This window comes from Felis catus, chromosome D3 (genome assembly GCF_018350175.1).
Source record: "Felis catus isolate Fca126 chromosome D3, F.catus_Fca126_mat1.0, whole genome shotgun sequence".
Taxonomy (NCBI): domain Eukaryota; kingdom Metazoa; phylum Chordata; class Mammalia; order Carnivora; family Felidae; genus Felis; species Felis catus.
Genome location: NC_058379.1, coordinates 386,055 through 527,703, shown reverse-complemented (window position 1 = coordinate 527,703; position 141,649 = coordinate 386,055). Strand labels below are relative to the sequence as shown.

Sequence of the window (141,649 nt, the reverse complement as noted above, 5' to 3'; positions counted from 1 at the left end):
AAGGTATCATGAAACCTCATTTGTCAGATTTGAAGTAACAATTGCAAGACTAACATTTGGCTCCCGATTCACATCCATGTAATAAACAGGTTTATTCATTCAACAGATAACTCCTGAGTACCTGCAATATGCTAGGTTTGAGGGTAAAGTGCTGACCCACCACACTGGGGCCCGTTCCTGAAGGGAACCAGCTGGCTAACGCCGGCCCGCCAGGGCAGAGCCACTCTGTAACCGGACCTGAGCCCCACGTGTAGCCCCTCGCAGGGACAGGCCTTGGGAGGCTGAGGAATTAAGCTACTTGTTTAAATTTAAGAAATCTGAGTTAAAAATAAATAAATGTTGAAAAAAAAGAAATCTGAGTTAAATAGCCACGTGTGGCCAGTGACTTCTGCCCTGGACCCGTGGGCCCGAGCACTCACAGGGCAAGCTCCCCTCCCAGGCCTGGCATGGTGGCGAGGTTCACGGAACATGGCAACCCTACGCTGTGTCAGGGGAAGCACAGAGAGATGAGGACGTGGAATCGGGGTCCAGAGAAGGCATCTCGGGGCAGGTGATCAGTTTCATCCTTCATTTCTGTCAGGATTAGCTTTTAGCCCAACCTGCTAGGCTAAGTTCAAGGGAGCAAAACTTTGCCCCAGGTTTGGCAACTGGTTACCATTTTTGAAGTGTACTGAGGATATTCATAACCTGTTCCTCGTCAGCAGGGAAGGTGTGAGCCACTATCCATTCTGCAGAGATGCTGGCATTTACTCCCTATATGGTAAGTTTCACGTCATCCTACATACTGTTCTGTGTCTCACAAGTTTCAGGACAAAAAGTTACATGACTTCCCTCTGCGGCTTACAAATCCCACACAGACATCTTAGACAAGAGCCTGAGCAGTGGCCCACACATGGAGGGGCTGGTGCTGACTCAACAGCAGAAGGCAGGTGTGCCTCTCCTGCCACAGTCCTCTCCTGCCGTCCCCCAGGAAGAAGCACCCACTGGTGGTCGACATAGCCTGGCACACCCAGGCATCGAGTGACTAGTGACGGCAGCATCCCCCGTGTAAACCCACGAGTGTCTGGCTAGCAGCTCTAAGAACGCACACGTTCCACTCTGCTGTCTGGCACCTATAGGCCAAAGATGCTATGGCTGAGTAATCGTGCGGTAAGAAGATGAAAAGGTCAGTCTAGCGCCACGTGTAGAACCAGCACGAGGGTTGTACTACGAAGGACCACTGATAGAATGTGTACCAACCAGCTAACTGAAAAGCGCTGGCTGCCAGTGTGGCTCCGTGGCTCGTTTGTGCACATATTTGAAGACTGAACCAAATTCCGGATCACAGAAATGAAGGGAGCTACTGAGGCTGGCCGATGATCCTGTCTGCAATGAGTTCTCTATGCTGTTTTTGTCTCTACAGTAATCAGTACCCTCTTTCATCATCAAAGACTTCCCAGGGCGGGGAGATAGACACACGAGCTCTTGGAGGCTCCACACCTGTCCCTGCACATCCTACAGGCCCCTCCAAAAATCAGTGTTCCACAGGGTCCTGGCTCCATGGCAAATACTGTCCACCAGGCCTTCCCCTGGCTACTGCAGACAGCTGATCCTTAGGTAAGACGCCCAACAAAGCAAGGCGAGGCACGTCAGCAAAAGGCCAGCCAGGCCGTCCCCTTCACCACAGGCTCGCCGCTTCAAGAATGGGTACCAACACATACAGTGGAACGTGGGATCAGAGGTCACTGCGCAGGGCACGCTGTATGTGCTGGCCCTCCTCGCAAGTCCCTTAACAGAAGAAAATGTTTGCATTTTGCTTTGCGATGTCTTTGCCCCCGCCCCGTGGGGGCAGGGGCGATGGTGCCTGCAAGGGCAACAATGACAGGTGGGTGCTGCTCAGGCAGAAGCTGGTCCCTCTGCCGTGGGGGCCCCTTCCCCTTGACCACCAGGCAAATCCCCAAGGGCCCTTCCACATCCACCATTAGACATTGCTCTGAAGTCCTGCGGGGCCTCAGGTAAAGTGCCTGGCCCACTCCCTTCTGCCACCAAGACACCCCGTGTGCAAGCTCACTGCAGAAGGGTGTGTGTGCATCTCCTCCACGCAGCAAGAGGCCCGGAAGCAGAAACGACCGCTCCCAGTCGGCCCTTCCCCCTCGAACATCCCCCACTCCGAGTGACGCTCTCGACACAGGCTAGTAACTTCAATCTTTGGCCCTGCCAAGTTCCACCCCTTAGCAACCAAGCTAGTGGTTCCAGAACAATACAGTGTTTGCATCCTGAGCATCAACACTGCCTTTTCAAATACAGAACAACTCTGACTATTCCAACTAAAACCCCTCGGAAGAAGCTACCGTTCCAATGAGACAAAGAATGCCCCTGGGAGAGCAGCAGGTAGTGGCCACACCCCAGATAAGCAATGTCCCCTGGGTAAGAACCCGAGCAGGCAGCTAGCCGGACTTCCCTCATCTGCTGGACACATAACACGGCTCGGCAGAGCAGGGAAGGCACAGGGGCAGCCAAGCAGCTGCTGAGGAGATGGCCTGAGGCCGTGACGATGCCGGACCCAGGCAAGAGGAGGTCTGCTGAGATGCTCGTTCCACTGATGAAGCAAACACGGAGACGAACGCGCCAGGCTGTCTGAGCCCAGTGCCATCACGTACTCCACTCACTTAATGCCCTTTATGTGAACTTCTTGCTAAACAAAAAACCCTGCTGAGTCCCAAGAGGTCCTACGCCGCTCCAGAGGTGGACGACGCAGCCCTCCACAGCATGAGACCCTGGGACTGTGACATGTTCTGGCAACTCATAAACATGGCTCCCATGCACACGCAGCTCCTCCTGGAGCCGGACAACACAACTCACTGAAGGCCCAGAGCAGCCTCCGCTGAAGTGACATCTCCCTGTAGGTAATAAGCTGGCATTCTGTGTCTGTCCTCAGGCTCCAGTATACTTTACTTAGCAGGACTCAGTCGGTCAGGGTCTCACTACCTCAGTGCTCACAAAAACAGGGCAGAGAGAAGGGTCAGACTTCTAGGGGCACATCCCAAGGAAGCGGTTATTAGGAACATGAATTCCAATTCGTGATTTTTTTTTTTTTAAGTAGGCTTCACGCCCAGTGTGGAGCCCAACATGGGGATCAAACGCATGATCTCAGGGTTAAGACCTAAGCTGAGATCAGCAGTCGGATGCTACTTCAGCTCAGGTCATTATCTCAAGGGTGGTGACCTCGAGCTCCATGTCAGGCTCTGTGCCGACAGCTCGGAGCCTGGAGTCTGATTTGGATTCTGTGTCTCCCTCTCTCTCTGCCCCTTCCCTGCTTGCTCTCTGTCTCCCTCTCAAAAATAAACAAACATTACAATATATATATAGGGGGGTGCCTGGGTGGCTCAGTTGGTTAAGCGTCTGACTTAGGCTCAAGTCTAATCTCACGGTTTGTTGAGTTTGAGCCCCGCATCCAGCTCTGTGCTGACAGCTCAGAGCCTGGAGCCTGCTTCGGATTCTGTCTCCTTCTCTCTCTGCTCCTCCCCCGCTCAAGCTCTGTCTCTCTCTCTCTCTCCTTCAAAAAATAAATTAAAAAGCATTAAAAAATAAACATTAAAATTTTTTTTTCACATATATATATACATACATACACATACATTTTAAGAGCTGGATGCTTAACCGACTGAGCCACCCAGGTGCCCCCCAATTCGTGATTAAAAAAAATTTTTTTTAATATCAGTTTTATCACATTACCATTTTTGACTACCTGCATTCTGCTGTGTTTCCTGGAGGGAAGAGACAGTTATCACAACTTCACAAAATGCTCATAACTCTAAATTCACGCCATCTGCATCAAAGGACTTCATGCCAAGAAAATCGTCTCAGGCACATATAGGACTTCAACTTCCCATGATTTCGATATACACGCGAACAGCTCCATCTACCCCACCTTATTTGTTTCTACTGGCAATTGGAAACAAACAGCAAGGCCAAAGATAAAACAGGATTTCCTTAAGAAGACAGCATCTAGTTGAGGCCACGCTAGTAACCACAAGTACACAAGTAAACAGGGACTGACACACAAAGTGAAAAGCCGGCAGGCCTCTGTCCCTGTACAGCAATGCCACGTAAAGTGCAGACTCCAGCATCAGTCCTGACCCCTCCACCCCCGGCTGTAAGGTCATGGGCATGTTTCATAACCACTCTTAGCCAGTTTCCTCATCAGGAACATGATGAGAAACAAAGTTTTGCCAGGATTAAATGCAACAAGGCACAGGGTCTGTCCCAGGCCCTCAATAAATGGTAGCTGTTATTATGTGTTATCTTCCCTTCAGTTGTTGCTCGTCAAATTGATAGTAAAGTCAATTAGAAGATATTCTCACTTAGGAATGCACACTGCCAAAGGCAACTGGCCAAAAAAAAAAAAAAAAAAAAGAAAGAAAAGAAAAGAAAAAAAAAAGCTACTTTTGAATCTGAGTAATGTCAGATGAGTTTTCTTTTCTTTTCTTGCCATTCAACGTATGTTAACTGAAAGCTACTTCTCCAGGAAAGGGTTATGCTGGCAATAGTAAAGGAACAATTAAAAAAAAATTTAAATGCATGAGTCACCTGTACATGGTTTACTAGGTCTCAGTAGTTTTCAATCACACTGTCAAGAACCCAAACCTCTTACCCTGAACTAGGAAGCCGCATACCATCTGGCTCCTCCCTACACTGCATCCTCCACCCCGCCACTTTCCTCCTTTTTCGTTACACCCTTGACACACTACTTCTTTACCAAAGTCACTCGTCGTCCCTCAGGGTCATCACACTGCTGCTCACTCTGCCTGAAACACTCTCATCCCACAGTTTTCCATGACTGGCTGCTGGTCATAGAGGCCTTGGCCCAAAAGTCACCACTCCCCACGGGCCTTCCCACAGACCCACGCCAAGCAACACCCCATACTACTTCTTCATTTACTGTCCCCATCGCTCCACTAGAATGTGAGTTCAAGGAGGGCAGGGATCCCGCACAACTCCACCCACGTGTCCCAGGACCTACAATCAACAGTGCCTGTCACACGACTCACACTCAGCAACTATCTGTTGGATGAGGCCGAGCTGTTCACCTGCTCCACACTAGTGACCGTGCCTGGCCCGGCTCCTCTAGGAAATATCACTGCAAGGCTGAAGCCCCTCTAGGCACCCAGAAGCTAAACGGAATCGAGGCGGAAGGAGAGGCAAGCAGCTACGCGGACTCTAAACCCAACTCCGCACGAATGTCCCGACCCCGTGTCACGTCTGTCATCCTGGCAGAACTTCTGCAAAAGGCCAGAGGCTGTCACTCTGGTGCAGCTGCTGGGCAGCTGTGGGTAGCTCCACTAGATCACGCCCCGTTACGCGCAGACAGCGCTTCCGAACGGCTTGCTGTGCGCCCATCTCCGAAGCCAGTACCGCTAACAGCTGCACAGGCCGGCTTCCAGGCCCCGAGGCTACCAACGGTGAGTTGCAGGACCAACGCGGGGCGGAGCCGCTCCAGGTGGAGCCGCGGTCACCCTCCGCGGCTGCCCAGGCCCCGTCACCCCTCGCCCGCCGCCTGGCCTCCGCCCGACCGTGCCGCGGCCCCCCGGCGCTCCTGCGCCCTTCCCGGGCCGGGCTCCCGGGCCGGGCGCCTCCCCGCGACCCTCACCCGGCGCTGCGGAAGCCTAGGCGGCCGCCGGCCGGGCTGCTCCGACGGAGACGTGGCCGCGCGAGGGGCGGGGCGCGGCGCAGCGACGGGCTAGGACCCTCCGGAAACAGCCTGTGCGCGCCGCCTCCGTTCCGGAAGACAGACCGTCCCGTACTTGCCAACAGCTGCCCTCGGGCCGGGCTGCCCCGACCGCAGTGTCGGACTCGAGCCCACTCACATCCGACGCGAGGCAGGTTTCAGAAAGTGAGTTTGGGGCTGTCTCCCTTGTGGAAACACACGTTCGGGATTTGCAAGACAACCTCCGACCGGAAGCTAGACAAACGAACTTCCGACGGAAGTGGCGTGGCCAAGACTCCGGTCCCCGCCCTTGTCCCGCCCAATCTGTCAGGCTGCGGGCGTGGTCACCCTCACCCCGCCCCGGCCCCGCTGGGGGCGTGGCTAGGAGGCCCAAGGGGGCAAAGGGCCCAGCCGCCAGGTGGGGTGGGCTCTGAGGCTGCTCTCCGCAGAGCCCACGAAGGGCGAACCCCCACCTCCCACGCGCAAGTACTTGTTTGTCTTTCGGGTGCCAATGCAAGTGACTCCTGCTTTGGAGACATAGCAATGTCTTAGCAATGTCCACAAAAGAACAAAAAGAATAAATTGAATTTCACCCAAATTAAAAACATTTGTTTTGAGAAAAATTCCACTAAAAGGATGAAAACACAAACTACAGATAATTAAAAATATTTGCAAACCATGTATTTGATAAAGGACTGGTACCTAGAATATATTAGAATTCCCAAAACTTAAAAAAAAAATGCAGTTAGAAGGTAGGCCAATATATGAAGCGGCATTTCACCAACAAGGATATATAGATGCTAAATAAACTTGTGAAAGATGTTCAACATCACTAGCCATTATAAAATGCAAATTAAGACCGCCTCAAGACTACACACATCTATCAAAGCAGCTAAAACAAATAGTAGCAGTACCAAATGCTGGCAATGATGTGGAGAAACTACACGCTATACACTATACACTATACATTGCTGGTGGGACTATAAAATGGTACAGACACTCTGTAATACAATTGCCAAGGTTTGGCAATTTTCCTTATAACTTAATTGTGTGACCCAGCAACTGCACTCCTGGATATTTAGCTCAGACAAAGGAAACTTAAGTCCACACAAAAACCTGGACACTATTGTTCACCACAATTTTATTTGTAATCAAAGCTCAAACTGGAAACAACCAAAATTCAACCAATCCTACAATGGATAAATGGTTAAACTGTGGTGCATCCAATCATGGGGCCTCTTCCTCAATAAAAAAAGACTACTGACTGATACATTGCAACCACTTAGATGAATCACCAAGGCATCATGCTGAGTGGAAAAAATCTCAAAAGAAGTATATTTTATTACATGCTTTCGCATCCATAACATTTGTGAAATGATAATGATTATAGAGATGGAAAGCAGATTAGTGGTTGCCAAGGAATGGTGGGGGTGGGGGTGACTAAAGCGAGGCAGGGGAGAGGACTTTGTGGTGAGAGCAGTTCTGCATCCTGAGGCGTACAAACTTTGAGCTAACATGTTTCCTGGTTTTGAGATTATACTACAGTTATGCAAGGTGCAGCCAATGGGGGAAACTGGAGAAACAAATCAACAAGTAACACGAAATGTAAATACAAATGAGCCTATATATAGCTGGCATATCTGCGCAGGGGAAAAAAATGCTAATCTAAGTAAAAAATTTTAAGTTTTATTAAGGTACTATTTACTTACAATATAATTTACCCATTTTATGTATACAATTCAATTTTTAAGTTTACAGTTACATTTACTAAATTTTATTTTAATGTTTATTTATTTTTGAGAGAGAGAGAGAGAGAGTGCACAAGCAGGGGAGGAGCAGAGAGAGAGGGAGACACAGAATCTGAAACAGGCTCCAGGCTCTGAGCTGTCAGCACAGAGCCCGATGCAGGGCTCGAACTCACAAACCATGAGATCATGACCTGAGCCAAAGCTGCACGCTCAACCGACTGAGCCACCCCGGTGCCCCTATTAAATTTTAAATAAAACTGAATTTACTGCAATGCAGTTATAAAACATTTCCATAACCCCCAAAGGATCCCTCTAGTCCATATACATGCAGTCCCCTCCCCCCCAATCCTCCTTTCCCTGACAACCACTAACTACTTTCTGTCTCTATGGATTGGCCTATTCTGAGCATTTGATATAAAAAGAATCACACAATATGTGACTTTTGTGACTGCCTTCTCTTTTACTTAGCATAAGGTTTTGAGGTTCATTCATGTTTCAGCATGTATCAGAGCTTTGCTCCTTTTTACGGATGAATACTATTGGACTGTCTGGGTATACCATATTTTGTTATCCAGCCGCCGATGGATACAGTCTAGTGCCTTGAGTGTGCTGGTCAATGTTCTAAGTGTAGGGGTTAGCTGGGGAGGAGAGACAGGATCCCTGCTCCAGCCCAGCTTTATTTGTGTGGGGAGGACCAGCCCTTCAGAGCATAATTCCTATGAAGGAAACGGTGTGTGTCAGTGGGAGGGGCTGCCATTTAATCACATCATTCATTCATTCATTCATTCATTCATTCATTCATTCATTCACTTAATAAGTGGCCTACTGTATTCCAAGCGCTATTCTAGACACTGTACACAATCCCCGCTCTCACGGGCACTTACGTCCTATCAGAGAACCGGACAACAGAAATACAAGACAGGAAGTGAGGAGTTCAGAAAAGGGCGAGGTATGGGGCGCCTGGGTGGCACAGTTGGTTAAGCGTCCGACTTCAGCCAGGTCACGATCTCGCAGTCCGTGAGTTCGAGCCCCGTGTCAGGCTCTGGGCTGATGGCTCGGAGCCTGGAGCCTGTTTCCGATTCTGTGTCTCCCTCTCTCTCTGTCCCTCCCCCGTTCATGTTCTGTCTCTCTCTGTCCCAAAAATAAATAAAAACGTTGAAAAAAAAATTAAAAAAAAAAAAAAGAAAGAAAAGGGCGAGGTGAAGGAACAGTGTGGAGGCATGCTATTTCTAGACGGATGGTTTAGGAAGGCCCCCAGATGAGTTTGAGCAAACACATGAATGAAGTAAGGAGACACGCAGGTCACCGTGGGAAGTATTTCAGGCGAGGGAACAGCAAGGAGAGCCGCATGTTCCAAGGTTTCTTTGAGGAAGTCATAGTGGAGCTGAACTTGCATGACAAGGAGGCAGGCATGGAAGGGTCTGGAGAAGAGCTTTCCCCGGAGAGGAATCAGCGCATCCAGAGTGGGAGGGGGTCTGTGATGGGGCAGAGGGAGCAAGCTGCATAGGGTCTGCCAGAGAAGTGGGAAGACACTGGTGGGTTTCAAGCTCACCGTCTTCAGAAGAAGACAAACACATGAGAAAAAATGAGAAGTGCACACACAAGGCTTAACAGAGAGACAGTGAGGAGCGTCCCCCGTGCCTCAGGGAAGATGCCCAGTAAAGTGACGTCTTTGTCTTTGTCCGTGCACTCAACCACCCGTCTACCAGGCAGCCGGCAACCATGAGATGCTTGCCCACGTCACATGTTTTGGCCAAGTATACAACAGTGAAAAAGACGGGAAGATCCCTGCCCTGGACTCTCGGAGGGGGAGACAGACAGTAAGCAAACATTTACTTTTCGGTAATGCAGGCACCAGGAAGGACACCCAGCAGGCTAACACCAGAACGGCCGGCCAGAGGGCTGCGTGCGGTGGGGTGTCCAGGGAGCACCCTCTGAGAAGTGCGTCTGAACTGAGGGATGGGAAGAGGTCACCGTCTGTGCTCTGCAGCCAGGGTCCCTCTTAGAGGGTCCGGGTATAGGAAGGCCCTGTAGGTGGGGTGGGCAGAAGGGGAGATTTTCTGGGGGTGGGGCGGGGCCACCCAGTGCCAGGCCTTCCTGGGCCACGAGATTGTTATTCTTTGCTGTGTAACAAGCCACCCCAAAACATAGTGTTAAACAACTATATTAGTTCTCACAGTTATACTGGTTGGGTGCAGCGGTGTGCTGGTGTTCTAACAAAAATGACATGACCTTGATTTGTAGCATTTACCAGTTTCCATGGTGTGAATCCTCTCCCAACAGGGCAAATTTCCAGCTACCAACGTGAGGTCCACAAACGGGCAGGCGGGCAGGGATGTGCACCATTGCAGAGAACCTACGCCATGCAGATACACCGATACAAACACCCACAAGAGACACGATGGTCAGGCAGAGGAAATCCACTGGGAAGGGGGGAGTCCTGAGCGCTCATTACCTTTGTTTCTAACATACCTTATGAATTCCAAACTTGTATGATTTTTAAATGGCTGTTTAGGTTACTAGCTCACGACATTGCTGAGGCCAGAACGATTATCTCCTGGGAGCTGGCGAGGCAGCTCTTCTGTAGGTCAGTGCGGCTCGTGGTGTGGCTGGCCGCCCTTCAGAATGGAGTCCCCCTCATGCTCCTCTCAATAGCTGGGACAGTGGCTGACAGCAGGAAGGGAATGCACATGGCTTAGCTGTGCTGTGCTTTTGCTAATGCCCTGAGAGGACAGAGCGACACAGGCCCGACTGGGCTAGACTCTAGTGCATCAGGGACCTTGGAATTAATTCTGTAGGGAGTCATGAATATCAGCACGAGTGTGCCTGGGCTCCTCCATGTGCCCCCCCCCCCCAACAAGCTGGCATCTCCAGGGGGAGTAACTGAGACCCACCCAGCCCGATTCCCATTAGGGACAGGCCTAGGCAGGCTGAGGTCTGGCCTGCTGGGTCTAAGCCCCAGAGCTGCTGTCCAGCATCCAGTCCTTCCTGGTGACAAGCCTCGATGCTCTCCTTCCTCTTGCCTGAGGCCACCCCACCTGCCTGTGGAGTGCTGACTGCCAGGTGGGCGAGAGGCTCTGGTCTGGCCCACAGTGATCAGGTCAGGGGTGGGTTTCCATTTGAACCAGTGGGGAAGTTCACCCGCTTCTGCTTGCTGGAGGCTGAGGTCTGAGCTGCTGCCATAAACAGAGGGAGACGTGGCGTTCTATTTCCTGCATCTGGCCACATTGAAGCCAAATCTATGCTGGGCTTTCTAAATCCAGTCAGCCCCCAATTCATTTTCTCCCTCCACCCTGGAGGCTGGCTTCCTGCTGCTGGTGTCCCTCACGGCCGTCTGGGTTCAGAGCTGGGCTTCTCGGGGCCTCCTCTCTGCGGGCTGCATGCCAACCTTCTCTACCTCCTCTTTGGTTTGGTCGCTTCCCGGGGTGCAATCTGCCAACATCCCTCTGCTGCTCTCACATCTGGGCCCGTGACTCTGACCCTGTCAGCTCTGCTGGATTCTTGGCTGCACCCAGAAAGGCCTCCACAGGACCAACTCCTCCCCTCACAACTCGGACCCGCAGGCCAGGACAGGCTGCCCCTTGGAAGGTGCACCACAGATGGGGATATGGGCAGAGCTGGCCCCTCTTCTGACAGGGGCACCAGGGCACCAGAGGGACGCAAGTCTGGGGATTGGCTGAGTGAGGCTGTGGGAGGAGAAGGGGGCAGGCAGCAGAGACCCAGCTGGGCCTGCTCCAGGCCGGGGCCAGAGTACCTGGAGACAAGCACATGGGAGTCCCCAGCTGGCCACTCACCCCAAGCAGACTGTGCCCGGACACCCGCAGCCGGGCTCCGACCCAACTGTGAGCCTGCTGTTGGGCGGGTGGGAAGGTGTGGACGAACAAGAGTCATAAAGACATCATAAATACACAGCCACCCAGGTCTGTAAAACATCCCATAGAGTAACTGCCCTGGTCCCAACCCGCCCCTCCCCCGACGAGTCAGAGCAGGCCAGCTCTGTGCCGACCTCCTGTACTCGCTAGGAAGGAGGAGCCCAAGCTCCGGCAGAGCCGCCCTGCACTGTGGACCCAGCAGCCCATGTGACAGGTCCCCTCCCCTTCACAAGGAGCCACTATAGACCAAGTGAAGTCACAGCCTCTGCTTAAACCTAGGCTTACAGGGCTGGAATATCCCTAAGGAGCCACATCTTTGTTCTAACTTTGCAGGAGAGAAGGGAGTGATGAGACGTCACCCTCTGATGTGGAGGGCAGGCCGCGGTCCCGTGCAGGCTGGGCCCAGGACTTAGAAACGAAGCCACAGCTTCAACGTGTGACCAGAAGGGTGTCACTTGGGGCTGGTGGATCCAAGAGATCCTACGCCTCTCCCCTTTTCCCAAGTACTCAGACCTGGGCCCCGACCCCGGGTCCCCCACGCCTGCAGGCCTCGTTCCAGCCACCTGGCTCATGTGAGTGAGGCTGCAGGTGCAACTCTCATGAGCGGGGAGTCAGTAACCAGCGGCGCCGGCAGGCTGTCCCCCATGATGGGAAGGAGCACATCGCAGCCAACACACGGACGAGCGTGTAGGGAGAGAAACAGACACGGCTTGTTTATTAGAATGCGGGAAGGAGGCCTTTTCCACAAACAGCGCTGCTTCTCAGAGTCTGTATCAAGAGCAAGACAACAGTTGAAAATCCTATTCCTGAGAAGAAGCGAAAAGTTACAATTTTGCAAACAAAAATAACAGATGATTTCAACAAACGATAAAAAACTTTTTTTTTTTTAACAAAGAACAAAATTTCAAGTATTATTCCAGATGACATGGCAAACCCAATGACGGAGACGAGGTCTCACCGGCAAAGGTCCCTGGCGCTCTCGGGGCAGGGGCCGCTCCAGATGGGCTGGGGCACCTCAGGGCTGAACCGTCCCGGCAGGGAACAGAGAAAGACCATGGGGCAGCTCAGCAGGGCCTGTGGCTGTGCCCACGGAGTGGGAAGCGGGCACCAGGGCTCTGCTCCACAGCAGGCTGAGGGTGGAAACAACCCACCTTATGCCCTCCTGGGACAGGGCCACGCACCTAACACTGGGGATCTAGGGTTAGCAGTTCCGGACATCTGATTTTTTCCTTTTCGTAATAAACAGAAACACATGTTTATTCCTTCAAACACCCTACTATCCCAATTTTAGTCAATTTGTAAATTATATATTACTTGTGCTACAGTTTGTGATAAATCTTACTAAAAGATCAGCACCAAACCTCTTACAAATAGAAACACCCACGAGTCGTGGCTGTCCCCGAAGCAGGGCTGTGGCTGTGCCCGCAGGCTGTAAGCTTTTGCCCCCTTTCCCTTCAACAACAGGACGTTTCTGACAGACTTTCCTTTTCCTCCCATGAGAGCTTTCTTGAAGAGAGACGTCTGTCTTAGCCACAGTTTTGGGAAAGGTCCAAAGAGCAAACCTGAACGTCATTGTCTGAGAGCGAGGGGGCGGCTGACAGTGGTTCTTCTGGCTGACGTGCTCTGGTGGCCCCAAGGCCAGAGGAGGGGCTGTTCATGCCACCCCAGGCCTCCCAGGCCACTGGGGTAGGGGTCTCTCGGCAAGAGGGTCTCACGCCACAGAAGAAAAAGCCACGCTACAGTGCCGGACGTAGAGACCCCCAGCCTCCCCCATCCCCGCCGGGGGGCTGTAAAATGCCCTGAAAATGTTTGTATCCGGTATTTTCTGAAACACGCTGTCGCTGACTTCCACTACCCCCACGCCACCTTGGTGCCTCCTAGATACTCAGTTCTTGAACCTTGTCTGTTCACAGATATGATTGAATTTCCTGCAGGGACAAAAAGTCGAATTACACAAGCCAGCATCAAGAAGCATTCCGATAAGCGACTCTGGAGATCACACGCTGGAGAAGCCTGATGAGAAACTGATCGCACATGTGGGGTGGCTCACAGCAGCAGGGTCTGATCCATCAAAGATATTAACCCCTAGACAGCCTTCTTGTCCTTCTTAAGGTTTAGAAGTCAGACATTTGATTTTTACTTTTTAAAATTCAAGCACCTTAGGTAACTTTCTTAGGGAAGAGACTCAGAGTTGTGCCTCCTCAGAATCCCCCAGTCACCGAGGGCCACCCCGCAGGGCGGAACCAACAGACTCGCCCAGTGGGTGCCAGAGCCACCACCTCCCTCTTTGTGACGAGCAGGTCACCCCCAGAGTAGGACGCACGTGCCCTAGCTATCCTTATCCCTGTCTTTATTAAGAAAGACTGGCTAGTTACTAGCCAAATCTCTTTCTCTAAAAGGAAACGGTCTCCTGGACTCTGTCTATGCTCAAATACAAAGCCAGGTTTTTATTCCATGGGATCAGTCCTCCAGGGAGCCTTCACTTGGGGCCTTGTCCCCTGCAAGAAGGGCATCCTCTCAGTAACTGTGATTTGAACCACAAGTGACTGGGGATCACAGTAGCCTCAAGAAGCATCAATCCATGAGGTTGATTTATAGGACACCTCACTTACGGTTTGAAAATGCAGACAAACTTACGTCCGCAGACGAACCCATGTGGCAAAGCGGACGTCACTGGGAGCAGGAAATGCCCAGTGAGAGCCGCCAAGTTAGAGCTATCACAGACATGTGCTCGCGGCACCAAACACAGACCCAGGGCAGCGGCACACGCCCAGGCCGGTGGTTCAGGAAGTTCTCAGTGACCACGGCCACGGATTCACAAAGTACTAACCCTCCAGTGTGTCAGCGGGAACGACAGCTGTGTTCCACAGACACAGAGGTAAACGTCTGCATGCAAACGCTTCACGAAATGAGAACAGAAGAGCAGGGTTTTGAAACAACACTAGGGCTGTATACTAACAGAACTAAATAACTATATTTACGAGTAAGCAGTTAACTGGTTCGTACAGATCTCTAAAAGCCGTGGCGTCAACTTGGCCAAAACACTTAAAAGAAAAAACTCGCCTTCCTGTTAGGAAAAAGAGGGTCTGCTTTCTGCAGGAGGCCCATTCTGGCGCCCTCCCCAGCCCTGGGTGCCTGTGCCCCACCCACAGTGTCTCACTCACATTGCGTGGTGGGCCTTCACCTGAGTGCGGCAGTTGCGGCCCCAATAGCAGTCAGGACGGGATGTTACAGCCACTGGGGAGAGAAAAAGTCACGCGTACGTAGTAACACCCGACACTCACAAACTCAGCTAAGCCAACTTAAGTAAAGACCCAAAGAAAGAAACTACAGCTGTAGCATTTTGTCACGCTTTATAACTAGTTTCCTTGCCTGTTCCAAGCTTCCAAGGGGGAAAAAAGTTTAACTAAAAACCCACCTTAGGAAATAAAGACTACTACAGTTGCCTACAGGTTGTTTTTGCGAATCCTGTTTTAGAAACGTGTGTCGTGGCCCACGGGCCCAGAGCCTGAGCCAACTTGGGGTCGAGGACGGCCTGGGAATAAGCATGGCCACCAGGCAGCCCATCTGCCCAGTCTTCTCCCTGCTGGTGCAGACACCCACTGAGAACGCAGACGCCCATCTAGACTAGACAGAACTGAGGCAGGGGGTGAGGGGCTTCCTTACCTGGCAACTCGGAAGCAGGAATGTTCTGCCGATACTGGTAGGTCAGCTCTCGGAAGCTTCTCAGGCCACAGCAGTAACAGAGCACAGTGTTCCCTGTGATTCTGTAATCTGGAAGGACACAGCCTCATGTGGGCATGCCAGTCATCAGGCAGCATCATGTTTCCAGAACAGCAGAATAGCTGTGGCCTTGTAAACTAGTGGGAAACCAGTGCACTGATCCGTAAATGTGGTAGAGACAATGGGCCAGACTTTCAGAAAACAAGAACAAAACCAATCTTGATACCAACTTATTTCCCCACAGCAAAATAATTCCACTTGGATAAAAAATTCAAACACTTTAAAAATCCAAAAAAGTAGGGTGCCTGGGTGGCTCGGTCAGTTAAGTGTCCAACTCTGGATTTTGGCTCAGGTCATGTCATGAATTCAAGCCCCACATGGGGCTCTGTGATGGCAGTGTGGAGCCTGCGTGGGATTCTCTCCACCCCTTCCCCCGCTCAAGCATGCGTTCCCATTCTCTAAGTAAATAAAAAAAAAATAGAGCATTAAAAAAATTTTTTTTTTATGTTTATTTTTGAGAGAAAGAGACAGAATGAGAGCAGGGGAGGTGCAGAGAGAGACGGAGACAGAATCTGAAGCAGGCTTCGGGCTCTGAGCTGTCAGCACAGAGCCGGACATGGGGCACAAACTCACAGACTGCGAGATCATGACCTGAGCCAAAGTCGGATGCTTAACCAACTGAGCCACCCACGAGCCCCCAAAATAGAGCATTTCTAAAAAAATAGTAACACTAAAAATAAAAATCCAAAAAAGTACTGAGAGGAATGAGTATTATTTTTCTCTTGAGCTATTTATGTCATAAAAACCAAATAGCATACAGGAAAGGATCTGTAAATCTGACTACCTACAATGTAAACACCACAATGGAAACACATACAACAAAAGTGAGATACTAATAAAATAGTGGAAAACACATTTGCCACACAAGCAACCATATGTTGCACCTTTAAATGACAAAGATATCCTACCAACCCATGCCCCCAAATCCAAATAGACTAACGTAAGTATGGGCCAAGGTCACAGACAAGCCAATGAACCATAAAGCAAAAAGATCTTCAATTCTGCTAATACCCCAACACAGGCAGATAAACCAATGATACATCCCAGTTGCCTTGTCTGTATTTACAGGCAAAGGCAGGGCAGATGGGCTCAGGAAGATGCTGACGCACGTTCTTCTGGGAGGAACAGCGAATATGGCAAAGTCTCAACTGCTTGTTCATACCACCGTCCAACAATTTACTTACTTACTGTTTACTTATTTACTCACGTATTTATTTACTTAATTTATCTTGATGGAACAACTTTTCTAGCCTACCATCCTGCAGGCTCAGAGGCTGCAGTGCTTATTCAGACAGTGAAACGTGGAGAATAACCTAAATATCCTATATTAATTATTTGGTTAAATAAACCATGATACAAAATACTATAAAACAAAAATCAAGGTAGGGGCGCCTGGGTGGCTCAGTTGATTGAGCGTCTGACTCTCAATTGCAGCTCAGGTCATGATCGCGTGGTTTTATGAGCTCAAGCCCCGAGCTGGGATTCTTGGGATTCTCATTCTCCCTGTCTCTCTCTGCCCCTCCCCAACCTGCGCTGTCTCTGTCTCTCTCAAAATAAAGAAACTTGAAAAACAATCCAGGTAAAGAACTTCGCTGACATAGAAAGGGTCTGGGGAATACCACCGAGTGAAGAGCACATGTGGTAGGGTTTCATCTATGAGGACTCTGACTGTGCCCATGTGTGGCGGGTGCACAGGCCATATGGCATCATCACTAGGTCCTCAGGGGTGGGATTCCCTGTGATTTTCGCTTTACCCACCATGCTTCACTCACACGTCTTTCTGGACCATGCCACCATGGCAGTCCCATCAAGAAGCTAAAGAGAGCTCAGGCCCGCATGTCAGACTGGGCGCCCCCAGGGCTGAGGCTGCACAGAACCCGAGACACTCGTGAGCACGTATCCGCTCAGAAGGATTCCCAGAAGCCTCTGAAGTCTTTCACAATAATTTATGTCTTAGGAAAAAAAGTCATTTGTTGATTTTTCTGCACCTTCCCCGAGTGACTAAAACCACATTTCACAATGTCCCGGGTGCCCCTGGGAGACGGGCCAAGCCTGCACCAACACATCAGTGAAAGGCCTACGAGGACCCTGAGGGCTTGAGAAGCACCGGACCCAGGACCCAAAAGATGCCAAGAGGTGGGGTCATGGTCTCTTCAGCTGTGTCCCTTCCTCCCCCACGGCAGAAAAGAGCCTAGAATGTGTCACGTGGGCTCAAATCCTGAAGTACTGGCGCCTGTCTGCCACCCACCGCCAGGGTGGGTGGAGGGTGAGGGCATACACGTGGGAAGGCAGCCCGGAGGCTCTCCTCCATAGTGGAGGCAGAGGGGCCACCGCAAACACACTGCCGCACCAGAGAGAGGAAGGCGGGTGCGATGGCACTTACCAGACAGCAGGAACACTCCCCTCTGCAGAGCCACGAGACTTTCAGTCAACATGTTTTTCCACGTCAAACCCCTGGTTGCCAGGTAATTCTGGGATGGGGAAAGAAGGGAAATCTTAGAAATACTATCTTGGAGAACAGAAGACTAAAATGACAAGAAAGCAAACATTTCATGAAAGGCCCTTGAACGCGGGCAAGGCCATGGCACAGGCAGGCTAACCACGGCAGGAATTTGCATCAGGCAGTTGTGAGGCCTTCCAGGACCACAACACACGAGGACCAGGATGCCCAGGACCCGGCAACACGCTCACAAGCTAGTCTGCAAGGGCTCTCTTCCCACATGGCTTTGTCAGAGCCTCAGAAGGAAAGCTAGCTTCCGAAAGCTGAACACACGAGCTACCACATTCTCTCCAAAATCCTGCAGACGCTCCGAGCACAGGAGCGGGGCGACACCCGACCTTGGCCGGGGCGGCTCTAGTGTGACAACAGCCGCACAACCACACGGTAAGGAAGCCAAGGCTTTGCATCTACACCCTGGCCTCAGCTCTCTTGTGTGGACCTACAAGAGAGCAGCACGCGGACATCTAACCAGAGCACGAGGTGCCAAGGGGCCTGCCATACAGGTCCGACGTGTGCAACGCTGCATACATGGGAGAGAGGCACAACTCTCGCCAAGAGAATGATGTGCACGTTAAACACTGAAATTCTAAGAGCCACGTCAGCTTCAGCTTCCTAAGACGCGAGAAGGACAAAGTCAGAAAAGAGGAAGCCAGAGAGAGGCCTAGGTTCCAGCAAAGGGCCGCCCCCGGCTCCCACCCAGACCCCAAAACTCTGCGTGGGGCACACAGGCACCGGAGCCGACACCTGTGGACTCGTGGCGTGATGGGCATGAAGGAAATAACCTCTTGGAAGACAGGAACACGTGGGAAAACACCAATGTGGTGAGCTCGGCGGCAGGACTAGTCAGAGCCACTGGGAGAGCTGAAAGCCTCCTGGGGGCCTCTTCTAGGCCTGAGCCCCCACCCGCGCCTGTACGTGAAGTCCCCTACCTTCAGGATGTCCGACTCATAGTGATTATTGCTGAGAACCCCGTCCAGACACCTGTCACCCAGGTCCAGCTCTGCCAAATGGAAGGAAGCAAAGTCACCGTCTTACAATCTATGAAAGTATCGTTCACCGACAGCTAAGATAACCAAATTTCCTTTCTTACAGTCCAGAAAGAATAAAAGCTTCCATTGTAAAATATGGTTTTAAAAAGAGAACAAGTGGGGCGCCTGGGTGGCGCAGTCGGTTAAGCGTCCGACTTCAGCCAGGTCACGATCTCGCGGTCCGTGAGTTCGAGCCCCGCGTCAGGCTCTGGGCTGATGGCTTGGAGCCTGGAGCCTGTTTCCGATTCTGTGTCTCCCTCTCTCTCTGCCCCTCCCCCGTTCATGCTCTGTCTCTCTCTGTCCCAAAAATAAATAAACGTTGAAAAAAAAAAAATTTAAAAAGAGAACAAGTAAAATGACTTCTGACAGCTTTCTCCGTCCCCTGGGCACCTGGTCTGGCACCATGAGGTCTGAATGCCGCAGCCAGGCGGCATTTTTGTTGGTGGTGTTCCTCGCACATAAGTGAACCCTCCTGACTGAGCTCAGTATCCCCATAGTTGTTACTGCCTGGTTTTGAGCTAGCAGAGGGACACTTCTAAATGTCAAACACAGGGGGCTCCTGGGTGGCTCAGTCTTGCCTCAGGCCAAGATCTCAAGGTTCATGGGATCAAGCCCCATGCTGGGCTCCGCCCTGCGGGGCAGAGCCTAGCTGGGATTCTCTCTCTACCTTCCTCTCTCTGCCCTTTCCCTGCTCTTGTATACGCAGTAAGTAAATAAATAAACATTTAAAAGAATGTCAAACGTGTGTGAGAAGCAGGTCATCGACGGTGGCCCCTCTCAAGTCGGGCCACGCTAGCCCACCAGCACCCTCAAATGCAGCAAGAGGATAGGCAGAGAGCTGAAGTGCCGGCATTACCACAGAACGGGGCCAGGCAGCCGAGACAGCCGGCCCGGGCGCAGCCCCAGTACAGGTGGCAGAAAGGCTGCAGGCAAACGGCACCTGTGGACACAGCACAAGCACCAGTCAGGCCATTTCGGCGAGGGGTAAATTCACATAACCATTAAATAAACGGCAAAGTCCATGTTAACAGCAATCCCAGAGTTGCAAATCACAGCACTGTATTTCGTCTATTACATTCAAGAGTGACACATTACGAAAATATGATGCTCCTGATGCGGCAACAAAGGTCAGAGGCAGCCTCCAGAAGGAGAACCACCCATACATGGAAACTCGATGAACGAAGGGGTGGGTCATCAACTGACAGGAAAAGATGGTCATTCGATGTGGCTGCACACACAACTGAGTACGCAGATGAGGAAACAGACCCACATCTTCACAGCATACCACACACACAGTCAGCAACGCTCTGAAACCTGACCCTAGAAGGATGCGGGAGAGGCTCTGCGGTGGGGAGGCCGCTCAGGCAGGCAGCGTCCGTGCACACCCTTACTCACACTGCTGGGGGGCGATGCGGGGGTCCTGCTCACGTTCTGCCCTCCGGTCGGGCATGGGCTGGAAGCAGCAAGTGCAGATGGCATGGCTTCCTTGCAGGGCACACACGTAATCCTGGGCTGCGGAACAGACAGGATATTCAGGCCGCTCACATTAGGACACAGGCAGAAACAGGAGATTCGATGCACGCCTAGGGACGTGGCTGGAAGGTCCACAAGGAGACAGATCCACAGGAAAACCCAGGGAGAACTCACACCCGTTTTCTGAAACTACGAAATGGTAGTCTGCCATTTTTTTTTTTTTTTTTTTTACGTTTATTTTTGAGACAGAGAGAGACAAAGCATGAACGGGGGAGGGTCAGAGAGAGGGAGACACAGAATCTGAAACAGGCTCCAGGGTCTGAGCTGTCAGCACAGAGCCCGACGCGGGGCTTGAACTCACGGACCGCGAGATCATGACCTGAGCCGAAGTCAGCCGCTTAACCGACTGAGCCACCCAGGCGCCCCGGTAGTCTGCCATTTAAATGACACATTTTAAATAGAATGAAAAATAAACAAACGCGATACTTCAGTTCAGCAGTTATAGCAAGATTTCAAAGATCACTTGAAGGTTTTCTACCATTTCCTTGGGCCATAAAGCACACGCCATAAAACAATAGAGCAAGTTCTATATTTAATCTCTGTCTCTTCCAAATAAACAGGTGGCAGGCCTGGGGGCCATGACTGGCTGACCTCCACCCTCCCAACAGCTGTGTCCACACAGCTCAGCCGCGGCCACTCAATGACCACACGGGAAGCTCTGTCTATGCACGCACACCTGCTATAGGCCCATCCCACTGGGGACTTCCAGTCTGAAAATGACACCACACCTGTGGAATGGCAGAGTCGGGAGGCAACCAGGCCCCGCCCTGCCCATCTGTCCACGGGCCACCCATGGAGAGAGCTGCAGCACCGCGTCAGGGTGGATGGCTCTGAACACGGCTTTGGGTCATGATCCTGAGTCAGTGGCCTCATGACAGGCTCAGGCCCACATCAGCTAAGAAACTGGGCCCTACTGAAGAATGGCCAGGGCCAAAAACATGGATTCCACATGTTCTCTCTCCCTTTCTCGATGGCACCTGAGGACCCACCAGCAGGCAGAGCTCAGGGTGGCTCTGATGACACAACAGCCTGCTGTCGAAAAGAAGCCAGGCTCTCATTGAGGGGCCCATGTAGGGGTCATTTCAGCTTTAGCAAGCAGCCCTGGGGATGCCAAAGCCCAAAGCAGTGGGCTGGGGGTCCCATGTGTCAGAATGAGGAATGAACCCCCCGGGAGGGCCCAGGAGCAGAGATCCACGAGAGATCAACTGAACTCTCTCTGGTTTCTGAACCCACAACAGAGTACAAGCAGCAACAAGGTAGGAGAGGGTAGGACAAGGGAGGCAGTGACCGGAGCGGGGTGGGAGCGGGGGAGGAGCCAGAAGGAAAAATAAAAATACGGCAGCGCCCTGGGTGGTCACAGCAGGACAACAGCACGGAAGGCGCGGCGTCTCACCTGTCGTGACGCTGGTGGACGTGGACGGTGCATCCCCAGGAGCCTGTGCTGCCCCTGGCTCACTGCCAGGCCCCGGGCAGGGGAGGGGCTGGCCTGCCTGCCTCCGGTACTCAGGGCACTGTCTGCACACGATGTACGGCTGGCTGCAAGGAAGCACACGGGCACACAGGGTGCGGAGAAGCAGTGAGCTCTGCCCTGGCACACGTAGGGGGCGGCACCAATGCCCCCAGCCCCGATGACCAGAGGAGACCCAGATCCCCAGCCTGGAGGCATCTGTCCGCCCGCAGACCTCATCCCTCCTTCACGCCTCAGCTCTGCGTCTGCTGCCGCCCAGTGTGCGTGAAGGGGACAGATGGCACGTCCCCACTGGACACCCGGTCAGTGCTCACGCCAGAGCAGCAGCAGGGAGGGCCCCGTTCCCTGCTACCTGCTGGCTCCCCTTTGCTGTAAGGTTTCCAGAGACCCCCCCGCCCCCCACCCTCCCTCCGTGGCGCCTACGGTTCGGAGACACATTGTGCCCACCCCGGTTTCCAGCACAGTGTCCCCCGGAGTGTGGCCACTCAGTCCCCACGTTGGGCACGACCCACTCTCACAGGTTTGATGCTGGGAGAGCTGTGAACTACGTCCAGGGGCACACTCAGGCCCATCACCCTAGGCACCTATGAAACGGTGTTAAAGTCTGAACAAAATGTGCCACAGCTGAATGCTGCTGTCGACCGGGGACTTCCCGGCGGGCCACCCAGCTGTGTGCACTTTAGCTGCGCTTTCCAAACAATGCAGATAGTTAACAAAAAACGAACCCACAGGAAACACACCCACAGACCCTCCCCTCCTCTCAGAGAACGCTGCCCTGAGCCTGTCTCCAACGGCAGGAGCCAACGAGGGAAGAACGGGGAAGACGTGACCAGAAAACAACTAGTGAGAAGCCGCTTGACCTCATTTCAGAACCAGATGACCTTCGTCTCAGGCCACACCAACTGTCAACAGGGTTTCCCGACATCCCTCCACAAACCTCAGGGGCCACCAACAGGACCCCTCTGACAGGCATACGATGACACAGGTGCCAGGCCCAGCAAGGCGCCTTCCCGGTGAGGCTCTCTGAGCTGAAGCACCCTCGCGAGCTAACTGGACGTGCGCTCAGAGCTGTGACTGTAGGGTCTGTCCCACAGCACTGCCTCTCCAGTCAGAATTCGGGAAACAGCACAGAACCATATGTACAGCAGGATCCCGTCTTTATGAGGATATTTAAAGTATATTGCCTTTTACTTTGTTAACAAAGGAAATACGAGTGACTACGTATAGGAGTTGCCAGAAGGATACACAATAAAATGTTCATACTACAGCGATTTTATTACTTTCTGCTTCACCACTATTTCTAAATTTTACAAAAAGAAACAAAAAGTAATTAATTAGGGGATTTGATTTTTGTCTCTTCAAATGTCATGACCCACCCAAAACACGCACTGTGGACTTCTGAGTCCGCAGACAGCAGCATTCTACAGCAAATAAAACAAGGTCTGCTAGAATCGCAACTTCTTGGCCAGGTGACCGTGGCTTTCCTGCAATAATATCCTCACAAATGACGATACTGCAACTCACACCATGGGACTCCGGTCACCAGCTGAGCTAGAGGAAGCGTGCCCACAGTAGACAAAGAACACATTAAATCCTGCACCCCGTCGTAGCCAATGCATCGAGGCACCTGAGGAGGTGTCGGCAGATAACAAGGGACGGGTTATGGCAGTCATTTTCTAACAGACATCAGTCTAACCACTACCCCGCACACCCTGAACTCACACACGGCTGTACGTCTCACTGACGTGGGGAGGAAGAAGAAAAGCAAAAGAGAATAAATATCGCGTGTATGCCTGAGAAGGGAAGGGGTACTGGAGAAGGCTGGTGGCAAATCCCCCCACCATCAGCAAACTGAGCGGCCGTCCTCAGCCGGCGCCCGCCCCGTCCTCACCAGGCCCGAGGCGGGCACCGTCACTGGCTGACGTCACACATCAGAACACAGACCACTCACGAGCTGGGCCGCTCAGGACAGAGCCGGGACTCGGGCCCCGTGCTGCCTCCAGCTCCCCGCTCCGCTCAGAGCCAGGCACAAGCTCACCTGATGTCCGAGGACTCGCTGTCCGCGTCTGACAGCTCCAGCAGGTCCTCCGAACTGCCCTCCTCATCAGAGAAAGACCTTCTGACTTTGGGCTGCAGCATGTCTTGAGTGATCTTGTTCCTGGCAGCCATGCTCCGCACGTCTTCCTCGCTGCGACTCTTGTCTGGAATTCAAAGGACATGGCTCTGCTGGCCGAGGGGCCCCTGGAGAGACACCCCGCCGTCTCCTGGAGCTGGGCGGGCTCCCCACTTGCCTGGGTGCTGGAGAAGGTACGCCTCCACCAGGTTGTTCAGGATGTGGTTTTTACAGATCCTCTCCACCGGACAGCGGCAGGTGGGGCAGAAGGCGGAGCGCTCCATCCAGCCTGAGTAGCAGGCGGCACAGAAGGTGTGCATGCAGGGCTGCAGGCTGAGGGCACAAGGACAGGTCTTCAGACGCCCCCCACGGAGCACTTGCAGGTGGAGCCTCTGTCTGCCAAGCCGCGGCAGCCCCCCGGATGCCAGGGCACACGGGGCATGGCCTGCCTGGAGCCTGAGAGGCAGGGGCCCTAGTTCATGCTGCGTCTTTCCCAGAGGAGGATGTGGCCTCACTCGGGCTGAGGGTCGGTTACAAATTAGCCACCCACCAAGCTCACTTGATCCAGCAGAGACTAGAACCCATGCTTCTCGGTGTGGATGGTGGGCAGAGGCGGGGGGGGGGGGGGGGTGGGGAACACCTGCCCTGCGTACAGTGCCCACTGGTGGCAGCATCTGCACGCTCCGCTGACTGGGAGTGTCGTCTGCCTTCCATAAGCCAGGTGAGAAACAGTTCCCGTGCAAGAACAGCTTTCACCCTAAACTACTTTAATTTGGTCCTTGTTAATTAAAAGGAACCAGAAGTGACCATCCGTATTCTGAGAGGGATGGTCAAGCAGGCTGTGACTCCAGGAATATGAGGAACCGGGACACCGAACGCCAAAAAGGCCTGCATTTAAGTGGAGACTCGGACAGGCTCTCATTCTTAAGTCCCCACAGAAAAGCCGTGAGAGGGCTGTCCCCAAGCCGCTCCTGGGGGCCTCATCTGGGGGCACTCCCTCTGTGCCGACGACGCCCCCTCAAAGCTCAGCACGGTTCTCCCGTTCTGCGTCCGAGGCGCGCCAGGCCTCTTGGGTCGGTCGTGACGGGTGCGGACCGAGGCAACTGTCACCTCGCCTCGCAGGCTCTTCTACAGCCGTAGGTACCACGGCCAGGTTCTCGGCGCGGTGGCCACACGAGCGGAACGACGGCAGCGCCCCGAGCCGAGCCGCACCGGATGCGGCCCGGAGGCCTGCTTGCCGGGGGCCGCTCCCCATCCCCGCCGCCACCCCACGACACCCCCGCGAGCCCCCCGCGGCGAGCGCACCTCACGCAGTCGTGCAGCAAGTCCTGGCAGATGATGCACGTGAGTGTCTCCTCCATCTTGTCTGGCTTCACGGCCTCGGGTCTGACGCCCCCGAGGGCGGTGTGGGCGTCGCTACACTGGTCCGCAACCAGCAACTGCAGGCTCAGCTCGGCCTCCCCCTCTGCGAGAAAGGGGCACATGCCCACCATCAACCAAGGAAGAAACAGACACCGGGTCTTTTTTGTTTTAGGAACATCTTAACCTGTGGACAGAAGACACAGCCCTCACTGCTGTGTGTAGTTTATTTTTTTAAGTTTATTTATTTTGAGAGAGAGCATGTGGCTGGGGGAGGGGCAGAAAGACAGGGAGAATCCCAAGGGGGGGGGGAGAGAGAGGGGGGGAGAGGGGGGGAGAGAGAGAGAGAGAGAGAGAGAGAGAGAGAGGAGAGGGAGAAGGAGAGCGAGCGAGAGAGGGGAGAGAGAGAGAGCCCCCCCACCGCTCTCGTTCTCCCCGCCCCCCAAGCAAGCTCTGTGCTCAGAGTGTGGAACCCGACATGGGACTCAAGCCGAAGCGTGGTGAGATCATGACCTGAGCCGAAGTTGGACGCAGAACGGACTGAACCACCCAGGCACCCCTGTTTGTATTTTAAAGAAGGCCTAAAGTAAGTCCCAAGTTCCAGTACCCTTAAGTTTTGGTTTAGAAGAACAAAGGCATAAAAAGAAGCATTCAGGATACATGGTTAAAAGATTAAGGTGGCTTGTCACACGATATTTGTGTATAATCATCGTTTTTGTTTAAACAAAAAACATGACTTGTGTATGTCCTGGAAAATATAGACTCTCCGACGTTACCAAGAGCTTTTAACTTTTTTTTTTTCCTTTTCTTCTGCTGGTGTTCTATAGTGCTCCTAGATTAATTTTTATTTTTAATGAAAGAAATACTTGCACACAATTTACAAAATCAAGTATTAAGAGGGCACCAGCCCTCTGCCCTGGCCTGTCCTCACCTCCAACCTCCCTCCTCTGAGGAAACTACTTTCATGTTTTTGGGTGTTTCTCCTGGCGTGGACCTCCAGGTTTCTGAACTGTAATGCTCTGTTGAGGCTGACTGACTTTAGACACCGTCCATCTCCCGACATCTATTCAGATAGAGAAGGATTCTGCCCCCTGGCCCCATTCACTATATTATCGTAACACAATTGTTAGTTTGGTATATTGTATTTGTTAGTTCCGTGCATCGTATTTACGTTACTATGCTTAGGTAAATACTCACTGCTGAGTCAAACAGTACACCAAAATTAAGTTTTCTTCCTTCTACAATTTTTCATTTTTGCTAGAGTAAAAAAATGGCCTCATTTGATACTTACTTTTTTACGTACTGTTGATTTTTTTTCGACACCCTCCTCAAGCCAGTCGCTTCAATTTTCCACTCAACACATCCAATATCCTCGTCTCCTTCCCCGAGGCCTGCCCTCCCTCCCAGAGCCCCCCGGCCTCACTGCTCCAACCGCAGGCTGCTCTCAGGCCTACAGCACAGCCACTGTCCCATGACATGTTCCCAAGTATCTTTTACAATCCTTTTAACTTTGGCTTTTTAAGGGCAGATTTTTCTCTAAGTCACCTTTCTTTTTTCAAATCATTATTACTTTGAGACAGAGCACACATGCACAAGCAGGGGCGGGGCGGGGGGACGGAGGACCCAAAGTGGGCTCTGTGCTACCAGCAGGGAGCCCCATGCAGGGCTCGAACCCACCAACCGTGAGATCATGACCTGAGCCACAGTTGGACACCTGACCAACTAGGCCACCCAGGTGCATATTCTTAAAAACCGATAGTCATGTCAAGACAGAACTGCAACTCAGAACGCACTGCTTCCAGACCATCAGCATAACCAGATAATAAATAGGGTTCAACCCCGATGCTGTCAAAAGGAAAAAAAGGCTCACATTGCCATTTTGAAAATGCTGAGGCATCCGCTTCCACAGAAGGGGAGGCCCCGTCAGGAGCAGCTCAACAGCTCTCAAGGGCCAGAGATACACAAAACGGTGAGACTCTGACCTGCTTTCATTCTCTTCGTGACAGGCTCCAAATCCTCTTGGTCCCGGGACCCTGGCAGAGAGAAGGGTGCTCCTTCTCTGTCTGGGAGAGCCGAAGGGAAGGTGGGGATTTCATCATTTGCCACAGACGGACCACATTCTTTTGGGGAGACGCCTGCATCTCTGAAGTCTGCAAGAGGGACAAACAAGACAGGTTTATTTTTTAATTTGAGAGAGAGAGAGAGAGAGAACGTCAGCGGGGGAGAGCGGCAGAGGGAGAGACAAAGAATCTCAAGCAGGCTCCATGCTCAGCCCAACACAGGGCTTGATCCCACAACCCTGGGATCTTGACCTGAGTCGAAATCAAGAGTTGGATGCCTAACAGCTGAGCCACGCAGGCGCCCCAACAAGAAAAGTTCTGATTCGTGCAGCCTGGAAGCAGAGGGTACGGCAGGTAAACCACCACAGATTCAAACCAGGCCTAGGTGTTCCAAGATGCCATATTCTCAGTAATACACGCTTACAGAAACACTCGGCTCACACTTCTGAAGTGCACACGTGCCCACTACTGGGCTCGGGGGAGCTGGGCCAGCAGCACACCCACTGGGAAAGAAACGCAGAGGTGTCTGTGACCGGGGTGGCGGTGCCGGGGTCAGCTGTGGGACATTTGGTCTAAGACAGGGCCAATCCGTGTGCTAGCGGCCCCATAACATTCCCTGTGCTCTGAGCAGCACTGGCACAGAGGGACACACAGGCCTCTCAGGAGAAGGACGCAGCAGGCTTCAGATTACAAGGAGACGGAAGCCAGACAGGGATGCTGCGTGTGAACTATTTCCCAAGGAGTCACGAATTTAAACGAGCCTGGCAGAAAGGTTAAGGAGACTTTCTAATAACCTTTATCTTAATCAAGACCTAGTGTGTAACACCATACTATAGTACATATCCGGTCTATAATACTCAAGTGTTGTTACTTTGAAAAAGAAACTGCCCTACAGCAGCCAAACAAAAGAAGTTAGTAAAATTGTTTGGGGAGCAAATCAGCTCGTACAGCAAAGGGAGAAAAGAGGGAGCTTCCTGGGCTGGCTGCTGGCTCTGGTTCTCACTCCCACCACGGTCTCAAGGACTTTCTATGCTCAGTCAAGCTTCTCACTCCAGAATGAAGATGATGATGATGGTACTCTCCGACAGACAAAGGGTGAGGATTCATCTGAAACTTATGAAATAAGCTGGCACCAACCCTCACATTTAGGAGGCTGGTTATTTTGTTAGTATGTATACACTGAGGCATGCAGATAGAAAAATTTCCCCAACATTACACAATGGGAGGGAAGCTTTCCATCGGATTTGCTTACCGCAAGATTTTGTTTAAGCTTTTATTTGTTAATTGCACAATATATAAACACACTGCCCTTTCACGGTGGAATCAACAATTGTATGCATACACAGACACAAGTCACATTTTCTTTATCCATCCATCCATCGAGGGACACTTAGGTTGTTTCCAAGTCTTTGGCCTTTGTGAATAGTCTGCAATGAACATGGGGTGCAGACATCTCTTGGAGACAGTGATTTCAATGCCTCTGGATATATATCCAGGAGTAAGGTTACTGGACCAAATGGTCGTTCTATTTTTAAAATCTTTTTTTGTTTTGTTTTGTTTTGAGAGAGAGCATGCACGAGTAGGGGAGGGGCAAAGAGGGGGTGAGAGAATTTTTGCTTTTTTTTTAATGTTTATTTATTTTTGAGAAAAAGAAAATCAGAGTGCGAGCAGGGGAGAGGAAAAGAGAGAGGGAGACACAGAATCTGAAGCAGATTCTAGGCTCTGAGCTGTCAGCACAGAGCCTGATGTGGGGTTTGAACCACGAACTGTGAGATCACGACCTGAGCCAAAGTCAGACACTTAACTGACTAAGCCACACAGGCACTCCTAAATTTTTTTTAATGGTTGGATTTGACTTATTTTTTTAAATTTTTCTTTTACATTTATTTATTTTTGAGAGACAGAGAGAAACAGAGAATGAGCAGGGGAGGGGCAGAGAGAAAGGGAGACACAGAATCAGGAGCAGGCTCCAGGCTCTGAGCTGTCAGCACAGAGCCCGACATGGGGCTCGAGCCCACAAACCGCGAGATCGTGACCTGAGCTGAAGTCGGACGCTTAACCGACTGAGCCACCCAGGTGCCCCCAATTGACTTTTTATTTTTAATTATTTTTTAAATGTTTATTTTTGGGGTGCCTGGGTGGCTCAGTCGGTTGGGCACCCGACTTCGGCTCAGGTCATGATCTCAGTTTGTGGGTTCGAGCCCCGTGTCGGGCTCTGTGCTGACAGCTTGGAGCCTGGAGCCTGCTTTGGGTTCTGTGTCTCCCTCTCTCTCTGCTCTTCCCCTGCTCACGTGCTCTTTAAATGTTTATTTTTGAGAGAGAGAGAGCGGAGGAGGGGCAGAGAGAGAGCGGACAGAGGCTCGGAAGCAGGCTCCATGCTGCGAGCATGGAGCCTGATATGGGGCTCAAACCCACGAACCGAGAGATTATGACCCTTAACCGACTGAGACATCCAGGCGACCCCATTGACTGTTTTTTTTTAATTGTGGTTTTTGCCTTTGTATCACGTATAAAGAAAAATTCCCCCAAATTATATAAATAATCACCTTTGTTTTCATCAGGCACTATTGTGGTTTACATTCAAACCCATCTTGAAGTAGTTTGTTGTAATGGATGAGGGACAAAACTACCTTTATTTTCTTTCAAATGTTAATCACTTCTGCTCATTAAACAACCCAGTTTTGCTCGTGGCTTTGAACTGCCATATTCATTGCTAAATTCTTACACGCTTGGACCGTTATACTTTATTTATCTACATATTTTTTCTGCGGCCAGTGTCAAATGTTTTTTTAGTCCTTTAATTTTATAACAACATGTTAACGTTACATGGACTTGTTCACATTATTTCTAAAAGTGTCGACGGGTGCCTGGGTGGTTCAGTTGCTTAACTGTCTGACTCTTGATTAGGGCTCAGGTTATGATCTCACAGTTTGTGGGTTCGAACCCCGCATTGAGCTCTGTGCACTGACAGTGGGGAGCCTGCTTGGTACTCTCTGTCTCCCTCTCTCTCTGCCACTCCCTGCTCGTGCTCTATCAAAATAAATAAATAAACATGAAAAAATTTTTAATTATAGGTTACTCTAGATGAGTCTTGAAAACATGATGCTCAGTGAAAACAGAACACACAAAAGGCCACAGAGTATAGGATTCCAATTCTTACTACTTAAAAAATTTTTTAATGTTTATTCATTTCTGAGACAGAGCTCGAGTAGGGGAGGGGCAGAGAGAGGGAGACACAGAATCTGAAGCAGGCTCCAGGCGCTGAGCTGCCAGAACAGAGCCCGACATGGGGCTCCAACTCACAAACCGTGAGATCATGGCCTGAGCTAAGTCGGATGCTTAACCGACTTGAGCCACCTAGGCGCCCCATGATTCTGATTCTATGAAATGTCCAGAACAGGCAAAACCACAGAGACAGAATGCAGATCAGTGGTTGCCGAGGGAGAGCAGTGACTGTTTATGATATGTTCTGGGGTTATGATATGTTCTGGAATCACACAGCAGTATGAATATAGTAAAAACCCCTGAAGTGTACACTTCGCCCGGGTGATTTTTATGGCAGGTGAGTTATGTCCCAATAAAACTATAAAAATCCCAGGAAATCTCTGACCTTCAGCATTTCTATCGGGGGTGGGAGAAAACAATATTTACTAGTACAGAAATCCTGCTGAGAGCCCGATGCCTGATGTCACCTCTGACTTCCTTAGTGGCTTATGTGACAACACAAGTCAGAGTCAGTGACTGAAGAGCAACGCAGCTACCACTCTGAGACCCCCATCTCACCAGGGCTGAAGGGAGGCGCTTGCCCCGCAGAGGTGGGCTCCGTGGAAGAGGTAGAGGCCGTGGGGAAGAGGTCCGAGGTCGACGTCGATGGCTGTGGTTCCTCAAAGCACGCCTGAGTGGTGGGCGATGACGGCAGGACCTGGGGATCGTCACCTTGCCCTGCACCTGAGGTATCTTTGGTCACGTGGAACACATTCTCTTTATTAGCTTCTGTGAGCACAACAGGAGCAGAAGGAGCGTAGAGTCAGGGCTCAGGAGGAGCACCACTACCTCAGGCAGGACTTTCCAGCAGATGAAAAGGCTTTGCCAGTAAGAATCAGCAGCCCTTACCACGCACCCACTCCTCTGTCACAGTCTCACTTACCAAAGGGGTCTTGTGTGATGCCTTGCTTTTCATGCAGAGACTCGTAGAGGTATGCCACGTCTGAAAGGAAACCAAGCAGATCAGAACAGTGTCCTCACGTACCAGCAGGGCTCCTTCCCTCTTCTCCTTTCTGTCACTTCAGTCCCTTTGTCGTTGTTGACTATGTTGACTTACCAGCTACTGACAACACTACCCAGTTTAAGGAATTTCAAAATAAGCGAACCAAAGCATCTTCACCAACTTTAAAATAAATAAGCCTCCGGGAAAAAAACGTCCTGAGCCAGAAGGCAGACGCAGGGAAGAGAAAACGATGAGTAGATAATGAATCTGTGCTTTGCCGGTCATTTCAAACCACCGGAAGGAGAAGACACAAGGCCCTGCCACGGGGCCAGGGGCTGGCCTTGACAATGCTACAGACAGCCTGAGCTTATCTGCCTCCTCCTGCCAGTTTGGGGGTAACCTTCCAAAAACTCTCCCAACTCTCCTTGTCCTGTTTCGTTCTTCTTCCCCAAACACAGACACTCAGATCTGGAAAAGCCTAAAGGGGATCGTCAGGCCTCTGTTGTCTCCTGTAAGGTCTCCAAAAGCAGTCATGAGTGGCCTTCAGCCCCTTATTCTAGGTCTTCCTCCCCACAACTCAGATTATCTTCTGCTATGTAACCCAGCCCATCCCTGTTCACTTCTCCTTGCCATTTTGAAATGCAAGACTCATGAGCATTGTGGTATTTGTGAAGAATGGCCGGGGCTCACAGTGCAAGGTCAACACTCCCACTCTTCAACAGGACTCACACCAAGAATCTACATAAAGGGGAGCCCGGGTGGCTCAGGCAGCTGAGCATCCGACTTCAGCTCAGGTCATGATCTCACGGTTCATGGGTTCGAGCCCCACGTCGGGTTCTGTGCTGACAGCTCAGAGCCTGGAGCCTGCTTCACATCCTGTGCCTCCCTCTCTCTCTGCCCCTTCCCTGCTTGTGCTCTCTCTCAAAAATAAATAAACCTTAAAAAAAAAAGTCTCCATAAAGAACAAAGAAAATGTAGCTAACACTAACAGTCTGAAGGGAAATACCTGCTTCAGCAGACTCACTTTGACGAAGATTTCCAGCTGTGACCAGACTTCCCCACCATACACCACCCGAGGCCCACCCTGTACATTCCCTCTCTTACTGTATTCTGGCTCATTCTTCCTATACACCAAGTAGATGACATCCCCAGTCTGCAAAGGACAAGTCTGCTTCTTAACAACCTTCAGCTTGTTAATTACTGTTCCATTGGTGCTGCAGAGACAACAAAAATGCAATTTATCCTACGTACAATAACTTGGGAGTTAAAATTTTCTTTTTCTACCACCACTTAGAAAGAAGTTCAATATTACGCCTTCGAAAATGTAAAATACTCCCAAGAATGACGTAAACATGTAACGAGGCACATGTGCCAGTGCCACCCTACAGTTCTCCTGAGAGAAAGCTTGCCTGCTGCCCCCTTACTGACAGTCTGACCGTGCTTCAACATTTCTGCTTGCCCAACAGCACATCTTCTGTCCTCTGCCGGCCTCTGGAGGACCCTGGACTTCTACCAGCAGCTCCGATTTCCAGCTTCCCCCCGCTTCTGCACTTAGCTCTGTCCACTCATCTACCCTTCCCTCCCAGCAGGCCAGCTCATCCCTCAGATGGGCACTGACACCCTTAAAAGATGGGTTCTGAGCAGAAGCAAATGAATTCGAGGCTCTGGGCTGGAAGATGGTGTGGTCCCTCGGTCGGGAGGTCACTCCAGTCCGTCAGGGAGCACACCACCAGGTGGAAGAGGCGGGGGCTGCAGAGGGCACAGGCGGGAGCCTAAGCCAGACGGGACTGGAAGGGCTTCCCTGAGGAGAAACCCGAGTAGAGACCCAACAGAAAATCACAAGTGTACGAACAGTGTACGAGACAAGAACAAAAGTCAGCAACTAAACAAACTGACCCAGCTTCAGGCGTTCGAACCACCCATGTCTTAACTCTATGGTTTCACACCTAAGGCCTCCGGTGGTGAAGAGGCTTTATTTTTACAACTGAGCAGACTTCTACTCCTTCAGTGTTCTGGAAAGGGCCAGAAAGTAAGCAGTTCAGGCTGTACGGTCACACGGTCTCTGTCCCAACTCCTGGGCTCTGCCGCTGACACACGAGAGCAGCCGCACACAGGATGTAGTCGAGAGAGTGGCCGTGTCCCAGCGAAACCTCACGTACAAACACTGGTGGTGCCGCCACAGCCAGCCAGAGCCTGTGCTGCCAGGGCCCTCCGCACTCCACTCTCGTGCTCTTTCTAACCACAGGAGCCCGACTTTGCTCTTCTGCTCAAACCCCCGATGACCTGTCACTGCTCTCGGGCTAAAGTCCAGGCTCCCTAGTGTGAACACCAGGGCCTTCCCGCTCCGGTCTAACTTCCCTGCCTTCCCACTCACTGCTCCTCGGCACACAGGGCCTGCTCGCGCCTCAGGGCCTCTGCACCTGCAGTTCCTGCTGCCCGTGTGAAGAATGGACACCCTCTCCCCTCCAGGCACCTCAGCCAAGGAACGCAGGAGCCTCTAGAAGCTGGAAAAGCTGGGGAACGGATTCTCCCCTAAAGCCTCCAGAAGGAGCCGGCCCTGCTGACACCTTGATTTGGTTAATCCAATGAGACCTGAGTGAGACTTTGTACATTCAGCACTAGAAGGTCATAGCTTTGCGTGCTTTGAAGCCACTGAGTTTGTGGTAATTTGTTACAAGAGCCCCAAGAAGCCAATATAGTCATACAGCCAGCATTGGAAAGCCAGGATCTGCTGCCTGAGGACAACTCTAGAATCAGTGCTACGTTATCCTACATTGGGCTGGGAAATAAGGAACTTGATCTGCTACGTACCAGAATAGGAAAGGAGCATCAGTTCATCCTCATAAACCTAATTTCTAGTCTTTCATCCCTAACATTGTAGTTACCAAACAATCTCGTAGCACTTGACCTTCACAAAAACAAAAATTCATCTGGTTGGGAAAGGCATATTCTCAACGTACTGCTGGAAGGCCATCTGCTACTTGTCCTGGGTTTAAAATAGGCACATTCTGACACAGCGTTCCTTCCTATGAATTTATCCCAAGAAAATAATCAGACACGAATGCAAAGCATTTTGGAAGAGAAGAGTCGCAGCGTTGTTTATAATAAGAAAAAGTCAAAATAATAAATCTCCACCAATAAAGGAACTGACAGGTAAGTTATTATAAAATAATAATGAAATAGACAAGATAAATCTAGATGTACCAAATGTAAGCTCGCCATAAATAAAAGTGAAAAAAAAAAAAAGGATACAACGTACATAGTAAAACCTCCTTAATACAAAATAAACACATACGAATTTCTAGTGGGCTAGTAGGATTTGGCAAAGCTTTTCACTTTTACCTACTCCTTATGTTGTGTAACAATTTTTTAAAAAGAAAAGATTTTTTTGATTTGGAGGAAAAAAGTCTAATTCGAATAGGTTTGCAACTAGAAGGTTATCACTGCCTTTTAAGTCCTTTTTCAGAGATATTTTTGCTTTAATTTGAATATATTCAAGAAGCATCATAGACATGAAAGAGTTACTGGAAACCAGAAAATATATTTCCTAATAACCTGGAAACTAGTGAACTACTGTGTTAACAGAAAATAATCCCTTGTTTCTTCTCTGTAGCCACCGGCTTCAAGACAAGAAAGAGATTACCTGGTATCTTCCAGCGACACCTGACCAGATTTTTCATCCACAATAATTTTACAGTGATCTCCAGAGACCAGTTTATTGCCAGGGAATGAAAGATCACAACCTAAAACAGAGAGGGATACATTGGATGTGACCGTGGGGACTGTGCACAAAAGTGCCCTTTGCTTAATCAAAGCACGTGGTTGAAAATCAGGACCCATGGTATATGCACGGTGGGAGACAACCTAATCAAGTAAGATAGGAAGCAATTTTTTAAAAAGCATTTATGTATTAATCCAAAGTAAAGAGACAGGGACTGTCTTGAACCTTTCTGACTCCCCATTACCTAGAGGATACCCCCATAACACCTCTGGCTTCTTGGTGACAATTTTACAACATGCACATATGTGCAGCTACCCTGATAAAAGCAGAAGTTTAAAAAAACTAAGGGGCTTAGTTACGTAATTCTTCATCTTATGTCAGTCCTTAATTTCTTTTCCGTGTAATCTAAGGTTTCAAAAATCATCACAAAATTGAAGCGAGGACCAAGACTCACAGAAAACATGACTGAGCAAATTACAGACACATGAACACGCTTGAGAAAATTTAAAACAGAAGGTGGATGCATCTACACACAATGATCTGAATACAGTCATTATATCCTCATTAAATGCAAGGGGGAAATCCTTAAATACTGTGTTCTCTCCTTAAACCAGAGGAATAAAAGTTTTCAGGAGTTTTTACTATCTAATCGTGAATTTGCTTATAAGACATTTATACTATAGCTACTAAGGTTTATAGCTTTATTTTTAATAAGTAAAAACGGGAAGCAATATAAGTAAGTGTCCATCAACTGGTGGTGAATTAAAAAACAAACTGTGGGGAAAAAAACAAACTGTGGTACATCCAAACAGTGGACTACTACACAGCATCAAACAGAAATACATTACTGAAACACAAAACAGCCTAAAATGAATCTCAAAAGGATTATGTCAGAGAAAAGAAGCCATACACAGACTATGGTGGAATATTGTGTGATTCCACTTAGGTGACATTCTGGAAAGGCAGAATGACAGGGATAGAAATTAGACAGATGGCTGCCAGAGCTAGGGGTGAGAGGAGGGGGCTGATCCAAAGGACCACCAGGGAACTTTCTGGGGTGATGGAAATGTTCTGCACCGGACTGCAGTAGTGATTCCATTTCTCAACACTCACTCAACACCTATAACGGGATGAATTTTACCATATGTGAACTACACCTCCCTAAACCTCAAGTAGTAGAAATCTTATTTGCACGTTTTATATTATGGGAAGTGCTTTGCTACATTTACGCAGGGTCAACTTCCCCTATGCTCAGGATCTTCCCAGCATACTGGGCACAAGAAGCAGGACAGTTTCTTTGCAGCCCCAGACCTAGCCCTAGTGACCGTGCCACTGGGATGGGATTTTAACAAGCTTCTCCACACCAAGAACATGAGCTTTCTAATTTGGATCCAAGATACTCGTGCTAAGTTCTATTCTTGGCATCTGCCCTGTATGTAATTCACTTGGTTAAATCTGTCACATGGCTGGTGCACACTGCTCCCACTCCCCGAGGATGGGAAGCTCCCTGGGAAACACAGGTCAACTCAGCTCTGCCTTTATCCTCGGAATAATGCCTTATATGTAGCAGGCACACTACTGTTTTAAAATAAGTATAACCACGTTCTACAACTCTTAAGGAATGTTTGTGTCTCCCCCAAATTCCCATGTTAAAGGCCTGAACCCCCATATGACTGTAGGGACAGGGCCTGTAAGGAGGAATAAAGGTTAAATGAAATCACTAGGACTGATGCCCTTATAAGAGAAGGAAGTGGAAGAGACACCAACGTTGTGTGTGGCCTGTGAGGATGAGGAAGTCTACAATCCAGGACAAAGACTCAGCAAGAAACAAATTGACTAGCACCTTAATCTTGGACTTCTTGCACTTAACGACTGTGAAAAATAAATTTCTGTTCCTTAAGCTTCCTGGTCTGTAGTGTTTTGTTATAGCAGCCTGAGCAGACCAACAGGGCAACTTCTATTTCCCCGGAGAGCTCAATACATTCACCAAAAGGTCGTCTTTTTTTTTTTTTTTTTTTCAACGTTTATTTATTTTTGGGACAGAGAGAGACAGAGCATGAATGGGGGAGGGGCAGAGAGAGAGGGAGACACAGAATCGGAAACAGGCTCCAGGCTCTGAGCCATCAGCCCAGAGCCCGACGTGGGGCTCGAACTCACGGACCGCGAGATCGTGACCTGGCTGAAGTCGGACGCTTAACCGACTGCACCACCCAGGCGCCCCAAGGTCTTCTTTTTAAGATTAATTCAACAACCCCTTTTTGCTCCTCGTATTAACATGTAAAATGATATATAATACTGTGTTGTAATAACAATGGTTAATGTTATTTGCTAACTCTAAGCCAGGCTCCTTTAAGCATTTCCCACATTTGATCTCAATTATCCTTCAGGAACTCTAGGAAGGACGTACAAAGGAGGTACAAAGTCCTTAGTCCAGACCAAAGAAGCTCTTCACCAAATTTCCTATTACCTCAATTAAAAGCAATTAGGGCGCCTGGGTGGCTCAGGTCATGATCTCACAGTTCGTGAGTTCGAGCCCCACATCGGGCTCTGTGCTGACAGCTGGGAGCCTGGAGCCTACTTCAGATTCTATGTCTCCCTCTCTCTCTAGCTCTTCCTCTCTCTCTCTCGCAAAAATAAATAAACATTTAAAAAAAAATTTTAAAAAAAAGCAATTAATGCATTTCCCAAAACTTTCCAAGGACATGTAAATACATTCAAAATTGTAAACAAAACAAAAAAAACCCTCTAACTTGATATTGGGATTTAAGACTACCAAAACAACAACAAAACCAGGTGCAGGTACATCATTAGGGGTAAAATAAAACCAAAACATAATTGCTTTTATTTTATTCTATTATCCTCATCTTATTTTTTTATCATAGTATTTAGCCTTTTTTTAGTATACGTGCTGCCGAAGCGAGCACTACTTAGCCTTTTTTTTAATTCCAGTATAGTTAACCGAGAAAAAAATACTTGCTTTTCAACAAACTTTCACATTCTCCCTTTTTTACAATATAAAGTCAGAAACAAAAAAATAGACTCTTAACCACTGCTGGTCACCAGAGGGGCAGTGGGTGGGGGCTGGGGGAACTAGGTGATGGGGATCCAGGAACCCACTTCCGGTGATGAGCACTGAGTAACGTACAAAATCGTTGGATCACTATATTTTACACCTGAAACTAAACATTCTATGCCAACTGCACTGGAATTTAAAAAAAAAAAAATTAAAAATATGCAAAATCATAGAGATGATTTCTTAACTTTCAGACAAAATACATTTTGTTGACTGGACCAGTGCACTTCTGTCCCTGTAGGAAAGCTACAAGGGATGGCCACTTAGGAGTTTAGAGGCAGTTAAGAGTGAAGGGTGACCACCCTTTCCCACCTAGCTGCCAGACTTTGTCCGTTCCAGCATCCCAGGCTCATTCAATCAACGAATATTTGAGCAGCTCTGTTCTATAAACTGGGACTTGAGATGTTTTTCAATGTAGCCACCTACAGGCTATAAATTTCCCCCTGAACACTGCTTCGGCTGCATCCTGTAAATTTTGGCAGATTACACTTTCATTTTCATTCATTTCAAGGTATTTTCTAATTTCCCTTGTGATTTCTTTTTGGGCCCATTGGTTGTTTACGTGCGTTGTTTAATTTCCAGGCTGAATTTTGCAATGTTCTGTTACTGACTTCAATCTCATCCCATGGAGGTCGGAGAAGATGCTTCCTGCAGTCATGAACTTGAAAAGACTGCATTCTAATACCCGGGGCAGCTTAAGTCAATGCACCTACTTCATAAAGTTGTAATGAGAATTAAATAATCTGCAGGAAGCACTGAGAAGTGACCTGGCGGAACGGTAAGTGAATAAACTGCAGCTCTCACAGGAAAAACTAGAAAGCACAGTGGGCCCCGCCCAGGGGCCTCCCACCGCCTGGGGAACAGTCTCGCCCGGCTCCCGGCCCCCGGCCCTGGTTCTCCCCCCCCACCCCCGGTCCGCACCTCTTCTGCGCCCGATGGTCCACTCGGGTTTCCTCAGGAGCACGTGCGGCTCGCCCTCGCCGGCGCCCAAGCGGAGGAGTCTCCCCCACGGCTGCTGCTGCGGCGGCTGCGGGCCTTCCCCGGGCTGCTCCATCGGATTCACATCTGACGGGACCCGGAAGCGCGGGTGAGGCTCTCGGACCGCGAAAACAGGGGCTGCGGCCCCGCCGCTCCGCCCCGCGGCCCTCCCGGCCTCGGCGCCCACGCCACGCCGCCGCCGCGGGCCGGACCCCCGCCTCCTCCGGCCGCGGCCGCGTTCCGCCCGCCGACCCGCCACAGCCCCGCGCGGTCCGCTTACCCCCCAACGCGCGCCGAACCCGGAACCGGCCGCGCCGCCGCCGCCGCTGTCAACAGACATCGCGGATCCCTCAGCTGATCCGCCGGGCGGGGCCGGCGGCGTCCGTGCCCTGCGATTGGCTGGCGGTGGCGCCCACCGAGCGCGGCGGCTAGAGCGGAAGCGGGAGCGGCCACCGAGAGTGGGAGTGTGGGGGCCAGCGGAGCGTGCGCAGACGGGAGACTGCGGGCCCGAGCGCCTTGTTTGGTGATGGCCGGGACGTCTTCGTCTGCGGAGACCCGGGAAGTAACTGCGGTCGGCGCCATGTTAAGTCGGGGCAAAAGGGACGGCGTCACTTGGGGGTTGGGCGCCGGAAGCAAATTCTCGAAGCCGCGTGGGACGTGCGGGCGGCGTTTAAGTGCTCGCAGCGACACTCCGCCTGGCTGACGGGAGATGAGTGACGAGATAAATGGGAACTTTCGGATGCCGGTTTCCGCCCGTTGGGGAGCGAAGACCGGGAAGTCGGGCAGTGCGCCGGGAGAGCGCGGCCGAGTGACAGCGCCTCCGTGGTTGGGCGGCCGGGGTGCGAGGGGCGGTGCCGCCTTCCCGGAGGTGGCGGCCTGCGGCATTCCCGGGCCCCCGAGGTCGGCTCCCGCCTCGGGAAGAGAACACACGTCAGTACTACCGTCAACAGAAATCCGAAAGGCGGGGCAACGGCGGCGGGCGCCCCGGGAAGGGAGCCTGTAAGTTAAGGGAGTGGCGGAGAAATAGTTCACGGTATTCCCCTCTCTGTCATTTAAATCTTACATAATTTGTAATGTTTCCTTTTTTTTTTTTTTAATCTACTACCGTTTCTCTTAAGTAAAAAAGGTCAATATTCTCTGAGGTATTTTGTGGGCGCTGAGGTCTCTGCTTGCTGTCGAGCCCCTGGCACTGGGACCGCTTTCGGGGTCCCCAGCCGCGTGCCCCAGGCAGACCCTTAGCGGAACTGGGTGGACGCTGAGCCAAGTGAATAGTTCCCAAGCTTCTGGGGTGACGGGTTCCAGGACTATGGAGACAGAAGAGGTCGGGACGAAGGTACCTGTCCCCTTAGGCTTAGTAAAGTGCGTCTGCCCTGCTGGTCTCAGATTCCGGACAAAGGAAAGGCCAGAATTTAAAATTCTTAAGAAATCTGGTTTGGGGGCGCCTGGGTGGCTCCGTCGCTGGAGTGTGGGACTCTTGATTTCAGTTCAGGTCATGACCCGCCCCCGGCCCCCACTCACCCTCTCTCCTTCTCTCTTAAAAAGAAAAAGAAAAAAAATTGGTTTGGATGTAAAAATAGCAAAACACAGCACCCTATTGGACTCTTTGTTGGAGACGGCATAGACCTGGCTAACCAAGCCTTGTTGTGCAAGATCCTAAGTGTTCTAGCCCCGGCAGCATCTCAGCTTTGCATGGCTGTCAACTCAGCAGTGAAACTCTTACCCAGATGCTTGACATTCTGATCTTTCTCTAATTCCAACAGAACACGTTTCGAGTTATTTATTAATTCCTTCAAATGATTTAATGTTATCCTGTACAAAACAGATTGAGGCCAACCAATAGCGATTACTCACTTGTTTCTGTTTTGAGGATGTAACCCAGGGAAATGAAGGGTGTTTTTCATCTTAAATGGACGTACTTCACCAGGGAACGTCTTATGGACTTATTTAACATATGTGCTACGTTGAGTATATACAAGTATGTATAAAAAAAAAAAAGGATTCAGAGTTCAAAAATAAAAATTCTAGTGATATCAAAACGTATGCACAAGCAGGTGTGCCCTTTCCTAACTGGAGGGGACGGTGAGCAGCAACACAAAAGCAGGAACAACAGCAGATACGTCAGCTGTCATCTTCGGTAGATGGCAAAATGCTCTAAAACGCCACCCATCCCCGGAAGCCTAATATCAGCCAGGCAGGAGCTTATCTAAACGCCACGTAAAGTACAAGTTTCTGGTCACCTACAACATGTTTCACCTTTCAACTGCTATAATGTTGAGGACGACCTGAAAAACTTGTCGTAACAGTGGAATATAACTGCAATATGGAAACACCTTTTTTTTTTTTTTTAATGTTCATATTTGGGGGAGAGAGAGAGAGACAGAGCGCAAGGAGGTGGAGACAGAATCTGAAGCAGGCTCCAGGCTCTGAGCTGTCAGCACAGAGCCCGAGGCGGGGCTCGAACTCACAGACCACAAGATCATGACCTGAGCTGAAGTCGGTCACTTAACCGACTGAGCCACCCACGCGCCCCTGGAAACACCTCTTTTAACGTTACAGGAAAATGCATCCAGAAAGGTCCAACCTGGAAAATCGTGGATATTCCTCAAATCTGGCAGACTTGGTCCTGAATGACAGCACACTTCCTCTACCCCATGGCATCCAACCCAAAAAGCAGGCAGGGGCAACTGGGGTGGAGTGATGGGCCGGAGAATGAAAGGAAGCACAGTTTCCAAAAGCAAAGTGCTACAGGTGGAAAGCATGCCTGGAAGATAAAGCCACAGAACCCATGAAAATCGGAGCCAGGGCACCTCATATGGATAAGAATTTTCCTGCAGCAATCTTACCCCTAATGTCAAGGACACTTGAGACAGTCCGATTCTTTGCTTTGTTCCCCTTAACATTAAATCATGAGCCTTTTCCATGTTTTGAAATGTCCACGAAACATACATTTTAAGAGCTGCCTAATATTCCACTGGAAGGGTGTACAATAATTTAACAGTTTCCTTACTGTGTGGCATTTAGGATGTTGCCATATTGTCAGTGTAATAAACCCTATTCCATCAAAGTTCTCATACAAGGTCTTTGAGTGTATGCTGGGTTAAATCTTTAGGACAGATTACTAGAAATGGAATTACACTTCATAAAAAACTGGATATTTTCAAGGCTGTGAATACACATTATGAAACTGCTTTTCAGGATGGTTGTGAGAATTCGCAATTTCACTAACAGTGTAGAAAAGCACCCACCAAATATTTAATATTTGGCTTTTGTTAGAAAAAATTTTTTTAAGTTTATTTTTGAGAGAGAAAGAGCACAAGGAGGGGAGGGGCAGAGAGAGAGAGAATCCCAAGCAGGCTCTGTGCTGTCAGCACAGTGCCTGACATGAGGCTCAATCTCATAAACTGCAAGGTCATGACCTGAACCAAAATCAAGAGTCAGACGCGTAAGTGACTGAGCCACCCAGACACCCCAGAAAATATTTTTAAATTAATGTTTCACATTAAGATTATATGGTCATTTCATACAGAGTTCTTTGCCTAAAAAGATGAAACTAGATTATTTTACATGGTTGGTTTCAGTTTCAAACATTAATTTGTATTCATGTTAGTAATCTAGCAGGAAACAGGACTTTAAAAATTTATAGGGGCACCTGGGTGGTTTAGTCGGTTAAACATCTGACTTTTGCATTTGGCTCAGGTCATAATCTCATGGTTGTGAGATCAAGCCCTGTGTCAGGCTCTGTGCTGAGTGTGGAGCCTGCTTGGGATTCTCTCTCTGCCCCTCCCCCTTCCTCTCTCTCAAAATAAATAAATAAACATTAAAAAAAAGACTGTAGGGGCGCCTGGGTGGCTCAGCGGTTAAGCGACCGACTTTGGCTCAGGTCATGATCTCGAAGTCCGTGAGTTCGAGCCCGCGTCGGGCTCTGTGCTGACCGCTCGGAGCCTGGAGCCTGTTTCAGATTCTGTGTCTCCCTCTCTCTGACCCTCCCTCGTTCATGCTCTGTCTCTCTCTGTCTCAAAAATAAATAAACGTTAAAAAAAAATTTAATAAAAAAAAAGACTGTAAAAAATTGTGATTTGGGACACCTTCAATTAGAAGGTCTGATTTTCTGGGGTGCCTGGGTGGCTCAGTCAGTTAAGTGTCCAACTTCAGCTCAAGTCATGATCTCATGGTCTGTGGGTTAGAGCCCCATATTGAGCTCTGTGTTGACAGCTCAGAGCCTGGAGCCTGCTTCAGATTCTGTGTCTCCCTCTCTCTCTCCCCCTCCCCGCTCATGCTCTGTCTCTGTCTCTCTCTCAAAAAAAGGTCTGATTTTCCATGTCTGATAATGGATTAACAAAGGACACATATCCAAGGCAAAGGGTTAACAAACAATACAACTCTGTAATAGAAAGGAACAATTAATACAACATTGTGGATAAATTCCAAAATGGTTATGATGAGAGACCCCAGAAAAAGAGAGACATCTAGTGTATGATTTCACATATATATAAATCTATAAGATTAATAGTACATTTTATGTATAGAAAGCAGATCAAGTTGCCTAGGGAGATGGTAGGGATGCATAGTGGGGGGCTTGCCAGGTATATTCATTACCTTGATTGCAAAAACTTCTTTCATAGGTATATACGTATGTAAAACTCAACAAATTGTAGCCTTAACATAAGTGCAGTATCTGTGTACCACTTATAGCGCTATAAAGCAGTGGAAAAAAGTCTGACGTACAGACTAAGAGCTTTTTATTTTCTTGACACAGCTTTCAAAAATAGAATTAAGCTTATTAATTTATAAGCCAATTAATAGCTGGAAAAAAATTTAAATCCATAATTTACATAGGTGGAGAAATCTGGTTTTTTTCATTAGTAAATTCATGGCTTAAATCCATTGGAAAACATCTAAAAATATATCCAGCCTGGGTGGGAAATATGCACTACCTTTGAGTGCCACTGTCTGAAAGGAAGCAGTCACTCTTGGAGCAATCATAAAGAGTTAGGGGTCAAATGCTTGTCACTAACTGGTCATTCCTGCACATCTGGCAACTGGTGGGTGCTGGTGTCAATGGTGAACTGTCTCAGTTACATCAGATGGGGCCAATGACACTGTGCTTCTGGCAATGAATGTCTGACAGCTGAACCCAAAACTTCTGTGGAATGAAAACTAAGACACAGAAATAATTATTTTGAAGGCTAAAAAGAGAAAATGTAAAATTCACTCAAGTTTAAGGCTTGCCAAATGAGAGGTGACAGAGAAAATTCACTTTTCCTTCGGAGGAGATATTTACTGAGAGGGTCTAGAAGAGGGAAAGAAATCAGATACACAGGAAAAACATTTGTCTTCACACAGACAACTCCACATTTATACACAGGTGGTTTCACAGTTGTTATAACCTCACAAATAATTTTACAGAATCACAGGCCATCAACACCAGACACTATTTACGTCCCACCACTCAGTGTGATTTTACTTCTGTGCATCATCCTAAGGAATTCATTTCATTTGGGGAAAGAAAAAAAAAAAAGTTGAAGGGCGCCTGAGTGGCTCAGTCGGTTAAAAGTCCGGCTCTTGGTTTCAACTCAGATCATGATCTCACAGTTTGTGGGTTCAAGTCCCGCATCTGGCTCTGTGCTAACTGTGCAGAGCCTGCTTGGGATTCTCTTCCTCGCTCCCTCTTTGTCCCCCCCTCCACCTTCCAAAAAAGTAAATATTTTAAAAAACAAAAGAAAAAAATCAGGAAAACACTAATCTGTTGAAAGAACAGAATATGGAAAACCACTGGGAAAATACTTGCTGTGACAGAGTGAAGTGTCCCCATTGCAAAAATTTCCTGTGAATATCCAATAGTTGAAGAAAATACAGAACTCTGAGCAGAGAAATTGAGAGAGAATACAGACTACAAAACCAAGGCAACACAGATTCAGATAAAAGCAATATCACATGGCAGCATAGACAGCCTTAAAGGGAAGCCACAGAGAGATGGTTTTAGATGTAGCTTATATTTCAGAGTTTACTTATTCCTGATATGTATCTTCTATTTGACAAGAGATTTTAACTATTCTATCATTTATAAAAGCCATTTTAGGAGATGTACACATGCCACTTCCTTCTTGAACCTCCTCTTGCTACCCGCTCCAGCCCAATCCTGTGAGGAAAGCCCATTCATCCTTTAAGACGCGCAAAAGTGCTCCTCTGAGTGAAGGTTGGTGATGAAGTCACCATAGAAAATTTTGGAAGTACCTTAACTGCTATATAAAGAATGCACAGGGGCGCCTGGGTGGCTCAGTCCTTAAGCATTCTCGATTTAGGCTCAGGTCATGATCTCAAGCTTGGGATTCTCTCTCCCTCGCTCTCTGCCCCTCCCCTGCTTGTGCGCCCCCGCCCCCCAAATAAACATGTTTTAAAAATGTGCAAATTGTGTCGAATGCCCTCTAGAAATGAAAATCTGCTAAATTTGCTGCCATGGAGAGAGACTATATTTTCCAAATTGTAGGTGAAGGTAAAAATAAAACATATACATTAGGGAAGATTTTAACTCGGTGGCCCCTGTTCCTACATGTAATTACAACTGGGCGAAAAATGGGGCAAAAATCACAAAATAACAAGAACAACGCCAAGGACCCACAGGACCCCACAGCCAGAAGGAGCTCGCTAGGGACGTGGATGGCTGCAAAAAGGCCTTCCGGTCTCCGAGAAATCCGTGAATGAGAGCGGACGCCGCGCTGGGAGGGGTGGGGCGCGCCCGCCCTCCGCCCGGAGGCCTGGATGACCTGCAGGTGTCCTGGAGGACAGCCCTGAGACCTCGGCCCCGGCCCTGGCGCCTCGAGGGGGACGGGCGGGTCCGGGGGGGCCACTCGCAGTCCGCAGACCCCTCCCTGTCGCGCCCCCATCCCCACTCAGAGTCCCGGCCGCTGGAGCCCCCCGCGAAGCTCGCCCGAAGACTGCGTCTCCCTGCAGCCGCAGCACTCTCCCCGGATCCCTCTGCCCTCTGCGCAGCCCCGGCTGCCCACCCCAGCAGACCCCCGGCCAGGACGGCAGGAGCCCCTCCACCGCCCGGGGGCGGTTAAGGAGCGGGAACGGCGGCTTCCTGGTTCCGAGGCCGGAGGCCTTTCCAGCCGCCCGTTGCTAGGCAGGGTGCTGTCTCCTGGCAACGCAGAGGCGGGGAATTGGCCGACAGACGGACACACTCTGAGCCAATAGCCGTGGGCTCCCTGGCCAATGGGAAACGTGAGCGGTCCGTTACTAAGGAAAATCCGGTCTCTAAGTAACGGACAGGCTCGGGACGGAATCCAGAAGTTACTAGCAGAGCGGTCATAAAGAGTAAAAAAGCATTTTCTGTAAACCAGATTTAAAATTTGGCTTGCCTTCCTAAGCCCATTAGGCCCTCGGCGCACCCCGGCCTCACCACCTGCCGCTGCCTCTCTGGCCGGCACCTATGCCCAAGCCACCTCGATCCAGACCTGGGGTACCTCCGGGACCACGCTAGTCCCCAGGACCGGGTACCCCCAGGACCCGGCTCCTCTCAGGACCCAACTACCCCAGGACCCGGCTACTCCAGGACCTGGCTACCCCTAGGACTGGATACCCCCAGGATCCAGGAACTCCCAGGAATCCGGGGTACCCCCAGGATCCGACTACCCCAGGACCTGGCTACTCCCAGGACTAGCTACCCCCAAGACCATCTACCCCCAGGACGCAGCTACCCCATGACCTGGATACTTCAACACCCAACTACCCTCAGGACTGGGTACCCCAGGACCTGGCTACCGCAGGACCGGGTTACCCCCAGGGTTGGCTACTCCAGAACCCCGCCATCCCCAGGACCTGGCTACCCTCAGGACAGGTGGGCAGGCGCTGCAAGGAGAGGGTAGCAGCGACCTTGGCACGGCCTGCTGAAATCAGTGCTCTTATGTATCTCTGCTTCGTTTCAGCTTTCATTAGGTTCCTGGGAAAGAAGTGCCTCAGTCCCACGGGTTAGAAGTTAAGGGGGTGGTGGGTAATGAATCTGGAAGCTGGGAGGATGGGGGCCGGGGTCAGAGGTGAGAGCTCTATCAGCCAGTAGTGGGTCTGGTCAGGGACCAGACTTTTCACTTAGTGGCTGAGTCCAGTGAGGGTGTGAAGCTGGGTCTCACCTGCTGTGAGGACATGTCAGTGGTGGGGCCTGTGAGATCACTAACAGGAGACCACCGCCAAAGTGATCCCCCTTTCCTACCTGATCCTGGAGAAAAGCCCATTCATCTTTCAAGATTCACAAAAGCCACCTGTGACGCAAAGATAACCCGATGAAAGAAACCCAGAGTGATTTTATCTCCAGCCCAATCTCCTTTAATTGTAAATACTCCAGAATGCTCCCTTTACTTTTTATTGAAATGTAACATATATACAGAAAAGTGCACATGTATGTACATTTGATGATTTCCTACAAACAAAACACTCCCTTGTAACCACCACCCAGTTAAAGAAACCTAACCTTAGCAGAACGCTTCCTGCATCCTTTGTCTTTTCCCCCACCCAAGAGTCACTAGTGTCCTGGTTTCTCACACCATAGATGAGCTGTGCCTTCTTGAGCATTATATAAATGGAATTGTATAGTATAATTTTTTTTTTGTAACATGCTTATTTAACTTAATCTTATGCTGTGGGATTTATCCATAATGTGCATTTAGTTGTAGATGATTTATTCACATTGCTGAATTCTTCTGTGTGTATATCCCATTATTTTTCTTTTACTGTTGATAGACCCCATATTTGCCTACTATGAATAGTACTATAGAATATGAATATTCTAATACATATATACTAAGTATACCTCTTAAGAAAGAAGGGGAGACAGGAAAAAGATACGTATACTTACTTATTTTTATTTTTGCAAAACAATAGAAAAATAGCCAGAAACCAGTGAAACAGGTTTCCTACATGAGGTGACTGTGAATGTAGCAGAAAGGTAAGAGAAAGAATAACTAATACTTTTTTTTTAGTGTTTATTTACTTTTGAGAGAGAGACAGAGTGTGAGTGGGGGAGGGGCAGAGAGAGCAGGAGACACAGAATCCAAAGCAGGCAGGATCCAGTCTCTGAGCTGTCAGCAGATAGCTCGACGTGGGGCTCGAACACATGAACCATAAGATCATGCCCTGAGCCGAAGTCGGACGCTTAACCGACTGAGCCGCCCAGGAGCCCCTACTTTTGAACAGTTTTAACTTGAGAACTTTTTATATATTTCTTATATATTTATACAAATACTAATATTTGTATATTAAACAATGTATATTAATATTATACAAATATTAATATTCATATATTAAATAAACAAATTTGGGGTTAAAACATTTAAAATTGAATACAAAAATAAAAGCACCAAATAAATAAATAAAAGCACAGACTTCACTGTATTTCAAACAAATGCTATGATCACAGAAGAGAAATACAGAAACACGAAGAAGCCGTCCAAGTAGATTGAAATACAGTACCTTTGTTATGACCGGGAAGAATTCCTAAAGCCAGGCTTATTTTTGGTTGTTTTTGAAGTAGCATGGGCATAGAAATTCTAAAATTACTTTTGTGTTATATAACTGAACACATGATTAAATAACTGAGTAATGATTAATATTAGTGGGAACTAGGATTTTCCCTGTGGGAGGAAGCAGATACAGACCCTGAAGAGAGAAGGGGAGGCCAGTCCCACGAGGTTAGATTAGGGTTAGAATATTAACATGCATTCATAATGTGCATCTATATGTGCATCCGTGTCTACGTCATAGCTCCGTCCATTAAAATGGCCTTGTTCTAGGGGCTCCTGGGTGGCTCAGTAGGTTAAGTGTCCAACTCTTTTTTTAAAGTAATTATTTTTAATGCTTATGTATTTTTGAGAGAGAGAGAGTCAGAGCACGAGCAGGAGAAGGGCAGAAAAAGAGGGAGACGCAGAATCAGAAGCCGGCTCCAGGCTTCAAGCTGTCAGCACAGAGCCCGACGCGGGGCTCGAACTCACGAGCTGTGAGATCGTGACCTGAGCCGAAGTCAGATGCCCAACCAGCAGAGCCATCTAGGTGCCCCAGTGTCCAACTCTTGATCCCAGTTCAGGTCTTGATCTCAGGGTCATGAGTTAAAGCCCTACATTGGGCTCCACACTGGGCATGAAGCCTACTTATATTAATAATAATAATGGTAACAATAATAGTAACAAAATGGCTTAGCAGTAATGACATCTCAGGAGCAGTGAGCACACCCGCATCCACACTGAGGTGTCTAAACCCCACTCTGCGCCAACAGGAACGAGGCTCCCTTGGGGAAGGGGCTGACTGAAGCAGGGACTGTATGGGACTGAGGCAGGGCAGGATCTGCTGGCACAGTCCCTCACAGATGTTTTTCTGGAGCCTTTACAGGCTAACCTCCATCGCTCGCTCCCAACTCTGGGCCCTGTCCCTTCCACTAAGACAACAAGGGATTGAGTCCTTTCCACCTGGAGTCTCCTTTGTCCCTTCTCCTCCTCCCGTACCTGCCCGCAAACCGCTGGTCTCCTATCTGAAGGTAGGCCACGTCACCGGCCTCACCCCGGCACCAGAGGTATTTAAAGGGTTCCTCTGCCCTCTTGTTGCACGGGAACCGCAGCCTGGGGGCACCCCCACACTGAGCGGGGGCCAGGCAAGGAGAAAGAGCCTCCCCAGACTTCAGGCAGGTGACGCAACCCTCCTCAGGCCCCGCGGCGTGCCTCGGGGACCCGCAGCTTTGGAGACTGGTGCTGGCCCCAGATACCTCCCGTGTGGCTGTGTCGCTGTACAAGCTGTCTGCTGACAGCCGGCCCGCTGCCCCCACCTCAAGCCCGAGATGTGTCACTGTGAGTGAGGGGACCATGGGAGGTCACCTGCTCAGTGACTGCAGAGCAAAAGGACCTAGGGACCCAGAGCGCCACCCCACAGACGGGGGCTCCTTCCCCTTCTCGGTCCTCACAGTGCCGCTCGGGCTGATGGCAGACGCCCGCATGGGCAGCCATCCCTGGCCCCTGTGCTAGGCCGCTTCCTGGAGGGAGCGGCCGTCCTTCCGTGTTCACTGCTTCCCTGTGGTTTGCCGCCCCCCCCCGGGGGGGGCCAAGGAAGCCTCAGCAGGGTACCATGTCTGGGGGCCTCAGGTGGCCGGCCAAAGGCACGGCCTTCTAGACGCTACAGACGCCAGCATCCTCCCTGTAGTGCCCACATTCCCCTGTGCCTTCCGCCCCGAGCTGTCAGGCTGCCTGGACACGCTGTCCTTCAGGTCACCGGAGAAGGACAGCACGGACCAGGCCCTGCTGAGCAAGTGCATACCCCGCACCTCCTGTCCATAGCTCCTTTGGGTCAGCCCGTCTTCCAGCACGCAGGGAAGGAGAGCATCACCCACCTTGCTGGGCTCTGTGCAGAGGGGCCCCGGCGATAAGGGCCGGGCAGTTCTGCCTGCCTCTCCACCTCACTTGAGAGGGCCCCGGGGCTGGAAAGGTGGAGGAGGAATGGTCGTGGGGTCCAGCCACTGCTCCTCTAATGAGGGGCACAAGTAGCCTGTCTTCATCCCCCAGCCTGAGTCAGAAGGATAGGAGGGGAGGCCGCCTTCCCAACCAGAGCTCCCCTGACATCCCACTGGTGGGTGGGGGCGGGGGTGGTTCCGGCCTTCTCAAGGGCCCAGCTCGGGACCCAGGCACCGAGACCCGGTGCTCGGTTTCTTGTAGCCCCTGCGGCCGGGCGCCTCCTCTGGTCCTTCAGACAACGGCGGTGCGTCTTGGCTCCAGAACCAGCCTGCTGTCCCCGCCTCGGTACTCACGGCTTTCAACACACACTTGTTTCTTTAAAATGTTTAAAACGTGGATGGCTCTGTTGGAAGAGCATGCAACTCTTGGTCTTGATCTCAGGGTTGTGAGTTCGAACCCCACTTTGGGTGTTGAGTAAGTATTTATTACTTCAATAAATAAAACTTTCCAAAAAAAATGGGGCGCCTGGGTGGCTCAGTCGGTTGAGCGTTCGACTTCAGCTCAGGTCATGATCTCACAGTCTGCGGGTTTGAGCCCCGTGCTCTGTGCTGACAGCTCAGAGCCTGGAGCCTACTTCCGATTCTGTATCTCCCTCTCTCTGCCCCATCCGCACTCATGCTCTGTCTCTCACTCTCAAAAAATAAACATAAACATTTTTTTTAAATAATAAAAATAAAAATAAAACGTGAGAACACAGCAAAGTTTTGACAGTAAGCTATTGTGGCTATGCTTGTGTACGTGCAGATATACCATTTTTTAAATTGTTTTTTTAAAGTTTATTTATTCTGAGGTGGGGGAGAGGAGGGGCAGAAAGAGAGGGAGCGAGAGAATCCCAGTGTGGCAACAGGGAGCCTGATGTGGGGCTCGAACTCATAAACCCGTGAGATCACAACCTGAGCCGAAATCAAGAGTCAAGCACTTAACTGACTGAGGCTGCCAGATGCCCCCAGACATACTCTTTTTATATATGAGCTAGTGATCCCCAGCCGAAATCAGGCTCAGGGCCCCAGGCAGCTCCTGCATTTCAGGGGCCACGTTTCCCCTCCTGACTCATTTCAGCAGGCAGGGAGCGGGGGTCTGCAGCCCAGCTGCTGAAATCGTGGCGATACCTGCTTTCAAGTCTGATTCCAGGAGCAGCAGAGGGGAGGAAAGACCTACCAGAAGACGGTGGAGCCCTGGGGAGCCTGCCCGGGGGAGGGGAGGACAGCCTGGGCTGGTGGCAAGAGGGAGCTTCTGCAGACAGAGGGCCAGGGTACAGGCAACCAGGGAGCCCGGCCATTCCCCTCAGGGCCCCCTGACTGTGCCCTGATTTCTGGCCCTGACCCTGCCCTCCATCAGGAACGGGTGTCCTACTTAAACGTCGGCCCCGAGGGGCTCAAGGCTGGGACGTGCCCAGCCTCTCTCACGGCCCAGTGACGACTCGGAGAGACCAAGGGCAGGAAAGGCAAGCAGGCTGACATTCGTGCGCCACAGAGCTCCCCTTTAGCACCTTCGAGAACATCCAACAGGGTGCACATAAAACATAAAAAACAGCAGTTTCTAACACACAGGGATGCCCGGGTGGCCCAATCGGTTGAGCATCTGACTTCGGCTCAGGTCATGATCTCGTGGTTCATGCGTTCAAGCCCGTGTCAGGTTCTGTGCTGACAGCTCGGAGCCCGGAGCCTGATTCGGATTCTGTGTCTCCCTCTCTCTCTGCCCCTCCCCTTCTCACACTCTTTCTCTCTCCTTTCCTCTCTCTCTCTCAAAAATAAACATTTAAAACATTTAAAAATAATAAGTTTCTAACACACAAAGCATTTTGTACAAAATGTTCATGGCACCGAGAAAGCCATTCGATTGAGAACACAATGACTTTGGCTCTTACTCTGAAAATCAGTGTGCAAGCTATTCACGATGTAATAGTAAAATGCCACGAGGCACACCGGATCAGCGGGATAAGGTGTGTGCGTGTGCATGTGTGTGCTTGTAGCACCTTCACTGCACACACCTGTGTCCCAGGCTGACTACTGAGTCACGCTCACCTGGGCGGCTTGAGCTGGTAGTCCCAGGGAAAAATTCCCTCAGGGGCTCACACTGTGTTTTCAGAAAGCGACTCTCGGGGCACCTGGGTGGCTCAGTCGGTTAAGCGTCCGACTTCGGCTCAGGTCATGATCTCGCGGTCCGTGAGTTCGAGCCCCGCGTCGGGCTCTGTGCTGACAGCTCAGAGCCTGGAGCCTGCTTCAGATTCTGTGTCTCCCTCTCTCTGACCCTCCCCCGTTCATGCTCTGTCTCTCCCTGTCTCAAAAATAAATAAACGTTAAAAAAAAAAAGAAAGAAAAAAAGAAAGCGACTCTCATTTCTGGAACATTTGGAACCGAGGGCATTTTTCTCCCTCAGGAGGTCATAGCCTTCTACTTCCCGATGCTCCTTGTCTACCTTTCTGATTCAACTTAAGAAGAATAACAAGGGAGCACCTGGGGGGCTCACTCCTTTGAACGTCTGTTTCCGGATTTTGACTCAGGTCATGATCCTGGTGTTGTGGGATCGAGCCCCGTGTGTAGCCCTGCATCAAGCCCCGAGTCAGGCTCAGCAGTGGGCATGCAGCCTGCTTGGGATTCTCTCTCTGTCTCCCCTGCTCTCTCTCTTGCTCTCTCTCTCTCTCAAATAAAAATAAAAAAAATTAGGGGTGCCTCGGTGGCTCAGTCAGTTGAGCATCCAACTTTGGCTCAGGTCATGATCTCACAGTCTGTGGGTTCGAGCCCTGCGCCGAGCTCTGTGCTGACAGCTGGTGTCTGGAGCCTGCTTCTGATTCTGTGTCTTCCTCTCTCTCTGCCACTACCCCTCTCGTGTTCTGTCTCCCTCTCTTCCTCTCTCAAAAATAAACATTAAACAAATTAAAATTAAAAAGAAGAATATAACTTTGGATATAAGCTTTGTTTTAAATTTTAAATTTTACTTTTTTAAAGTTTTCATTTGAGAGAGACAATGCAAGCAGGGGAGGGGCAGAGAGAGAAGGGGACGGAGACTCCAAAGCAGGTTCCACGCTGACAGCATGGAGCCCCACTCAGAGTTCAAACCCATGAACCATGAGATCGTGACCTAAGCCAAAGTCGGATACTCAACCGACTGAGCCACCCAGGTACCCTTAAGATTCAATAATCACGCTTACTAGCACTAATTAATATGATTGTTAAATTAAAATTTTTAACGTATATTTTAATATAATTTATATTTATCATATATACAATTTATAATACATATAAATTTAATATACTTTTAAATATAAATCTTATTATATCCTAAGCCAATTTTAGAATAATCCTATTACAGCTCAAATCGTAGAACCAGGCAAATGGAATAAAAGCATACATGTATTTCTTTCTGTTGACTTACTTTGCTGTTTCAAGGGAAAATGAGCATGTTCTCAGGCCCTGCCACTGTGGGGAATAAGCTTAGGAACTCCCTGAGCCTGCACTGATGGGTTAACAAGGCATAAAGAATTACAAAGCCAGAGGATGCTGACACCCAAGTTTGGGTAACAAGGTTAGGTAAATAGGTATGGAGAGAACAGCCGAGGCCCTAAGATAGAGAGGGCGGGGCCAAAGCCCCAGGATAGAGAGGGCGGGGCAAAGGCCCCAATGCAGAGGTATATGAGGTAAACAAGATTAGGTGTTCAGGGCGAAAGCGCCCCCCAATTTAGTACTGTAGCAGAAAGCTGCTTCTACAGGAAGGAAGGACCAAATTAGGTAAACAGGTAAACAGGGCTATAGACCACTGCGGGCGAAAGTTGCCCAAAGTGGAGCTAATTAGCAAAAGAAAGGTGCCTTGGTGACCCTGAGGTAGCACGCTCTTTCTTGTCCCCTAGGCTGGTAAGATACACAGACGCAGCGCCTATGTCTGCTGCTCAGCGCCAGGATTTTGTTTTGTGTTGACCCAAACCCCTAACACCGTGTATCTTCAAAACCCTCTTTCCCTCATGCCCATGAGTTAATATTCACAGATTTATTGTCTCTTTGTGCACGTCCATCACCATGTTTGTAAGCCTTCTGATCCTAATTAAAACGGAGCAAGGACACTTAGTCGGGGCTGTTGTCTCCTCCTGGACATTAGCCATCTCTCGCATTTTAATCCTGCATCCTGCTTTCGTGCTGGACAAGAAAGAACTCAAGACCCAGAGTCTACAACACGCCACATAGAGAAAAAAGTCATTTATGCTTTAAATTCTAACTCAGGGTCTTTCTTCCCACAGCTCTTCATGATGAGCTCAGTCACCCACAACAAACGAACCTGCTCTTTGCCAGGGCCACAGAGTAAAGGCAGACTTTGGCCCATACAGGTCAGCTGAGTTCTCTGAAGCCATCATTGCTCTGGAGTGGACCCCGCAACCAAGGGTGCAGCTGAGCGGATGACCTTGATGTACTACACTGTTTCACTGTTCCCGACCAATTCATCCACCAGCTTTATAAAACTATTATTCGATCACCAGTTTATCAACTGCATAGTAGAATTTCTTTCTCCTATCTTTGTGGTAAATGTTCTAACTGGATAAGCGCATGCACAAAGGAAAGTTTCCCAAAACAATTAGTGCTGCACAACTGTGCGAAGGAAAAGTGTACATGGAAGTGTCACACACTATTTAAAACTTGAAAATCAACAGTGTTAGTACTTACGAACATTTTGTAAGATTCAGGCCACATGTTTTAGATTAAAAGAGTCTAGTAGACGCTAACTGGAATAATCGAATAAAATATTTCTTTTTTACAAGGGAAGAATACATTTACAGTGTGCGATTGTGTGAATTACTTAAAATTTGAGAATAAGGATTTAATATTAAAAAAATCTTAATAAATATGGGGTGTATAATACTTTTATTTTGTGGAAATAAAAGGATGTTAATATGTAACTTGACAGTATCCATTCTTTTTCAAGTGTTCACTAATTTATTTAATCAAAAGTTTGAATATTCTGGACGAATCTGTCCTATCATAACATAGAACTTCCTGTGATCTCAAGATGCACCCAGTGTGTTCAACAAAGAGTAATCTCAGAATGGCTGATTTCAAGAGGTTGTGAATGTCTTATGCTCTGTTTTGTTCTAATTATTTTTTAATTTTTTTTTTCAACGTTTATTTATTTTTGGGACAGAGAGAGACAGAGCATGAATGGGGGAGGGGCAGAGAGAGAGGGAGACACAGAATCGGAAACAGGCTCCAGGCTCTGAGCCATCAGCCCAGAGCCCGATGCGGGGCTCAAACTCACGGACCGCGAGATCGTGACCTGGCTGAAGTCGGACGCTTAACTGACTGCGCCACCCAGGCGCCCCTGTTCTAATTTTTTTTTAACGTTTATTTATTTTTGAGACAGAGAGAGACAGAGCATGAATGGGGGAGGGTCAGAGAGAGGGAGACACAGAATCCAAAACAGGCTCCAGGCTCTGAGCGGTCAGCACAGAGCCCAATGCGGGGCTCGAACTCACAGACCATGAGATCATGACCTGAGCTGAAGTCGGACTCTTAACTGACTGAGCCACCCAGGCGCCCCTGTTCTAAATTGTCTATACTTGCAGGTGATGTGAGTGTGAGCCCTATATGTAAATTGCTACTTAAGCTCCTATGCATACATGCACTCTAGTGATTATAAAATATGGTGACCAAAATTAAAATGTGAAATTCAGCGGATAGCTCTGAAATATTTTCATGTGGTTATTTACAAACAGGGAAACTGTGGGTTACTAAAGATGCCTTCATAATCTCTGTTCCCAAAAGACACTCAGATTAAAACAATTACCAAACACGGTGAATGTACACTCTAGAAATCCATAAATGTCAGCCTCTGTCCATCCTTATTGTGAAAACTGATTTCAAAAGCAGGAGACTATCTTCCTGATGGCTTTAGGAGTCCGGTACTACATCGCAAGTTCTAATTAATGCACAAGTTTCATATTGACAAAGCGTGTGGCTTCACCCCAGCTGACTCGAAGCCAGTGGTGGGTGATGGTCCAGTGAGACCAAAGAAAGGACCTAGAGAGAACGACGGGGAGACAGGCTTCCTGGGGGGACCTGTGTGCAGGGAGTCCGGCAGTGACCAAACGGACAAAGTATCGCCGCTGGGATCTACGTGCAGCAAGCTGTTAGAGCAACTAACCCAACAACTACCTGGGCCCTTCCCCTCCTTGCATGGCCAGCGTGCAAGGACACCTTTGCTTACAAGGGAGACACTCCAGCTTGGTCACCCCCGGAGTCCCTGACCTGGAACGCTGAGCACGTTTTTCTACATGTCCTGCCTGATGGGAATATAGAGGGAGGTCAGGGTCTCTACATTCTCAAGACAGTGATTGACAGGGGCACCACACCAGCGATCCAGCACACGGCACACACACACAACTTTGAACGTGCCTACCGTATACATGAGAACACTACTGATGTGGCCGTAAACCGCAGTGGGACAAGCCATGAATCATCTTTCGTAACTTGTACGTCCACCAGAGTGTGACACATAAACATTCATCATTCCCATTTTATGATTGGGAGTTTTCATGATGAAATATTTTAATTCTTTACACATAATTGTCTATTTATAAATAATTATTTTATGTGTAAAATACACAATTTACTTGTTTACTTATGTATACATATATACCTTGAAGAACATAGCGTATATATGTCATAAACACACACACTGAGATATTTAGATGAATTAAAAACTATGAAACAATAGCCCTCAAAATAGATCAAATCTATAGCCATTACTATATGAAATAGTCATTACTATATGAAACATTAAATGCTTCATATAAACATTTTTACTGAAGAATTTTTCAAGTGTCTTTATGAGATATGATTATGTTTGTTTCTATCCAGGCAACACAACTTATGAGCCTTTCTCAGGGGTGCAGTCCCTCAAACTGACAATATACACCGCACTTCTATTAGCAGTAAGGTTTCCTCTGCCAGAACCTGGGCTCCTTCTCTTATTTATTGAGTTGTAAGAGTTCTTCATATATCTGTATGTGTGAGTTCTCTCTCTCTCTCTCTCTCTCTCTCTCTCTCTCTCTCCCCCCCCTCCCACCCCTTCTCTCTCTCTCTCCATATATATATATATATATATATATATATATATATACCACATACGATTTACAAATATTTTCCTCCTCTTCTGTGGGGTATCTTTAAACTTTCTTGTCTTTTGAAGCACAAAAGGTTTTAATTTGGATGAAGTCCAATTTGTTTTTTCCTCTGTTTCTCTTTCTTCTAAGAATCCCTTGGCGAACCCTCAGGGTCATGAAGGGCTACCCCTAAGTCATCCCTCTGGGCCAAGCGGCCTTCCAGACTATATTATCTTGCCTCCCTACCAGCAATGTAGGAGTTCCAGTAGCTCCATATATCCCTTCACCAACACTCAATATCATCAGTCACTTCTTCTGTTTGTTGTTAGCATTTCCAATAGGTGGGTATTCTAATAGGTAGCATTGCTGATAGGTTTCTAATGAGTGATAATCTCATTGCGGCATTAAATTCCCTAGTAATGATGTGAGTCATATTCTCTTGTGTTTATTTAATATACATAAACTTTCTCTGAAGTGTTCAACTATATTGCCCATTAAAAAATTTGAGTTGTGGAGTGCCTAGGTGGCTCAGCCGGTTAAGCATCGGAATTCAGTTCAGGTCATGATCTCACGGTTTGTGGGTTCAAGCCCCGTGCCGGGCTCTGTGCTGACAGCTCAGAGTCTGGAGCCTGCTTCCGATTCTGAGTCTCCCTCTCTCTGCCCCACCCTCTTTCTCTCTCAAAAATAAATAAACATTTAGGCTCTGGTACAGGTTCAGGTTTGGGAACTTTCAGGATGTCACTAGAAGTGGCCTCTTGTACTGAAGGTTCTTTTACCTTCACTGATGGTTCTGGGAGCTCTGGAGTTTTTTCCTTCTTTTCTGGAGCAGGGGAAGGACTCCGGCTCTTGGTTCTGTGGCGGGGAGACCGAGAATGACTGCGCTTTCTCTCTCCTGACAGGGGAAGATCGTCTTCTAGGGGAAGGAGATCCGGATTTGCGTCTTCTTGGGCTCGAGACCTCTCCCTTTTTTCTCTGCTGCTTTCTTTTTCTTCCTTATCCCTCTTATCCTTGTCTTCATCTTGCTTTTTCAAAGATGCCAACTTTTCTTGTTCAATTTGTCTTTGTTTTATTTCTTCTTTCTTCAGTTCTAGAAAAGCAGAAGGGATTCCAGCGATGTTTTCTTGTGCACTTAAGAGCAGGGGCCACAGTTCTCCCATAAATTCTCTAGCATTTTTTCCATTCAAAAACCCAGTCAGGTTGATTTGCATCATTTTGGAGTCTGGATTCTTCACTTCCAGCTGGTTGAATATAAACTCAGTCACAACATCATCTTCAAACCCAAGGATTTCCGTTACTCGTTTTGTTATCCAAGGCTTTATAACCTCCAAATTTACTTTGCTCATATCCACCCTTTTTTCTAGGCATTCTGCAAATTTCAGCTGCTTCAGTAACTTCTTCTGTTTGTTGCTGAACCGATTATCCTGTTCTGCACTCGTTCCGCGGAAGAATCCCGCGTCCATCTCGCCGCCTCGCTCGGAGATCGCTCCCTATCCCAAGATACGCCGCGCCCTTGGGGCGCCTGGGTGGCGCAGTCGGTTAAGCGTCCGACTTCAGCCAGGTCACGATCTCACGGTCCGGGAGTTCGAGCCCCACGTCGGGCTCTGGGCTGATGGCTCAGAGCCTGGAGCCTGTTTCCGATTCTGTGTCTCCCTCTCTCTCTGCCCCTCCCCCGTTCATGCTCTGTCTCTCTCTGTCCCAAAAATAAATAAACGTTGAAAAAAAAAATTAAAAAAAAAAAATACGCCGCGCCCTCTGGAGAAAAATTCCAAAAAAGAAAAGGAGAAGGAGAAGACCCGACCAAGGTCTCGCTCACGTTCCAAATCAAGATCCCGGACACGGTCTCGCTCTCCTTCTCATACTCGACCTAGACGGCGTCAGAGATCCCGATCAAGATCATACTCCCCGAGAAGGCGGCCATCTCCTCGAAGAACTCCGCCCAGACGAACGCCACCTCCACCCAGACATAGAAGTAACTCTCCAGGGAGACGAAGAAGGCGTTCATCAGCGTCCTCGTCTGGAAGTAGTTCGTCATCTTCTTCGTCTCGTTCCCGGTCGCCGCCAAAGAAGCCTCCTGAGAGGACGTCCAGCCCCCTCGGAAAACTCGTAGGTTGTCTCCTTCAGCAAGTCCTCCGAGGCGAAGGCATAGGCCATCACCTCCAGCAGCGCCACCGCCCAAAACTCGTCATTCCCCAACACCCCAGCAGTCAAACCGTACAAGAAAAGGTCGTGTTTCTGGCTCTCCAGGGAGAACTTCAGGTAAAGTGACGAAACACAAAGGTACTGAGAAAAGAGAGCCCCCTTCACCAGCACCTGAGCCTAGAAAAGTAGAGTTATCTGAATCGGAAGAAGATAAAGGTGGCAAAATGGCCGCAGCAGATTCTGGGCAGCAGAGACGTCAGTACAGACGACGGAACCAGCAGTCTTCATCTGATTCTGGCTCCTCTTCTTCCTCAGAAGATGAGCGACCCAGAAGGTCCCATGTGAAGAACGGTGAGGTAGGCAGGCGGCGGAGACATTCCCCGTCCCGGAGTGCCTCTCCATCACCTCGAAGGCGCCAGAAAGAGACTTCCCCTCGTGGAAGACGGAGGAGGACCCCCTCCCCACCACCCACCGGAAGGCGCCGTTCTCCTTCTCCTGCCCCTCCTCCTCGAAGGCGCAGGTCTCCCACACCGCCACCTCGACGAAGGACTCCTCCTCCTCCCCCCCCCCCCCCCCCCCCCCCCGGCGCCGCTCACCTTCCCCAAGAAGATACTCTCCTCCAGTGCAGAGGAGACACTCTCCTTCTCCGCCTCCAAAGAGAAGAACGGCTTCTCCCCCTCCCCCTCCCAAACGTAGGGCATCGCCATCTCCACCACCAAAGCGCCGGGTCTCCCATTCTCCACCTCCCAAACAAAGAAGCTCCCGGGTCACCCAGAGACGTTCGCCTTCGCTATCTTCAAAGCATAGGAAAGGGTCTTCCCCGAGCCGATCTACCCGGGAGCCCCGGTCACCACAGCCAAACAAACGGCATTCTCCCTCACCACGGCCTCGAGCTCCTCAGACCTCCTCAAGTCCTCCACCTGTTCGAAGAGGAGCATCATCATCACCCCGAAGAAGGCAGTCCCCATCTCCAAGTAATAGGCCCATTAGGAGAGTCTCCAGGACTCCGGAACCCAAAAAGGCAAAGAAGGCTGCCTCACCAAGCCCTCAGTCTGTAAGGAGGGTTTCATCCTCCCGATCTGTCTCAGGATCTCCTGAGCCGGCAGTCAAAAAACCCCCAGCACCTCAGTCTCCCGTCCAGTCTCAGTCACCCTCTACCAACTGGTCTCCAGCGGTACCGGTCAAAAAGGCTAAAAGCCCAACACCAAGCCCATCTCCGGCAAGGAACTCAGACCCAGAAGGAGGTGGAAAGAAAAAGAAGAAAAAGAAGGACAAGAAACACGAAAAGGATAAGAAGCTCAAGAAGCACAAAAAACACAAGAAGGAGAAGGCCGTGGCTGCAGCCGCTGCGGCTGCTGTAACCCCTGCGGCTGCTGTAACCCCTGCAGCCATTGCTGCTCCCACAACCACATCAGCACGGGAGGAACCAGGAGCGGAGCCCGAGCCTAAGAAGGAGACCGAAAGCGAGCCCGAAGACAACCTCGATGACTTAGAAAAGCACCTGCGTGAAAAGGCGCTGAGGTCGATGCGGAAGGCTCAAGTGTCCCCACAGTCTTAGGTGGAAATGTGTGTTACGATGTACATTTTATTTGGTTTGTACGCAATTCAATTTCAAAATTGCTAAAATGTGTTTGAGCTTTAGACTATAACATTTGTTGTAATAATTGCTAGGTTGAAGTTCACCGTGTAAAAAAAAAGGGCATGGATTTACATTGCAAAAGGTGTCCACAGTGTATTAGTGACATTCTTTCATTGACAGCTGACATAAATTTCATTTAGAGTGAAATATTGTAAGCCAAAAAAATCCCCTTTTTAAAAAAGGGGGTTTCAATATTGTTGGCATTCTTATGGTTTCTTTAAAGGCCTTGGCTATTCCCAGAGGTTTTCCTTTCTTTTCGGTTTTTTTCCCCCTTTATTTTTTCTCATTTGAGTCTTAGCACCCATTTAAGTTATGATGCTTCCAACCTTGTATGGTTTGCAAGCTAGCCCAGAAATAAGACCACTGTTGAACTACCACAAAAGTATAAACGAACATTTTGATGCCACAATCTTTCCTGTTGCCTGTGGAGTCTCTGCTGAAATGAATCCAGAATCGAGCTCTAGGATGAGACGGAGAATGAAAGCATGTTGTTTGCCAGGACACTGTGGGTTTATATGGATGTGTAACAAGTTGATTTGGAACACTGGAATTTCATTCTATTCTGTTGTGTTTTTTTTTTTTTTTTTTTTTTTTTTTTTGTAAAGGCAATTAACTAGTCCCAGGAAGGATCCTTCAGTTACATAAAAGTTTGTTTTATGAAATGTCACGGCTCCATTCATAATTTTGTCTTGTTCTTCCAACTGGTATATACAACTTTCAGAGCTCTCTCATATTGGGAAGGCTGGAAGGGCCCAGACTTTGAAATAGTGTCTTGTTTTCACTGTTTTTGTTTGTTTTTTTTTGTTGTTGTTTGTTTTTTTTTTAAACTAAAGCTATATAAAGCTTGTGGATTAAACAGAATAAATTTCTAAATTTAGAAAATAAATAAATAAACATTTAAAAAATTTTTAAATTGAATTGCTGTGTCCTTATTTTTGAGTTTTGAGAGTTCTTTATATATTCTGGATATTGGATATAAATTCTTTCTTAGAAATGTGATTTGTGAATATTTTCTCTAATCCTTAGCTTCTCTTTTTTCTTTAACTTATTTATTTTGAGAGAGAGAGCATGAGTGGGTAGAGGAGAAGGGAAAAAAGATTCCACGAACCGTGAGATTGTGACCTGAGCCGAAATCAAGAGCCAGATGCTTAAGCGACTGATCTACCCAGGTGCCTCTCCTTTTTCTCATTTTCTTTTTGCTTTTTAAAATTTACTTATTTTGAGAGAGTGCGCGAGCAAAGCAGGGGAGGAACAGAGAGAGAGGGAGAGAGAGAGGATCCCAAGCAGGCTCTGCATCATCAGTGCAGAGCCTGATGCAGGGCTTGAACCCACCAACCATGAGATCATGACCTGAACAGAAACCAAGAGTCAGACATTTAACCGATTGAGCCACCCAGGTGCCCCCCCCTTTTTTTTTCATTTTCTTAACATATTTCAATTGACCCAACTTTAAAGTCATTAATAACGTCTTCTGGTATGTCTCCTCTGCTGTAAATCCCATGCAATGAGTTCATGATCTCTGATGTTGTATTTTTAGTTTTAGTATTATCCACTGATTTTTTATAACTTCACTTTGTTATTAGTTCTACATCTTTTCATCCATGATATCTATCGTTTCCTCTATCTTCTTCTACTTATTATTTTTTTGAGACAGAGAGGGCACAAGTGAACGAGGGGCAGACAGGGAAAGAGAGAGAGAATCCTACAAGGGGCAGAGAGAGAGAGAGAGAGAGAGAGAGAGGGAGAAAGACAGGGAGAGGGAGGGAGAAACAGGGCTTGAGCTCACCTGATGCAGGCCTCCAACTCATCAACTGTGAGATCATGACTGAGGCACCAGGCGCCCCTCTACTTATTTTTTTTATATTTTTAAGAAAGAGAAGAAAGAATCCCAAGCAGGCTCCACGCTCAGTGTGGAGCACAAACCAGGGCTCAATCCCACAACCCTGGATCATGACCTCAGCCAAAGTCAAGAGTCAGATGCTCAACCGATTGATCCACCCAGGCACCCCATATCTTTTCCTACTTATTAATAATAGTTATTTCAAAGTTATTATCTGTCCATTCCAATATCTGAATCATTCATAAGATTTCTCCAATACTTTTTCTTTGATCTTTATTTATTTTTGAGAGAGAGAGAGAGACAGAGCGTGAGTGCGTGAGGGGCAGAGAGAGAGGAGACACAGAATCCGAAGCAGGCTCCAGGCTCTGAGCTGTCAGCACAGAGCTGGACATAGGGCTCTAACCCAAGGACCATGAGATCATGACCTAAGCTGAAGTCAGACCCTTAAACGACTGAGCCACCCAGGCGCCCCTTGAATTTCTCCAATACTTTATATCCTTCTGGACTTTTTATGTATACTTGTTCTATCTGCTAATAATAGAAGGGAGTTAGTTAAAATCTCCAATTATGATTGTGCATTTTTCTACTTCTCCCTTTAGCTCTATCCATTTTTAAACGGCTTTATTGAGACATAATTCACATGCCATTGAATTTGCCCACTTAGGTGTTCAGTTCAGCGACTCTCCGTGAATCGGTAGGTATGTGTCCCTCATTAAAGTCCAGTGTCATCACTGCCAGATGTTCCCCCCACTTCCACTGGCAGTTAGTCCCCACTTGTAAGCCCGGCCTAAGGCAACCACAAGTCTGGACATTTTCATGTAAATAGAAAATCCAGTCTAGTCTTTCATGACTGGTTCCTTTCTTGCAGCAACTACGTCATGCGTCTTTTTATCGCTAAAAGGTATTTTATTGTATGGACATAGCATGTTTTCTTTAGCCACTCACTAGCTGTTTTGAATTTTTTCCAGTATTTATTATGAGTAATTCTTCTAGGAACTCACATACTCTGCAAGGTTGGGAGGCTGTCTTGTAGGAAGCTCTATATGCCCCGAATCAAGAACTGTCCCTCCCGCACTTGTAATGCCAAGGGTCCAATCTAAAAATAAAAACTACTGTAAGTAAAACAGGGAACTTAACGTGGGAAGTTGGTGACACAGGTGATAGGAGGGATGAGGTGCCGGAGAGGGTGGGGAGGCGTCCCAGATGCGAAAGCCAAGGTGCAGAAGCAGGAATCCATGACCGTCACTCAGCAGGGGGACAAAAGGAGGAGGTGTTTACCGGATCCCGGGTCCAGGGTCAACCAGTGGAAGCTGTAACCCCAGCATGTCTACTTAAGAACAGCTGGAGTGACAGAGGAGACACAGCCATTGCTGGAGAGGTTACCTGAGGCCCAGACGGAAGAAATATTTTGTTTTTGTTTACTAATCTCACACCCTTCAGTTTCCCGTTTCACCAAGTTCATCTAGAAGCACTTGATATAGGAGACTGGGATACACCTGTGGGCCAGGCTTCCCCAGCCTTGGGAGCAGAGCAGGGAAGGTAGAGGAAGGAATGGGTCTGAGGACCAGGGTCCAGGGTCAGCACGGTCCACCCACTCTGTTATTTGTCATCCTTCTCATCCTCCCGTGATACACATGTGACAGTAAGGTGACAATGCTGTCCTGCCTATCACGAATGGGTGAACCCCACAGTGACACTCTCATCCTCTCCCCAACAAGAGAAAATACAAAGTCCTAGAGGTCCTTGTTTGTATCTCAAGTCTAGGGTCTCTAAGCACAACGTGACTTTGCTTGATCTCATGATCTATGAACTGAATTCTAAAACAAAACCTCGCCAATCAATGTTCCATATCAAAATAAAAAATAGGGAAGGAAAATTTGTTGAAACACAACAAAAATATACACAGCAGGTACAGTTGCCAGGTATTCACCATAAAACTCTGGCTGATATCAAAAAAATTTTTTCTCTGCGTCCATTGCACGTTATGCTTGCCATCAGCAAGCTACTGGTGGGTCAAGGTTCTTTCTTCATCACTGAAGACTGAATTTCTAGTAGTCCTGTCCTAATGGGTGCTTTAGCCTCCCACGGGAACTCACAGGGAAATACTACACGGCTTGTCAGTGACTCTGTCAGGCTCCATACAGAGTCACCTGGCCCCAAATGTGTACCAGCAATTCCTTAATTCTGCAGATCAAACACTCCGGCAGTAATGGTAACCTCCTTCTCTGTCGATTCCCTGGCACAAGACGCTCAAACGGCGTCAAGGACCTGTAATTGTGACGTTTGACAGGAGCCCAAGGTGCAGGGACAGAGAGCAGAAACCGCACGTGACGTCTCTTCTCTCCCGCCGCCTCTCTCAGCAGCTCCCGGCCAGATTCCAGCTGCTTTTCTTACGGCAGTTGTCTTCAAGACTGGACCCTGACCAGTAGGCCAGACGACAAATTCCACGAGACACTTCAGAATAATGAAGAGCTCCCCATGTGGGCTGCATGAGAAATCTGGGGTCAAGGTCATCCCCCAAAGCAATACTGTGTTCACCTAGGCCCTAACTCTTAATTTTGATACAGCCCCATATTCAAATAACATTTGCTCTTGGACGTGAAATCTCAAGACCGTTGTCCACGAGTCTCCCTTTGTCTGATGAAAACAGTCATTTTTCTGTAATTCTAAACGTTACAGTCATTCAGGAAAGGATTCTGACATTGTCAGGCATTACCAAGGAGAGGAATTACTAAAAATTCTCAACAGAGGTAGAGGGAACATGCACAGTAGATGGTTTCAACAGAGACAAGTTAGCAACGCAAGAAAATCGCACATATAGGGAGTGATACGAAGCTCTGAATTTCACCAACATTCAAGACAGGCTTTTGGCATTTTCCAATACATTATTTAAAGATTTGGGGCACCTAAGGGGCGTCTGGGTGGCTCGGTTGGTTGAGCGTCCGACTTCAGCTCAGGTCAAGATCTCGCAGTTCATGAGGTCGAGCCCCGTGTCGGGCTCTGCGCTGACAGCTCAGATCCTCTGTCCCCCGCTCTCTGCTCCTCCCCAACGCGTACGCGCACTCTCTCAAAAATAAACATTAAAGAAGAAGAAGAAAAAATGCCCCTGAAAAATAACAGGAGGATATGTTTTGTGGGTATTTTATTTTATTAAATTTTTAAAATGTTTATTTTTGAGAGAGAGACAGAGCATGAGCGGGGGAGGGGCAGAGAGAGAGGGAGACACAGAATCTGAAGCAGGTTCCAGGCTCTGAGCTGTGAGCACAGACCCCGACGCGGGGCTCAAACCCACGAACTGCAAGATCATGACCTGAGCTGAAGTCGGACGCCCAACCGCCTGAGCCACCCAGGAGCCCCTTGTGGGTATTTTATTTTTGCCAGCTCCACTTCTCATCTGTTTAGATGACGAGCAATGCAGTTCAGAGTTTTTCTTTTGCTCACTTGGTCAGACGTTAACTTGTTCTTGCCTTTGCGTGTTTAATGTGAACAATCTGGATGTAACTGGCGACTCAGAAGACGCAGGAGACTTTATTGAAAAATTCCAGCTTCTGTTATTGAACACAGGGCATGGTAAGAGTTCCCAAACTCATTTGCATGTGCCAAAAAGTTCTGGCAATATAACTTACACTATTTGTTAAATAATAACGAAATCATTTGGTCTGGCTTACCTTCTATTATGGTACAAGACAAACGATATACATTGTGCAGTACCCTTGAGAGATGCTGTGCTATAAACATGACATATACCATATTCACAGATTAATTTCACATATGCTATGAAACTATATACATTTACAAGATGTAGCCATACTCAGGAATATAAGTCCTATATTTGTCTGAAGCAATAGGCTTTCTACTTGGCTGTCAAGATTACTGAACATACTCATACACAGACATACATATCTTTAAAGCTTCATAAGCTTATCACTTAAAATAGAATATATAATCTTTTTTTTTAAAGATGCAATACCGTACTTGGAAATTGATTTTTTTTTTTGACATTGCTATGGACAAATTTTCCTGTATTCATTTGAGTCATTATTTTTGTCCTCGATATGAATAACTTGATTTATGATGAGACTAGACCATTTGCTGAGCGCTTGTCTCTACTGCCTTTCCACATTCACTGCACACATAGGCTTACTCTCCAATTTGGCATTCTGACGTTCAAGGAAGTAGAACTTCCTGCCAATGACCTTCCTACACTCACGGCATTGGCAGGATTTTTATAAATGTGTTTTATGGTATAGAGAGAAGGGCGATTATTTTCTTAAAAGTGTCTCACACTCGCTCTATTTCTAGGGTTTCTCTTCTGTGTGAGTCCTCTGATGCATCACGAGGTGTGATTTCTGGGAAAAAGCTTTCCCACAAGTGCTACAACCGTAGGGCTTCTCTCCTGTGTGAGTCCTCTGATGTATGATGAGCTGTGACTTCCAAACAAATGCCTTCGTGCATTCCTTACATCCATAGGGCTTTTCTCCTGAATGAGTTTTCTCATGTCTGAGGAGGAGTGACTTCCCACTGAAGGCTTTCCCACATTCGCTGCACCCATATGGTTTCTCTCCTGAATGAATTCTCTGATGCTTATGGAGACTTGACTTCTCTCTGAAGGCTTTCCCACATTCATCGCATTTATTGGGCTTTTCATCTATATGGGTTCTCTTATGAGTAATAAGTTGCGATTTCCCACTAAAGCCTTTCCCACATTCACCGCATGCATACGGTCTCTCTCCTGTATGACTTCGCTGATGAATAATGAGCTGTGACGTCTGAGAAAAGACTTTGCTGCACTCACTGCATTCATAAGGTTTCTCTCCTGTGTGAGTTCTCTGGTGTGTAATGAGATGAGACTTTCTAGAGAAGGCCTTCCCACACTCACATCCATAACGTTTTTCTCCTGTGTGAACCGTCTGATGTGTCACAAGGTGTGACTTCTGGGAAAAGGCTTTGCCACATTCACTACATTTAAATGGTTTCTCTCCTGTGTGTGTTCTCTGATGTACAATGAGTCGTGACTTCTTGCTGGTGACTTTTCCACAATCATTACATTCGTAGCATTTTGCTCCAACGTGAGTTTTTCCATGTTCGGTATAGAAAAAGGATTTCTCATATCCATTGAATTTACCAGGTTTCCTTCTTCCACGGTTTCCAGCCTCAGTAAATAAACCTAACGAGTGTTTCAGATGTTTTCCATTTGAGACATGCTTACTGGACTTTTGCTTTAGCGGTGCAAGGTTCATGCTGGGTTGGAATGTTTTTCCACTGGCATTAGTTTCATGGACTTGTTCCGATTTTTTAATCCTGTCTTGGAGTTCTTGGTGCCAAGCTTTGTAATCGTCAACTTTCCAGTATTCTAGAAAGGAGAATGACAAACATATTTTGTGGATTCAATAATCGTGAACCAGGTAAACTAGAAGTGCAGAAAACATCATGCACAACTATACATGTTTGGGAATTAAAATTAAATAAAGTGCTCTCATGGAAACTGAGGTAGAAAACTAATAATAGATAAGGAAAAGGGGGGAAAAAAAACCTTTGACTAAACAGGTTGCTAAAGGCCATGATATAATAATCTGTCCTAAGCAAAGGTAGGGTTTTATCTGAGCACAATCTGCATTAAAAAGTTGCACTACAAGGTAGGAAATGATGACACCAAAGTTATTCCTTTGGTTATAGGCATAGATGGAGTAAACTTCCATAAAAGAAATCAAGTAGAGAATAGAAGGAATGACCACAGGTATATAATAGTAATCTGAGGCATTTAACAATAAAAAGGGAAAGAAAATAGGAGGGAATTAGAATGATGAGAAGAAAAAAACACAATGAATTCTCGGTACCAGTGAAAAGACAAGGGATCTATCAGCAGGATACGTTTGTGGCGTGGAGAGGGAAAAAGAACACACACGGTCTGAGGTGAGAAGGGTTGGGCTCCTTAGTACAGACCAGAGGAGCATAGCTCACTCTAAAATCAAAGCAAAGACGGACAGATTATCCTCATACAGATAAGTGATCTATATAAGATCTGGGTATCTGAGAAGCTCATATCCGTGGTTCTGAGTCCCTTCTAAAGGTTTAGTGATTGGAGAATTATCTAAACAGCATTTCAAAGGTGCCCATCCCTCACTGCCTTTACGTCTGCTGTAAACTGACATGTATTTTTTTATTAAAAATTTTTAAATTTTTTTAAATTTATTTTTGAGACAGAGAGAGACAGAGCAGGAGCAGGGGAGGGTCAGAGAAAGAGGGAGGCACAGAATCCGAAGCAGGCTCCAGGCTCCCAGCTGTCAGCACAGAGCCCAACGCAGGGCTTGAACCCACGAACTGTGATATCGTGACCTGAGCTGAAGTCGGACGCTTAACCGACTGAGCCACCCCGGCGCCCCTAAACTGGCATTAAAATTCCACCTTCTCACAGGTGACTCACCCGACAAGCTCTGACTTGGGACCTCTTCGCCTATTATCCAAGGCTGCTCTCGCTCCAGTTTGAAGATCACATCTGGTTTGATAAGTTGAAACCCTGTATATGAAAAATCACACATGACTTGAGCCTAATTTATTGGGCTTCAGACTTCTAAGAATAAATAAATGCTTAGTTTCAGAGGCTGTGCAGGGAGGCCTTCCATCTGGGATGTGAGTGTGCACTCAACACAAAAAAGCGCTGAGAATTCGTGAATTCTTCAACGTTTATTTATTTTTGGGACAGAGAGAGACAGAGCATGAACGGGGGAGGGGCAGAGAGAGAGGGAGACACAGAATCGGAAACAGGCTCCAGGCTCTGAGCCATCAGCCCAGAGCCTGACGCGGGGCTCAAACTCACGGACCGCGAGATCGTGACCTGGCTGAATATCGGACGCTTAACCGACTGCGCCACCCAGGCGCCCCAATGTTTATTTATTTTTGAGAGAGGGAGTGGGGAGAGACAGAGAGGGGAGACACAGAATCCGAGGCAGGCTCCAGGCTCTGAGCTGTCAGCACAGAGCCCGACGCGGGGCTCGAACTCACGGAGTGCGAGATCGTGACCTGGCTGAAGTCGGACGCTTAACCGACTGCGCCACCCAGGCGCCCCTAGAATTCGTGAATTCTTAAGCTAAAGCCTAAGTCATTGCACACTTCAAAGGCCCCCGTTGATAGTAAGCGAAGAGGAAATGGCAAGTGCCCGGGCAGACCTGAGTCCGCACGAGATGTCCTTACCCAGGGACACGAGACTGCTCACATTCTCCAGCATCACGTTTCTGTACAAGTTCTTCTGAGCAGAGTCCAGGAGCTGCCACTCGTCCCGTGTGAAGTTCACGGCCACATCCTCCAATGCCAATGACCCCTGAAAGAGCATGTCCCTACTGAATCCGAAGAAATGGATACCATAATAAAGGAAAGGCGGCAAGGCCCTGGAGTGGGAGCCCCCCGGAGCCGTCACGCAAAAGTGCCCGGTTCCCAGTAACGAATCGCAATTGCTCTGAGCCGGATGCCGGTTCCCTCTGTTCTTGTCTCTCTTACAGCTGGAGTCAGTCACGTGACTGTGGGCTGGAGATGGCACCTAGGAGGTGTGTGAGGGCCATCCGCGGGGAAGCTGCCGTTTTTGGGTAAAAGAGATACTGATTTTGCCCTCTGCCCCCTCTACCTTTCTTCCTGCTGTTACCGCAGACGTTGCCCTCAGAGCTGCTGCAGCCACCTTGGGCCGTGAGACAATGTGAGTGAAGTTTGGCAGAGCAGAAACCTGGAAACATTCTGTCCTTTATGATACCGGTCATGAGCTGTGCCAGCCCAGGACAGTCTACTTCCGGGTGTCTTGCAGGAGAAAGTTCTATGGCCTTATTATCAGAGCTCCCACTGTTTGTAAATGAAGTCATCTCTGATACACTGATTTTGACCATTCTTACCAGGATTCAGTACACAGGCTTTTTATCATATGCCTAGATTTGCATTATACCTTACTGGAGAAACAGAAGTCTTAAAAATCCGGCAGTGTTTTAAGTAAGATAGTATGACCTAGAATGTTTACCGACCCACAAGCGTGTGAGGTTCCACTCTGGTGTCATCAACACGAAGGTGAACGGGATTCACTCTGTCCTCACAGGGCCCTCAATCTTGTCGCCAGGTCAAGTTACCACAGATGCTGGGGCCAGAGAACATACGTGGTTTAAACACAACTGTAAGGGGTTATCGTTTACCCCTTAGATCGGCAAAAGTGAAAACTTTTCAATATCCAGACAAGCCAAGAATATGGATGAATGCACTGCGGGTGTGGCTGGTTCAGAGTACCTTCTGTGTGCCAGCACCAGGGACAGAGTCACCTTCTGTATGTCAGCAGTGGGGACAGTCACCTGTCTGCCAGCACTGGGGACAGTCACCTTCTGTGTGTCAGCAGTGGGGACAGTCACCTGTCTGCCAGCACTGGGGACAGAGTCACCTTCTGTGTGCCAGCACTGGGGACAGTCACCTGTCTGCCAGCACCGGGGACAGAGTCACCTTCTGTGTGTCAGCAGTGGGGACAGTCACCTGTCTGCCAGCACTGGGGACAGTCACCTTCTGTGTGTCAGCAGTGGGGACAGTCACCTTCCGTGCACCAGCAGTGCTGTCCGCCCGGCTCGCACCTTAGAGCAGGGGCTGCAAATTGCCAAGCCCAGTCAGTACTTAGATGCTAAAATAAAGCTTCTTGAAAGCCACCTTCCAGCCATCTGTTCACGTACGATCCATGACTCTCTTGCAGGACCGCAGGGGAGGTGAGCAGTTGCGCCAGGGATGTGTGGCCGGAAAAGCCTAAAATATTCACCTTCTGCTCCTGCCTTAGAGACTTTCTTGTACATGTCCGCCAGGCAATAAATACATTGGTGTTTAAAACAGCAAATCTGGGGCGCCTGGGTGGCGCAGTCGGTTAAGCGTCCGACTTCAGCCAGGTCACGATCTTGCGCTCCGTGAGTTCGAGCCCCGCGTCAGGCTCTGGGCTGATGGCTCAGAGCCTGGAGCCTGTTTCCGATTCTGTGTCTCCCTCTCTCTCTGCCCCTCCCCCGTTCATGCTCTGTCTCTCTCTGTCCCAAAAATAAATAAAAACATTGAAAAAAATATATTAAAAAAAACCCCAGCAAATCTGACAGACACCTGGGTGGCTCAGGGGGTTCAGTGTCTGACTTCGGCTCAGGTCATAATCTCGTTGTCCGTGGGTCTGAGCCCCGCGTCGGGCTCTGTGCTGACAGCTCAGAGCCTGGAACCTGTTTCGGATTCTGGTGTCTCCCTCTCTCTCTGCCCCTCCCCCACTCACACTCTGTCTCTCTCAAATGAATAAACGTTAAATAAATAAATGAACAGGGGTGCCTGGCTGGCTCAGTCCGTTGAGTGTCTGACTTCAGCTCAGGTCATGATCTCACAGTTCGTGGGTTTGAGCCCCATGTCAGGCTCTGTGCTTATGGCTCAGAGCCTGGAGCCTGCTTCGGATTCTGTGTCTCCCTCTCTCTCTGCCCCTCCCCAACTGGCACTCTGTCCGTCTCTGTCTCTCAAAAAATAAAATAAAAACGTTAAAAAAGTAAACAAATAAATAAAATAAATTGTGAACTAATTCAACTCACTTCTAGAAAAAAACAGAATGATAAACCTCCACCCTACTTTCTAAAGGAAAGAGTCTATATACTCTGGAAAGTGAACAAAATGAAGCAAGTTATACTTCAGTTTCCACCATTTTTTATTTACAACATCTAGAACGCAGTAAAATATATATACACAGAAGTATAAAAATGTGACCAAGAACTACGGCCACAGAAAGTAAAACCAGCCAACAGAAGGAGATCTACAGATGCCTAAGTTATGTGAATTAAGAGACAGACTCTAAAATAACAATACTAAATATGTTGAATAACTTAGAGGAAACATGGATATGATAAGTGAAGGGATGGAATATTTCAGGAGAGAAAAGGAAATTAATTTTTTAAAAAAGAACCAAATAGAAACTCTAGACTGAACAGCTGATATTAAGTACTTATCAAATGGACTTAACAGCAGATCTGATGTTATGAAGGAAAAGATTCATGAACTTGAAAATCAATTAATAAAAACCATACAGGGGCACCTGGGTGGCTCAGTCGGTTAAGCGCCTGACTCTTGATTTCGGCTCAGGTCATGATGTCACAGTTCATGAGATCGAGCCCTGCATTGGGCTCTGTGCTGACAGTATGGAGCCTGCTTGGGATTCCCTCTCCCTCTCTCTGCCCTTCCCCTACACTTGCTCTCTCTGTCTCAAACTAAATAAAATAAAGTTAAAAAACCCAACAACATACAAAGTATAAAGTATTGGAAACAATGTATCAAGTGTCAGTGACCTGTAGGACAATATAAAAACATCTTATACACCATAATTGGAGGGTCAGAAGAAAGAAAATAGGGCAGAACAAATATTTGAGTAAATAATGGCTGGAAATGTTCCAAATGTGAAGAAAAACATTCCACAGACACAAGAAACTCAAAGTATCCCAATCAGGATACATATAAAGAAAACCAGACCGAGGCTCATCAGAGCCAAAATGCCCAAAACTAAAAATAAAATCTTAAAATCAGCCAGAGCGTAAGACACAGTACATTCCAGGGATCAACATAAGAGGGATGGGACAACTGACCTCTCACCAGAAACAATGCAAGCCAACGTAGAATGGAATGTCCAAAATGTTCGAACAAACAAAAAAATCTAGCATGTTTTTCAGGAAAAAAACCCAAAACAACCCTTTCAAAGGGTGGCTGCATGGAGACAGCACAGCATGTGTCCACCAACAGCGAAGGCCTCGTCAAGGAGGGTGGGCCCATCGCATGGTGAGAAGAAGGAGGGAGGACGCCCAGAAGAAAGTGCTTCGTTCCTGTGCCTGGGGACTCAGGCAGTGGAAAGCAGGAGGGCAGAGTCGCGCAGCAGCACATGTCCTCCAACACCCGAGAACAGGGACCACCACACAAACGCTCCAAAAGAAGGCAGGGAAAAGAAACAAAGAACAAATAGTACAAATAGAAAACAAATAGTTGGGGCGCCTGGGTGGCGCAGTCGGTTAAGCGTCCGACTTCAACCAGGTCACGATCTCGCGGTCCGTGAGTTCGAGCCCCGCGTCGGGCTCTGGGCTGATGGCTCGGAGCCTGGAGCCTGTTTCCGATTCTGTGTCTCCCTCTCTCTCTGCCCCTCCCCCGTTCATGCTCTGTCTCTCTCTGTCCCAAAAATAAATAAAAACATTGAAAAAAAAATTAAAAAAAAAAAAAAAACCAAATAGCAACATGGTAGACTTCAACCCAAATATGTCAATAATTACTTAAAATGTTAATGGTCTAAATAAACATTCCACAGAAAAGAGAGACTATCAGGCTGGAAAAAGTAGGACCTACCTATAGGATACTTACAAAAGACACACTTAATTATGATTTTTAAAAATTTATTTAATTTTGAGAGACAGAGAGAGACAGAGTGTGAGCAGGGGAAGGGCAGAGAGAGGGAGACACAGAATCTGAAGCAGGCTCCAGGCTCAGCTGTCAGCACAGAGCCGTCGCGGGGCTCGAATCCACGAACCGTGTGCTCGTAACCTGAGCCGAAGTCGGTGACTTAACCAACTGAGCCACCCAGGTGCTCAAGACACAATTACAGAGGTACAAATAAGTTAGACATAAAATACAGGAAAAGGTAATAGCACTCAGACATTCATATGGAAACTAGTGTAGCTACATTAATATTACACAAAGTAAGCTTCAAGATAAGGGGTATTGCTAGAGATAAAAAAGGACATTTCATAACAACAGAAGGGTCAATTCATCAAGAAAACATAATAATCCTAAATGTGCAAACATTTAATAACAAAGCTCCAACTGGCGGCTGGGTGGCTGAGTCGGTTAAGTGTCCAATTCCACTCAGATCATGATCTCTCAACTCGTGGGTTCAAGCCCTGCGTCAGGCTCTCTGCTGTCAGCATGGAGCCCATTTCAGATCCTCTGTCCCCCTCTCTTTCTGCCCTTCCCCTGCTCATAGGCTTGCACACATGCTCTCTCTCTCTGTCAAAAATGAACAAATATTGAAGAAAAAGTAACAGAGGGGCACCTGGGTGGCTCAGTTGGTTAAGCTTCCGACTTCAACTCAGGTCATGATCTCACAGTTTGTGGGTTCAAGCCCCACATCAGGCTCTGTGCCGACAGCTGACAGAGATTACTTGCTTCAGATTCTGTGTCTCCCTCTCTCTCTCTGCCCCCTGTGCACTGACTCTCTCTCAAAAATAAATAAACATTAAAAAAATTGTTTTAATAAAAATAAGAAAATAACAGAGCTTCAAAATACATGAAGAAAATACTGACGTAAATAAATGGGTGTAGTTTCAATTGCATAAGGCGAAAAAAGTTATGGATGTGGATGGTAGTGATGGTTGCACAATATTATGAACATGTTTATGTCTATCTTATCACAACCAAAAAATAGAAAACATTATCAGCAATAATTAAAAGAATGCAAGTTAAAAATACAAGGAAATGTCATTTTTCATCTATCAGGTTGGCAAGGATAAAAAGTTGACATGGGGGCGCCTGGGTGGCTCAGTTGGTTAAGCGTCTGACTCTTGATCTCAGTTCACGTCATGAGCTCAGGTCTTGATCTAGGGTCATGAGTTCAAGCCCCGTGTTGGGCTCCATGCTGGGCATGGAGCCTACTTAAAAAAAAAAAAAAAAAAAAAAAAGGTGATACAACTCAGTGTTGGTAAGGATGTGGGGTAGAGTCAGCAAAACACTGTCGATAAAACAAATTTGAATACACTTTTAGAAGGCAATTTTGTAATCTCTATTAATATGTAAAACTTGCATGGCCTTTGACCCAGAAATTCTATGTCTGGGCATTTATTGTACATAAACTCTTGTACAAATCCTCAAAAAAAACTGGAGGTTTTCACCGGCTCTCAATAATTGATTGAACCAGTAGACAAAAATCAGTAAGGGGCGCCTGGGTGGCGCAGTCAGTTAAGCGTCCGACTTCAGCCAGGTCACGATCTCGCGGTCCGTGAGTTCGAGCCCCGCGTCGGGCTCTCAGCTGATGGCTCAGAGCCTGGAGCCTGTTTCTGATTCTGCGTCTCCCTCTCTCTCTGCCCCCTCCCCCGTTCATGCTCTGTCTCTCTCTGTCCCAAAAAAATAAATAAACGTTGAAAAAAATAAAAAATAAAAATAAAAATAAAAAAAAAGAAAAAAAATCAGTAAGAATATAGAATTGAACATGCTATCAACTGATTTAACCTAATTGACATTTATTTATTGAACATTCCATCCAACAACACATTCTCCTTGATTCACATGGATTATTCCCAAAGATACACCATATGCTGGACCATAAAATAAGTCCCAAAGAATTGATATCATAAGGAGACGTTCTCTGACCATAAAAAAATACAATCAGAACGTAATAACAAAAAGGTATGTAGAGAACTCCTCACCTCAAGTATTTGTAAATTAAGCAGCACACTTTACATGATTCAGGGTCAAAGAATAAATCACAGTGAACATATTTTGGATTTAATTCTAACAAAAACAAAAGACCAAAAACCCCACCGTACTGGGGCACTCTACTGGAGAAGCCTTACATGGATCTTAGGACAGTCAATTTTAGACATGTCTCAGCCGTGCAGATGTGGCTCTTTTCATACAAGATATGAACTGGGGCACATATTCATTCAGTTCACTGGTTTAATGATTCCCTGTACCATGTTGGTAATCTAATTGAGTCTATGATGCCAGCCAGATTAGTCAATCTGACGTGTGAAGCTGTTAAACTCGTGAATGACTTCTGAGGTTGATTAGATATTCAGTGTGATCCAGACTTATGCTGAGAAGTCAGTTCTCTGGAAAGACAACAGTCCTAATTTGTAGCATTTGCTAATCTGTGTTGAAAATATTCCTACCATAGCTGATTTCAAGCTATCAAAGCTTAATAACTGGTTTACAAAACTCAGAATTTAAGTTTTGCAAGTTGGTACGAGCTGACTCCAACACATTACTGGTAATTAAAAAAACAAAACAAAAGCAAAACAAAACAAAAGAGTGATTTTATGCCAAACACAAGATCTGGATTTCACATCCTATATAGGTTATTATCCCTACAAAAATAGTATATTTAATTTTGAAACAAATATCTTAATGCAAACAACACACACATTTTAGGCCCTTCTCTTCAACCATCACACTGAAACATTGGAAGGAATCATTAAAAAAGTTGTTATTAAAACTTGAATGGAAGGGGTGCCTGGGTGGTTCGGCTGGGTGCACATCCAAGTCTTGATATCAGCTCAGGGCATGATCCCAGGGTTGTGGGATCAAGCCCCAAGTCTGGCTCCGCACTGAATGTGGAACCTGCTTGGGATTTTCTCTCCCTTTGTGCCCCACCTCCCTGCTCACGCTCGCTCACTCTCTCTCTCTAAATAAATAAATAAATAAATACATGAAATTAAAAATAAAATTTAAAAACTTGAATGGAAAAAAATCTCGATATACTGGCCAAGCAGCAGAATGTATCTAATGGAAGAGGACATTTGCAGTGTGAATTACCACACTGATGAATTCTGCAAGAATCAAGATGAGAAGAAAAGAAGTCAAATATATTAAAGAAAAGTTTTTAAACTCAGAGCATAGATCCAGAAGAGAATATCCATCAAGCATTCCAAAACTGGAGAAAATGGAGAATAAAGGGGAGGAAATAATCAGGGAAGCAAAACAGGAAAATTGCCCAAAGTTGAAGGCAGGCAAAAGCTTTTCCAACTGAAAGCAGTAAAAAAATGTAAATTAAAAAAAAAAAAAAAAATGTGACAGGGTGCCTGGGTAGCCCAGTTGGTTAAGTATCTGACTTCAGCTCAGGTCATGATGTCATGGTTTGTGGGTTCGAGCCCCGTGTAGGGCTCTGTGCTGACAGCTCAGAGCCTGGAGCCTGCTTCGGATCCTGTGTCTCCCTTTCTCTCTGCCCCTTCCCCATTCGTGCTCGCTTGCTCTCTCTCTCTCTCTCTCAAAAAATGAATAAATCTTAAAAAAAAATGTGAATAAAAATTTTATGCCCAGACACATCAGTGGATACAGAAGAAAATGCAATGAAAACCGCAAGGTATCATTTCACACCCACTAGAGTGGCCACAGTGAGACAGTAACAGTGTTGATGAGGAGGTGGAGAAATGGAAGCCCTTATATATTGCTGGTGGGATTGTAAAATGAATCAGCAACTTAAAAAACACGGTTTATCAGTTTCTCAAAATGTTAAATATAGTTACGACATGAACCAGCCATTGCACTCCAGGTAGGTATCCCAAGAGAACAGAAAACATATGCACAAGTGTTCACGGTAGCATCAGCCATAATAGCCAAAATGTGGAAATAACCCAAATGTTTAGCAAATAAGGAACTGATAAAATGTGGCATAGTCACACGACAGATTATTATTCCACAACAAAAGACAATAAAGTATTAATATATGTCCCCTCTTGAAAGTGAGCTACATGAAAGAAGCCAGTCGCAAAAGAACAGGTGTGATTCCATTGATATGAAATGGGTAGAAGGGGCAAATCCAGACACACAGAGAGCGTACTGTGCTTGCCTAGAGCTGGGGCAGGGCGAAATGGGGAACACCTGCTAATGGGGTGCTCTTTTAGGAGGATGAACAATTAGATGGTTGCAGAAGTCTCTAAACTTACTAAAAAACAGTAAATTGTTCACTTTAAATGGGTAAATTGTATGGAACCATAACTGAGGAAATAAATGAATTACTTACCTGGGACTTAGCCATTTTCTGCCACACTTGGGAAATGGCCAGTAACTTTAGGCTCTGCTCTATCCTTCTTAACTCCTCTGGTCAGGACTCTCTTCACCAAGGATTCACCTCTGGGACTTCTTTATCTCAAATAAGCCAATTACTTCATGGAAACCGGAATCTGTTGAATCAGTTAACAAAGTCTCTTTAGTAGATGCAAATCTCCCTCTTTTGCTGAAAACTCACCTTCATTTAAAGCTCAAACTGTGTTTTCTATAGACTCTAAACAGACTTTAAATGGGTGATGAGTATTAAGGAGGACACTTGTGATGAGCATTGGGTGTGGTATCTAAGCGATGAAGCACTAAATTCTACACCCGAAGCCAACTTTACCATATATGTTAACTAACTAGAATTTAAATAAACTTAAATGAAAAAAAAAAAAAAGACTCTAGGCTCCTGGGTGACTCAGTCAGTTAAGCATCCAACTCTTAATTTTGGCTCAGGTCATGATTTCACAGTTCGTGGGATCAAACCCCACGTTGGGTTCCACAAAGAGTGGAACCTGCTTGGGATTCTCTATCCCTCTGCCCTTCCCCTGCTCGTGCTCTCTCTCTCTCAAAATAAATAAACTTTTTAAATTTAATTTTATTTATTTTTTTATTTTTTTTAATGTTTTATTTATTTTTGAGGGAGAGAGAGACAGAGCGCAAGCAGGGGAGGAGAGAGAGGGAGACACAGAATCTGAAGCTGGCTTCAGGCTCCGAGTTGTCAGCACAGAGCCCGATGTGGGGCTCAAACTCACGAACCGTGAGATCATGACCTGAGCTGAAGTCAGATGCTTAACTGACTAAGCCACCCAGGTGCCCCAATAAACAAACTTTTAAAAAAAGACTGTAAACAGATCTAACAAGGACTCAAATAGCAGCGTATGCAGAAGGAACCCCACAGCATTGATAGCATTTAACCAAGCATTCATTGTCTCTGAAAGGAAGGGAGACAGCAATGGTGTGTGTGTGTGTGTGTGTGTGTGTGTGTGTGTGTGTGTGTGTGTGTAAAATATATAGCAAACAGGAAATAAGAACATCAATTTCATTTAAAAAATGTTTTCAGGGGCGCCTGGGTGGCGCAGTCGGTTAAGCGTCCGACTTCAGCCAGGTCACGATCTCGCGGTCCGTGAGTTCGAGCCCCGCATCGGGCTCTGGGCTGATGGCTCAGAGCCTGGAGCCTGTTTCCGATTCTGTGTCTCCCTCTCTCTCTGCCCCTCCCCCATTCATGCTCTGTCTCTCTCTGTCCCAAAAACAAATAAACGTTGAAAAAAAAATTTTAAAAAATAAATAAATAAAAAATAAAAAATGTTTTCAATGTTTGTTTATTTTTGAGAGAAAGAGACACACACACAGAGTATGAGTGGCAGAGGGCAGAGAGAGGGGAGACACAGAATCCGAAGCAGGCTCCAGGGTCTGAGCTGTCAGCACAGAGCCCGACGTGGGGCTGGAACCCACGTATCACAAGATCATGACCTGAGCTGAAGTCAGATGCTTAACCCACTGAGCCACCCAGGCACCCATGAACATCAATTTCATTTTTAAATAAAGGCATGAATAAAAGAGGAAAGTGAATCCAACCATTCATGAAATGAATAATTCAGCTGAGTTTCTCCTCAAAATACAACAAACAATTCATTTTAAGGTCATAACCGTTCTTTGAGAGTTCTAAATTAGTTAATACATGTAAGTACCTTAGAACTATAACTGGCACATACACATTTAGTAAATGCTAGTTAGCGCTCTTACTATTACAGGACATGATTATAGAGAAATCAGAAAATACATATCAACTAACAATTATTACCCATAACCCCACTACTTCAAAGGTACCTCTCTAATAGGGTGTTAGAAACCATCTGACATTGTTGCAAAACTGTGATCTTAGTCTTACATTTTTGAATCGCCTTTTATGCTATATAGTAAACCCACTTTCAGACCAATAAATATAACTGTAGACCTGTGATCATATAATATAAAAACTCAATCAATTTTCAACCAACACCTGATATCCAGGCATCCCTTGTCTTCAAGCCCTGACCCCAAGTCCACCCAATCAGCAGCCTCAAAGACCTCCCAGTCAATTCCACAGCTCACTAATCAACCATTTGCAAAAGCCCATTCACCACTTACTCCACCAATCATACTCCCAACAAGCCTTGTGAGTCCCAGTCACCAGACACATTCGGCCCATCACTAACTCCCACAACCCTATCACTTACCAATAAGTCCCTCATTCACCCCCCAACTTATTAACTCCCACAGGCTTCCCGATGACTCCTCCGACTGTCCCCGCAAACTGTCGCCTCAGTTGTCCAAATCTACTATGTCCCCAGTCATTCCCACAGCCCCCAGTTACTCACAGCCAAATGTCTACCAGTCTCTGCCTCCACCTCCAGGCTACCAAGTCACCAACCCCATAGTACCACAATCAGTCACTAACCCATAGTTCCACAACCACTACTCTTTCTTCCTTTTCTTTTTTGTTTTTAAAGGCGAACTCTGCGCCCAACCTGGGGCTTGAACTCACAACCCCGAGTTCAATAATTGCACACGCCAGCGACTAAGCCAGCCAGGTGCCCCAATACTCTTCTGATTGATGCCCAGGCCTTCCTAATGGCTCAGTCATTCCTACTGTCCCCAATTCCTCACCCATCAGGCATCCTAATCCTGATCTCTGGATCCCCCCCCCCCCCCCCCCCCGTCACTGATGTAAACTGACATCCTAGGCTCACTTCCTCCGTGAGCCTATAATTAGTGACACAGCGCCCCCCACACCTCCACTGGCCTCCCAAAACTACTCAACCCTAAGGCAAAGTAACAGGTTAATGAGAAAAATCCCCCTCCAGTAACGTCCCCCCACTCACAGAGTTCTTGCAAACCCCAGCAATCCCCAAGCCACACAAGACCCCAATCTATCACCCCGAAAATATTCAACTTCACGCTCCCTCCAATCAGCAAATTCTATTTGCCCTTCACTAACCCCACCAGGCACCCGATTTCTGCACTCCACATTTGCCCCCATCACTGACACCCCGAAGGCGCCCCCAGCCCACATCACTGACACCTTGAGACCAGCTCAGGCCTGCGGCCCCATCTTTCACTCCCCGAAGGTGACTTTAAGGCACGAATGCTTTAAATCTCTAATTCCGTCCCACCACTTTCTGCAGACCCCCGAACACCGCCCTAACAGGTCCACAACCACCCCTCGCCCCACGCACCCCGCCAGCCCCGCCCCCGCCCCCGCCCCCACACTCGTCCGGACAGGCCCCCGCTCACTCACCTCTCTACCCGTCACCGAGCCCCACGGCCCCTTCAGCAGGCGTCGGCCCCCAGCCGCTCTCAGCCCCGCTCCCTCCAGCGCCCTCCGCGCAGGCCCAGTCACCCATCCCCAGAGTCCCTTGCTCCGATCCTGCCTGACCGGCCCGCTCTGCCCCGCCGCCCCAGACCCCACTGGCCCCACACGCAGAACCTGACCCGCAGAACGCGCACCGGGGGCACCGCGGGGCCCGCGCGGACACCGAGGCCGCCCCAGCCCCGCAGCCCGCCCTCTCCCCACATGGCCTCCCCCTCCGGCCAGAAGTACCAAGGTTCGCCCGGCCCACCGCGGAAGCGTGCGCGTAGCACTACATTTCCCAGAGTGCCGCTCGCCCCAGAACTACATCTACCAGAGGGCTCCGCGGCGCGCCTGGCCATATAAACTCCCAGGGCTTTTCACCAGTTGCCTGGTTGCAGGGCGCCGGCCGAGTGTACACGCGCTGGTGAACAAATGCGGGAGTTGGTGGTTTCTCGTTCTTTCCATAGGAGCGCCTTTCAGTCAGGGAGAAGCACGCAACTTAACAAACTCCGGTACTAATGAAAGTAGGGGCCTGATTGTGCTCGGAGGACTTGCAGACCGGAAAGCAGTCTGGGGTGCCCAGCTGGCTCAGTTGGTGGAACATGCCACTCCGGATCTCAAGGTTGTGGGTTGAGCCCCACTTCGGTGTAGAGAGTAAAAATATAATATTAAAGGGCGCCTGGGGCCCAGTCCATTAAGGCTTCCACTCTTGATACCAGCTCAGGTCATGACCCCAGGGCCCTGAGATCAAGCCCCACATTGGGCTCTGCACTGAGCGTGGAACCTGCTTGGGATTCTCTCCCTCTGCCCGTCCCCTGCTTGCGCGTGAGTGCGTGCGCTCTCTCAAAATTAAAAAACAAACAATTAAAATCTTAAAAAAAAAAAAAATTGGTGCCTGGGTGGCTCAGTCCGTTGAGTGACCGAGTTCAGCTCAAGTCATGATCTCACAGTTGGTGAGTTGGATCCCTGCATGGGGCTCACTGCTGTCAGCGCAGAACATGCTTGGAATTCTTCTCCCTCTCTTGCTCTCCCCCCTCCCCTGCTCACACTCTCAATCAAAAATAAAAATAACATCAATTAATTAAATTAAACCGTTGGGGAAAAGACCGTAAAGGAATTCAGGGACAAGTGCGTCTCCCATGGGCTGAGCACTGGACATTGGGGTGTGGAATCCAGGTCTGGTCCTGCGCTTTGTGGTTTCGTGGGGATTTGGATCAGGTGATATCTGACACAGAATGCACAGGGTAGATGTGAGTAAACCTTTTTACAGTGTGCCTCATCTCTTTTTAGAAGTTGTGCTCACTAAACTGTAAGTATCCTACTCTTTTTAAGATTCGAAGGATTAGGGGAGCCCCCAGTTTAGCATGGGGGGGAAAAAGCGAGGTGAGCCAAGGGCTGGGCAGAGCATTAACTCTTAACACTGCCAACAAGTAAACGAAAGCTGGTCTCTTGATGTTTCAGAAGTATTTGAATGATAAACATGTTGGAAACTGGCGACAGCTCAGATTTGGTTTGGGTTACCTAGTTGAATGGAAGCTAGAGTTCATTGTTCCCAATGATCACACTCACACATATTAACTCATTCAACAGTTTACTCAGTAAACATACAGGTACAGAGATTTTCTTTTCAAGCACAGCAGAGAGATGTGTGTGCACCAGTCTGAGCTCCCACAGCTCCCACAGGCGCCCTTGCTCTCCAGGTGCACCAGGCAGTGGAAACATATGCCAGCAACTTACAGACTGCTTCTCACCAAAGGGACAACAGCTGACCTTGTTCATTAGCTGTCTGCCCTGTCCTTGTGTGAGGCACAGCTGGCCCAGATCTCAAATGTCATTGCCTGACACATTCTGCTCTGTACAAACACATACAACAGAATAAGTATATATGACTTGTTCATGCACTTAGAGCGGCCCTGTGGCCACCATGGTTTGGAGATAAAGCCACACAGCCATTCCAATGGCTGCAGTGGTAGTTTAATATGCTTCCTTAACATAACCGCTCTCTAACAAATGCTAGAAGTTAATCTGCTTCCCCATCTTCTTGGGAATCTCAGCTTGATGTGGGTTTTTTGTAAATAATTTTAATGCGAGGAATCATAGCAATGCTTTAAATGAGAATCTAATTACAAATGTCACTTCATTTGTATTTCTCTCTTATCTTACCAGTGGCTGCTTCTATAGCTACACTATTTGTTGGGCACTTTTAATGATTTAGGTGTTGTAAAATACCTATGTATAATGACTTAGTTATGCAATAAAGTTGGTGTTCCCAGGTTTATTTAATCTTAGCATCTGAAAGGAATAGGCTCAATGACAAGATGTCCAGACTACCTGGATTCAATGAGTAGTCACTGTGACCTAAGTTACAAAGACCCCCAAAGAAAATAAAGTTACCAGATGGCACCACCAAGTCCACAGGTGGGGTGAGCCACGCTGGGAGGCGCCTCGTAACTTAGCTACTGATCATGCTTGTGAGCTGGTCACAAGAAGTTACACTGCCTGTGTCTATGCTGCAGACAGACATGATGAGATGAAGTTTTCTAAGATAAGGAGAGTGAGTGTGGCCTGACCCTTCAGCATGACAAAGGGGTGGGGAGGGAAAAGCTGTTAGGCTTATGTGCTGCCACCTAGAGGGCACACGGCACTGTTGCAGACACTGCCACAGCTGACTGTCACAGTGCTAGTCCAGTTGTGCCCAAGCCTTGAAATATTTATTACATTTGCTAGCTAATTCCTTAAAGACAGGATCAGAATTATACACAAGTTTACTGGCACAGACTACAGTGTGAATGGTGCTGTTGGGGTTGTACAAAAAGGAACACCTCCGTGAAAAGCTTCTTCAAAATGCAGATCGAAATGCAAACACAAATGGGAGAGAAAATACAGGGGTGCCTGGGTGGCTCAGTCAGTTGAGTGTCCGACTTCGGCTCAGGTCATGATCTCACGGCTTGTGGGTTCGAGCCCTGTGTCGGGCTCTGTGCTAACAGCTCGGAGCCTGGAGCCTGCTTCGGATTCTGTGTCTCCCTCTCTCTCTGCCCCTCCCCACTCATGCTTTGTCTCTCTCTCAGAAATAAATAAACATTAAAAAAATTAAAAAAAGAAAAAGAAAATACAGCTGGGCAGCCTGATGCAATACTTCCCTTCAAAAGTGGTTACCAGACTGGGTGAGAGAGGGTACAGAAAGGTGAAATGTAGTCTTAAGATGTATTCGACAAATGACAGGAAGGTGCTATGTTGGGCCTCTTTGGTGGTTTATTTCATCCTAACTTATTACACTTCACGAGGCTGGGTAGTGTGTGACAGGCACTGGGGTGGGGCCCCTGAAGTGATTCTCTGTAGTAATGCTGACCCACTGACATGGAAGTCTTGTGTGGGGGTTACAGATTACATAGATTATATGTAATAAAAAGCAACAGACTATGGAATGAGGACATTTTAACTGCACAGCACAGTGTTTCTAAATGACAAGCTAGGAAGTATGAAGCATCATTCCCTTCTGCCTTACTCAGAAACTATCTTTTTCCTTGTCCATATGTATTGAACATAAATGACATTTTTTTTTCTTTTTGTTGTAAATTGCTTGGCTAATCGAGAGGTAGCATAAGACTTCATAAATGTTTTGGTTTCAAGAGTTAGTGTAAGTGCAAGACCACTGGGTATGTAGCAGACAACAACCTATGGAGCCATTTAGATTTGAAGCAAAACAAAAAAACACAAAGAATTTTGTTACTTGTTATAATTTCTACTGAATTGGTTAAAAACAGAGAGAAAATACTGATATTTAGTGTGGGAAATCTTGATAGATGTCAGTCTATGCCCGACGAGGCACATGTCCCAGTAACTGATTCTGTCCCAGTAACTGATTCTCAGAATTGTGTTAAATGCTCGTTTAACACCTGGCACAGAAAACAAGTGCTACACTCAAAATATTAACCTAAGAACATTCACTAGAGGAACCATGTCCAGGTATGTGTTCTGAATTAAGGAAACCCAAACCAACCAGAGGTAGGTAAGCACCCAGAAATAGTTAACACCCCAAATTGTGAAGAGCAAGGAGAAGGAAGCGTTAACTGAAAAACGGTCTATGGCCCCAGGAGGGCAGCAGGGGGAGGGGGGGAGGGTGTGCTGCAGCCCTTCGGGCACAGACACCACTCACACCGAGGTCCAGGCAGGGGCGTGGGGTTAAGTGTTCCAACCTCTCTCCTCCCGCCCGCTGACTGAGTACCTCCCGTGTTCAAACCTAAGCACAATCCCTGGTGAGGCCGTCCTTAGGGGACAGCCCCTGGGGGTGCAGAGCCGGGGAAGGAGGGGGGGGGATGTGGAGAACGAGCAGCACATACACACGTCCGTCACATGTGCCATTCTACTGTGTGGCTGCTACACACACAAGTTGCCCTGAGCCCTGGGGAAGCAGGTTTCTGACTCAGAGGATGCAGTCTATTTAACTAGTTCTGAAGATTCACACTTAAGTGTTGTCGTTGAGATACACTTTACTTCTAAAGACATCATAACCCACAATACATTATTTGGCTTTAAGCAGTCAATTACCACTTTAAAAGACTCTTAAATGAGGAAAGAGATCTTTTATATTTACCCACATATTCACCACTTCCAGAGCTCCTCTTTTCTTCCTGTAGATCCTCATTTCCACCTAGGATTTTCTTGCTGCACCAAAACTTGCTTTAGTGTTTCCTGAAATAAGGTCTATAGATAAAGTCTCTTTCATTTTGTTTCTCTGAGAAACTTTTTTTTTTTTTGCTATCATTTTTGAAAGATGTTTTTGATGGGAAATAGACAAACGGCAGGTGGTGGGGGTTTTATGTAAAGTTGTCTGTCCCTCACTCCGTTGTGTTCCAGCTCGAGTAGTTTCTGACCACAAGTGTGTGTGTGGTCCTCTGTTCTGTGCAAGTATCCTGTCTTTCTCCGGGTGCTTTACACCTGGTTCTCTTTATCATTGGGTTTTATCCGTTTGACTATGATGTCCATCAGCAGGATTTTCTTCATGATCTTGAGGTTCTTTGAACTTCTTGAATATGTGGAGTTACATTTTTCATCATATGTGTAAAAATTTCATCTGTTATTTACTCAAATACTTTCTTAGGCCTCTTCTCTGCCCTGTCCTTCTAGGACTCCAAGCGAATACACGTGCCTCGCTGTAACCAACTCCCTATTGTCTTTTCTTCGAGTCTTTTTTTTTCTGTGTCCATCAGTTGGGACAGTTTTTATTTTCACTCAAGTTCATTGATCTTCTATGTCTAATCTGCTCTTAATTCCATCCAAAGTTGTTGTTTTGTTTTAATTTTCAGATATTGTTGTTTTCATCCTGAGAAGTTCCACTCAGGCTTTTAAAAATACATCTTCCAATTCATCTGTCACATTCCTGTTTTCCCATATATCTATAAAAGCTATTTGAATATCCTTATTTAATGCCAACTGCTTCCATTTTTTCTGTATCTTTCTAGTGACTGATTTTTCTCCTGGTTACAAGTCATATTCTCATGGCTTCTGTGTATGCCAGCTATGTTTTTGGATGCCAGACATTGTGGGTCCAGACTAGCTTTCGATCTAGGATTAATTACTTCACTACTAAGATAATACTCTGCTGGGAATCCTACCTGATGCCCCATGTGTTAGAAGTCGTTGCCATTTCAGGTGGTGGGAATTTTATTCCCAGCCCTACATTGATTTCTGGGAACTGCTTGGCGGACTGCTTTCCAGCACTTTTCCTGGACTCAGGAAATTTCTGGTCACATATGTGCAAATCAGTACTAAGCCAAAAGACTAAGCGGACTCCTTGTAGATTTCTGCAGCCCTCTCTCTGGGAAGCTCCCTCCTCTCCAGTACAACTCCCTGCAAACTCTGGCTACTCTGGCCTCCCCAAATGCCAATTCAGCAATTCTCTTTGATTCAGCAAGACCACATTTGTTCCTTTCCCTGATCTGCAGCCTGGGAACTGCCACCAGGCACCAGGCTGGGCTCTTATGGGCTCACCTCACTCTCTACACCTTCTGCCAGGGATCACACACTTCCGCCTGTCATAGGTCTCGAAACCGTTATTTCATATACGTTTTACAGTTTCTAGCTGTTCAAGGCAGGGGATTAATCTGGCCCTTGCCGCATCACCACAGCAGAAAGCATGTCTTCACACTTAAAACACAGCTACCACTTAAAATTAACTACTTTTGTAACTTATATACAACACAACTCTATAGGATTATTTCGATAGAATCATGCTTACCAGAATTCTTCCAAACTATTAGGACTTCTCCTTCATACTGAGATCTCTAATTCAAGATGCTCAGTATTTCCTTTGCATATGTCTTCTCTAGTGTACCACAAATGATCCTTTCTTGACGAAACCCCCCGCTCAATTTTTACAACGACTGAGTTTCTCCTCGTGTTTAGGTCCTCTGATGAGAAGCTGTCACTCCTGACTACCAGGTTCTGCACTACTAGGATACTCATAAGACTTCCACACCAACAAGTCATTAACGTGTAATAAGCTGTGTGTTTCAGGAGAAGGCTCTTACGCTGTCTACGTAAAAATACCTCCCTCCTTTCTGAACTCTGCTGGGTGGGACCTGCATTCTCAGTGCACTGACAGGATTTCTCCTATCAGTCTGACAGATTTCCCATATTCATGGCACTCGTGCAGTTTCTAGATTACATGAGTCCTCTGATGAGCCATGAGCTGTGACTTCCTGCTGAAGGCAGTCCCACACTCACTGCATCCATAGTATTTATCTCCTGTGTGAATTCTCTGATGCCTCATAAGGTGTGACTTTCTAGTGAAAGACTTCCCACATTCACTACATTTATAGGGTCTTTCTCCTGTGTGAATTCTCTGATGTATAATGAGCTGTGCCTTCTCAAAGAAAGCTTTCGCACACTCACTGCACCCATAGGTTTTCTCTCCTGTGTGATTTCTTTGATGCTTAATGAGCTGCACTTTCTGAACAAAGGCTTTCCCACATTCACTGCACTCGTAAGGTTTCTCCCCTGTATGAATTCTCTGGTGCCTTAGAAGCTGTGGCTTCCAGGCAAAAGCTTTCCTGCACTCGCTACATTCAAAGGGTTTTTCTCCAGTATGGGTTCTCTGATGATGAACGAGGCTTGACTTCTCGCTGAAGGTTTTCCCACAGTCCCTGCACTCATAGGGCTTCTCTCCTGTGTGCGTCCTCTGATGTGATATCAGGCTTGACTTCTGGGTGAAGGCTCTCCCACACTCACTGCACTCATAAGGCTTCTCTCCAGTGTGAGTTCTCTGATGCGTCAGGAGCTGTGACTTCCCAAAGAAGGTTTTTCCACATTCAACACATCCATAGGGTTTCTCCCCTAAATGGGTTTTTTGATGTCTGATTAGCTCTGACTTCTTAAAGAATGCTTCTTCACAGTCACTGCACTGATAGTTCTTCTCTCCTGTATGAGTTACTTGATGCTTCACGAGCTGTGGTTTTCGGACAAAGGCTTCGCCACACTCCCTGCATTCGTAGGGTTTCTCTCCTGTGTGGATCCTCTGATGCCTAATGAGGAGTGAGTTCCTGCTGAAGGCTTTGGTACACTCATTACATGCATACGGTTTCTTCCCCGTATGAGTCCTCTGATGAGTGATGAGCTGGGACTTCCAAAAGAAGGCTTTCCCACAATCACCACATTTATAGGGTTTCTCTCCTGTATGTGTTCTCTGATGTGTAATGAGCTTTAATTTCTGGGAGAAAGCTTTCCCACAGTCACTGCAGCCAAATGGTTTCTCGACAGTATGCGTCCTCTGATGTCTTTTAAGCTGTGACTTCCTGCTGAAAGCTTTTCCACATTCGCTGCATCCGTAGGGCTTCTCTCCCGTATGAGTTCTCTGATGTAAAATGAGTAATGACTTCCTACTGAAAGCCTTCTGACACTCACCACACCCATATGGTTTTTCTCCTGAATGAGTCCTTTGATGAATAGTGAGCAATGACTTCTGTGAGAAGGCTTTTCCACATTCACTGCATCCATAGGGCTTCTCTCCTGTATGAGTCCTCTGATGTATAATAAGCTGTGACTTCTTATTAAAAACTCTGCCACACTCCATGCATAAATAGACTCCAGTATGTGTAATATGGTCTGCAATGAGCCACGACTCTCTACTGCTGGCCTTTCTACATGTATTGCAATCACAGTGTTTTATTCCACCATGGGTTCTATCAGGTTTGATGTAGAATAAAAATTTCTTACTGAGCTCATCAAGTTTCTTTCCTCCAAGGTTATTTTTTGAAATAAGAAACTCAAAACGATGTTTCAAATGTTTTTCACCTGTGCCACATTTATGGGGTCTCATTGCTAAATGAACAAAGTTAATGCTTGAATGAAATATTTTCCTAAAAACATCACATTCATCGCCTCTCTCCATACTTCTAAGCTCGTCTTGATTATCCTGGTGCCACATTTTGAGATTGTTATCTAGCCAGACTTCTTCTAAAAAGGAAAAAAATGAATCATACTGTGTAAATCCCCCAATGATTATGCTTATTGAACAAAACTTCTGAAATGGAGCCTAGGATTCCAGTTTAAAAAAAAAAAAAAATCTCCCAAATACAATCTCTCCTTATGGGACATGAAAAATGTTCACACACACTGTATGTTAACAAACTGGAATTTAAACGTGAGAAACAGTAGGTTCCTGTACTAGCGTTACATTTAAAGAACATACTCATTCAAGACCATCACCTGAATCACTGATATCACTAACTTCACCATCACTGAAACTATCTTTTGGGGTTATCAAAGAGTTCTCCAGAGCTCAGCATCAACACTTTTATTTAGGATTTTTGACATTTTAACTGAATGTATATAATCTATGTAATGAATCTACATGTAATCCTATCAATGAAAATTATTCCAAACCACAAGAATTCTTTTAACATTAGGACAGGCTTTTTTTCACCAAGTACAATTGTTTGTGATTTCTACAACACGACCATTTATTGGATTATTTTTAAATGAATGTTTGTTTGCTTTATGATATCATTTATTAGCAATGGTGAGGTAATATTCCCAATATACCCTGAAAGATAAAAGATCTGCCAAGACTTCAAATACAAGGCAGCTACTTCTCTTCTGTAGGATTTTTTGGAGGGAAGGGGGTTGGGGAGGTAGAGCCTAATCTAATCCTCAGACATATCAGAATGTCCGAACAAGGACCAACTAGAGCTGCTGGTATGGAGAATATAAGGATTCAGTGTTTTGAGGTTGAGTGAGTGGACGTATTAATACTATTCACTGAGTGGCTCAGTCAATTAAACGTCCCAACTTCAGCTCAGGTCATGATCTCACAGTCTGTGGGTTCGAGCCCTGTGTCGGGCTCTGTGCTAATGGCTCGGAGCCTGGCGCCTGCTTGGGATTCTGTGTCTCCCTCTCTCTCTGCCCCTCCCCCACTCACACTGTCTCTTTCTCTCTCTCAAAAATAAACAAACATTAAAAAAAAAGAAAGAGTAGGGACACCTGGGTGGCTCAGTCGGTTAAGCGTCTGACTTCGGCTCAGGCCATGATCTCGCGGTTTGTGGGTTCGAGCCCTGTGTCGGGCTCTGTGCTGACAGCTGGGAGCCTGGAGCCTGCTTCGGATTCTGTATCTCCCTCTCTCTTTGCCCCTCCCCCACTCATGCTCTGTCTCTCTCTCTCAAAAATAAATAAACTTAAAAAAAGAAAGGAAAAAAGAAAAGGTGATCAGGTTTTTTACCCCTTTGCTTAAAAACCCTTTGGTAAATACAAGTTTTCATCCTGACTCACGTGCCCTTGCACGTCCTGGTCTCTTCCAACCTCTCTGACTTCCGCTCACAGGCTCTTCCTCACTACTGCTCAGCCACAGTGAATGCCTTCCCACCCCTTCCATCCCAAAGGCCTTTTCTGCCTTAGGACCTTTTCATTTGCTGTTTTATTTGACACGCTTTTCCCAGCTTTCAGCAAGCCTGGCTCATTTAAGCGTAAACATCATTTCAAGAGCATACTAACGATACCCTGTTTATTTCCTTCCTGGCTCTCACCAAACAGGTAATCACCTTACTTCTGTGTCCCCCACGGGAATGTAAACCCTGGGGGCAGGGAAAAGGCTCGTATTTTTCACTGCTGTAACCCCACGACACAGCACACAGCAAGTGCTCAATGCACGCAGGATCAGTACTGTTCACTCATAACTGGACTTTTTTATTTTTTTTAAACATTTATTTATTTTTGAGACAGAGAGAGACAGAGCATGAATGGGGGAGGGTCAGAGAGAGAGGGAGACACAGAATCCGAAACAGGCTCCAGGCTCTGAGCGGTCGGCACAGAGCCCGATGCGGGGCTTGAACTCATGGACCTCGAGATCATGACCTGAGCTGAAGTCGGACACTTAACTGACTGAGCCACCCAGGCGCCCCATAACTGGACTTCTAAAGCAGTGCCCTTCCATGCCATTAATCTTGATCATTAACTTTGCATTTTAATACAAATGCTTCGTGTTTTATACTGAACTATTGAATAAATACATTTTTGCATTTTCTTCTATATTAAAATTCTCTGGTCCTGTGAGGCTATTTCATGGCTACTTCTCTCAATTCCTCTCATTCTTTATACAGCAGCTGTTCTAAACTAGTAGATGAACATAAAATCTATCTTCACAGGTGGTGGTTTCTAAGCTACATATACCCAGACCTAATAATCCATGTGAAGGGTACCCAGAGATCCATAATTTGAAATATTTCTTAAGGTGAGCAGAGACACTTGCTTAGATGAAAACCTTTGCACTAAAGAAATATTTGATAAACAAGAAAGGTCCTGCCTTACCTGGCCCCATAAGTCAATTAATGAAACATTTAATCAGTACACACCATAAATCCTACAGACAACAGAGAAGAATACGTTATTTGCCATCTTTCTACGTGGGGAAAAAAAACCTGTAAGATCTAATTGTTTAAAAATTCCAGATAACGTCTGACCAGGGCCAAGATTCCTACAATACAATACTAAGTGGGCAGGCCACCTGAAGAGAGGGACACTGTCTACGTGAGGAAAAGATATGATAATCAATGGCCCACGTGCAGAGAAAAATGTATGAAATGCGTGGAGGAAGAAACTAGTTCTAATGCAGCTGACCCTGACTTCTGGGCCAAGAAAATACAAACCAAAACTGAATAAAATGCTGCTATACCATGAGTTCTTCAATATAAATGTAGTTAAAAGATCACATGGCACATGGGGGTCTTGAGCCCAGCAGACGATGGGTTGAACGAGGAGCTTGGAGAAGACGAACATCAAAGGCACCAAAAAGCACCACGGAGCTGACCGCACAGGGTCAGTCTGCACAGAACAGGGAAAGAGGCAGAGCCCCCTGACCAGGTTCACGGTGTTAGCTTTTCATTCTGTATCCTTAGACTCACTGTCTGCTCTCTCTGGGTTTAAAATAGAAATCTGACCAATTAGAGGGACAAATTAGAGGGACTGACTCAGTGTTCCTTTAACAGGAAAAATTTATGAATTCATAAAGAGTTATGAGTAAAGAAGCCTAGCCCTGCAGGCTAGAAGTGCGGGAGAGAAGGGAAAGGAGACCGAGGAGCTGGGAAGAAGAGCCCAGCCCAAAAGCAAGGCCCTAAGTGCTAGCCCCCAACTTATGCTGCTGTATAGGAAAGGGGGTACGTGCCGCTATCAGCTCTGTGCAAAAAGGACACATCCTGATGTGGAGACCGGGACAGAGAGCACATGAAAACCCAGAAGGGACTCAGGGCACCAGTCCTGAGCCAACTCTAAAGATTTAGGAATTTCAACCAGTTTTATAAATAACATTTCAAACTAACTTTTCAAAACATTATAACCTGACATCAGAAACCTTATTAAACTTTCACTGTCTGTCACACACCTGATTACCTCTCACCTGAAAAGTTCTGACTTAGAACTTCATCTATTATCCATGGCTCTTCCTGCTCCAGCTTGAAAATCCCATGAGGCTTGATAATTTGATAACCTGTTAATTAGAAAAACAGACAACTTGGACCCAACTGCTTGGGCTGACGGACTCTTAAACATGAAGAATATTTACCACGAAGGCTAGAAAATAAACCAAGTGAACCAAAATCTTGTGATTGCGTATCAAGTGATCCTTGAAATCTGTAACTCAAATCCAACATTAGTAAGCATCTTCCAGGTGCCACAGTTACCAGACTCACGCTGTTTCCACAAGAACACTCTTACCCAAGAACACTAGGTTGCTATAGTTCTCCAGCATCACGTCTCTGTACAAGTTCTTCTGCGTAGGATTAAGCAGCCGCCACTCCTCCAACGTGAAGTCCACAGCCACATCCTCAAATGAGATCTAGAAAAGCGGATTTGCTGTTAAACCTGAATGGGCTCCATGCAGAATACATGCTTTCTTCTCCACGGTGCCAGGCAGCCGCAGGGACCCCTAGCTCCCGGTCCTGGTGCATGTGTGTCACACTTCCCTCCTGAGTGTGGGCTGCACTTACGGGCTCACCTCCGCTGAACACAATAATGATGGGATGTCACTGCTGAGATCAGGTCACAAAAGGTCACTTCCATCTGGGGAACCCTCCTTGCTCTCAGGGGGAATCCAGCTGCCATGCCTTGAGGCAGGCCTGTGGAGAAGCCCATGTGGCCAGGCACTGAGGCCTGCCCACTCCCACGTGAATGAGCTTGGAAGGGGAGTACCTCCCTGTTGCACCCTGAAAGGACCTCAGCCCTTCCTAACCTCTTGAGCACAGGCTTGTAGGAGACCCCGACTGAGAACCAAATGTGAGCGCAGCTGGCAAATTTCTAACCCAGAGAAACTGTGAGATAAACGTCGATGTTATCAGCCACGAAGGTTGTGGTAACTTGTTACACGGCAATCGAGAACTAACATAATATCCTAACCGTGCACTATACTTTGAGAGAGAGACAAAATGCTAAAATATTTATCATTATGAATTTACTTGTCTATCCATCCATCGATCCATTACAAAAGAATTTGGAACAGGTTGTATTTAAAGTCACTGTGCTTCTCAAAGAAGGTACCACTGGGTATCTGGGAACAATTCTTAGCTGAGGCCCACACGGTGTTAGACCCTCAGCATGCCTGGCCTCTACGTGCAAAATGACAGTAATGTTTTTTGGTTACTGTCAAAACCCAAACCAAACCTACATATTTATTATTATCATTATTTTAATATTTATTTATTTTGAGAGAGAGAGACAGAGCATGAGCAGGGCAGGGGCAGAGAGAGAGGGAGACTCAGAATCCGAAGCAGGCTCCAGGCTCCGAGCTGTCAGCACAGAGCCTGACGTGGGTCTTGAACCCACCAACCATGAGATGGTGACCTGAGCTGAAGAAAGACGTTTAATCCACCGAGCCAGCTAGGTGTCCCCCCGCCCCCCGCATTATCTACATATTTAAAACACTCTTCTCCCTCCAGGTGGTTTTGCACCCAAGTAGTAACAATTAACTGGCTCCTTCACATATCTTCTTGAACACATGTTTTGAGCATTAAGGCTCCCCAAACCAGAAAAAGTGTTAGAAATGTAAATATGAGTAGAACAAAAACCATGTTCTTAAATACTTTTTGGTCTTTTCAGGCCAGGAAATAAGGTGTTACAAAGGTCATGAAACAAGTAGACACAGGGTTTTGGGACAAAAGGCAAAGGAACTACAATAACAAAAACGAAACGATGTGGAAGAACAACAATGTTGCAGTATTCACGTTATCTGAATTTGACTTCCCATAATGCCCCAGTGATGAAGACAATGGTAGTATTAGACAAAAGTTGAATGAGCCAGAACAGACAGCCTAAAAATAGACCCCCCTAAACATGCTTGGTTCATTTTTTACAAAATGAATGCCATGAAGAAAGGAGTTTTTTCAACAAATGATGCTAGAACCCATAAGCAAAAGGATAAACCTCAACACTACCTCATACCATATAAAAATGAATTCAAAATGGATCACAGGCCTAAATGGGGGGAAAAAATCATAAAGCTCTAGGAAAAAACCCGTGTGATCTTGGGTTTGGCAATGAGATTAAAATAAGAATGGGGGGGGGGGGGCGGGGAGGGACACCTGGGTGGCTCAGTCAGTTAACTGTCCAACTTTGGCTCATATCATGATCTCACAGTCCATGAGTTTGAGTCCTACATAAGGCTCTGCGCTGACAGTTCTGAGCCTGGAGCCTGCTTCAGATTCTGTGTCTCCCTCTCTCTCTGCCCTTCCCTTGCTCGTGCTCTGTCTCTCTGTCACTCAAAAATAAATAAACATTAAAAAAAAAATTTTTTTTTTCAGTTTATTTTGAGAGAGAAAGAGCATGTGAGCCGGGTAGGGACAGAGAGAGAATCCCAAGCAGACTCTGCACTGTCAGAGCAGAGCCCAATGTGGAGCTCAATCTCACGAAGCACGAGATCATGACCTAAGCCAAAACCAAGAGCTGGACACTTAACCTACTGAACCACCCAGGCGCTCCTTGGCAATGAGATTTTAGGTACAACACTGAATGCATGGTCAACTTGAATGCATGGTCAACTTAAGAAAAAAATCAACGAAATGGACTTTTTCAAAATTGAAATATTTTCCTATATAAAAGACGCTGTTAAGAAAAGACAAGGCACGGACTATGACAAAATATTTGAAAACCACTTATCTGACAGAGCGCGTGTATTCAGAATAAACAATTCGTGAAACTCAACAATAAGAAAATACAATTAAAAAATGGGTGTCTCTTGAAACAAGGGAAATAAAAGCAAAAACGAACTACTGGGACCTCATCAAGATAAAAAACCTTCTGCACAGCAAAGGAAACCATCAACAAAGGTAAAAGGCAACCAGCAGAATAGGAGAAGATATTTGCAAATGACATATCTAATAAATGGTTAGTATCCAAAATATATAAAGAACTGATACAACGCAACACCCCCCAAAATGTAATCCAATTAAAAATGGGCAATAGATATAAACAGACATTTTCCCAAAGACATGTGGATGGCCAACACAGGAAAAGATGCTCAACATCACTCATCACCAGGGAAATGCAATCAGGGAATGGCTAAAATTAACAACACAAGAAACAACAGGTGTCGGCAAGGGTGCAGAGAAAAGGGAACCCTCTTACACTGCTGGTGGGAATGCCAACTGGTACAGACCCTGTGGAAAATAGTATGGAGGTTCCTCAAGAAGTTAAAAATAGAGCTACCCTACAATCCAGTAATTGCACTACTGGGTATCTACCCAAAAAATACAAAAACACGAATTCAAAGGGATACATGCACCCCGTTTATAGCAGCATTATCTACACTAGCCAAGATGTGGAAGCAGCCCAAGTGTCCATCAGCAGATGAAAAGATACAGAAGACATGGTATACGTACAATGGAATATTATTCAGCCATGCAAAAGAATGAAATCTTTCCACTTGCAACAATGTGGATAAAGCTAAGTAAGTTAAGTCAGAGAAAGATAAATACCGTCTGATTTCACTCATATGTAGATTTTAAGAAACAAAACAAACGAGCAAAGGAAAGAGAAAGAGAGAGAGAGAGAGAAAGGCAAACCAAGAAACACTGTTAACTGTAGAGAACACAGCGATGGTCACCAGAGGGGTGGCAGGAGGGGGGCATGGGGGAAACAGGTGATGGGGATTAAGAGCACACCCAAGATGAGCGCCAGGTGACATATGGGACAGTTGAATCGCTGTATCGTACACCTGAAATGAATCTAACACTCTGTTAACTATACTGAAATTAAAATAAGAAACTTAAAAAAAAAAACAACTCTTATTTAAAAAAAAGTCAGCTAACCAAAAAATAGACAAAAGATCTTAACAAGCACTTAACTGAAGAAGATGTACAGATAAAAAATAAACATATGAAAACATGTTCAACATCATTTGTCAATAGGGAAATACAAATTAAAACTATAATGGGACACTACATACCAATTAGAATTGCTAAAAACAAAACAAAAACAAAACACCCACACAAAAAGTGACACATGCCAGTGAGGATGCAGGGCAACAGCTCTCCTGCCGTGAAGTTGGGAACGCCAAAAGGGCAGTGACTCTGGAAGATGTTTTGGGGTTGAACAGAGACTTACTACTCCCAGGTACGTGCCCAAGGACACTCAAAACTTCTGCTCACCTCAAGATTTACGTTCAAATCTGTATGCACATGAACACAATTGCTAAAATCTGGAAGGAACCAAGCAGCCCTTCAGAAGTGAAAGGGTAAGCAAACTGGCAGGTTCGTACAAGGGGGTGCGACCCAGGGACCGCACTCAGCAGGAAAAGGAGCCCACTACTGATTCAAACGAGGGCGATGAATCTCGAAGACACAAGTGAAAAAAGGCAGTAGCAAAAGGTTATACACTAATGAGTCCGTTCTATGACATTCTGAAAAAGGCAAAACTGCAGTGACAGAGAACAGGTGAGTTGCTGCTGGGGTTAGGGACGCATGGAGGTGAGACGGGGAATTTCTGTGGAGGCTGGAGCTGTTCTAAATCCCGACTAGGGTGCTGGTCATGTTAATTTATACACGTCCTGATCACGAGGAGCCCTCCCATCAGCCGAGACATCTGGATACGCTCCTGGTGAGCTTGTCATTACCCGTGTGGATGCTCAGGAGCAAGGCCCCCGCACTCACCAACAGACGTGTCCCGTCAACCCAACGTGGAGACCAAACCTGCCTCCACCACAAAGCCCTCGAGTATGTGACTGATTGCCACCAGGACCCAGAAGACGCTGGCCTGTGGAGACTCAGATTCCGTCCTCAGTGGGGCCTGTGCACGTGCCGCCCGTGCCATCAGAAGAGGCTGAAACGGCCTGGACGTCACGTCTGGCCTTCCACACACTGGCCGTGGCTAGAAACTACCCAGACACAAGTTCCTGTGCCGAGGGCCACGACATTGACAGGTAGCTCTCATCGGGCCCTCTGCCCCGGCCAGAGGGTTTCACTGGACTCTGACTGCAGCTGACACCCTCTTCAAGTTTGGTTTAGCGTCCCCATGGGTTCCACTGACTTGGGCCACACTATCCAGGCACTACAAGACCACATTTGTTCATTTCTGCGGTTCCCTGGATTCACTGCATCTGAGAACGGCCCCAGATGAGCCATGCAGTTGTCTCAGTGGACACTTAAGGACAGACTTATGTGACTGACGGGAGGGGTCAAGATAGCCCCAGCCCAGATTACACAGCTCAAATGGGCATCCTGGGGCCTCAGTGCAGTAAGTCCCCAAAGGACACTTCTCTTTGCTGCCATGTGAAGACCAGGCTGTCTTCACAGACACACCCATCTTCCACAGTTACTGAGACCTCAGGCTCCATGGGGGACACAGCAAAAGGCTTCCATCCCCTATGACCTCTTCCTGAAGATTTGACGAATGTGAGATTATATAAAACTGTTTTAAAATCTTTTGAAAATTCTGGAGGTTTTGCTAGCCGATTCTTAAACATGATGCATCTTTCCGGTTGAGTTAGATAAAAATATCTGTACCTCTTACATACACCCTTCCCAGACAAAGTGTCTGGACGAAGACAGATGAGCTTTTAAAAAGCTGTGGGAGTGCCTGGGTGGCTCAGACTTCAGCTTAGGACAGGATCTCATGATCATGGGATCAAGCCCCAGCACTGGGCTCTGCACTGAGTGTGGAGCCTGCTTGGGATTTGCTCTCCCTTTCTCTCTCTCTCTGCTCTCTGCCACTCTCCCCTGCTTGTGCACGCTCTCTCTCTAGAATAAAAATTAAAAATAATTTAAAATAAATAAAGTTTTGATTACTAAATGGGGTACACTGATACAACAGAAAAACAAAAACAAAATCAACCTAGCACCTGGGGAAGCATGGGGGTAGAGAAATACATGAATGACGTTTGTTCTCTGGACTTGCTCCTAAAAGCTTCCCCCTCCTCCTGGAAAGAACAAAAAGCAAAAGACACACCTCCCAGTGCTGCCTCTCCAAGCTCTTGCGAATTCTCTGGATTTAGACTGACTGCTGAGCCAACACAGCAGCCTTCCCAACAGGGCTGACTGGAGACAGCAGACGGCAGCCTCAGTTCCTGTACTTTCCAGGAAGAGCATCCCCAGAAGTTGCCCACATCTAACAAAGAGTGGACTAATAAACTGGGGTCGTGGACACAGCGATTTGGAAGTAAATGCCCCAGGCACTTCCTCTAAAGCCAAGGACTAAACTACATTATTCAGACTTGACTAGAAACCCAGGGCAGAAGGGCCCACAGTGGAAAGCCACACTGGGGGCCGGCCCTGCTTGAGGTACCCTCCGTAAATCCTTTGTTTCCAGAAAAACCACACATGTCCTCTAGGGTTGCACTTCTGACCTGTGTACCCCAACCTTCGTGACACTCTCCATTTCTTGAGTCAAGAAAGTAAAAAGAGCTAAAGGCAGATACACCCACGCCCAGCTTTTGCCAACAGAAGCAAAGATATTTCTACCCAAAATGTACCAAAATCCCAACTGAGAGAATATGGGGACCATCTGAAAGTTTTGTAGTGGTCAATTCTGCCGGATGATTTAGGTTTCTTTCCTAAAACTGGAACACAGGTAAGATAGGTATCGGGGCCCACTGTTTCAGTCCTGAAACAAACTCTGTTCTGAGCTTTGCTTCAAATTTGTGCCCTTAGCTCACACTGAGGAACTCTGTAATTTCTTAGCACTGCGTAATATGTTTATTATAGGGCTGCTATTTAGGACTGTGTCCACTCTCTCATCCCCATCAATAGCTGTCCAAATATTTTGGGCTCTGCATCATCAGCAAGGTTTGCTTCTACTGAGTAACTAGTCTGCTTTTCGTCAGAGGAGACCACATAACTATTCCCGCTTCCCTTCCTGTCTCCACTTCTGGGAACATCCGAGGACAGCGGGCAGCTCACCTTCTTGTACATCCATGCTTCAACTTTAAGACTTTTGTATGATTCCACAATCCACTTCGTTCTTCTCTGACATCTTCTTTCCCAAGTTTGTATTTTCTGATTATGACTCAAATGTACTTAGAGCTTTCCTGCAAACCTCTCATATCTACATATAAAAACTGCCAGATGATAAACAAGTAACTCACCTGTGACTTGATCATTTTCAGCTGCTTGGAAAATCTGCTCTGTTCTGATGCTCTGGAGAGAGGCCTCTGGTCAAATGTCTGTACACTGAGAATGCACCCCTAGTCCTGAGGCCTCTTCTTTTTTATCTCACATGAGTTATCTTGTTCCTCAGAGCCATGCCCTGGAGATGCAGTGGAATTTCATTTTAGATGATGTCATTGATTCGGGACCCTATCTCGGATCTCTCTTCCTGACAACGCCCATCGGATTTAGTGGGTAAGAAACAGGGCGGAAGTCTCGGCTGGGCCAGACTGCATCTGGGCCGGGTCTGCGCCACACAGCACACTTGCAGCCCTGGCCTGCACCCGAGAACGCCACGTGAAAGCCACGTGTCTCACTGGTTCGGCCAAACATCCCCAGAGGAGCGTCACCCCACCAAATGCTCTGCAGAGGTCAACAAAGTTCAGGAACATAACCTGGGCTCGTTCACTCTGCAGCAGTATTTCCTGGGGACACAGGTGCTACAGAGTAAAATGCAACTTATCTCTAGGCAGGATGGTAAAGGGAAAATGGCTGTTAGACCAAGACGGTGAAGCAGCCTGGGGTGCTGGCTTTCTACTCCAAAACCAGCCCTGCAGTGGAAAGAAAGCCTAGATCAGAGAAACTAACAGAAACAGTAAGAAGAGAGGCCCTGGGGGAAGACTAAGGCTCCCGTGTGGGTCTGAGGCGGGGCGGGGGGGAGCCACATCCACGACAGCGAGGAGGCATGAGGAAACTTCCCCGTGGTGCCTCTTGGTGCTCGCCGGGACAAAACCGCCTGCCCTTTCCCTCAGAAGCCAGCAGGGACAGCCCAGGCCACGCTTCCAAGATCAAAATCCCTGCAGAGTGAAGGGGCCGCAGAGATGACAAGGGCTGCCCTTCGTCACCTCCCACAGCCCTCCGTACAAGGACGCTGTCCACACCTGCTGCTCAGGGTCTCCGACCCTTGACGGCAGGAGATGCTTGAGGGGGTGGTGGGACAGCACTGTGTGTTCTGCAGGATCCACGTTGTCGGCCCTGGCGCCCCTCCCCTCCCCTCCCCTTCAAAGGTGCAGCCTCAGCCCTCCCCTAGGGCAAATTACCCAGAGTGCAGGAGAGCAGCTAACACTCTAGAGGAATATGCATGAGCTCAGAGGCCAGTAAAGGCAAATACTAAAACTAAGAAAAAAATATTAATTCTCCCTCATGCAAAAAAAGAGAAAAAGACTCCCCTGACTCCTCTTCGCAAAGTATTTACTTTTGAAAACCCACAACCGTACATTCTCTGTTCCTTTGAGATACGTATAAATCTCTTCTAAAGCTAAATAAGCTTCGTCCAGCTTCCCACCCCAAAACATCTTTCTTAAGGACCTAGGAGCTATCTCTTTGAAATCATCGGGAAGATACACCCCTATTTCCCAATCTCAGGAAGGGCAGGGGCCTGGCCAAGTGCCTGACTTTGGCAGCTGATGTCCCGCTGCAGTCCTGTCACCAACACAGAGGTCTATTTTCCCTTTGGATAAAGGTGATTGGCTAACACAACCAGCCACCCCAAGTGCCAGGTAAGTAGCATGAACCATGTGCGACACATTATCATTTATCTTGAGACCACGTGGACATGGGTTCTTCCGGCCTGGCTGGAGAAAAGAGGGAGATTTCTTTCTGCCTTTGCAATCTCTTTAGCAGGTTGTCTGTGAAGCTCACTGCATTCCAGTTTAACCGCTTTTCTTTTTCTTCTGCTTTTGTGAGATTTGGGGGTTGGCAGATTTGGGTTTTAATTATTTCCCCAACAGACCAAATAACCAGATAACTGAGTACAACCACTATTTTAAAAGCTTTTTAAGAGATCACAAACCACCTAACAGATATCTCAGGCAGAATTATTGGAACAAATGAACCAAGATTTCAGCTAAGTATAATAAACAAAAAATACTACATCTTGATGTGTACACATACTTACTTTGAATTCCTCCACTGCTCATGGACCAGGTCACTTACATTCAACCAGACACAAGATCAGAGCCGGGGACTCCACAGCGTGAGGTCACAAAGAGATGTCATTTCCTTCCTAAGAATACACCTAAAAGGAAATGTTCAAAAATCACAGTACCCAGTAAACTTGGGGACAAGAGGGACAAATCCCACCTTTCGCAGCAGCCCTGCCAAGAGAGGTCTGTCTGGCACTTGTGGTCTCTACCTGTGGTCTAGGGTGTTTGCTGAGCACCTAAGCTCCCGGTGCTCCCAGCTTGGTCTCCACAGGCTGACAGGCTACTTAAGAAGACTGGACACGGTGGACTGGTCGGTGGGCACTTTTCCAGCAAATAAATGGAACAAAGAGATAATATAGTACCTGTGGAAGGTTTAGGGCAAGAGCTCTTTATTTAAAGGCACTGTTCTATTAAAGAATAGGTGAGGGTGTCTTCAATGTCCCAATGGACACAGAGACAAATCTGCTGCAAATGAAGATAGGAAGTTATGCTTGGATGTTAGCGAACTGCCAGGTTTTGCCTCAGGGCAACTAACAAGAGTGGGGCCAGACCAGCCCCCCCCCCCCGCCCCGAGGCAGTTACTACCCACCCCAAGTTGGGCCAAGGGCTGGAAACAGACGAGACAAAGCTGCTCTCATCACCAGATGCTGCTTGGTCAGCAAAGCCCATGCCCTGTGCAGACAGTGAGCAGGCAGGAGAAAAGAAACATCTGAACACATCTTAGCCTTGACCTGACCCTGTACATCAGCTTCTGACATCATCTCCTGAGGGCCTTGAAAGTCTCCCACCTTATGATGAAGAGAATGGAGGGACGACTTGGGCCAGTAAGTGGAGACATCAACAATATAAGGAGGTTCCCTTATATTGAGGTTCTCACATCAACAATATAAGGAGGATCTTGTGGGGCAGTCAAGAAAGAATCGAAAGACGGGCTGGATTTTGAATATTGGCCCAAAACAGTGGTAGAGGGCAGAGCAAGGGCATCCAGAGCAGGAAAAATTCCTAAAAGTGGGAAGGGAGAAGAATGACTGGGGTTTTGCCCACTTGTGGCGTATATACATAAAAGTCAGATCCCCCCAGGGAAACTGGACTCTGTTTAGTCCAGCGTGAAGAGTGTAGGGCTGGAGGGCAAATCTCTGAGAAAAGGTTCTAGGATAGCAGAGAGCAACATTCAAAGGTGAAATGCCTCTTTCCAAGATGCCCAGGAAGCTCTCCTGGACACAGGGGTCTCAACAGTCTGGGAAGCCCTGAGTGAAAAAAGAGAGTTGTTGCCATCCGAACCTGGGGTCCCTGAGATCCAAGGCCCACGTGCCCCAGGAGCTTCTGTTTAGCTTGGACCCCTTTGGGGTTGATGCACGGATCTTCTCTCACCTCTGGAAAAGGGAATGTGCCGACTATACTAACATCCCAAACTGCCACTCTCGTTTCCTCCTTCAGGATCCCGACGTACTCCTGCACCCCGCCCTCACACGCACATGCACATTCAGCACTCTCAGGTACACACACACTCACACACACATGCACAGTCTTGTTTACGGGCCAGGAGAGCAGCAGTTTGCTGAATGCCTCTCACAACCAGGCCCTGTTCTGAACACATGGGAGAGACGACTTAAGGTCCCAAGACAGGGTCCCTGTCCTCTAAGAAATGCATTCTAAGATGGAAAACAAGTAAATAAAGTAACGTCAGACTAAAAGAGTGCTCACAGGAAATTTTAAACGTGACAGAGGAAGGGGTGGGTGGAGGGTGCTCCTTCCCACGGCCAGAAAAGGCATCCTGGAAATGACTTTTAGCTGAGTCCTGAACAGAGGATGGAACCCACTGTGGACGCCTGTGGGAAGAGCATGCCCATCAGGGAGCACCACACTCAAACGGCTGGAGCTAGAGAGAGCTGAAGGCGGTTCGGGGATAGAGGAGGGCAATGAGGCTGAACCAGCTGAGAACGCTTAAGGGAGGAAATATTTCGGTAAAAGGAGCCGTCACTGACCAACAAAGTGATGTGTTGGGTGAGAAAGACCAAAGAACAAAAGAGAATATGGTCATTTAACAGAAGTCACTCTGTGGGAGTCTTGCCTGAGCCAACGCATGGTCAGCACTCATTGAGACTACCCACACCCACAAACACAACCACACAGGCCCATAATCACCAAAGATGGCCTCAATCACACACGAGGTCCAACAGACCTTGCATGACTGAACCCCCAGCCACCCCACCCCACGGACCAACCTTCAGCATTCACAAGGCTCCCAGTTCCCCACCCACCCACCTGAGAGTTCTCCAGCCCCCATTTCACTGAACACAACAGGGACCTCACAAATTTCGGACCGCACAACCACTGAGCCCCATAAGCCCCACTCCCACTTATCCCACTAGCCCATCATCCCACTAGGACCCTCATTATTGATTCCACAGGCCGCCCCTCCAGGACCTTCAATTACACATATGGTAGGTCTCCAGTGACTGCTCTACAAAGCCCCCAATCACCAACCCCCAAGTGACAAAACCAACGCACAGAAGTGCATCAATCAATGGAATCCAAAGTCTCTCCACAGCCCCGCCCCCAATCAGATCCCCTTAGGACCCTTTATTCCTGACCATTCCAGGCTCCCCCTCGCTCAGCCCCAAGCACCCCGCATGGTCATTCCTACAGGTCCCTTGACTGATTATGACGGCACAGCCCCTCATCACTGATTCCCACAGGCTTCTAAACACTAACGCCGAGAAACCCGTCACTGGCTCCCCTACACTCCCATCCAGTAATCTCAGCAGAGTCTACTCATTGACTAGGAATGGAGTCAGTGCAATCCTCAACACTGAGTCCCAAAGGACCCCTACAGAATTCCAAGCCCTCCCTCCTTCAGTTGCCCATCCACTCACCTTAACAGCGCCCCAATCACCGGTCCTCACAGAACTGAACCCAGGGGATGCCCAATCCGTAATCATACGGGGACCCCAACCACTCACTTCCATGACACCCCACTTTCTAATCTACCCCACGCTCACCCACCATTCACTAGCACCCCTACAGATCCTCACCATCGTCACCTGAACGGGCCGCCAGCTCCGCCCTGCCCTAACACGCTACCTCCAATGACTCTAGTTACTACCCGCACCGTCTGCTCGCTCACAACCCCCACAGGCCACCCACCAACTCGTATCCAGACCTTGTCACTGACACGCAGTGCCCCAGTCCCTGACGCCTCAACCACAAAACCTCCCAAACACAGGCACAGACCACTCAGCAGCACAGGCCATCCCGGTCCTCCCCCTCCATCGAAACAGCTACCGCTGAACTGCCAAATAGAAGGTAAAGAAATACCTTAGTCCACAGTTACTGCAGGAGGCGGGGGGCATACTACAATAGGGAGAACGCTGTGGCCGGAAGAGTTGCCAGCATCTACGCAGGGCAAAGACTTACGTGGTTCCTTCCACGGAAAGGGAGATACAAGGTCAGAAGAACCAGGAGCGTGGAAGGAAAGGGCAGGACGATCAGAGAGTAGATCAGAGGAGGGCAGTTCTCGGGAAGGAGGGGGCGCAAAGCAGCTCAAGTAGGGAGTGACTCAAAGTTCAGGGCCTGGGGCGGGGGTGGGGAGGCGGGGGAGAAGGAGGCTTAAGTCCCACGTCTCAGTAACAATCGTCTTCTCCTGACTGCTCAGTGGGGACGGCAGTCCAGCTCACCGCTGGTGGGGCAAAGGATGGGAGTTTGGAGGACTGCTCTCCGGCCGCGTCACCGGCCAACAAGGGGGCACGTGTTACGCAGAACACATGCTTCCTGGAACAGGAGACGCGGGGAGACGTCTTAACCTTCCTGCTTCCCGGGAGCCCAGCGCTCAGTACAATCCAGCACGGTCACCAACCAACAGGCCTTCCAGTCGAAGAAATCCTCGGGCCGCCAATTCTGAGCTCCCCCAAACACACCTCCACGAAGATCTTATGGTTCATCCACACCGGGCCCACTTGCCGACCCGGAGGCATCTAAATCACTGACGAGCAGAGTCCTAATCACTCCGGAAAACCACCCTTCGGCCGCATCCCCGACGGCACACACTCGCCGTCCAGCGTCTCCACACTGGGGCAGCTTCAGGGACTTCCTCTCTCCCGATCCCTGCCCCTCATGCCCAGAACTGCCAAGCCCACGAGTCTCGGCCTCCGCCCAGAGCCGCTCCCACTACGACTCGCGCCAAAGGGCCCCATCACCCACTTAATTCCCTCCGCCGGCTCCACAACCACTCGTCCGCCGCGAACCCCGGCTCACTGATTTCTCACAGACACTCCAATCCCTTGACCCGCGAGCGCCCCACGATTGGGCCGGCTCCACCATCTCCCTCACAGCCTCCTCGTCACCCACCACCACAGGCGGCTCCGCCAGACCCCCAAATCTCCCTCCTGACACCCACAGTCGCCGCCCGCCACACCCGTCCCATCCCCACGCGCCCCCAGGCCCCTAAAGCTGCCCCAGAACCGCACCGCACCGCCCCCACGCCACGCCCCACCCGGACCGGAACCGGCGCCTGCGCTGCGTGGCCGGCCCCCACAACCTCCCCTCCCCCCCCGCCCCCGCCCCGGGTCCTCGTCGCACCCGGCTCCGGAGCCAGTTCGTGCGCGCGTCAGGGTTCACCGCGGGGCCCCCCGCGGACATCAAGGCCGCCCCGGCCCCCGCAGCCTCGCCGCGTCGCCCCTACCCCCCACCTCAGGCTTCGGGCCGCTGCGCCGGGACTCACGCGGCCCACCTCGGAAGTGTGCGCGCAGAACTACATTTCCCAGAGTGCCGCCCTCCCTAGAACTACATCTCCCAGACGGCTCTGCGGCGCACCTCCCCGGATTGGCAGGTCGGAGGTTTCCGATGGACCTCCTCTCCCGCGCTGCCTGAGGGTTTCTGGGTCAGAAATGTCAGGCGGAGCCGCTCTCCTCAAAATAGGTCTGTGGGTGAACATAAATGTGCCACCAGGAGGAAACTTCTGTTCCTTTACATTTCTGATGCTAAAGCGAAGTCATTTACAAAGTCAAAGTAAGTGAAGCAGGTAAATTCTAGTGCATCCAACTCAGCACTGACCAAAGTAATGAAAATAAATGAAATGAGGGCTTTAGGGAGAAAGAAACTTTAACTGTGGAAAGAGGAAGAAATTAACGAATATAAAAGCAGAAGTTAGGGGCTCAGTCGGTTGAGCGTCCGACTTCGGCTCAGGTCATGATCTCACGGTTCGTGAGTTCGAGCCCGGTGGCGGGCTCTGTGCTGACAGCTCGGAGCCTGGAGCAGCTTTGGATTCTGTGTCTCCCTCTTTCTCTGCCCCTCCCTCACTTGCACTCGGTCTCTATCTCTCTCAAAAATAAATAAACATTAAAAAAATTTTTTTGAAACAAGGAATTAAAACAGCAAAAACTTGAAAAGCCACGTTTTTAAAATAAAATATAAAATCATACTAGAAATTTTTATCCAAAAATGGGGAGGAACAGCAAAAACAGCTGGTAAAGAGAAAATAGAAACAGCCATAAAAAACAAATTTAAGGGGCGCCTAGCTGGCTCAGTTGGAGGAGGGTGTCACTCTTGATCTTGGGGTCCTGAGTTCAAGCCCCACATTGGGTATAGAGATTACTTAAAATAAACTAGGCGCGTCTGGGTGGCTCAGTTGGTTAAGTTTCTGACTTCAGCTCAGGTCATGATCTCGTGGTTTATGGATTCGAGCCACAAGTCATGCTCTGTTGAGACTTGGAGCCTGAAGCCTGCTTTGGATTTTGCGTCTCCCTCTCTCTCTGCCTCTCTCTCTCTCCCAAAAATAAAATTAAAAAAAAAAAAAATTAGAAAAAATTAAAAAATAAATAAACTGAAAAAATTAAATACTTGTAAAAGAATATTTTACTCAATTCTCTGTAGTATGTTAATAAATTTGGAAACCAATGAAGTACATGTTTAAAGGAATAGTTAGGTAACTAACTTATTTTAAAATAGTATCCATGTAGAACTAAAGCCAGTGTTAAAATGCTTTCAGCTCCCAGCTCAGATGTTTTAATGGGTGATCTGAATCCTCCACACTATGAAAGGACATAGTTCTTGCCAATTTCCAGAAAAATCTAGATAGGAGGGATGTTCTTCTTAACACACAGGTAGCAAAATACTTATGCCATAACGAGACAAAGGTTAAAAAAAAAAACTCTAAAGCAATCTCAGTTCGGATATTTTTGTGAAAATTATGAAAAAATAGCAAATGAAATCAAGCAATATTAAAAATACATATCAGGGCGCCTGGGTGGCTCAGTCAGTTGAGTGTCCTACTTGGCTCAGGTCACGATCTTGCAGCTCGTGAGTTTGAGCCCCACCGTTGGGCTCTGCTGACAGCTCAGAGCCTGGAGCCTACTTTGGATTCTGTGTTTCCGTCTCTCTTTGCCTCTCCCCCCACTTGTGCTATGTCTCTATCAAAAATAAAATGTTTAAAAAAAATACATATCACAACTAAGTAGAAGGCATTGCAGGACTTTATAAACTAATGTAATTAGTAATGTAATGTAATTATTAAAGATTAAAGGGGGAAACGTGCATCATCACCTCAATGGATACTGAAAAATCATTCAATGAAATTCAATCTGGAATGTGTATTTTTAAAAAAAATTTTTTTTTCAACGTTTATTTTTGGGACAGAGAGAGACAGAGCATGAACGGGGGAGGGGCAGAGAGAGAGGGAGACACAGAATCGGAAACAGGCTCCAGGCTCTGAGCCATCAGCCCAGAGCCCGACGCGGGGCTCGAACTCATGGACTGCGAGATCGTGACCTGGCTGAAGTCCGACGCTTAACCGACTGCGCCACCCAGGCGCCCCTGGAATGTGTATTTTTAAAGAATTTACTCATACAGGGGAGCCTGGGTGGCGCAGTCGGTTAAGCGTCCAACTCTTGATTTCAGTTCAGGTCGTGATTTCACAGTTCCTGAGTTCAAGCCCCGTTTGGGCTCTGCACTGACATTGCAGAGCGCGGTTGGGGTTCTCTCTCTGCCTCTCTCTCTCTCTCTCTCTCTCTGTCTCTCTCTCTCACAATAAGTAAACTTAGAAAAAAAAAGAACTGTGTTATAGCTACAGTTTTTTTCACATTTAAAATGCTCATAAAATTTCAAGTAAGAACTCTCAGATATGGGGATGCCTGTGTGGCTCAGTCACTTAAGTGTCTGCCCTCAGCTGAAGGGAGCTGCCTCACCCAAGAGTAACCTCCTTGTGGTCAGCCCATATCCAAAAACTGGTCAATATAAGGTTACAAAGTCCCCACCCCTTTACCTCAACTTTCCTCATCTCTGAACAACCAGTTTCAGAGATTCTGTGAAATTAGTTGAGGCCTCTGTTGTGAAAGCATCACTGTTCAACTTTACCCCTCTGTCCGGTCCTGCTTCCCTCATTCCCGCACGGTGGTCGTTCCTGAGAGCCGTCCCTAATACACCACCCGTTCATTATAAAGTCTGTTTCCCGCAAAATTCAACCTACTGCATGCGTATACTTACTGTCCTAGCTAGCTTATAAATCTTAGAAAAATAAATTTGTCTCATTCTTTGCTGAGTCCCTTAAGGGAATAGACTTAGTAGATATTCTACAAGAGCACAGTAATAGGAAGATCTAGAAAAGCTAACACTGAGAAGAAACTATTACGGGGGCGCCTGGCTGGCTCAGTCTGTGGATCACGTGATTCTTGAAATCAGGCTTGTTGAGTTCAACCGTCATGTTGGGCGTGGAGCCTACCCAAAAAGTAGGAGGAGGAGGAAAGAAAAGAAGAAGAAATGGTGATGTAAAAGACAATTCCAAAAATGAAGAAATAATTATTCTAGGGGTATTCCATATAAATTAACCAACCAATCCAATATCTAATAAGAGCCCATTGTTTCCAAATTTGGGAACAAAAACAAATAAGAGCACTTTTTAAAGTTTATTTTGAGAGAGAGTGTGAGCAGGGGAGAGGCAGAGAGAGAAGGAGACAGAGCCACATTCTGTAAGCATTTATGGGAGAAACAAAGCAGCAATGACAGAAAATCTCACGATCTTGAGTAATTATAACAACACCAAAAAGGCAAATTAAAGTCTCAAAAACCTGGTGAAAGAACAAGTAAATAAGCCAAAAAAAAGCAAAGGATATATTAAAAGTAAAGGCAAACAACCAGACAACACTGGCAAGAACTAAAAGATGGAAAGTAACGGACATCTAGAGAACACACTGTTAGAAAACCACAGGCCCAAAGTGGGGGCACTCGTAATACCTAACCTAATACGGTCCCAACTTCCTAGAAATGCAATCCTAATAGGTCAGCACCAATAAGATAATCTGTCACATAGCCCTTTTCATCCCCCAAAGGAAGAGGAGGTAATCCACACTAAACATCCTTTGTCCTCAAATGAAGGTGATCTTACCTAAAATAATCTTTTTTTGTTTGTTTATGACCTCTTTGTCCTGCCTTTTAAAACCTTTTCCTTTCTGTAGCCATTTGAAGCTCCCCTCTACCTGTTAGATGGAATGTTGCCTGATTCATGAATTAATTAATAAAGCCATTAGGTCTTTAAATTTTAGTTGGTTTGATTTTTCTTCAACAACACTATCTAAAGACTGTTAAGCATGCTAATCTTTATGTGCACATGGCACACTGTCCCGGATAGGTTCTATATTGGACCACAAAGTTAGTCTCAATAGATTTACAAGGATTGAAATTAAAACAAGACAAAACTCAACATACCGAAAAAGTCTAAACTGATAGAAATACAAGTCCTGAACTCTTTTCTTTATTCCACTTGCCTCCAATTTAATCTTCCCTTTCTATCTGAATCCAGAGCTACTCAGTTATAGACTCATAAAACTGCCAAGCAGATTATATTTTTAGCAAGTCTCAAAAATATATTCTCTGCCTAGTTCTCTGATTGATGTAAATTTGTACCACCACGTAAAACCTTTCTTAGGCTAGCCTCCAATCCTCCAATCTGGATTGCCATTTTATGTCATGTAAGTAAATGTAAATGCACAGGCTCTAATCCTACAGTCTTCCTTGATCTTTCCATAGGGACTTTAGTCTCTTGCTAATCCAGGTCTCCTTATTCATAATTGTGTGCCTACATTTTTGTCTTTATTTCCCTATTTCATTCAAATATTTGTTGAATAGAAAGCTTTTCTTTAAAAAAAAAAAAAAAGATTTTCAGGCAGAAAGGCCTTTTAAAATTATGCTGTTCAGGGGCACCTAGGTGGCTCAGCCGGTTAGGCTATGGACTCTGGATTTCAGCTCAGGTCATGAGCTCAGTTTGTGAGTTTGAGCCTTGCATCGGACTCGGGATTCTCTCTCCCCCTCTCTCTGCCTTTCCCATGCTCTCTCAAAATAAGTAAAATAAACTTAAAAATATGCTATTCATAGTTTTGGGGGGTTAAAAAAATTTTTTTTTAGTGATCTCTATACCCAACGTGGGGCTCGCACTCACAACCCCGAGATCAAGAGTCGCCTGCTCCACCAGGAGCCAGCCAGGAGCCCCATTATAGTTTTATTGTATTGTTACGAGATAATTGTTTGATCTTGGACCAGGAATCTATTCGTGTCTATTCTTGGTGCCCTTCTATTTATTTCTTTTCACCTACTGTAGTTTCTCTTGTATGGAGTTACCGTGTTATTCAGTGCGCTGCTATTCAAGACTTGTTTTATAACGCTGGGAACGGCAGCTGGTGGCCTTACAAAGTGTCCTTCTCTGCTACGCGTTGGGATCTGAACCCTGTCTTGTTTGACAGCAGACCTCGGCCAGTCGGTCCCTGCACTGAGGCCGGAACGCAGAGGGGACCGACACTAACCCACCAGGCTTGGTCCGCTCTGCACAGCCGCCTTCTGCTGGAGGCCGGGCCAGTGAACGGGGACCCTCCGCAGAGGATTCTGGGAGATGTAGTTTTCTTCGGGGCCGTTCCTTCAGGTGCATCGACGCATGACGTACTTCCGCTGCGCCGCACCCGCGGCTGTAGTCGGGTACTCTCCTGCAGGGCTGTTTCCGGCTCGGTGTTGGTGGACCGGAGCGGGCCCGGGAGTTGCGAGTTCCCGGGGCCCCGGACCCGCGAAAGCACAGACTTAGCCCTGCCCGGCACGTCCTGTGCAGACCGGGAGCTTGGCCAGCTAAGACCTACGGTCGGTCTGGGGCGTGGTCGGAGCCAGGCCGGCCTCGGGGGTTCCCGTGTCAGGGCCGGGTCACCGTACAAACTCCTCTCCGACTTCTTCTGCCCGGGGCCCGAGGCCTCGGACGGGTAGGTGACGGGTGCCCGCGGACCCACCCTCTGTGGGGCGGGAGGTCCGTCCTGGGTGGGCGCGGGTGAGACCAGCAGGGAGACCCTCACGGTTCGGTTCTCTGCTCCGCAGTCTGCACGAAACAGCACGGGATGGCCGCCGGGTTCCGGACAGCTTCGTGTTGGGTAAGTAGGGACTTTCTCGTTTTTAAAAAGGTGACTCGGCACGGAGGATGGGCACGTTCATCTTATGGTCACAACCGGGGCCCGAACTCGCGTGTTCCCGCGCTTCACCCCTCCCCGCCCCCTTCTCCCCGTGTCTCTGGTCTCTAGAAACGTTCCCTGTTTTCTGGCATTTTGTGCCCGGTGTCCTCTCTTTTGAAAGTTATGCTTTATTGCCAGCTGCAGACCCTGAACTTTGGGGGAAATGAGGGTCCTTGTTAAGGGAGCAGGAGGGAGCAGTTTTGGAGCTGGGGAGGGCCAGTGGATCTGGCTGGTGACTAGCCAAGTGATTGATGGAGGGAGCGAGAGGGGACTTGACAGTGATTGCTGAACTTCTGACCTCTTGACAGGGTGGTGATGCTTCCAGTCTTGGGAGCGTTAAAAGCGACATCCAGGAAAAGAGTGTAGCTTTGTAGCTGTTGAACATGTGGTGCCTACAGTTGAATCTGTAGCTCGAGTGGGAGTTCTCAATTGGAAATGTCCGGATTAAAGGTCCCTATGTTAGTTGGAGCTCAGGATATGATGTCACAGAGCCCTGCAAAGGGCCAAATGGAGGGTTTGTGGCAAAGACCAGGAAGGACTGTAGTGCAGAAGGGCCAGGGAGCAAGAGAGGTGGAAGTTTGGGAGAGTGGCTGTTTCCCTGTAAATTTGAGAAAAGAGATCTTCATAACAGCCGTGAAATGAAATACTTCAGAGCAGTATTTCATGAGACAAATGGTATTTTTTGGACTTGGATGTTTATAAATCCTAAGCAGTTTTTCCCTACCAGAGAGAACGTTGGAATGGTCACTTCCTGAGAGGTAGTGGGAGTGTTGTAAAGTGGATCACATAAGATCGTGGACAGTGGAGCGTAAGGAAAATTACTGACAGCAGAGACCTCTCTTAGGTGGTGTGACACTTCGTGCGTGACAAGAGTTTGGGTGCCAGTAAGAAGGGAGTTCACTGAGGTGGCCTGAGTGATACACTTGACCTTAAAAGTAAGGATATTTTACTTTATTTATTATTTTTTTTTTTAAGTACTCTCTACACCCAATGTAGGGCTCAAACTCACAACCCTTAGATCTAGACTAAGCCAGCCAGGTGCCCCAGGATCCCCAGGATATTTTTATCCTTTTTTTTTTTAAACGTTTATTTATTTTTGAGAGAGAGACAGAGAGACAGAGCCCAAGCGGGGGAGGGGCAGAGAGAGAGGTTGACACAGAATCTGAAGCAGGTTCCGGGCTTTGAGCTGCCAGCACAGAACCGGGCGTAGGGCTCAAACCTATGAACCGCGAGATTATAACCTGAGCCAAAGTCAGATGCTCAACTGACTGAGCCACCCGGGCGCCCCTAGGATATTTTTATTCTCAGTAACTATATAGGAGCGCCCGGGTGGCTCAGTCGGTGGACTGTCCAATTCTTGATTTCAGCTCAGGTCATTCCTGGGTTTGTGGGATCTAGTCAGGTCTGCATTGAGCATGGATCCTGCTTGAGATTCTCTCTCCCCCTTCCCTCTCCCTTGCTTGGTCATGTGCACGCTCTCTTGCTCTTTCTTACAAAAACAAACAAACAAAACCATAACCATATAGAAAATACAGTAAGAGAAAACATGTTTACAATAGCAACTAAAAAAACGTAAAATAAGTGAACGGAATCATACTTTATAAAGAATAAGTAAGTAAACGAGTAAATTAAGACTATTTTTTTAAATGAAGACTCTAAAACTATTGAATAGTAGTAGGTACCACAGTTGGGTAGGTACTTTGTATGAAATCATTAAAGACTTGTGATGCTGTGAGGCAGGTGTGTCTCCATTTTACAGGTAAGGAAACTGGGAAACCTGTCCATGGTACCAAACTGGTAAAGGACACAAGGGGACCAGGGTTGCAGGGCAGGGATTCAAACAAAGCAGTGTTTTCAGAGTTTGTGCTCTTACTGCCCCTTACATTTTAACGTGAACAGTATTTGCCTGTTTTGAGTGCACGTTTTGACTTAACAAACATTTATTGACTATTACGCCAGGTAATTTTCTAGGGCATGTAGGGGTGAACAAGATTGTCAGGGTCCGTGATCCCATGCAGGGTGTGGGAGATGGTCAAACATTCCAGAGGAGCGTCATAAACAGACAAAAACAGCTGTGAATATCACGCGTGTGAAAGAGAGCGGCTGGGTGGCTACTTTAGATTGGCTTCCTCTCGAGGCAACGTAGAAGTAGAATCTGAGTGATAACTTCATGATCATAGGACAGTGGGTGTAGCAGGGGAGGAAGCATTGCAGCCTGGGGTTGCGTTCCAAGCAAGTGGCAGGTGCCTCTGGTGGAAAGCAAGCCCGGGCTGGAGTGGATCGGGTTGGTGCATCAGCCGGGGCCAGATTGTGTAGGGCCCTTTAAGTGAGGGGAAGGATCATGATGGAGAGTCCTAGGAGATTTCATGTTACCTTATGTTATTATTTTCAAACTGTAGAGAAGTTGCAAGAATAGTATTAAAAACTCCTGTACAGTATTGTATAAAAAAACCCAAAAACCCTTGCCCCAGAATTGTCAACTATTTGCCATATTCAGTCTGTCATTTTCTCTTTTCTTCCTCGTCTGTGTATATACGCACGTGTACACACGCACACTCATTTTCCTCCCTCCCTCTTTGTTGTTCCAGTTCGTGGCATCACTTCACCTCTGAAAGCCAGCTCTTGCCTACACACCTCATCTTTTCCCCCAGTCCTCTCTTCCTTCTTTCTTTCCCTCCTCCCTCTTCCTTTTCTTCTTTCTTTCCCTTCCCTGTTATTTTATTGACACATATATTCTAGCTTAAAAGTATTGCTTTTCCTCTTTCATATTAAACAATTTTTGATTGCATCCTTTTAGAAAATGGAATTGTAAGACACAGCCAAACCCCCTTTGGCTTCCTCTTCTGTCAAGAGGTAGTCAGTAGTGGGTGCCCGATCTCAGGGTCGAGTCAGGCCCCATAGTGGTGTGGAGCCTACCTAAAATAAAATTTAAAAAGCTTTATAAAAGGTAGTCAGATTGGGGGCTTCCCATCCAGACTTTTCCTTTCCTTTCCTTTCCTTTCCTTTCCTTTCCTTTCCTTTCCTTTCCTTTTTTTTTTTTTTAAGTGCTTTTTTTATTTTTGAGAGAGAGAGAGAGCGCGCGTGAGTAAGGGGAGGTGCAGAGAGGGAGACAGAGGATCCAAAGACAGCAGTGAGCCCGAATTGGGGCTCGAACTCCCGAAGCATGAGATCATGACCTGAGCCGAAGTTGGACACTCAACTGACTGAGCCACCCAGGTGCCCCCAGACCTTTTCTACTGGAAATGTGGTTTTATGTTTTTCTTCTCTTCTGTAAATGGTGCCGTTTGCCATTTCCCCTACATTTGTTTTAGAATTCTTTATGGCAATACATATAGATTGTTGTGTTTCTTTATTCTTTTGAGAGACAAGTATGTTTAAATTTTTAAAAATAATTGATTAAAATTATGATTTTTATGGGTGATGGGTTGGAATGTCAGGTGTGCTTAATTCAACATTTGAAAAGTTTTGTTTCTATATGAATTGCATCATACTGTGTATAATATTCCAATTTGAAAAAACGTCACTATGGAATGGACGTACCATATTCTCATTTAGCTATTCTCTTATTGATGGAAATTTAGGTTGTTGAGCGTGTTGCTCTTACAGACTTTGAAACAGTGAACAACTCTGCACATGTATGGATGTTCCTATCATTAATTTTGGGTGACAAATTTGGTACTTCTACATTCTCTTAAAACACAGTGCAGTCACAGGGCGCCTGGGTGGCTCAGTCGGTTGAGTGTCTGACTTCGGCTCAGGTCATGATCTCGCGGTCCATGGGTTCAAGCCCTGCATCAGGCTCTGTGCTGACAGCTCAGAGCCTGGACCCTGCTTCAGATTCTGTGTCTCCTGCTCTCTCTGCATTCTCGCATGCGCTCTTTCCCTCTCTCTCAAAAATAAGTAAACATATTTTTAAAAATTAAAAAAAAAATGCACAATTCAGTTTCTTATAATCGTCTTCCCATCCTACTTCCCCTTTCTCTCCTTAGAGGTAATCAATTTGGTGTATATTCTTCTAGATCTTTGTACATACCTTTGTGTATAGCTGTTTATATCCTTAAAACATTTGGTTTATTTGTGTGGGTTATTATTTAAATGGGTTTCACTCTATATAACATTATTTCTGTTTTTTTTCCATTAAAAATATATTTATAGTTGTGCCTTAATAGTTTTATACATATTTATCCCTATGTGACTTCTGACTTTTTTTTTCTTTAATTGAGTTCTAACTTAATGATAGTAAAATGCATAAATCTTAAATAGACTATTTATATTCTTTTAGGTTTCTGGACCCAATTCCAACGAGAGGGGTGGGGGTGCAGTTCCCCTACATACAACAGCAAGCAACTCTTGGACACCAGCAGGTTGTCTGAGAATTCAACTTAATTCCAGCACTGTCTGCCCAGAGATGGCGCTAGATTTCACAAGCTGAGGGCTCAGTCCCACCAGACTGCCCTTCTTCCCCCAAGCTCAGCCACAGGTTTCAAGGCCCAGGCTGTTGTTACCAGGGTTACAGATGGGAAGTTTCAAACACTTACTCCTTAGGTTCAGTTAATTTGCTGGAATAGCTCACAGAACTCAGGGAAACACTTAACTTACATTCACCTGTCTATTAAAGGATATGTTAAAGAACACCAAGTCAACAGCCAGAGTTAGAAGCGCACATGGGGAAGGGCTTGGAGCCTCCCCGCCCTCCCAGGTGCGCCAGTGTCCCCTCTCCACGTCTTCAATCTGGAAGCTCTCCGAATCCAGGCCTTTTGGTTTTTAGGGAGGCTTTGCTGCATCGGTGTGATTGATTAAATCGTTGACTGCTAGTGATTGATTCAACCTCTAGCCCTTCTCCCCTCCTTGGAGACTGGGCAGAAGTGGGGGGGCACTCTTCCATCAACCAGCTGCCCATCTGTAGGTTACCTAAGGGGTTCCTAAAGTTGCCACATTAACATAACAAAAGATACCTTAATCACACTTATCAGGGAATTTCCAAGGGTTTTAGGAGCTGTGAGCCAGGAACCCTTGGATGAAGACCACATACATGTGAGAAATATGTTTTGAACATTTGAATGACCAGATATTTTTACAAATCACAAGACTGAAGCATACACTGAAGACAAATCAAAATCAAAATCAAGATAACCCCCTAGCAGGTTCCGTTGTGTTTCCTATCACCACTGTCTGCCCCCCCCCCCCCCCCAACCCCGCAGGGGCCACTTCTTTTTTTTCTGTTACACCATAAATCTTGCCTTTTTTTTTTTTTTTTAAACTTAATGTAATTGGAATTCTAAGTAAAGTGTCTGGGGTTATGTGTCAAAGAGTAAAATTCCTTTCTACTTTTAGCTGAATTCTGAATTTTAAGTGTTGAATTCTACCACATTACTTTGTTTCATCTATTAAAATGATTGGTTGGCTGTTCTCCATGAATATACTAGTGTGACTTCACGGATAGATTTTTGTGGGTGTTTTGTTAATTTTGGATTGTCCCTTAATTTTTTGGATAAATTTCCTCGTCCTAGTGCTATGTGTGTGTGTACAGGCCTTGTTACTTTACTAGTATTTTTATCCAGGTATTTTGATCAGAGTTAATAATAAATGAGTTAACACTACAGTCTGTGCTGTACTTGCCTGGTTTTGTCTGTGGGGTTTTGTGTAAGTTTGTGTGATATACTGTGTGGGCATCCCATGGTTTCCTGGCTCAACATCAGTTAGACATTTTGGGAATTTTATGTTCTTTCCATGTTGGTAGAACTTACTTAAATGTAGTGTGGGTCCATTGCCTTTCTGGAGAGGGTATACCTTTGTGGGGTTTTTTGGTTTTTTTTTTGTTTTATTTTTTTAGTGTGTTTTATTTTTTATTTTTTGAGAGAGACAGAATGCGAGCAGGGGAAGGACAGAGAGAGAGGGAGACAGAGAATCCGAAGCAGGCTTTAGGCTCTGAGCTGTCAGCACAGACCCCAATGCAGGGCTCGAACGCCACAAACCATGAGATCATGACCTGGGCTAAAGCCGGACACTTAACCAACTGAGCCACCCAGGTGCCCCAAGAGGGTATGCCTTTGATTGCTACTTATTTATTTGGTTTTTTATTTATTTTAATTTTTTTTAAAAGATTTTAATGTAACCTCTGTACCCAACATGGGGCTCGAACTCCTAACCCTCAGATCAAGAGTCGCATGCTCTTCTGACTGAGCCAGCCAGCACCCCACTACTTATTTTGTGACCATTGATTAGTCAAGCTTGCTTTTTAAATTATTTCTGGGCCAATTTTGGTTACTTTTACTTTTTTAAAACAATTACTTAAATCCACGTTAGTTTACAGATTACTTTTACTTTCTTAGAGGATTTTTGTTTCTTAAGTTTTCAAATTTATTGGAACAAATTTGTAAATATAGTTAGGTCTGCCACCATGTTTGCTTTAGAAACGTGAATTCAGCACAGTTGGTACCGTAGGGAACAGCGTGAACTTTCTGTCTGACTTCAGACAGGCCTCTTTCCACTATTTTATGATCAGCTGCAGCCCCTCTGACATCCAAACACCAGGTCTTGCAAAGTGAAGTGCTATATTGTCATTTTATATATTTCTTAAATAAAAGAAATATTTTTATATATTTCATAAATGTTGTCATTTTATGTATTTTATATATTTCATAAAACTTCTGTTTTTGGTAGGTTCCTGGTGTTCATTTTTATGTGTTGCTGACAAAGGTGTTGTGCCCCAACCCCATTCTCCCCATAATCCCCGTGAGTTTGCTGTGTGACTTTGCATAGTGATGATTTTTTGCAGCGTACCTGTCACATTATGGTAGAATTGCCTCTGTATAATAATCTCATGAATTTAACAATCTCAGAGTTACGGACTCTGTCCTGGTCATAATAGTTTTCTTTTTTTTAATTCCTGCATTTCTTGACCAGGCTTGGCCAATAAAAGCTTTTTAAAATAGTTTCTTTGTATTTTATTTTTATTCTCATCAAGCTCAAAATATAGTAAAAAGCTTAAAATAAGCCTCATGGCTTGCCTCCACTCTCTGCTCTGCACCTTTTTTCTTCCATCCTGTGTCCACACTCAGCCATTTTGGTCCCTGTTCACTCTTGTGGCCCTGCCGTAGCTTTTACACAGTCACTTTGGTGTGCGTTGCTTTGGTTTCTCCTCCGTCATAAAGTTGCTGGCTTGATGAGTGGCCTGGGCTTGATCTGGATGCAGGAAGTCACGGCTTCATTTTTCTCCATCACAACCTCAGATATGCCTGTCAACTCTCCCTGTCCTTGGCTCCGGCGGTTGTGTCGGCGAGCATTCATGATTCTCTGGTCACTTTCAGACATTGGAGAGTCCAGTCTATGCTCTATTCCCGCCTCCTCTTCTCGCCCGACTTAGGCTGCGGAGGAGAGATGGGAGGGCTCATCTCTTTACTCCCACTTCCTGTGGAGGCTCCTCCTGGGTTGGAAGATCAGTGCTGAGACCAGAGAAGCTCCTGTTGTCAGGTGGTCCGTGCCCAGCACCAACGCGGTTGCTTGGAGCCTGAGACGGGCCCCGCCCTGTATTTCCACGTGAAGCGATTCTCTCTCACTCACCTCTGCAAGTTCCCCCAGAATTCACTGTCTCTTCCCACTGCAGGGTCTTCCTGCAGGCAGCGCTGTTGGGTTGGGATCCTGTCAAGGGGGATCAAGTTCAGGAATCTTTGGGTGTCACTTCTCCACTGCCTTTGCAGAGTGCTCCAGAATCCTCATCTTTAGGAATTCCCAGAGTGCAATGTACCAGATTCCTGGTTTACTGAAATCCCTGAACACAGACCAGTTCCTTCTGACTGGGCTCAGTGGACATCCACACTGCCTCTTCCTTCCCGCCCTTCCCCAGTGGCCTGCTTCAGGGAATTGTGTCCGGCTGCTTCTCCAGCCTCTCGTTCCCCTCATTTCTTCTCCCTCAGGCATCCTCGCCTTGTTAAAGGGCCGCGTCCTTGCCGTCCTCCTCAGCACCCTTCTCTGTTGGCCATGTCATACCCACCAGGATGTCATCTGGCTCTGTTCTCACTTGATGCCCAGAACCCAACCACTACTTACTACTCCAGTGCTCTCACTCTGATACCAGCTACCTTCATCGCTCCCAGATCCAGGACCCTCCCTCCTCCGTGGCAGGGAGAATGCTGTCAGGTGTGAGTCAGATCACTCTGCTCTTGTCTGAGGCCTTCCGACGGCCCCTCCTCTCTTGGAATGGAACCCCAAGACCTTACCATTCCCTTTGAGCCATGCAGGACTGTGTCTTAGTTTTCATGTAGCCTGGAGGGCTCTTCCTGCAGAAATCTTGACATTCCTTCCTACATCGCTTGGGTTTCTGCCAAATGTTGCCTCACCGGAGGGCTCCCTGATCACTCCATCTTCCTATGCCTGCTTCCTGAACTCTGTCCCCTTACCCTGCTTGAGTCTTGGCAGAGCGCTGTCCCCACCTGCTTGGTGGGTAGTTACAGGTTTACTGTCACCTCCCCCTGAAGGAACAGAAACCCAATGTGCATTGCTGAGCCCCCAGCACCTGGGACAATCCTGGCACTGTCGGTGACTCATAAATGCTTGTTGAACGATCAGTACTTTTTTGGTCCCATGAAAGGATTTATTACGAGCCTACTGGGTAATTCGCGCTTACGGCTGGCTCACACAGAACTGCCAGCCCACGCCCACCCACAGTGGCTCTCCGTCGTCTTCAGCTCTGCAACACGAGCTCCAGACCCAGAGTCTGCTGGAGGGAACCCTGCTTGGCCTCAGTAATGGATCCCTTCTTTTTTTAATCAAAAAAAATTTTTAATTTTTTTTTTTTTTTTTTTTTGGAGACAGAGCACGAATGGGGGAGGGGCAGAGAGAGAGGGAGACCAAATCTGAAGCAGGATCCAGGCTCTGGGCGGTCAGCAGAGAGTGCGACATGGGGCTCGAACTCACAAACTGTGAAATCACGACCTGAGCCGCTGAAGTTGGATGCTTAACCAATGGAGCCACCCACGTGCTGCTGGGCCCCTTGTTTTTTAATTTATTTGTTTATGTATTTATTATTTATTTAATTTTTTTTTATGGTGCCAGGCTCTCACTCCCTCTGAGACTCAAGATGGGTTGAGTAGCTGTGAAGATGACAGCTACTTTGGAGGGTAGCCCTTCCCATGTGTTTAGAATTGTTCTCTCCATTCCTGGGCAAAATGTACCCTGGATAATTTTTTTTTATCAAAGATTTGAAACACCTGTTTCATATGCACGTATAGATGTTTATCTCCCTCTACAAGACTGAAAGCTTCTTGAAGGCGGAAGCTGGTTGTGTTCATCCTGATATTTTCAGGATCAAAAACAGTATTTTGAACATGGAAGCTCAAAAATTTTTTTGTTTTGGTTTGGTTTTATTCTAAAAGCCTGTGCTGAACTGGGCACAGGAGGCAGTCAGTCTATGGAGGAACATTGCTCCTTTCCCAGCTCCTATACATCTGTCCACATCACCTAATGCAGTGGCATCCGATTGAATGGGATGTATATTATTACAGGGGTTGTTGTCATTCAAGGATATATCTATGGAGTTCACCTGGGATGAGTGGCAGTTACTGGATTCTGCGCAGAAGTACCTGTACAGGGATGTGATACTGGAGAACTATAGCCACCTGGTGTCTGTGGGTAAGTGCAGCTTCTTTGTTGACCTCCGATCACGAATTATAAATTGCCATCCTTTTGTCTTTTCTTTATCTACCCTGAGGTCTCTAAAGTACTTAATGATTATGGACTTGAACTTTGGAGGTCAAAGGCTCCTAGTCCCTATTTGGCCCTCATCTCCTAATTGTAATCTTCCCCCCAAGTGCAAGTGAGCAGTTTCACTTTGTAGTTCCAGACCCCTGAGTTCCTAGCGGCTCGGCCCACATCCTCTGTGATTTTCCATCAACAGGGTATCATGGTACCAAACCTGATTTAATCTTCAAGTTGGAGCAAGGAGAGGAGCCATGGATAATAAATGCCAAAGTTTCCCGTCAGAGCTGTCCAGGTGGGTGAGTGGGAACCAGGAAGATGTGGGTGGGGGTGTGAAGCACAGCTTGCACTTAGGCCGTGTTGTGCAGAAACTTTCCTTTGAAGCCCTTGAACCATGGGGGGGGACTCGGGATGGGCCCACAAGCTAGCTCCTCAGGAAAGAAAGGGACCATCGCTCTGTCCACGTGTGGGTTTTTGTCTCTTAGCTCTGAGGGGCAGGCACGCCCTTCCTATCTGCACTCTGCTCAGATGCTTTCTGGGTTAGTTTCCTTCCCCCCATGGTCCAGGGCCGCCTCAGCCATCCCAGCCTCTGCACAGTCCTCTCTCCTCTCCTTTTGTGTGACTTCATGCCCTCTGCTCTCCTTATGTGTACTTCCTCTCTTCCTTCCACAGATAAAGCCCTCAGTCTTTTCGTCCTTTGCTCAGCATCATTGTGTTATGTTATTTCAGGGCTTCCTTTTCTCAAACTGGTCACCTTGAAATTACAACTGTTGCTTCCTTGGGCACTTTTCTTAAAAGGATTCCAAAACCTACCACGGGCTCACCTGTGTCATTAAGTGATTTTGTCACCTTACATTTCCTGGCTCCTTACTCTTCCCTTCGGAGTCATACAGAGTTTCCCAAATTTACCTGTTCTTTCCTGCCGATATTGTAACGACTGAAAGTCTCTTGCACTCTGAGGATTTAAGCTTTCTTTCCCCCGTGTTGTAGCATCCTGTGGACATCCTTGTCCTCTTTCTTCCGCCCTCTCTTCCTGGCTGTAAATGCTCATAAGAGAGCCGGGCTTCCTCACTCATTCTCAGCAGCAGAACTGGGAAGGAACGCTTCCTCTGTGCCTTCCTCTCTTTGATTACTGCTGCTGTTGCACTTGAACTACCACGACCCGGCTCTGCAGGCTCTCCTTGGGTGCCCCGTCTCCCTTCTCCTTTGCTAATATCAGTTCTGCTTCTGTTTTTGCTAGTAGCTTAACCTTTGGTGGTGTCTCCATAGCTCCTATGTCCTCAGTTGTCACCCAGACAGGATCAGTATTTTCCCAGGCGTGGACAGCTCAGATTCTTAGCCATATTTGAGAACTCTAGTCTTTTCTTTAGCTGTTCCTGCTGTAGTTATTTTCATAAACGTCCCTGTCACTAGTTTGAGGAAATACACAAGTATCTTACATCCCAGATTCAACCTGAGTAAACATTAAAGAATTTATAGTTTCAAGTGACTCTTGTCTGGCACCGGATGGCAGCTCCACAGTGGCTCAGTGCAGAAGCTCGGTGATGTCAGGGACCAACGTGCCACGTGTGTCCCTTTTCTCACCCTCAGATGTTATACTTTCTTCTGCCTAGGTGGGTACCTTCATGCCGGCATCACATGAAGACACAGTCACTGGATAAGCCCTGGTTTTTTCCAGAAAATCCCTCTCATCAGTCCCCAGAATTTTTCCCAAAGCCTGCCAGCATGTTTTCTTACAGTTGACATGCCAGTGTCTGAACTAGCCGGGGGGCTGGGGCGGGGTGGCAGAGCTTGGTGGAGCACCACGTGGACCCTGTCCTCCCCGGTCAGGGCTGGTGCTCGGGAGGAGGGCAGTACCGTTGGGAGTGTAGTGAACAGTGTGTGTTAGGGTCCTGCCTCTGGGTTTTCATCACACTGGCCTTCTTGCCACCTGGACGCCTTTAAATGCGCGAATGTGAACATGAAACACGGTCATCGCTTCTCCGGGGAGCGGTACGTGTTCTTGTCCTGGACCTGAGTCCAGTCCCAAGTCCAAAATTTCTTGAGATGTGTGTGGTATCAGCAGACAGGTGTGGCTGTGGCCTCACGATCTGAAGTGATGGGGTGAAAAGATCGACGGTCTGTTCCAGACACATGCAGTAGTGGGGAAGGAACTGGAAGCTATGGTGAAAGCTTCTCTTTCCAGAGGGGTGGATGAGGGATGGCAGTCATCACTGGTCTGTCACACACTCTCCCCCTTGGGAAAAAGTTCAAGGAAGACTTCTTGCCCTGGCATTGGTGTAATTTCCCTGTTCAGTCTTTTCTTTTTGTCCTGTGCAGCCCCTGGAGAGATAAGGCTTGGGAAGAATGGCCCGTGTCTGTTGGTGCAGATTTGGGGGTATTTAGGGCTAAAAAATCATAGGCTGTTATCAGATCAGGCTCAGGTTCCCTTCAAAACTTCGCAAGTTTCCGGTTAGTTTTTTTTTTTTTTCCCCCCTGACTAATTCTGTTAAGCCAGTAACAACAACCAAAAATTTGTCCGGACATGTCTTCAAGCCTGAGAAGTCCTCTCTTCTAGCCATTGGTCTTGGTATTATCACCCCATCCCCCCACTCTTGAGTTTAGTGGGCCCGCTTTGAGGTACAAACCATACTCCAAATTGTTTCCACGTGAACAGGGAAAGAGGGTTTAGCAGGAGGTCCTCAGGAAGCAGGAGAGCTCCTGATGATTCCACGGTGTGAAGCTGTCGTGGGATGATGAGGCTGTACCCCGATGAGTGCTCGACCCACACCTGCCACTTCTTTCCAGGCGCCCTGTGTGGACATCACACTCACCATGGCGTGATTGGGCCTCATCGCTGTGCGGCCTTCAGTGTCATCCGCTCCAGGGCTGTTTTGGTACCCCTGCCCTGGAGCGGATGGACAGGGGGTCCTGTCCATCACAGCGTGGAGATCAGCCCCCTCTTCACTGAGCACTGACCTGTGGTCTGTGTGCCTGCTTACTGTCTTCATTTGGATATTTGACTGGGATCTCAAGTGTAGTAAGATTCAAAACAAAGTCCTTCGTTTTTCCCCCAAACATGGGTCTCTCAGTGTTTTTCCCCTGCAAGGGCAGCACCCCGTTTCTCAAGCCTACAATCTGGAGTCAGTAAAGCGTCCCCTTCTCAGCTTCTCCTTCATCTAGTCCTTTGGTAGGTTTTCTTGGTTCTGTCTCGGTGTATGTTCCACATTTGCTCAGCTCCAGAGTTCAGTCTGAGCCACTATCAACGTCTTCCTGCCTTACTACAGCGGCTTTCTCGTTGGTCTGTCAGCCCTTCTCTTCATTTTTTACTTAACAGCCAAACATCTTTTAAAAGCATGACATGAAAGGGGGGCCTGGGTAGCTCAGTCAGTTAAGTGTCCAACTGGTAATTTCAGCTCAGGTCATGATCTCAGGGTCATGAGATTGAGGCCTGTGTCATGTGGAGGATTCTCTCTCCCTCTCTCCCCCCCATCCTCTCCCCTCTGCCCTTCCCCCGCTCTCACACATGCTCTCTCCCCCAAAAAATGTTTCAAAACATGTTTTCTGGAAAAAAAAAAAAAAGAACAGGGGTGAGTCGGTTAAGCATCCAACTCTTGATTTCAGCTCAGGTCATGATCTCACGGTTCGTGGGTTCGAGCCCCACATCAGGCTCTGTGCTGACAGCTCAGAGCCTTCTTTGGATTCCGTGTCTCCCTCTTTCTCTGTCCCTCCCCCACACGCACACTCTCTCTCTGTCTCTCATAGATACATATACTTAAAAGCAGAACACGAATCAAGATGTCCTCTAATTAAAACCCCTTGGTAAGATGAAAACTTTTTGTCATGGCCTTGCCTGTTTGGTTCCTGCCTCACTCTATTCATTCAGTGGGCTTTAACTATCCTGACCTTTTTCTATTTCTTTTTCTTTTTTTTTTAATTTTTATTTAAAGTAAGCACATGCAACATGGGGCTTGAACTCACAACCCTGAGATCAAGAGTCTCATGCTCTACTGACTAAGCCAGCCAGGTGCCCCATTTTTTCTGTTCCTTAACTGTGTCAAGCAGGTTCCCTTCTCAAGAACTTTGTATGTGCTTTTCCTTCGGTTTGAAATGCTCTTGCTTTAATTTTCGTGTGGCTGACTCAATCTTCTATTTTTTTTTAATTTTCACTTTTTTAAAATATTTATTTTTGAAAGAGAGAGTGTAAGTGGGGGAGGGGCAGGAAGAGAGGGGGACAGAGGATCTGAAATGGGCTCTGCGCTGACAGCAGAGAGTCTGACACAGGGCTCCAACTCATGAACTGTGAGATCATGACCTGGGCCCAAGCTGGACACTCAACCACCCAGGAGCCCTGCTAACTCAGTCTTTTAGTGTCTCATTGTACCTGTCTGAATATTATACCCTAGTTACTCTGTATTGTCTCAGTTCACTTTTTGAGTAATAAGCATCTGTAATAATGACATTTCGATATCAGATAAATGACATTGGCTCCTAAGTGCAGGCTAAGCTTTGTAAGCCTCTGTTTTAAAAGCCATTTTGGGGGGCGCCTGGGTGGCGCAGTCGGTTAAGCGTCCGACTTCAGCCAGGTCACGATCTGGCGGTCCGGGAGTTCGAGCCCCGCGTCAAGCTCTGGGCTGATGGCTCAGAGCCTGGAGCCTGTTTCCGATTCTGTGTCTCCCTCTCTCTCTGCCCCTCCCCCGTTCATGCTCTGTTTCTCTCTGTCCCAAAAATAAATAAACGTTGAAAAAAAAATTAAAAAAAAATAAAATAAAATAAATAAATAAATAAAAATAAAAGCCATTTTGGGGGCACCTGGGTGGCTCAGTCGGTTAAGTGTCTGACCCTTGGTTTTGGCTCAGGTCGTGATCTTGTGGTTCATGAATTTGAGCCCCACGTTGGGCTCTGCACTGACAGTGCAGAGCCTGCTTGGGATTCTTTTCCCTCTCTCTACCCCTCCCCTGCTCACCTGCTCATGTTCTCTCTCTCTCTCTCTCTCTCTCTCAAAACAAATAAACTTAAAAAAACGTTTTTAATCACTGCTAATTTGCCACCCGTATTTCCGTAATGGGCTTGGTTTGACGTCGTTCCTCGTGCTCCCCAGCTCAGAAAGAAGGCATGTACACTTGGCCAGTATTTCTTTCGAACCAGTGTCTGAGGTCTGTTATCAAAAAAAGACTCATTTCGTGGCAGTTTTAAAACTAATTTGATATCAGCTACATGTGATGATTAAAAATATATATATGTATTTTTTCCTCAGAAGATTGGAAAGAATGGTACCAGAAAAATCCAGATGAGCTTGAAAATGTTGAGAGAACTTATGCTTGTAGTGCATTTGGAAAACTTAATCTGAGCAGGACCCATGTTTCTTCAAGACAGAGAATCCATAAGTATAACACACATGGAAGAAGTTTGACACAAAACTCAGGTTCAACCAGAAACTGTCTGAGAAAAAATCCTGATAAGTTTCATGGATACGAAGAATCATATTTTCTTAAGCATCAAAGAGCTCACGGTATAGAAAAAAACTGTGTGTGTAACGAATGTGGGAAAGCTTTTCGTTGTAAATCACAGCTGATCGTCCATCTGAGAATTCATACGGGAGAGAGGCCTTACGAATGCACGAAATGTGAAAGGGCGTTCAGTGCGAAGTCAAACCTCAATGCTCACCAGAGAGTCCACACGGGAGAGAAGCCCTACTCCTGCAGCGAGTGCGGGAAAGTTTTCTCTTTCAGGTCACAGCTCATCGTCCACCAGGAAATTCACACGGGAGGGAAACCTTACGGCTGCAGTGATTGTGGGAAAGCCTATAGCTGGAAATCACAGCTCATTTTACACCAGAGAAGCCACACAGGAGTGAAACCTTATGAATGTGGCGAGTGCGGGAAAGCCTTTAGTTTGAAGTCCCCGTTCGTTGTACACCAGAGGACTCACACGGGAGTGAAGCCCCATAAGTGCAGCGAATGTGGGAAAGCCTTTAGGAGCAAGTCCTACCTCCTGGTTCACATCAGGATGCACACAGGCGAGAAACCTTACCAGTGCGGTGATTGTGGGAAAGCCTTCAATATGAAGACACAACTTGTTGTTCACCAGGGAATCCACACAGGAAATAATCCTTATCAGTGCGGTGAATGCGGGAAAGCCTTCGGTAGGAAGGAGCAGCTCACTGCGCATCTGAGAGCGCATGCAGGGGAGAAGCCCTACGGGTGCAGTGAGTGTGGGAAGGCTTTCAGCAGTAAATCCTACCTCGTTATACACAGGAGAACACACACAGGAGAGAGACCCTATGAATGTAGTTTCTGTGAGAGAGCCTTTTGTGGGAAATCACAGCTAATTATACACCAGAGGACTCACTCGACAGAGAAGCCCTACGAATGCAGCGAATGTGAGAAAGCCTATCCTAGGAAGGCTTCACTTCAGATACACCAGAAGACTCATTCAGGAGAGAAACCTTTTAAATGTAGTGAATGTGGGAAGGCTTTCACCCAGAAGTCGTCCCTCAGTGAACATCAGAGAGTTCATACAGGAGAGAAACCGTGGAAATGCTCCGAATGCGGGAAGTCCTTCTGTTGGAATTCAGGGCTTCGTATACATCGAAAAACTCACAAGTGAGAAATTGAAGTGAAGTAGATGTTAGAAACTCTCTCATAGAAGTTGATCCTCAGGAGACTAAATGATAATATGGGTGGGATGCATTAAGCGGGAAGTCCTAAAAATACACTCCTGCCGATTGAGTCCGAGAGAGACGGTCATATTTGGAAGAATGGGCAAAAGCTTTGAGAAGTAAGTCCTACAAGTCTCTGTAGACAAGAACTGAAGGAGTGAGGAACAGTGACATCAGATGCGGTGGTGTCATTATGAAGATAAAATTCAGAGAATTCGTATTTAAAACCTTCTAAATTTAATAAATTGGAAAAGCATTGTCCCATAGAAAATGTTATATGTGGAGAGTCACATTCCAGATTTGAAGCTATGTTTTAGATTGAAGAAAACCTCAATTATAAATGGTAGATTTTTTCATGGTGGAGTATAAAGTTGATTTTTATTTTGATATGTAAATACAGCGGTGGAGGAAAATGGCAAGGAACATATTCTGAGGGTTGAGAGATATTTAGTGTGACTTTCCTGAGTAACACTGAATAGCATTTTTAAAAATTTTTGGTATTTTATTTTTTAACGTAACTTGTTAGACATATATTTGGTAGCTTGTGGAATAACATCCCCCGATATTCTCCATATTAAATGCTAAATATCAGTATTGTCTCTTCATTTCTTAGCAATATGACAGAAATAATGTGGGCGTTAATAATGAAAAGATACTGCTCCCTAAATGAGTTGACTCACTCACCAATCTACGTAAGTGGGTCTGGCAGTTATTACGCGGCTGCTGCATAAGAGAACTCATTGGAACGAACGTGGATTATATGTTAGCAGTGCGGTGTCTGTTCACGGGTAAGAGCACAACTAGTTTTCTCTGCAGAAGCACCTCTCGTGTGCGTTGTCCAGTTGGCGTCTTTCCGGGCATCTGTTCATCAGCCATTGCTGGATCTTTGCTAGATTTTGAGCCTCAGATTCAGTGTCACATGAACCAGAAGGGAAGTGTGGGAACTCACTTACTCTTGCCCCAGAGTTGAGACCATCAATTCCTCCTGCCCTCCTGGTTTCCCAGAATAACTCTGGGTGCTGTCTCTCTTTGCACCTGCTTTGCTGGCCTGTGTGCTTCCTCCTCTCCAGTAAAAGTGTTTTTTTCTGCTAAAGTTAAAGAGAGTTAATTTTTTTTTTAAGTTTATTCATTCATTTTGAGAGAGAGCAGAAGCGCAAGTGGGGAGGGGCAGAAGAGAGGAAAGAGCAAGAATCCCAGGGAGTCTCCACAGTGTCAGTGCAGAGCCTGACATGGAGCTTGAACTCAGGAACCGAGAGATCATGACCTGAGCCGAAGTCAGACACTCAACTGACTGAGCCACCCAGATGCCCTATTTCTTTTCTTCAATATTTATTTATCTTGAGAGAGTGAGAGATTGTGAGTGAGGGAGGGGCAGAGAGCCAGGAAGACAGGCTCCACACTCAGCGCAGACCCGGACTTGGGGCTTGAACCCAACGAACCAGGAGATGATGACCTGAGCCGAAATCAAGAGTCGGACAGATGTTTAACGACTGAGCCACCTGGGCGCCTCAAGGAGAGTGAATTTCCGGGGTGCCTGGGTGGCTCAGTCGGTTAAGCGTCCGACTTCAGCTCAGGTCATGATCTCACGGTTTGTGGTTCGAGCCCCACTTCAGGCTCTGTGCTGACAGCTCGGAGCCCGCTTCGGATTCTGTGCCTCCCTCTCTTTCTGCCCCTCCCCCACTCGCGGTCTGGTCTCTCTCTCTTCCTGAGTCAAGAAGAAAATCAGATTCTGTTTACATTCCAGTATGGAAACCTGTTAGCCCATAGTTCGAAATAGTGTCCTTGTGGACACCAAGGACCTTGTAACCCCTGATGATTAGATTTTGGGAACACTGAGGGACTGTTGCCAAAGAAGAATTTTTAATTTATGAAGAAATAGGAGACGGGGTGGGGTGGCTACTCCTGGTCATACTAGCCCTTAAGCAGTGACAGACGTGAAGCCCTGAAATCTCTTCTCAAGGAAGAGTATTAACTGTGACATTTGTCTTGCTGAAGTAAGCCGTCCATTTCACGTGCTCGCTGATCCCTTATGTAAACAAGTATTGGTCTAGAAAAAGTTGTCTCTTGATGATTTCGTGTATTGATAGCTGACAGGAGCCTGAGGACTCGGCCTAGCAAACTCTCGGCAGATGTCACTAGAGGCTCTAGAAATACGTAGCTTGGATGATGGAAGCTTACAGCTCACCCGTCACATGAAGCTTGCTGCCTGCATTTGTATGGCTGGCAAGCCAAGAAGTCTTTATGTTTTTAAATGTATTTTTATGGCTGTATGTATTTGTATGGCTGGCAAGCCAAGAAGTCTTTATGTTTTTAAATGGCTGCAAAAAGATCAAAACTACTTCACGAATTGAAAAAATTATTTGAAATTCAAATTTCAGCATCCATAAATCAAGTTTTGTTGGAACACTGCCAGGCCTAATCGTTTGTGTGTTGTCTGGCGGCTTTTGCACTAACTACAATGGCAGAGCTGTGACAGATACTGTAGCCCAGGAAACCTGCCAACTCCTGATGTAGGGCCCCTTTCCCTCCCTGAAAAAGTGGAAGACAAAACCTTGCAAGAGCAGGTTTATTCTGCCAATACCCCAGGGCTCAATACTACCAGTTCTGTGCCCAAATCTGTTCTCATAAGGATCCCAGTCGTTGGCTTAAGTCTCACTCTTGTTATCTAATTTTCACGTGATTATTTCCATAAAGAAACTATTGCTAATTAACTTCACATCCTGAGGTACTGGAGGCTAAGAATCCAATACGTCTTTCTTGAATGGACACAATTCAAACCATAAGTTTGCCCTCTTGCTCCCCCTCACCAAATCCGTGTTCTTTTCATATGCAAAGTACATTCCCCCCAGCCCCAAACCCCCTGAAGGCTTAATTCACCCATTAAGCAAGGGAGCTCAACTTGAAAGACTCCTCTAAATACCACCTAAATCAGATGTGTGTGAGACTTGGGGTAGCTTTGTCCCGAGGCAACATTTCTCTCCATTTGGGAACATGTGAAATCAGACAAGTTCTCAGCTTCCAATGAACAGTGATCAGACAGGCACAAGATAGACCTTCCCATCCCAAAAGGGAGAAGTCAGGAAAAGGAGTTGTGAGGCCTAAGCAAGTCCAAAATAGGGCAAATTCCATTAGATTTTAAGGCCTGAGAATAATTCTTGGCTTTTAAATGCTCTGTCTTCTGAGCCCACTGGGGTGGTGGCCCTGCTTCTCATCCTGGATGGCGGCCCCGCCTCTGGGATTGAAAAGGTGGCTTCACCCTCTGGGACCAAGGAGGTGGTTCTGCCCTCAAGGTCGTTCTGACCTGTGTGCACATCTAGATAGCTCTATCAGTCTGTTTTTCTGCCTGTAGAACCCCAGACATCCAACGACTTTCCTTCATTTCAACCCGTCTCTGTCCCCGTCAGTCCAAGCTGGTAACATTTCTGCTGAGTCGGTTGATGGATTCAGTCCCACACCTAATATCTCTGCTGTTCTGCCACATCCTTGTTCTCTCCAGAGCGTGCTTTTGCATTTTTTGCAGTATGGGTAAATTAAGGGTCTTCCAAATTTGTTTAACAATTGGTTCTTCAGCGTATCTCTGTCCTCCCAAATTGTACTATTAGCAGCAAGAAGTCGGGCCAGGTCTTTAATGCTCTGCTTAGAAATCTCTTCCGCTAAACATTCCAGTTCATTGTTTCTAAGTTCTGCTTTTGACAACACACTAGAACACAGTCTAGCCACGTTCTCTGTCACTTCATTACAAAAACCATTTCTTCTCCAATTTCTAGTACTATGTTCCTCACTGTTACCTGACACCAGAAGTACCTTGGACTTCCATGTTTCTACCAACAGCGTCTTCAGAAGGCACTCCAGGTTTTTCGTACCAGGTGCCATCCTCTGCCAAATCCAAAGCTGCTTCCACATGAAAATATATAATTATTTTTTTATGAGAGTGTGCGAGTGAGAGAGGGGCAGAGAGAGAGAGGGAATCCCACCAGATACAGAGAGAGGGAGAGAGAGTGCAGAGCCCAAGCTGACCTGATGCCGGGCTTGAATTCACCACCCGTGAGATCATGACCTGAGCTGAGGTCAGATGCTTAACTGACTGAGCCACCCAGGTGCCCTGCTTCCATGTTTTAAGGTATTTGCTGCAGCAGCACCCTGCTTTCCAGTGCAGAGACCTTTATTTTGCTAGGTTGCCTAACAAAGTCCTTCAAAATGAGTGATTTAAACAACAGACACTTGCTGTGTTATGGGTCCAGAGGTCAGAAGTCTGAAAACGAGGTGCCACAGAGTTGTTCTCTCTGATGCTGAGAAAGAAGAATCTTGTTGCTAGCTGCGCTCTTTGGCTTGTCCATTCCTTTGCCTCTTCACATCATTTTCTCCCTGTGTGTGTCTATATTTGTGTCCAGATTTCTCCTTTTTATATGGATATCAGTCATATAGGCTTAGGGCCCATCCCAATGACCTCACTTAAACATGATTATCTTTGGGACACCTGAGTGGCTCAGTCGGTTGAGCATCCAACTCTTGATTTTGGCTGAGGTCATCATCTCATGGTTCAAGGGATAGAGCCTTGGATGGGGCTCTGTGCTGATAACCTGGAGCTTACGTGAGGTTCTCTCTTTCTCTCTCTCTCTGCCCCTCCCCTGCTCTCTCTCTCCCTTTCTCCCAAAATAAATAAACTTTAAAAAAGATAATGATTATCTTTTTTTTTTTAAGTTTTTTTTTTTTTTTAATTGAGAGAGAGAGCGAGCGAGCAAGCAGGGATACTGAAGCCACGTTTTGTCTCTTGGACTTTATTAGGACTACTGATGGAATTTGAACAAGTTTTGTGTATTTGATAATAGAACTGCATTTATGTTCGATTTCTCAATTTGATAACTTACTGTGGTTAGATAATGGAATGACTTTCTTGGAAATACTGAAGAGTTCAGGAGTGTAGAGGAATTATGTCTGTCAGAAAAATATGTTCTTATATAGAGAAAGCAGACATGGTAAAATGTTAACATTTGGGGAATATAGGTAAAATGTATTTAGGAATTCTTCACTATTCTGTGAATTCTATAATTATGTGATTTTTTAAAACTTTGCATCAGTATCAAATAATTTCTAAATAATAAAAAAAATGATTCATCAGATCAGGTCAATATATCCAAATCAATGCTATTTTTTGCATACCAGAAACTTTACAAAATGCGATTTAATAAAATGAATCCATTAAAAAATATATTAAAACACAACATGTAAAAAAAAAACTTGTGGTGTTGGAACTGTTCAGTATCATGACTGTGATTATTGATACGTTAACCTACACAGCTGTAAAACTGAGTAGAACCTAATACATGAACACGGGTGTAAGTGAAACTGGAGAAATCTTGATAAGTACTGTGGGCCATATTAATGCCAGTATTCTGACTGTGATACACTATAGTTTTGCAAAATGGTAACATTGGGGTAAACTGGGCTAAGTGTGTAAGGGATTTCTTTCTATTATTTTTTACACTGCAGGTGAATTTACAATTGTCTCAATAAAAGTTTCAATCGAAATAAGTCTATTAAAGATGTAAAAGGGGAATGAATATTATATACAGTCAATGGAATATTAAGTACTATGACACAACTACAACTGCATAAACCGCATGTCCAAGTATTAGATACATAATACTGAGTGACAAAAGTCACTCTCAGAAGGCTATGCAGAATCCCATTGTTGAAGGCCAAATTAAAGTGAAATGGAATTACATATTATTTAGGCAGGCATGTAATCTGTGATAAAATGATGAACCAGAAAAGAAAGGACGATAACTGAAATATTTGTGTTGGTGTCTGTGCAGAGGAGCAGCAAATAGAAGCTGCAAATTCCTTGTAATTTCTTGTTTCTCAGATTGGATGACAGAGTCATGAACATTCATGAGAAAGAACTTGAGAACTTGTAACTAATGTTAGATGAAAAGACATAAATACAGATAATTCATATTTTTTAAAATTATAGGAGAATACTAAGGGTAACCATGTGCCACTAAATATGAAAAATTAGATAAAATTTCTCCATTTTCTTGCAAATTTCTCCATTTTCTTGCATGGCCAAAATTGACCAAGCTGAAAAAGCAAGACTTACTAAGTCAGTAACAAATAAGGAAATTGCATTGTAGTTAAAATATTCCTCAATGAAATGTAGCAAGCTTAGATTACTGAACAGTAAAACTGTACAAAACATTGACAGACTTGATCATAATTGTGTTATACAACGGTATGAGAAAATTTTATTTTATTTTTTAGTGTTCGTTTATTTTGAGAGAGAGCATGAGCAAGGGAGGGGCAGAAAGGGAGAGAGAATCCCAAGCAGACTCCACGCTGTCAGTACAGATCCCGATGCAGAGATTGAACTCATGAACCGTGAGATCGTGACCTGAACTGAAATCAAGACTCAGATGCTTAACCAACTGAGCCACCCAAGCACCCCAGTATTAGAAAAGTTTAAAGGATGGATTACTCCTAAATTCATTTCACAATCCTAGTATAAACTTCACACCAAATCTGGATAGAGACCATAGAAAAACATATTATAGGCCGGTCTAATAGATGAAACTTCTCTGAATAAAATGGAATCCAAGCTTTCCCATGTACACTTCAGTATATGTCCATTTAGGCCGAATTATGTGAAATTACTGATAATTGGCCATTTTTTACATATGTGGTAGATTTTGCTTTCCAAAGATGGCTGTAGCCAAGAGCCAGCCCCTTCTCACCTCCTCTTCTACAGTGTGGCTGAGCCACCCCTCCCACCGAGAGTTCTGTTTGCTGGTGGTCGCCGTAGCCACCAGAATGTGGTGGAGGGCTGCTGCGTGCCCCCTACACACACACACACACACACACACACACACACACACACACACACACACACACACACCAGAAAGGCAATGCAGCTTCTGCTGTCCTGCCTGGAGTACTTGTTCTTGAAGCTCTGGGCTGCCACGTGAGCAGTCCTTCAGGCTGTGATGCTAGGGGTACCCCTAGAGAGTCCATAAAGAGAAACAACGTAGACGGGCCCTGAGGCCACATGAAGAGAAAGATCCCGTATTCTTCAATGCCATCTTCCCAGCTCCAGCCACCAAACAGCTTTGCATGCAACATCCTGAGCCAGAAACTGCCTGGCCAAACCTTTCTGGAATTCCTGACCAACAGAACCGTGAGAGAGAATAACATCTTTGTTGTTATGTGTGCTAGGGTTTTGAGGGTGATATCTTAGGTAGCAGTTGTGATTAGAATAGAAATTTGGTCTACAAGTGGGGTGCTACTGGCCTTGGCACTGGGTGGTCAGCAGAATCTGGAAGACGAAAATAGTAGTGAAACCCTGAAGGGCCCTTGGGGAGAGTATTAACAGAGTCCAAAGTCATAGGTTGTTGCTGAGCGCTTGAAGGAACATGGGGAGAGTGTTATGGGAACATGGGGAAAGGAGGCTTTTTAAATTTTATTTTTGAGGGAGAAAGAGACAGAGAATGAGCAGGGGAAGGGCAGAGAGAGAGGGAGACACAGAATCCGAAGCAGGCTCCAGGATCTGAGCTGTCAGCACAAAGCCCGATGAGGGGGCTCGAACCCATGAGCTGTGAGATCATGATCTGAGCCGAAGTCGGACGCTTAACTGACTAAGCCCCCAGCTGCCCCAAGGAGACTTTTTAGATAAAGTCAGACCTTCTCAATATTGCCTTTGCCCTGACATACCTAATGCCCTCAAATGGAATACCTGGGGATGTGGCTTTTGCCTAATTGATACATAAAAAGCCCACAATGTCCCCACTCCCACTTCCTATGTATCCCCTGCAACAATGCATATTTATAATTACCAAACTCCTTCTCTACCAAAATACTCCTAAAACAGAAATGGGGGTGGGGGGAGTGGGCGGTGCCTGGGTGGCTCAGCTGGTTAAGCATCTGACTCTTGATTTCAGCTCAGGTCATGATCTCATGGGTTCATGGGATTGAGCCCCATGTCTGGCTCTGAGCTGATCGTGGAGACTGCTTGGGATTCTCTCTCTGCCTCTCTCTCTCAAAATAAATAAATAAACATTAAAAAAAAACAGAAATTTGGGAGCCCCTCTTTTTAAGAATAGAAGTCCAGCCTTCAATGAGATAAGCCATAGCATCAGCTGGTGAGTTCTAAGAACCTGCTTGCAAATCTGGTAGAAAATCATTTTGAAGAAAATTTTATTACAACTTCAATTCCCAAGAGTATTTTCCATTACTTGAGTTGGAGACATGCTAACCAAAGAGTTGTCATGAGATTCATGAATGTCTAGTTAAAAACAAACCAAAAAAAAAAAAGGTAAAATTGCAAAGTTAGTGGAAAAATACAGGATAAAATTATGGTATGGCTAATTGTGGTGTTCACAGCGAAAAAGAAAATGGGAGAAAAATCAAATTGTAATCTGAAAAGTGATATAAATACATACATGTACACAATAAGTTTTAATTTTTGAATGTTTATTTATTTTTGAGAGAGACACAGAGCATGAGCAGGGGAGGGGCAGAGAGAGAGACGGCCACACAGAATCCAAAGCAGGATCCAGGCTCTGAGCTGTAAGCACAGAGCTCGACGTGGGGCTTGAACCCATGAACCATGAGATTGTAACCTGAGCTGAAGTTGGACGCTTAAATGACTGAGCCACCCAAGTGCCCCCAAACCACAAAGTTTTAAACAGCAATATCAACTTTGACTAAAAAGGACAAACCCTACGCAAAATAAAAGGAGCTCTTAGGACTGCCAACTTTTGGGGTCAGGAAGAGACTGAGAAGGATTTCTTCTTGCAAACATGGATCAGTTTTTATTAATAAGGAAGGATGACTCAGATGGCAGAATCAAGGTCCGGAGGGCACAGCCAAGAGCTAGGAAGAACTCCAAGAGAACAGGACCAAACCCTAAAGGGCGAGCTGGTAACATGTATTTAGTAGGATTTAGGCATTTCTGTAGACCAACGACTGCGGGGTGGGGACTGTTGTCCCCGGTTTCGAATAGCAGTATCTGTAGCGGTTTTTCTGTGTGTGCTCTGCTATTGTGTTTTGGGTGTGCGAGATGAAGACAGCCTCATTTAACCTTAATTTCCTTAGATGTCCATCTCCAAATATAGCCACCCTGGGTTGTGATTTCAACAAAGGAATTTTGAAAGAACACAAATATTCAGTCCATAGTGTATTTAATAGCAAGTAAGAAAATACACTAGGGGAAAAAAACTTCATTATATCATTAGGATTGAGAAGCTTCTTAGGAATACATCTGATACAATGTTGAATTTAAAATGAAAACTATCAGGGTGTCTGGGTGGCTCAGTTGATTAAGCCTCCAAATCTTGGTTTTGGCTTCAGGTTACAATCTTGAAGTTGTGTGAGTTTGAGCCCCAAGTCAGGCTCTGTGCTGACAGGGCAGAGTCTGCTTGGGATTCTCTCCCTCTCTCTCTCTGCCCCTCCCAACTCACCATCTCTCTCAAAATAAAGAAATAAACTAAAAAAATAAAATAAAATGAAAACTATCTAGGAATAAGTCTCTTAAAAACTTACAGAAGCAGAATTTATGAATAAAACAATAACATTCATAAAAGAACTGAAAAAATTTAGGTGTGCCTGGGTGGCTCAGTCAGTTAAGTGTCCAGATCTTGATTTTGGCTCAGGTCATCATCCCACAGTTTGTTGGTTTGAGCCCACATCAGGCTCTGTGCTGACAAAAGCATGGAGCCTGCTTGGTTTCTTTCTCTCCCTCTCTCTCTGCCCCTCCCTGCTTCTGCTCTCTCTATCTCAAAAAAAAAAAAAAAAAAAAAATTTAAAAAAAGAACTGAAAATTTCAAAGATATACCATGTTTAAAAAATTTTTAATTTTTATTTATTTTCGAGAGAGAGAGAGAGACAGACAGTGAGTGGGGAGGGGTAGAGAGAGAGGGAAACACAGAATCTGAAGCAGGCTCTAGGCTCTGTGCTGTCAGCACAGAGACCTACCCGGGGCTCGAACTCACAAGTGGCAAGATCATGACCTGGGCCAAAGTCAGACGCTTAACCAACTGAGCCACCCAGGCACCCCAAAGATATACTATATTGATAGAGTCAAGTCAGTATAATGAAAATATTAATTCTTGCAAAATATACATTTAATAAAATTCCAATGAGAACAATAAAAGAATTTTCTTTCTTGAAATGGGACAGATTCTATCATTTACAGGAAAGTTTACTGGTCTCCAACTATGCAAGATCATCATGAACAAGCACAGGTAGAATAGTTTCCCTTCCAGATACAGGAGGTTTTTTTAAGCTAGAATATGAAAACATTGTGGTACTCACACAGTGATAGACTAATAGGCAGATGGAACAGAAAATATTCCAGAAAGGGTAACTTGGGCATATAGGAACTTGGGATATAAGAGAAATTAATTTGTAAGTATTGAAGAAAGAATGGGTTGTTTGATACTTGGTGTTTTGGGCTGAATTGCGCCCCCCTTTCAAATTCTTATGTTAGAGTCCAACCCCCAGCACCTCAGGAAGTGACTGTATTTGGAAACAGGGGCTTTAAAGAAGAAATTCAGGTACAACTCAGTCATATAGATGACCCCAATCTGGAAATGACTGGTGTCCTTGTAAGAAAGGCGATTAGGACACAGACACACACGGAGGGACAGCCATGTGAGGACACAGCCACCTGCAGGCCAAGGACGGAGTCTTTGGAAGAAACCAAACCTGCCAACACCTTAGTCTCGGACTTTTCACGTCCAGAATCTTGACACACATGAGATTTCTGTTGTTCGCCCCACCCTGTGGTATTTGTTGTGGCAGCCCCCGTGCTACTGCCGAGAGGGTCTGCGTTGTGTCTGTGGAGTCTTGGTTCTTGGATTCCCCTCAAAACACTTGCGTGGGGATCCTGCTCAAATAAAGAGGGCCAGAAGGAAGGGATCAAGCACAAAGCAGCTTGCTGAGGACAGGCCACTCTCGGGAAGGGAGGGCGGGCAGGTCCAGGGTGGCACCTGCACTGAAGTTTTGTATTGGCGACGGGTCACAGGTAGGGCAGTCTCCGACTGAGGTTGTTCCCCTCCCCTGGGAGGGACAGTTCTGGCTCCTACAAGGTTCTTGCTGGAACTGTCATGGCCATCTTTCCCCACGGGGAGGCGAGGTGGGAGGGGGGCTGAAACCGCCAAATGCGTGAACTATAATAAACCTGGGGTGGGGGGGGGGTGATGCTGGGCAGAAGTTGAAGAGGAGAGCACGTGTTTTGCACCTGTGGCTCTTGGTCTGTCAGCTCCCGGGGTGTTAGAAGCCACAAGGCCAAGATGTTGAAAACCACAAAGGATGTTGTGCCCTCGGCTTCTAATGTGTCACCTGTTTCTCACCACCCTTGCCACCACCAGCTAACTGCCTGCTCTATCACTAGCA

At 47.0% G+C, this 141,649-nt stretch overlaps 6 protein-coding genes and 2 long non-coding RNA genes across 16 annotated transcripts in view; 4 read left to right on the top strand and 4 right to left on the bottom strand.

Moving 5' to 3' along the window:
* Positions 1 to 5,920, bottom strand: part of GOLGA3 (golgin A3) — a 43,861-nt gene extending 37,941 nt beyond the window's left edge. For 2 of the 5 annotated variants that reach the window (XM_045041279.1, XM_045041282.1), the window contains exon 1: positions 5,630 to 5,764. The gene's annotated coding sequence lies outside the window, so the exon portion shown is untranslated. The other 3 variants (XM_045041280.1, XM_006938338.5, XM_045041281.1) reach the window with 3 other exon arrangements.
* Positions 5,921 to 11,994: 6,074 nt separating this feature from the next.
* Positions 11,995 to 40,188, bottom strand: CHFR (checkpoint with forkhead and ring finger domains). 3 transcript variants are annotated; one of them, XM_023241220.2, is made up of 18 exons: positions 39,410 to 39,552; positions 39,073 to 39,216; positions 35,001 to 35,100; positions 32,462 to 32,571; positions 31,298 to 31,357; positions 30,934 to 31,143; positions 27,073 to 27,240; positions 25,037 to 25,196; positions 23,910 to 24,064; positions 23,657 to 23,819; positions 21,544 to 21,686; positions 20,013 to 20,129; positions 19,474 to 19,557; positions 18,519 to 18,589; positions 17,473 to 17,560; positions 14,973 to 15,080; positions 14,471 to 14,543; positions 11,995 to 13,234 (listed from the first exon to the last, which is right to left on the bottom strand). In XM_023241220.2, the coding sequence occupies exons 2-18, from the start codon at positions 39,203 to 39,205 to the stop codon at positions 13,192 to 13,194; spliced, it is 1,986 nt and encodes a 661-aa protein (XP_023096988.1). In that variant the 5' UTR covers positions 39,206 to 39,216; positions 39,410 to 39,552; the 3' UTR covers positions 11,995 to 13,191. The 3 variants fall into 3 exon arrangements, with proteins under 3 accessions (XP_023096988.1, XP_023096987.1, XP_044897327.1); XM_023241219.2 differs by lacking the exon at positions 35,001 to 35,100 and having other exon boundaries at positions 39,410 to 40,170; XM_045041392.1 differs by lacking the exons at positions 11,995 to 13,234; positions 14,471 to 14,543; positions 14,973 to 15,080; positions 35,001 to 35,100 and adding an exon at positions 15,102 to 15,166 and having other exon boundaries at positions 39,410 to 40,188.
* Positions 32,571 to 37,524, top strand: LOC111557249. Of its 2 annotated transcripts, XR_002737106.2 has the most exons (4): positions 32,571 to 34,510; positions 34,971 to 35,229; positions 35,489 to 37,071; positions 37,303 to 37,524. It is a non-coding gene; the product is annotated as an uncharacterized LOC111557249 (long non-coding RNA). The 2 variants fall into 2 exon arrangements; XR_006587845.1 differs by having other exon boundaries at positions 34,971 to 37,071.
* Positions 40,023 to 42,193, top strand: LOC111557250. Its single transcript, XR_002737107.1, has 2 exons — positions 40,023 to 40,128; positions 41,686 to 42,193. It is a non-coding gene; the product is annotated as an uncharacterized LOC111557250 (long non-coding RNA).
* A 17,869-nt stretch (positions 42,194 to 60,062) lies between these two features.
* On the top strand, positions 60,063 to 62,287 carry LOC123381359 (serine/arginine repetitive matrix protein 1-like). Its single transcript, XM_045042042.1, has 2 exons — positions 60,063 to 60,194; positions 60,251 to 62,287. The coding sequence occupies exons 1-2, from the start codon at positions 60,063 to 60,065 to the stop codon at positions 61,394 to 61,396; spliced, it is 1,278 nt and encodes a 425-aa protein (XP_044897977.1). The 3' UTR covers positions 61,397 to 62,287.
* Positions 62,288 to 66,826: 4,539 nt separating this feature from the next.
* Positions 66,827 to 82,724, bottom strand: LOC101095686 (zinc finger protein 84-like). 2 transcript variants are annotated; one of them, XM_045042402.1, is made up of 5 exons: positions 82,663 to 82,724; positions 79,051 to 79,210; positions 70,509 to 70,635; positions 69,742 to 69,834; positions 66,827 to 68,670 (listed from the first exon to the last, which is right to left on the bottom strand). In XM_045042402.1, exons 2-5 carry the CDS (start codon positions 79,063 to 79,065, stop codon positions 67,616 to 67,618), a joined length of 1,290 nt encoding a protein of 429 aa, XP_044898337.1. In that variant the 5' UTR covers positions 79,066 to 79,210; positions 82,663 to 82,724; the 3' UTR covers positions 66,827 to 67,615. The 2 variants fall into 2 exon arrangements, with proteins under 2 accessions (XP_044898337.1, XP_011285978.4); XM_011287676.4 differs by lacking the exon at positions 82,663 to 82,724 and adding an exon at positions 82,360 to 82,626.
* A 4,161-nt stretch (positions 82,725 to 86,885) lies between these two features.
* Positions 86,886 to 105,686, bottom strand: ZNF605 (zinc finger protein 605). The gene is made up of 7 exons (XM_011287675.4): positions 104,043 to 105,686; positions 103,663 to 103,815; positions 103,426 to 103,545; positions 101,468 to 101,628; positions 94,615 to 94,735; positions 94,298 to 94,387; positions 86,886 to 90,867 (listed from the first exon to the last, which is right to left on the bottom strand). Exons 4-7 carry the CDS (start codon positions 101,480 to 101,482, stop codon positions 89,072 to 89,074), a joined length of 2,022 nt encoding a protein of 673 aa, XP_011285977.2. The 5' UTR covers positions 101,483 to 101,628; positions 103,426 to 103,545; positions 103,663 to 103,815; positions 104,043 to 105,686; the 3' UTR covers positions 86,886 to 89,071.
* A 7,190-nt stretch (positions 105,687 to 112,876) lies between these two features.
* LOC123378943 (zinc finger protein 26-like) lies at positions 112,877 to 130,852 on the top strand (the record flags this gene model as incomplete). The annotated part of the gene is made up of 3 exons (XM_045042327.1): positions 112,877 to 113,682; positions 113,795 to 113,847; positions 128,858 to 130,852. Coding segments are annotated over 3 exons (2,211 nt in total), but the record flags the coding sequence as incomplete, so codon positions are not given.
* Positions 130,853 to 141,649: the final 10,797 nt, after the last annotated feature.

What these genes read in the sequence shown, in the direction of transcription:
- LOC101095686 (XM_045042402.1), bottom strand. An exon ending in GAGCAGTCTCGTGTCCCTGG is followed by an intron (nt 69,835 to 70,508) that starts GTAAGGACATCT and finishes TTTCATATACAG; the next exon opens with GGTTTCAACTTATCAAACCA. An exon ending in CCCAAGTCAGAGCTTGTCGG is followed by an intron (nt 68,671 to 69,741) that starts GTGAGTCACCTG and finishes TCTCCTTTCTAG; the next exon opens with AATACTGGAAAGTTGACGAT.
- CHFR (XM_023241219.2), bottom strand. Translation starts at nt 40,014, where the DNA reads ATGCCGCAGGCCGCCACCTCCGGGAAGGCGGCACCGCCCCTCGCACCC. An exon ending in GACCATCGGGCGCAGAAGAG is followed by an intron (nt 32,572 to 39,072) that starts GTGCGGACCGGG and finishes TTGTCTCTGCAG; the next exon opens with CACCAATGGAACAGTAATTA. An exon ending in CATCACACAAGACCCCTTTG is followed by an intron (nt 31,144 to 31,297) that starts GTAAGTGAGACT and finishes TTGTGCTCACAG; the next exon opens with AAGCTAATAAAGAGAATGTG.
- LOC123381359 (XM_045042042.1), top strand. Translation starts at nt 60,063, where the DNA reads ATGGCCGCAGCAGATTCTGGGCAGCAGAGACGTCAGTACAGACGACGG. An exon ending in CCCATGTGAAGAACGGTGAG is followed by an intron (nt 60,195 to 60,250) that starts GTAGGCAGGCGG and finishes ATCACCTCGAAG; the next exon opens with GCGCCAGAAAGAGACTTCCC.
- ZNF605 (XM_011287675.4), bottom strand. An exon ending in TAGCAACCTAGTGTTCTTGG is followed by an intron (nt 94,388 to 94,614) that starts GTAAGAGTGTTC and finishes TCTAATTAACAG; the next exon opens with GTTATCAAATTATCAAGCCT. An exon ending in TCTAAGTCAGAACTTTTCAG is followed by an intron (nt 90,868 to 94,297) that starts GTGAGAGGTAAT and finishes TTTCCTTTTTAG; the next exon opens with AAGAAGTCTGGCTAGATAAC.